At 37.5% G+C, this 130,292-nt stretch overlaps 2 protein-coding genes and 1 pseudogene across 2 annotated transcripts; 2 read left to right on the top strand and 1 right to left on the bottom strand.

Moving 5' to 3' along the window:
- The first annotated feature begins 15,119 nt into the window (after nucleotides 1-15,119).
- ASIC5 (acid sensing ion channel subunit family member 5) lies at nucleotides 15,120-48,215 on the top strand. Its single transcript, XM_038557614.1, has 10 exons — nucleotides 15,120-15,498; nucleotides 18,280-18,586; nucleotides 28,871-29,108; nucleotides 31,103-31,228; nucleotides 33,753-33,902; nucleotides 35,312-35,459; nucleotides 36,609-36,665; nucleotides 38,665-38,833; nucleotides 44,665-44,756; nucleotides 46,853-48,215. The coding sequence occupies exons 1-10, from the start codon at nucleotides 15,459-15,461 to the stop codon at nucleotides 47,041-47,043; spliced, it is 1,518 nt and encodes a 505-aa protein (XP_038413542.1). The 5' UTR covers nucleotides 15,120-15,458; the 3' UTR covers nucleotides 47,044-48,215.
- A 14,808-nt stretch (nucleotides 48,216-63,023) lies between these two features.
- Nucleotides 63,024-67,961, top strand: LOC100684745 (annotated as a pseudogene).
- Nucleotides 67,962-79,336: 11,375 nt separating this feature from the next.
- GUCY1B1 (guanylate cyclase 1 soluble subunit beta 1) lies at nucleotides 79,337-125,888 on the bottom strand. Its single transcript, NM_001018034.2, is given in 14 exon segments — nucleotides 79,337-79,684; nucleotides 80,881-81,007; nucleotides 81,366-81,520; nucleotides 82,070-82,210; nucleotides 83,227-83,464; nucleotides 85,302-85,499; nucleotides 88,836-88,969; nucleotides 89,889-90,005; nucleotides 91,497-91,727; nucleotides 95,146-95,343; nucleotides 107,426-107,544; nucleotides 109,022-109,122; nucleotides 125,414-125,487; nucleotides 125,865-125,888. Coding segments are annotated over 14 exon segments (1,860 nt in total). The 5' UTR covers nucleotides 125,868-125,888; the 3' UTR covers nucleotides 79,337-79,660.
- Between the last annotated feature and the right edge of the window lie 4,404 nt (nucleotides 125,889-130,292).

Here is a 130,292-nt window from a genome sequence, read left to right as displayed (position 1 = left end):
TAAACAGAGAATCCTTTGAAACCGTGTACCCAGATATAATTTTAAGTGTTGATTTAAATTACATTTATTATAAGGTTATTTAAATTTGTGTTAAAAGTATTCATTCTCTCAGAATATTGAGTATGATGACTATGCTATAGGCCATGTTCTAGGCCATAAGATCAAAATGATGAACAGGACAGAATATATTCATTCTTTCATGAAGCTGATGCTCTCAGTTAAGACTGAGAGGGAAATGGCAATAAAAACCAAGACAAGTTAAAGATAAGATAATGATTTTAGATCACAATAAAGATTATAAATAAAATAAAATGGTGTCATTAGACAAGGAATAATGGAGTGGGAAGGTTTGACTGATAAGGGAAGGCCCCTGTGAGAGGGTCAAATAGCTGGGTCCGAATGGCCAGACAGAGTTGGTCAGGCCCAGATCTAGGTGAACGTATATAATGCTTATATCTTCCATGGAATTTAAACTTCAAGCAAATTTGTAAAAACATACAAATACAACTATATATTCAATACATTCAAATTCACAAATCTAACTCAGTGTCCTGTTGAAACTGTGTGACAGGCCATTGTGTGACTGTTTACACTTGTTTTGATACAGGTCCTTCTGAGTTCTGCTTGCCTATGATGACAGGGACGTGTGATGCTTAATTCTGCCAACACTTTTGTCTATTCATACGATTGTGAAACATCTGTTCCAAAAGAACATGGTGATCATATCTGGGTTTTACTTAGTGTCAGATATAGAAAAGTCAGACACCTATTAAGCTCACCTGTGTTCGTATCTTGTTTCCTAGGACAGTTACAAATATTCTGGGTAGTGTGTGATGACTCGAATATAAACATAAATGCACAGCTCTTCTTTTTATAGGTGAAATAAAACCAGAGTTTTCCCCTGTCTGTGTAGAAAGCATCCTCCAGGCTGGAAGGGTAAAGACGGACTTCTCATCAGCCATGACCTGTTGCTCATGACCATTTTTGCCTTGAGCATGTGCAAGACTGTCAGCTAAAATTTTTAAAGCAAATAATGCAAAAATATTCTGTTTAATGGGAGTGAATAACTTATTTTCAATATATAAATCCTCAACCTTTTGATATGGTATTTTCAGAAGAATTTAATGGATAAAAAAATAGTGAAAATGTCATTTGTTGAAGTTTTCTTTTTAATTACCCATTCCACTTCAGATATTGGAAGTGAATTATGATGTGGATCTGTTTTAAAAAATAATTCTGATTAAATCAAAGCATGTCTCCAATAAAAACATATAAAAATAAATAAAAAATAATCAAAACATGTTCTTCCCTGCTCCCATCAAACAAATGAAAACAAAACCAGATCCATAAGACATATCTATTTAAATAGTCAATGAAATATTAGCTAACTCTAGCTGCCCACATATCATAGACCAACCCTATTTCTATCCCACATCTGACAGAAGCTAACTCCATTCCATTCCACTTTCTTCCCCAGGTGGCATAGAAGTTCTGCTGTGCCTTCCAGCTCAAACTACTTGGCTTGCATGCAGTCTTTAAGCTAAGCTGTCTATTTCTAACTGACTGTGAGAATGAAAGCCCAGAGAATTTCAAAATATTAACTAAATGCACAACTAGTTAAGGACAGAATTGAGGCAAAGTCATTTTCAAGCCTCTTGGCAGGATGCCTGGTTTGCTCAGTTAAGTGTAGGCCTTTGGCTCAGGTCATGGTCTCTCATGGTCCTGGGATCGAGCCCTCTGGCTGCTTGCTCAGCAAGAAGTCTGCTTCTCCTTCTTCCTCTGCCCCTCAGGTCATGTTCTCTCTCTCTCTCTCTCTCTCTCTCTCTCTCTCTCGTAAATAAATAAAATCTTTAAAATAAATAAATAAATACATAAATACATACCTCCAAGAACACAATGATCATTCTACTATATCACATTACTTCTCTAAAAGGATAAAAGGAGACTGCATTGATTAAACAAAATATATACAGGTAATTGGTAAAATAAAGTTATGTATTTGTTTATACCCCTCTTGTTCCAAAAGAAAAGAAAAACTTTAAGGCAATTGAGCATGGAAAGAAAAACCACAGCTAAAACTAGGCCAATAAACAGAATAAGTCAAAAGGAAAATGAAGGTAAGAAGATATGATTAAGCCAGAAATGAGATTATTATAATGCAAGCTATAAGAATCTAGACAGTTTTTAGAGATGAGCCAAAATTTGGCTGTAAGTTTTCTAGAAGCCAATACGAAGAAGGAAATAATATAGTTACTTGACTTACAGTCCTATTAAAATAAAGATAAATCAGTTATTCATGAAATCTACAAATGAGAAAAAGCGAAAATTATTTTCTTTTATTACTTAGGAGTTTACCTAGAATATGAATGAAGCTTTTGGATGGATGTCACTAGTCTCATTTGATAGATATTCCATTGAGGATTATGATGGGACTGAATGCCTAAGAAGGTTTATTCGTACCCTACAGGCTTAACTCATCACTTTGGTTGGAGGTGGTTTGGAACAGAACTTCTCTTACTGACTTCATAGGATTAATGGAAATAAAAGTTTCTGTCATCAAATGCTGGCTGTACATAAGTAGGCGTATGCCCTGCAAGTCTTCTTAAAACCTTTCAAATTGCCAAAGTGCATGGTAAATTACAAATTAAGGGATTCTGCTTTAAAAATTCACATAAGCTTATCGAAGACCTAATCTAATTCTATAGAATAAAATTTGGAAAATCTTATACTGAAAATCCTAAATATTTTGTACCTCTTATCAAAATCTTGACATCTCAACTGGTGAATTTACCTTGTGTAAATGTGGCAAAATAAATGAAATACCGTGAGAAGCACTGTGATTTTACAACAAGTGATTGGTGACTGGATGTGATAAGTTTTAACCAGGAGGCAGGAGTAAAAAGTGGAGTTGAAGTTTTCACTAGAGAAATAGGAGTCTCTCATATTAATAGGAGAGGAAAATTAAAATCATTGTGTGCAGTATCCTTTGCTGCAATATGTAATATACACAATTTTGTTAGATGTTTTCTTGGGGTGCAAAATAAAATGGATAATTTCCCAAGGCTTTCTTTAACTCTTGAAGATTTGATTGAAATCCTCCTTTATCATGTTTTCTCCTCATAGCACCATCTATCCATAGTAAAATTTAATTCCTATGATTTCTGAAAGTATATTATTTATAAAACTCTTCTGAAAAATGTTTGCTTTGTCTCTGAATCTAAAGAGCAGACTCTGTAGGGCACCTGGGTGGCTTAGTTGGTTGAAGTCTGACTGTGATCAGGTCATGATCTTGGGATCCTGGGATGGAGCCCTCCCTTAGGCTCTGAGCTCACCAAAGGGTCTGCTAGTCACTCTGCCTCTATCCTTCCCCTTGCTCATGTACTCTCTCTCTCTCTCTTTCTCTCTCTCTCTCTTTCAAGTAAATAAGTAAAATCTTTTTAAAAAAAAAGAAGAGCAGGCTTTGTATCTTCCAGAGAGCACAATAAATTTTCTTACTCATGGCAGTCACTATGAAGTTATGTGCATTTAATGCACATAATTTAATGATATTTGCATGACTGATTTGATTACATAGAAGGTTTTTTTAATAATACTCAAAGACAAATAATAGATTATAGACTGCAAATGACTTTGAGGACTGAAATAGGTATGATATTTTTCTATGTAAAAATTAGGAATATGCTTGTAATTATAATTATTGTCAATCTTTTAACCAAAAAATGTGTAAAAGTCATTCCTGACAATATGGGCTAATTCATAACAATAATTGCTAGTATGTGTAGAATTTAACACGTAGCAGACACGTTATCTCATTTAATTCTTGTGACAAATTTATGAGTTGCCACTATATTATTATACAGACGTAGAAAAGCTACCTTGTGGAATTTGAGTGACTTCTCATGGTTACTAATGTAGAGTCTGCATTCAAGTCTCAAGCATGGTTTCAAATACTGTCTCAGACCACTCAGGCTGCTGTAACAAAAATGTCATAAACTGGGTAGCTTATAAACAATAAACATTTACTTCTCGTAATCCTGGAGGCTAAGAATTCCAAGATCGTTGAACTGGTGGATTCAATGTCTGATAAGAGCCTTGCTTCCTCTTGGATCCTCACAGCGCAGAAAGGACCAGAGAGCATTGTTGGATCTCAGTAGAGGACTAACCCATTCCAGAGGCTCTGAGCTTTGGCCTAATCACTTCCTAAAGGTCCAAGTCCTAATATCAACACTTAGGGTGTTAGGATTTCAACACATGAATTTGGAAGAGAAATAATTGATTGCAGACACTATGTTCTTTCTAATCTGTTATGTTGCCTTCCAATAATAAAGTAACTTTGTCACTAAGTGAATTTGTTATCTTGATATTTGTCCAAACTAAGTTGACAAAGTATAACTAGGCTAATGAAGTATAATAATAGCAAATAGGAGAAGCACAAGATATAAGAGGAAGGAATTCCATAAAAACAAACAAAAATAATGGCAACTCTAGATTTTTTTTTAAAGATTTTATTTATTTATTCATGAGAGACAGAGAGAGAGAGGCAGAGACACAGGCAGAGGGAGAAGCAGGCTCCATGTAGGGACCCTGATGTTGGATTCGATCCCAGGTCTCCAGGATCATACCTGGACTGAAGGCAGCGCTAAACCGCTGAGCCACCCGGGCTGCCCTAGATTTTTTTTTTTTTTTTAAGTCTAATTATCATTCTAACTTGAAAGAACTGTGGTTTATTTTAAGCAAAAGATTTTGGTCATCTCAGGCAAGAAAAGGCTACAATAAAAGAGCCATGGGCTCTGAAAACTATAGCTGCTACCACCAATCAAGAGGCAGATGTTATTTTTTAAATATTTTATTAAAATTCAATTTACTAACATATAACACCCAGTACACATCCCATCAAGTGCCCTCCTTATTTTTTTACAAATATGTATTTATGTGTTTATGTATTTATTTGAGAGAGAGAAAGAGAGAGAGAGAGAGAGAAAGCACTAGGGGGTTGGGAGAGAATCATAAGCAGACTCCATGCTGAGTGTGGAGCTTGATGTGGGGTTCAATTTGGGGCTCTATCTCACGACCCCGACATCATGACCTGAGCTGAAACCAAGAGTCACACGCTTAACTGACTAAGCCACCCAGGCGTCCCTGGGGCAGATGTTATTTTACAGAAGAAAAAGAACCATTGCTCTCTGATTGATTTTTTTTTTTTTTGATGGGGGGAGGTATTTCATTGATTGTTAAATCCATTTCACACCTCAGTAGCAATTTCTCAGCAACTCTGTAAATACACTTAATGCCAATAGATTCCAGCTTTCTTTTAGACGCCTGCCTTGGTGCTTAGTCTGAGAAGCATGTTGTTAAGGTGAAGGTTGGTGTTTGCGTTGTATACAGTGAACACTTAGAATTGTCATAGTAAGGGAGGAAAAAGTTTTCCTTGACCCTCTTAGGGTCCCTGGTTGGGTCTGAAAATTAAACTGACCGGCAGACCAATGAGAGGAAAGTTTACAAATGTTATTGAATTTGTACATGGGAACGAGGGCATTCATAAGAGAATGAAGACCCAGACTGACCAAAGCAAGAGGGTTTTCATACCTTTTAAATAAATAGGTAAGTAAGTAAGTAAGTAAGTAAGTAAATAAATAAATACATAAATACATAAATAAATAAGTGAAGAATTGGCAAAACAAAGAGATTTAGACGAAAGGGTATGGTGAAGTAACTAGAAAAATAGTTTAACAATTTGTCTGCAGATTACCCGGGTTACTTCTCTGAGCTGGTAAGAGTGTATTTCCAGTAAAATGTGAAATTTTTTCTTGCCTTTAAGCAGAAAAGGGGGAGCCTTTTTTGCATTTACTGCTTCTTTATTGCCTTCAGCTTAAAATAACTTTTAAGTCAAAGAAGTATATTTTGGGATGATGTATTCTGGTTTCATTCACTAATGACTGCTTGATCACTTTGGTTGTTCTTTGTATTTTTATCTAACTGGCTATTTAACACACACACGTACACACACACACACACATACACACACACAATCTTACTTAGCAATTCTTTTGAAAACCCCTTTTTTTTCTGCAGGAGAAAGGGTATATCAAATATAAAGACCACAGGGGAAGAATAGCGTTTTTGAATATTTTATTCAAACAAAAACATACGTGTTGTAACAACATGCTAATACACAAATGCAACAAGTCAAAAATGAAAGTCACTGGAGCTCCACTTCCCAGAAATAACCAATCATCAACTTGAATCTTACCCTCCCTGAATTTTCCCCTGCCCAGAAAAACAATAGATTTAAAAAAATTTTTTTTTTACTTTTTTAAGATTTTCTTTAAATTTATTTGAACGAGAGAGAGTGAGTGAAAGAGAGAGCATGAATGGGGGAAGCAGCAGAGGGAGAGGGAGAAACAGACACCCTGTTGATCAGGGGGCCAGGACTTGGGGCTCAATCCCAGGGTTCTGGGATCATGACCTGAGCACATGCTTAACCAACTCAACTACTGAGGCACCAACAATTGACAATTTAATACTTATAATTTTAATTTATATCATTTTAGGCAAAGCTTTCTTTACTTCTGTTGAAAACTATATGTATGTCTATGAAAATGTCTATTGCACAATTCTTCAACCTCAGCCAAGACACATTCATATCCTAAGCAAACCAGTATTTCTTGCTTAACCAGTTATGTTCATCCTATTGAAGACACTGATTCTCAAAGAAGATCTCTTCAAGGATGGCTGCAGCCCTTGTACCATGAGAAGGGACAGAAATTCTACTCCCTTATTTTCAGATTGCTCTACTTTTTTCCCTAAAAATTCCATTCCTCCTCACTGTTGCTATTACCTGCTGCCTCTCACATCCTCCTCCTTGTTTTCTCACTGATTTTACCTACCTGCTTATTGTCTGTCATTCTCTTCAAAAGTTCTCCTTTGTTAGTTCTTAGAATTTTCAGTATAGGTATAGATGATCCTACCAACAGCCTGGCCATTTAGTTCACTGAACTTTCCTCCTCCCCTGAGGCTTCTGACCTCCAGGGTCTCTCAGCCAGTCACTCCTCACCGATCACCCAGACCCATACCACCAGTGCAGGAGCCATTAGCCACATGTGGCTACTAAACCTCTGAGATGTGGTTGGTCCAAACAGAGATGGAAAGTGTACATCAGATTCCAAAGACCCAGCACTGAAAGAAGAATGGAAAATGTTCCCCCTTATACCTAATTTGATTGCAAGTCAAAATAATACTTTATTTTGTTAAATAATATCTATTATTACAATTAATTTCACCTGTCTCCACCTTTTTTTTCCAGCCACAAGAAATGTTGTACTTGTCTGATACTAGTGCCACACTGCTGGACTCACTTTAAATCATAACCATGAACTTCAAGTGAACTCTTTATATTGCCATGCAGTTATATGATACAATCCCAGGCCATTCATTCTATTAATTTTCACACCTTCTCGTCTCCCCCCACTCCTTTATCTACTCTCAGCTGATGATCCTGATTTCATTTTCACTGAAACATTTGAAACAGTCCGAGGAATATTTCCATTTTCAATGTATTGTCACCTCCTAGCATCAACCCCAAATATCCTGTGCTCCAGCCCTTTACCATAAATGAACTATCATACAAAGCTCTCTACTTGTGTATGTATATCATAATCCACCCTGACATAAGAGCTTTGCTCCAACAATTATGCCCTCGTTCTCCCACATATTTGCACTTTCACTCTTAAGTGCATCGTATCTATAAGCACACAAGCATGCTATTATATTTGAAACTCATGAAAATTTTTTTTGACCACATTTTGGATGTCAGCACTATTTTATTTTTCCATTTAGTGGTAAAAGCCCTCAAGAGAGTTGTTTATATGCACTGTCTCAAACTTCTTGAATTCTCCTTTCGGCCACTGGAATACCCACCCGCCACTTCTCTAACACTGCCACAGTGCCTAGAGCAATGTCAAATTTCAGGCCTTATCTTGCTTGAACCATCAGCAGCATTTAACATTGTTGATTACTCTATCACCACCTATGATTCACCTTCTTCATTTGGAGAAAAGAATACCTCACTCTCTTGGTTTTTCTCCTGTCTCACTCTCACTGGTCATTCTACATGGTCTTCCTTTTTCCCATAGCTTTTAAGATTGGAGATCAGGGGTCAATTCTTAGTCATGCCCTCTTCTCTAGCTATACTCCCTGAGTTGGTGATTCACTCATTCTAATGGACTTAAATACAATCCATTTACCACCAATTCCCAACTGTCTGTCTCCAGCCTAGACCTCTTTTCTGAACTCCAGACTCATATCTCCAAAGCCTATTGAACATCTCTATTCCGATGGCTAATAGACATTGCAAACTCAACAGGTCTACAACTGACCTAATCTTTCCCATTCTATAAAATCAACTCTACTAAAAGTCTTCTTTATCTTATTTGATAGTAATTCCATTCTTCTGATTGCTCAGGTCAAAACTCCTGGAGTCATCCTTGACTTCTATCTCTTTCTCACAACCCCCATGTAATCCACAAGAAAATCCTTTCGGAAAAAAAAAAAAAAAAAAAAAAAGAAAAAGAAAAAAAGAAAAAAAAAAAGAAAGAAAGAAAAGAAAAAAAGAAAATCCTTTTGGCTCTACCTTTAAAAATGTAAGAATCCAACAGCCTCCTACAGCCTTCTCCAGTACCCCTTCACTTGCTCCACCCACTTACCACACACATGCTCTTCCCAATACCTCAAGCAAGAATACATGTAAATTGGATCATGTCATTCTTTAAACAAACTTGAAAAAAACTCTCCATTTTATTAAAATAAAAGACGAAACTCTCACTGGTTTATAAGCCCAGTATTATATGTCCTCCCATTACCCTTCTGACCTATCCTCTCTTTTTCTCACCACAGTCTACCTACTCTGGCTTATTTGCTCCTCCTCAAAAACTAGTAGCTTCCACCCAGGACCTTAACTTTAGCCCTGCAGAGTGCCTGGAATGTTCTCCTCTAGAGTAATTTCTTTATTGTTTTCAAGATTGTTCAAATTTGACCTTCCCAAGTATGTCCATACTGCCTACTCCGCTTATTACAATTGACACCATCTCCTCAAACTGAGAATTCTTGATCTCTCCTGCCATGTTTTATTTCTTTTCTTTTTTTTTTCCATAGCACATTTCATCTTCCACCTCATTAGGTAACTTACTTAGTGATTAGTGATTAGTTTTATTGTCATCTATTGTAAGATACACTAAGCACACAACTTATAACCTTCCTTTAGAATAGTCCTCCAAGGTATGGAAATAATGACAAATATTTTTGTTCTAAGTAGTTGGAAGGCAGAGACATTTCTCTCAAATGTTCTATTGCACAAAAAGATAAGGGATTAGAGTCAAGAAAACAGAAAAAAAAAAAAACTACATAAAATTGCAGCTAGAATGTTTGTATAATTGGACCCTGTCCAGGCTACCTTGACCCACAGGGTTATGTACTATACAGACACATAATTTTGCAACTTCCTGGCCCTACAAGTTAAGCATTAGTGGAGTCCTTCCCCCTCCATTGACCAATAACAGGAACATTTTCAATACTGTGCAGAAAACCACAAAGGTGTATAAACAGAGGCATGGCTGCAGTTGAGTGACAAACAGAAACCTCCCACAAACTGAGCCAATAGCAGACTATGGCAGAGAAATGGAATAAGAAACTCATTAGCAGATTCTCAAAAGCCTTTCATTTTCAGAGAGCTAAGCATACCAGTGAGGGAGGGGCTTTAAAAAAAAAAAAAGATTTTGTTTATTTATTTGACACAGAGAGAGCACAAGCAGGGGGTATGGTTGGCAGAGGGGGAGGGAGAAGTAGGCTCCTCTCTCCCCTCTGAGCAGAGAGCAGATGCTAGGCTCCATTCCAGATCCCTGGGATCACGACCTGAGCTGAAGTCAGATGCTTGACCGACTGAGCCACCCAGATACCCCTAGGGATGTACTTCTTAAATACATGAATAATTGGAATAGACCCATAGTACATTTGATATGTTTGTTAATGATGATGTCACAGATATGTAACATTTTCTTGTGTATACTACTCCTATATAAATTATAAAGCAGTTGTTTCCTATATTTAAAGATCTAGGGATGAACATTTCATTCAATCAGTACATGGAAACATAAGTCAGAAGAATTCCATTTGGATAACAAGTTTAACGTCTTATTAGACAAACTAAGGCAACAAGAAATAGAATAAAGAAATACACCGTATGCTCTTCACTGTTGTACTGATCCAAGAAATTTGGTTTCTAGTACCTTTACTAGGAAAGCATAAAATAAACATAACACAAGCAAATTGTTGACTTATTTAAAAGGAACAACCAGAAATTAGCATGTCTATATATTGTCTTAACCGCACTTTTCATAACCACCCAAATAATTGAGAGCCATGAATCCTAACCCTTCTTCTACAGCTAATTATTTTAGTGCTTTAAGTTGATTAATCTGAGTCTAAAGCATCACAAGTTTGTCTCTCAAACTGACCGTGTTTTTCTCCTAAAACATATTTGAGTTACTAGCTTTTAATAGAAAATGGGACAGCAGTAAGCCTACTAATTTTATTTTAGTTAGTCCTTCCAGAAAAGGTGCCAATTTAAAGAATCCCTTAGATGAATAACCATTGGACTACATTTTCATGTACAGAACAATGAAACAATCCATTGGCTAAAAAAAATAAGCAGGGAAATCAGAAAAGAATGCTCTTTTTTACAGAAGAATGCAAAAAAGCCCCACAGAAATAATGATAGGAAGAAAATATCATTATTTTGGAAACATCATAGCAATAATGAATTCAGACAAGATGTGTTGATTTATGCTGAAACTCATTGCATGAAATGCTGAAAAGGAGATATTTTAATCTCAAAGAATCACTCCTAGGATTACTTACTAATTACAAAAGGGAACAAGTACCTTTATAAGAACAAATCTGACGGCACCTTAGCCACGAGATCAAACATGCTGCCACCAATAATAGGAGAAACTGAGATCATGTACTTCTTGATGTGATGCTTTGTGAAGAACACACATCTTTCTGGTACTCCAGAGACCTTAAACATTTGACTTGAACTTGATCAGGAAGAAGAAACTATACAACCAAGAATTGAAAGGTATTATGCAAAACATCTGACATTGATTCTTCAAAAACATCAATGTAACAAGAAGACAAAAATAAATTGAAGGTTAGGAAACCATTCTGGATTAATGGTGTGACTAAATAGACAGGATAACGGAATGCAATCCATGATCCTTGACAAGATTCTGGATTGGGGAAATAAAACATTATAAATAAAGTGTTCTCTGTTTGGGGAAGAAGTTGGAGATTCTGAATGTGGAATATATAATGAATAATGGTGCTGTATTGGAGTAAAGCTTCCTGACTGAGATTTTTATATTATATTTCTTCAGGAGGATGTCCTATCTTTTTTTGTTTTTTTTTTTTAAGAGATAAGAGAATGGGGGAACCTGGGTGGCTCAGTCAGCTAAGCATCTGCCTTTGACTCCGGTCATGATCCCAGGGTCCTGGGATGGAGCCTCACAGAGGGCTCCTTGATCAGCGGGGAACCCGCCTCTCTCTCTCTTCCTCTGCCTGCAGCTCCCTCTACCTGTGTGTGCTCTCTCTCTCTTAAAAAAGAGAGAGAGAGAGAGAGAGAGAGAGAGAGAGAGAGAGATAAAAGGATGATACATTTAGAAGTGAAGATAAAGCAAATATGGGAAAATGTTTATAATTAGTGAGTTATAGTAAAAAATATTTAGATATTCATTGCACAATTCTTTTAACTTTAAGTCTGCACTTTAATTATTTTTTAAGATTATTTATTTATTTGAGAGAGAGAGCATGCACACACATGCAAGAGGCAGTAGGAGAGGGAGAGAGAATCCAAGCAGACTCCCTGCTCAGCACCAAGGCCAACATGAGGCCCACGTGGGGTTCCATCTGTCCACTCTAAGATCACAACCTGAGCTGACACTGAGAGTGGGACCCTTAACCGATGGAGACACCCACATCCCAGTCTGCACTTTTAAAAATGAAAGGTTGGAAAAAATTGCAATAATTTTCTTCTGTGTGTCATGAGGAAAGTACAAGGCTAGGAGAAACTTTATATTCATTCGCAAATATTTATTGACTGCCTCCTATCTGCCAGACATTCTTCCAGAGAATCAAACAGGCAAAGAGCCCTCCTTTTGCAGAATTTCTGTTCTCTAACCTCATGTCTGAGCTTCCTCCCCTGTTACATGGGTGAGGGTGGGAGATGGCAATGAAGTGAGACATGGTGATGTCCATCGTAAGGCCCCTTTCTACACTAACTGCTATCATTTTTGATGCATGAATTTATTTGTGTTGAGTAGATATGATAGAGTGGCTAAACACTTAGTGTTTTAGAAAAGATTATATTGTACTGAATACAAAAACACTAACCAACAAGGCTTACACACAGGGTATAACAGAAAATAGCAGTATCACTTCTGCTTTTGGTATTATTGCAAACCAAAGCAAGACATCATCAAAGTATTTATTGAAAACATGCTAAGTTTTGGGTTTGCTTTAGTTTCTCTTTCCAAAATTATTAAGAAAAAAAATATCTATTTCCAATAAAAGATAAAGTATTCTTTACCTTCTCTTCTTTTGCAGATCCTATAGTCTTTCAAATCTGTCTAAAAAGAACAAAAATGCTTCACTATTAATGGTTATGCATTGTCCCAAACATAGTGTAAAATACAGAGTTTTAATTCAAAGCTAAATTCAAAAGTCGTAGCCAAAGATGATCCTTTAAAATACCTTTAGAGGGCAGCCCGGGTGGCTTAGGGGTTTAGCACCACCTTTGGTCCAGGGCAGGATCCTGGAGACCTGGGATCGAGTCCCACGTCGGGCTCCCTGCATGGAGCCTTGCTTCTCCCTCTGCCTGTGTCTCTGCCTCTCTCTCTCTGTATCTCTAATAAATAAATAAAAATCTTAAAAAAACTATTTAAAAAAATAAAATAAAAGACCTTTAGATATGTGCCAGTTCAATAGGATCAACATTTTTATGAAAAACATAGGAGATTTAAAAAAATAGAATAAATAGGAAATACTTGAATAAGACACATTCATGTGGCATATTATTGGTACTAGGTCCTAATATACTTCTTTAGACACTGCATAAAATTCTTAATGTTATGTTCTGAATTCAAATTTGAGGTCAGATGAAAGGTTTTTTCCACCTCCTCTCCATTCTCTTTTATTTTACCTTTTGCATTTATTAGTAATGAGTGACTTTCTGCTGTTGACGCTACTTGTGCTATGACAATTCAGAACACTGTAGATCCTCACTGCATTTGGTTTGCCATGTGCTTACTCACCTTTGTATGTGTGCATGTAATGGGGTGTTGTTGGAAGGGATCAGGAAATCAGTCTTTTACCAAATGCACTTGTTATGCAAATCAACTGCAAGAAGCCCAGAAAGTAGGAGGAAAGAAAGTGGGAGTTTCTGTATTTTTAATGAGATCCCCCAGAGAGTTAAGAAAGTTCAGAAGAAATAGGAGATAATGGTGGAAAGGACAGTTGACTTTAATTTCAATCAAACAGGGAAGACAGGGCAAATGGGTGGGAGATTTTCTCATTGGACATTTCTCATGGAATTTAAGTCTACTAAAAGTTGTTAATAGAATGGAGGAGAGGGTGAAGTATTTGTAACCGAAAGAGAGGAGAAAAGAAAGCAGCCTTGAAAAGTTCATCTTAAAGCGGAAGAGAGGTGAGGATCAATGCACTGATGATGAGTGCAAGCAGGAGCAAATACTTTCATCATTTTTAAATGTCCCAGAAAAGACAGAGAAGTTTGAGCAAACACGAAATAAGAAAATGCTTTTCTTTTCTTTTTTGTTAAGTAAAAATAGGGAAGAAATTGAGAGATCTCCTTTCTTTCTGTTTCACTCTATTTTTCTTTCTCTCTGATGGATGAAGACGCTGTGGGGAAGTAACCCAAGGTATAGGCTCCAGAAAGAGGAAGTGAAGCAGAAGTGAAAACAAGAAGAAGAAGTAAATATGAAAACATGAATACACTTTAAGAAAATTGCTAGTTATTTCTGAGCCTTGGTTAAATCATGAAGAAAATAATATATAGCTTTAGAAGACTTTCTTTTGATCCCCCTCCCCCATCTCTGCCCAGAAACTCCTCTCCTTTCCCTCTTTATTACTCTTGCTCCACCTGGCCTGTTCTTTCTGGACTAGCTCCACTTCCCACCAGGCTGTTCCCAACTTGTGTCAGCTAATGACTGCCCTGAGAAGTTCAAACAGTGGATAACTGGTAATTAAGCCAACTTAGCATTCTAACCCATTACCTGGTTCATCCAAGGGTTCCCCAGCCTCTGTGGAAAAATGGTAGGATGAAGAAACAAGGAAGACAGGAAAGGGAAGAAAAGGTGAAGAGGTAAGTCAGCTGCCATTCCTCTCAAGAACCACTGAATTTAAAAATTCTCTGAGGTTCTAATGGAATCCCCAAAGACCCCTTTCATGGAGAAATCCATACATCATGAGATTGACCCTCTTCCTAATATCTTTCATTTGTTGAGAACATCATCCCATGACTTTCATTTTACATCACTTGAAATTTCTTAGTTTGCTTCCATATAACACTAGTCTTAACTTATAGTACTGAGTTTCCAAGGAAATATATGTAAAATGTATCTGACCATGTTAATGGTTAAAACACTATTATGGTAACTAAAAAGACTGGAAGTAGTGAGCCATGCAGTTCCTCAGTTGTGTCAAGAGGTGGTGCCATTTATACACAATTATGCATATTTCTCAGTTTATTATTTAATATAATAAATTCTAATAATTTCTCAAAAATGTTAATAAGAAGAAATAATTGACCTCTGTGCTTTATTAAATTTGTATGCTTCCCGCAATCATTACCTCTTGAGGAAGTTTTATGTTTTATGCTGTCATTTTCATTGATTACTATTTCTGTTTAAAACATCTTCACTTGTTATTAAGAAAGTAACTTCAACCGGGAGAAGACATCTTTATCCCCCAAAATTCAGTTCAACTGCATTTTGATTGAAAGCAGGATAAAGAGAGAGGTAGATAGAAGAGTGAAGGAGACTCTCTTCCAAGCGTATCACATGAGTGTCAACTAGGCTCCTCAGGGGTGATTCTAAAATCACAGATTTGTTGGGATTCTCTCTTTAATTCTGAGAAAACGATTTCCAAATTATATTTTTTCATTTCACTCTATGATGGCTTCTCCTCAGTCCGTAAATACCCATAGCTGTTTCTAGCAGCATTTTTGGTTTGCTGATCATGCTTTATGAGGCAAAACATAGCAACACAAACATTTAAATTACCCCCATGTTTTACGACCTCAACTGCTGTATTTTATATAAAGGCCACAAAATGAATATGGTTATCGATGAAAATCGGATATACCCCAAGGACTCTGCACGCTGAACTTGAGAATGGAGCAGACTGAGAAACCAAAAGCATCTGCTGAGAAAGGTGGGTAAGGAGTCAACTGCTCAGAGCAGTTTCTACGTTCATTCCCACAGGCTAGACATCAGCCAAAGGGAAGGGGGATTATGTTTTTCATTTGGGAAATCTGATTTCCGCTATTACTTGGATATGAGTAGCATAGTTTCTGTTACATAGGAAAGAAGTAATTTGTATGAGGGAGACCAATGAAAATTGTTTTAAAATATTTACTATATGCTAGAATCTATTTTTTGGTTTTATTTTGTTTCTTTTTGTTGTTGTTGTGGTTGTTTTTTGGGGTTATTTCGGTTTGGTTTGGTTTGGGTTTCTATTGATCATGTGCCTACAAGTTTTATTTTTAAAATACAGTAAAAAGTGTTTGATATTCCTCGAAATGCCTCTATGAGGATCAGTATTCAATACAAAGGCCACTTCCAAAAACTGTGTAGTGTTTACTTCGGTCAGGGAAGTAAGACATTTCCCTAGCTTTGCGGGCTCATGTGCCGTTTATTAAGTCAATTTTAACCTTCCTCATGGTAATATTTTACCTTGTTTCTTCACTGTTCGTGTACAATAATAAATTATTTACGAAACTCTTTTAAAACCTTAGCAAATGATTAAGAATATTCCAGTAACACCAAAGCAATTGTCAAGGAGTAGTATTAAACAAGCTGATTTTCAACAAATAAGCCTGAAACTTATTTTTCAAGGTAATACTTGCAAGCGGCAATACTTTTTGGTTTGCCAGTTACTGATTCCTAGATTACTCTTCCCCTTCTAACAGCATTGAGCCCTCTACTAGGAGGGGTGCCAATGCCCAGAAACAGAGTTGTCCCTCTGTAAGAGTCAATTCTTCGTGTTTGTAACTAATGGCTAAGTAATACACGAAAGAGTGTTGCTAAATTTATTTTGCTAGGAAATATTAATAACAATAAACTTTTCTTATATTTTTTTTTGCCCTGGGACTGTGCCAGTTACTTTACATAAACATTACCTAATTTTGTATAAAAACAACAGTATGTGGGACTATTGTAAAAGTTTTGTCTAAACTCAAGCTAATCAGATTAATACAAAATTTCCTGTTTAGTGGATAGTCTATAAAATAATCATAATATAATCTGTGCTTTGCAAATGAAATGGGGTATCTTAGAAAATGTTTTAATAGGTACCTTTTATATATCATAATGGAAGCTCAGCTAATTGGTTGGGACCTATGAAGTATTAAATCATGATTTAATGATAAGCCACACTTGAAACCTTTTAGAAATAAATTAATGCTGATCAGCTGACAGAAATAATACTTCTTGAATTGAAGTAAAAAATATAAAAGTCAATTTTTTAAATTATGAACATTTTTTTAAAGATTTTATTTATTTATTTATTTATTCATGAGAGACACAGAAAGAGAGAGAGAGAGAGAGAGGAGCAGGCTCCATGCAGGGAACCCAATGCGGGACTCGATCCTGGGACTCCAGGACCACACCCCGGGCGGAAGTCAGGCGCCAGACCCCTGAGCCACCCGGGGATCCCAATTCTGAGCATTTTGAGGCCATTAAGAACTAGTTTCTTAAATTAAAATTGTAGACAATGTTAAAAAATATTTTAACCATTTGCCCCGTCACTAGTAAATTAGCAGAATAACAAAAATAGCTAAGACAAATTGAGAACTTATTATGCTTCATATGACATGCCAAGCCATCCCAGGTATTATCTTATTTAAAACTCCCAACAAACTCTTGAGGCAAAAGACTGTTCTCCCACAGAGAAGAGGAACCAAGTATTAGAAAGATTGAGAAACTTGGCACAGTGTCTGAACAATAGCACAGGTTATAAGAGGCAAGACCTAGAATCAGGAGGCTGATATTTCCATTTCAAAGACTGTCTCATCCTCTGAGATGTTTGCAGCCTTCCTTCAGCAAAGAAACTCTCCATGTCTTCTACAGAAAGATAAAAATGAATTAAACCAACAGAAAATTTGGAATATGTTCTACACTGCCAGAAAAAAAAAATAGGGCCACCTTTTACCAGTCCTTATCAATCAATACAAATAAACAAGAGTTGAATGATCACTGGTAGTATTGAAAGAATTAATTCACTGTCTAAAGAGATTGACAATAGACTCCTCACCTGATGGTGCAACTTTAAATATTCCAGACTAGATTAACCAATTGAAGTAAAATAATTGTGTTTCAAAGCCAGCGAAACTCCAGAAGTTCAGTCCCACAATACATTACTGTAGGACTAAAATTAATTGAAGACAAGATTGCTTTTTAGCCCCACTTACGACCCTCAGAAGAATCAGCCTGATTTTGTTCATGACATCTAAGGGACTCTGTGATTCTTCAGTGAGAAATTTAATTAAATTAATTGATTAATTACTTAATTTTTAAGACTTTATTTGAGAAAGAGAGAGCACACGTGCGTGTGGATGAGGGAGGGCAGAGGGAGGGAGAGAATCAAACTCCCTGCTGAAGAGGAAGCCCCACCCAATCCCAAGACCCTGGGATCTTGACCTGAGCTGAAGGCAGACACTTAACCAACTAGCCACTCAGGTGCCCCAAGAAACTGTATTTCAAAAGTAAGAGCCATTTTTTTTTTGAAGATTATGAGTTGCAAGCCACCCATTCTATCAGACCCATGCCATCAACACTTCTACCTCTTGATTCCTAAAGAAATCATTTAACCAAGATGGATTTTGAATATCTATGTATTATGCATAAAAAGGATAACCTGCTTGAACTTCTTTGAGTTATATTTCTCACAGATGGCATTACTTTTGTTTGTTTAATTATTTTGTTAAAACTTAAGGACTCTTGGAAAAGATAAAGCTATGCCTTTTAAAGAAGCCGCTGCCATCTCCCACTGAACGGAAGAAGTTTGACCATGACTTTGCCATCTCTACTTCCTTTCATGGGGTCCACAATATTGTTCACAACCAGAGCAAAATTCGCAAGCTGATCTGGTCGGTGATAGTCTTGGGCTCAGTCTCACTCGTCGTATGGCAGATCTACAGTCGCTTGGTCAACTACTTCACATGGCCCACCACAACATCTATAGAGGTTCAGTACGTGGAAAAGATCGAGTTCCCAGCTGTGACATTTTGTAATTTAAACAGGTAAAAATTCCTGTTTCAGTAGTCATAAGTCTCTATAACTTTGCTAGCATGACTTTATATCACTGAGATAGTTTCACTCTATGATATTGAATGTATATGAAACCATAAAGTTCTTAAATTATACCTAAAATCCTAAATTTAGGAGGGCAAAGAAGCTTATTTGATTTCTTCTTTAATTTTCTTTCTTTCTTTTTTTTCTTTGTTTCTTTGTTTCTTTCTTTCTTTCTTTCTTTCTTTCTTTCTTTCTTTCTTTCTTTCCCCAATTGCTTACTAGACATCACACCAAATCCTGTGCTTCGGTAAATGTAAAGGTCCTGATCCTTGTGTTTAGAGTGTGTTAATTAGCAAAAATGAAAGAAACATAAGCAACCACAATGCAATATGTATGGCGCTTGTGCAGTACAATAAAGTATGCACACGGGATATGCTAGCACAGGGGGCAGGTGACAGTCTATATCTGGTGTCACAGGAGTCAGAGTATCAAGGATAACTAGGCAGTTTCCAGGTGGGAATGAGGAAGAATCTGAAGAGGGAACCACTGTGCAGAAGTAGTTTGGAGACAGGAAACGTTCTGATGTGTCCGTGATGAGACCTTTAATGTAACAGAGGCAGGCCAGCTTCATGGGTGTGTGACCTGTGCAGTCACAGAGGGCTCTGAGCTCAGAAGAGCCTCACCCTTGGTTTAATGCTCTGCTGTTTTTGAGTCTTTAACTACAAGTCCCTCCAGAAAACAGCAATTCAACAACTACCCCAAGTCCTGTAGGAGGGCAGCTATCCCCCACGAGGCCTTCCAGGGAAAACCCTGTATTTGCCCATTGATGAGCCTGAAAGATCACATATAGGATTTATCTGGGGGGTGGCAAGGCTGATTTCCTTAAGGTCTACCACTGATCCACTACTTGATCCTGGACAACTCGCTTAATCTTAGCTCAATTCTTACATGCATAAATTATAATGTATATATATAATATATATGTAATATATATATTAAAACATAGTTGCTGTTATGTTAGATGAGATAACATATACACCATTTTGTCTTGTTCCTGGGGTCTTCCTTGGATAGGTGTTCCATACATATTAGATATTATAGCATGTTTGTGTGACTGTTACATAAGTGTCTAGGTGTGTGTGTGTATCAAGGTCCCAAAAGTAAAAGCAAATCAACCCCACTCCCCAAAGATTTTCTATACTATTGCCCATGTTAAATGGCCTGCATTCTAATATAAGCAAAGGTTGGTTGAAGATATCTTATTAAAATAAAATGTATATACTATTTTGAAAATGGCAGTCTGAGGAACTTCACAGATCTCTTCAGAGAAAACAATCATAACTAGTAAAAAAGCAATCATTGAGGGTTAAAGCTTCAAAATATAAAGAACTCCTACACCTCAATAGCAGACAAGCAAACAAAAATAACTCAATTTAAAAATGTACTAAGGATTTGAAGAGACATGTCTTCAAAGAAGACATACAAATGGGCAACAGGTATATGAAAAACTGTCAAATGTCACTAAACATCAGAGAAATGCAAATGAACACCACAATTAGATATCACTTCACACCTGTCAGGATGGCTATTATTAAAAAAATTAAAAATAAATTAAAAGAGTAATAAGTAAATAATTTAAAACAACAACAAAGATAGCAAGTATTGGTGAGGATGTGAAGAAATTGGAATTTTCATACACTGTAGGTAGGAATGCTCAAGGGAACATGCATTATGGAAAACAGTGCAGGGGCTTCTCAAAAAATTAAAAATAGATTTACCATATAATCCAGCAATTTCACTTCTAAGTGTGTATCCAAAAGAATTTAAAACAAGATCTCAAAGAGATCATCATTGTACTGGGGAAAAACTCCGTATTTGCCCATGGATGAGCCTGAAAGATCGCATGTAGGATTTATCTGGGAGGTGGCGAGGGTGATTTCCTTAAGATCTACCACTGATCCACTACTTGATCATGGACAACCTCATTTAATCTTTAGCTTCAATTCTTGTATGTATAAATTATAATGTCATAATATTATAACATGGTTGCTGTTACGTTAGATGAAATAATATATACACCATTTTGTCTTGTTCCTGGGGTCAACAATTCTGTATTGTACACTTAGATTTGTTTGGAGAGTAGATCTCATGTTAAGTGTTCTTATCACATAAAATCAAATTTTTAAAAAACTGGTAGAAAAAAAGAGAAAATCATTGTATCTACTACCTAATACCTAAATATAATAAAACATACCTAAATACAGTTTTCTAAAGCAACCAATAAAATATCAGGAAATTGTCCTCAGAGAATATAGCAAATGAAGAAACACTAAAAAAAAAAAAAAAAAAAAAAAAAAAAAAAAAAATTCCACTAAATCCCAATAAGAACAGTGTAGAACTTGCTTCACAAACCACTTAGTTCTTCTCTCTTTCTGTCTTAGCATGATAGAAGCTACATTCTAGGTGGGTTTGACCAAAAAGAAGGGCTCTTTCTCCTCCCCCTTTCCAGTAAAGGGCTACATTATGCCCAGGAAATTCAGGCAGCCGACATTCCATCCAATTCAACCTCATAGTGCAAAGGCTAAATTCCAGACTAGAAGAGGTAAAAGATGGGTTCCCTTCCTCTATGTCACCTCCTCTTACAGGGTGGAAGCTCTACCCCAGGCATGGTGGGCTGTAATGCTTAATTACCTTCACCTCAACGTGGAGCTTCCACACTGAGAGAGAGGCATGGTCAGAAGACTAAAACCACTGTCCTGTCCAGAATGCTGCTGGTAAATATTTTGCCCAATGGGAGGGGCAGGCCATAAGAACAAAGAACTCTGACGTTCTCCCTAATGGAACTCTTCTTGTAACAGAGTGTGGTGAAATTCAACTTTTCTTTTAACAGAGTATATGGCTCAAGCCTAAGGACGCCCTCAAAACAGAATCGATTTTGGTGGTAAACGATTAAGTGGAGGTTAGCAGGTTCATGAGACCAACAAGCTAAATTGTAGGCCAGCTAGTTTTTCAGTAAGAATAAAAAACAAGAGGGGCACCTGGGTGGCTCAGTCAGTTAAGCATCTGACTCGGGTTGTGGCTCAGGTCATGACCTCAGGGTTGTGGGATAGAGCCCCATGTGGGAATCTGCTTGCCCTTATTCCTCTGCTCCTCCCTTTGCTCATGCTTTCTCTCACTCTCTCTCTCCATCTATCTCTAAAGTGAATAAATAGTCTTAAAAAAAAAAAAAAAAGAATGCAGAAAAGAGATATACAAGAAGAATTCTCCCAGGGTCAGAAGAACTCTCAAAGACTGGCCTCAAAATTTACTCCTTTAAAGGGGCATGAATTCAATTAAATTAAACTGTGGAGAAATCTATGCCTCACAGTATTATTAAAAACAATGGAGGGCAGCCTGGTGGCTCAGCGGTTTAGCGCCGCCTTCAGCCCGGGGCATGATCCTGGAGGCCCGGGATCGAGTCCCACGTCGGGCTCCCTGCATGGGGCCTGCTTCTCCCTCTGCCTGTCTCTGCCTGTCTCTGCCTGTGTCTCTCTCCCTGTGTCTCTCATGAATAAATAAATAAAATCTTTTAAAATAAATAAATAAAAACAATGGAGATTAAGATAAGGAAAAGACAAGCCACAAAATGAGAGAACTATTTGCAAAAGACATATCTGATAAAGGACAGTTAGCCAAACATAGCGAACTGTTAAAAATAAGAAAACAACTTGATTAAAAAATGAGTCCAAACATCAACAAACACCTCACCAAAAAGAAATGTACAGGTGGCAATGGGGCACATAAAAAGATGCTCCGCTCCATATTATATGTCATCAGAGAAATGTAAATTAATATAACAATGAGATACCACACCACACACGTATTACAATGGCCAAAATCTAAAACAGACCTCAAATCTTGGTGAGACTGTGGAGCTACAGGAACTCCCATTCATTGCTCTCATTATTGAATTTAAAACACAGTATGTTACTGGAGATAAAGAGGTCAGTTTATACTGATAAAAGGGGTGATCTATCAGGAAGATATGATTCAGCATATATAGTTGCATGCTTCAGTACCCTACTTTCGGTAATCAGTAGAACAACTGAGCAGAGGCTCAACAAGAAAACAGAAGCCTGAGCAGACTTGAACAGCCATATAAACCAGAAACTAGACCTAAAGACATCTGTAGACTATTCTATGCTGTAGCAGCAGAATCCATACTCTTCTCAAGTGCACATGAAACATTTTCTAGGCTAGGTCATATGTGAGGCCATAAAATAAGCTTCAATGAATTAAAAAGATTTGAAATCATTCAGAATATGTCCATCAACAATAGAATGAAATTAGAAATCATTAATAGAAAGAAATTCAGGATAGTCACAAATATATGGATATTAAACACCACACACCTAAATAGATAAGTCAAAGAAGAAATAAGATGATATTAGATAATACTCAGAGATAAATGAAAAATAAGGATACAACATAGAAAAACTCATGAGATTCTGGGGCTCCTGGATGGCTCAGTCAGTTGAGGATCTGACTCTTGATTTCAGCTCAGGTCATGATTCCAGGTCATGGGATGGAGCCCTATGTCAGACCCCAAGCTCAATATAGAGTCTACTTGTCCCTCTCCCTCTACTCCTCCCCCTGTTTGTGCTGTCTCTCTTTCTCTCTCCTCAAATAAATAAATAAAATCTTTTTTTTTTAATTTTTAGAAATTTTTTTATTTATTCATGATAGTCACACGGGGGGGCGGGGGGCAGAGACACAGGCAGAGGGAGAAGCAGGCCCCATGCACCGGGAGCCCGACGTGGGATTCGATCCCGGGTCTCCAGGATCGCCCCTGGGCCAAAGGCAGGCGCTAAACTGCTGCGCCACCCAGGGATCCCGAATAAATAAAATCTTAAAAAAAAAATTATGGGATGCTACTGAAACCACACTGCCAGAAAAATTTGAGAGCACCTAATTTAGAAATAAGGAAAAATCTTGGGAAGCCTGGGTGTCTCAGTGGTTGAGCGTCTGCCTTTGGCTCAGGGCATGATCCTGGATTTCTGGGATCAAGTTCCATGTTGGGCTCCCTGCATGGAGCCTGCTTCTCCCTCTGCCTGTGTCTCTGCCTCTCTCTGTGTCTGTCATGAATAACTTAATAAAATCTTAAACAAAGAGAAAGATCTCAGAGAAAATATTTAATACTCTGTGATTTAAGTATTTTCATAACTTTTAGTATAAAAATTTAATTCATTTTACGTAGCTCAAATTGCAAATCAATGATTTAGGCTCTTGTGTTAGATGGTGCTATCTCAAAAAACTGCTAGTGTATTCTAGTTCAGTTAGATACAGGAAATACCCAGACCAAAAACAAAATTCAATATTTTAGAAACTATAATTACTGAATAAGGAAATTCTTAATTGTAAGGGAATTATTCTTTTTTATGTGACAAAGAACTTAGGTGACATCTATACTGTAGAGGTTACAGAATTTTCATCTCCCAAAGTCTAATTTTATAGGTATATAATTTGAATCCCAGTACATGGGCATCTAACCCAATATAGTCCACCAGATTATTGGCAGGTCAGGAAAAAACTGAAGCTGTCTACTGTTTGGTTCTCAAAGCCACTGGTCTTCAAATGTTTTGGTTCTTGGGCCACATAATGGAAACTTGAAAAACTATTTTTCTTGCATATTTTAAATTGGTATCTAATTTTAAACCATAACTGTAAATAAGTTTATTTCTTATTTTAGGAGATTAAAAATGTAAATTTGGGGATCCCTGGGTGGCACAGCGGCTTAGCGCCTGCCTTTGGCCCAGGGCATGATCCTGGAGACCCGGGATCGAATCCCACGTTGGGCTCCCGGTGCATGGAGCCTGCTTCTCCCTCTGCCTGTGTCTCTGCCTCTCTCTCTCTCTCTCTCTGTGTGACTATCATAAATAAATTTAAAAAAAATTTAAAAAAATGTAAATTTTATGAGATAGAGTAGGAGAAGAATCATTGATGATAAGAAAACATATTTTAATTGATTCCATGAAGTTTTAAGAATTTTATTGCGTAAACCACATTGATATAAATCACATAAATAGTTATCTGTGGACTTTATTTTCCCAATAATCTAGAAGTCACACAGAATAACCTAGTTACATTTAAAATAACAAATCATACTGCTTTGTACTACTACAGCTTTTCTCAACTCACAAGATCCCAGCAAGGGCTCAAGCACCTTGTGTCTAACGCCAACCTTCACTTTAATCAGAAATATGTGCATGATAAAGCAAGACAAAATTTAAGGAGCCTTGATAAATTAATTCTTAGAGTCTTTTCTGAAGCAAGATACAATTTAATTGTGCGAATCGGTCTATCAGAAGCCCTGAGTTTGTCACACACCAGTATGCATTATATGCTATGATTTGTGATGGGTGACAGGCAAAAAGTCTTTCATAAATGAGAGAAGAACCATGGTGAATGCAGGCTGTTTTTAAACTTCAGGTGAAAGTTGAAGATCTGGAAATTTATTCCCTTAAAATTGACTGTTCATGAGTACCTTCAGGTCCATGCACATCGTTTGAAGACCAAGCTAAGCTAAACTCATCACCTCCAATTTACATGAGAGAAAATAAGGCTTACCATTGCAATTTTCCAGACCTCTGCAAAAGATGTCTGCTGTTGGATCCTACTGTCTGTAGTCTTGCTAAACTACCTTATCAGCAGGAATGGATACCTGCGGTCAAGAAATTTTGCCAAGGGATCTCAAATTATTAGAAAAGGTTTACTTTTAATCATGGGACTTATGCAGTATATATGACAGCCTAGAGTACATAATTTTTGTACCATTCCCCTCTTTTATACAAAAAAATATATTTTCAGTTACAATTATGAAATTAAATATATGGCAACAATAGCCTATTTGTATTTGTTCTAAAAATGTTTTTAATTAGGCAAATATAACACAAAAATGGGAGGGGGGAGCAATGCATTGATAATTTTTAACATTAATGTATTTTTGAAATAAAAAGAAAAGGTTTGTATTTTGCATCTGTTGCAGTTATGGATAATAATAGCATTGTAGCTTCCAGTTTTTCAGCCTTTTGCAAATTTGCCAATGGTTTCATCAAAATTAACCTTCTTAATATATTCATGTTCAATAGAGCTAGATTTGTAGATACAGTTTAATTCACAGTTGATTGAAAAATACTTATTAATTTTAGTTTTGAAAATTTCTTTCACACTAGGCAAAGATTATACAAAGAAGACAAACTCATCAGGATACACTTGGCAGAGATTTATAAAAATTACACTTCATGATAAATTCCAGGAATTGCAGTACTGCTTATGGTTTTGTTCCTGTGGGATCCATTCTAGAGACTTTCAGATGTTCCTGTGTCAAACATTCTCACTAAACTATCTTCATAAAATTAATCACAGATTTCCCTTATATTTGGTAAAAACTTCTGAAATTTGTTTCCTTCTACTAAATGCAGGAATAAAATAAATAAAAAATAAAAACAGAGATAATGACTGGATGTAGTGAATATGGATACTATTTGAGCAATTGTATTAGAATGAGTAACTCGAGTTCCGTTCCTTTATCATCACAGTAGTCACTGTGCTTTTTTGTTTATTCCAAATCTACTATTTAAATGCAAAAACAATATGAGGTAAGAGATTTTATTTTTTTGTTTTTTGTTTTTTAAGATCCCATTTATTTATTCATGAGAGACGCAGAGAGACAGAGAGAGAGGCACAGGGAGAAGCAGGCTCTCTTTAGGGAGTCTGATGCAGGACTTGATCCCGAAACCTTGGCATCACGCCCTGAGCCAAAGGCAGGTGCTTAACCCCTGAGCCAACCAGGCGTCCCAGTAAGGGATTTTAACTAAAAGATAAAATCATGACTCTTACACAAGTATAAAATGAACACCTGTCAAAGATTTTATTTTAGTAGAGAACTGTGAGATATTAAAATTGGCTCCCAGGAGAATCCAAACAGAAGATATTCTCACCTATTTTTCCTTCCCATAAAATGATCTGCAAAATATACATTTCTTGTTAATACATGGTAGACTTAAATCTGTCTTGGTGGGATTCAATGAGGGCCTGAGTCAGGCATCAACTTGGATGGACATCAGATGAAATGTGTGCATTTGGGTCACAAAACCTGGGGATGTGTAGTTAGAGGCATTAGTACATGCAAGGACAGATTCATTAACCAGCTATTATATTAACTTGTTTAAACAAATCAATGGATTTTTATTCCTGTTTTCTTTTGCCAGCCTCTTACCAGTGTATGTTAAATAAAAGAGCAAGGCAAACTCTAATTATGCAAGATTTCTGAAAGAATAGACTTGGGAAGATTTAGAAATTTGAATTAAAGTCAAAAATACACTCAGATCTAGACGCTTTGGTTTTATGATGAACAATATGTCTCACAATTTTTTTTTACTTCCTTTGTTCCAAATATTGTTAGACCTTATTCATTAAGTTTAGCTCATCTGCCTAACTCACCTTCATGGTCTCAACTATTATTATTATAATTAAAAAACCTTTTTTGAGAATATTTTAAAATGCCCTCCCTTTTACCCTTTTTAGCTATTGTATTTATACCTCTTACATGTGGGAGAATTCCTTCATTTCTTTCCATAGGCGCTTTTGAAAAGAATCCAGTGAACATTGAATCTCAGCCTGGGTAGAAACTTCAAAGTTGCAGGGCTTGGGAGCAGGTCCCTTGTATGTCATCATTCACAGAAACAGAGAGCTGAAGGAAGTTCAGTTAGGCCTAACACTGTGATCCTCCCCCAAATCACTTGCAGATGTGGACTGTTAACTCCCCAAATTTTGACCAAGAGAAGCAAGGTTGTTGGATATACTCCTGTTAGGTATAATACCACCATGGATTTCCTTTTCTCTAAGAAAAGGGAAGTCAAAGGAGGATATGTGTAGGATTCTAGAACCTTAAGGCATCTAGGTTCAAAGCTGGTTATGTAAGATATTGTATTAGGACCTGACCATGAAAACCTCTAAAAGAATGTATGATATTGGTTTGGGTTTGTTTTTTATTTTCCATGTAGGGCATTCTACCTTAACTGAGAAAGGGTTTAATGTGGCTTGTATGAGAAAGCAAAATTATATAAAAGATAATAGAAAGTGAAGAAAGTACTTACTGTAGTTAGGGCAAGTAGATTCCTTCTGCTTTAATTGCCAGGAAAATACTTTGATAATAAAAGAGGCATTAATTTCATGAATATTTACCTAACTCTCACTAAATTCCAAGAACTCTTCTAAATGTTTTAGGAAAAATAACTTAATCCACAAAATAACATTTTGAGGTAAGTTTTTTTTTTTTTTTTTTTTTTTTTTTTTTTTTTAACATACCATGATTTTACAAGGGAGGAAGCTGAGTCACAGTGAGATGAAATTAGCCAAGTCATACCATGAAATGCCCACAACAATCAGGGCTTGATCGGAGAAAAAGAAGCACTGTGAGTGACACAGAGAAAGGACTTTTTTATAAGGATTAAGCCCACTGCATGTAGGGGCTGGGTAAGCTGTCTTTCTGAGTCTCTTGCCTCTATTTCTGGTGCTGGGCTTGAAGTCAGCAAGATCAACAGTCAGAAAGGAACACTGATCTGAAGCAAAGGGAAGAAATACCAACTAGAAGGGTACGGCTCTCTTTTTCACTACCCCTGATCTCGGTGGTGCAGGCGTCTTGCAGGATGAGCTGGCACCTTCTCCAGGTTGCACTCCCATTTGACCCAGGATTTGAAGAAGCTGAAGGAGGCAGGAAGGAGGAGCTACAGTCCTGGCTGTTGGCCCATATCAACAAGTTGAGTCAGGAGATGTACCGCAAATGGGTATGAGGCCCAAGTTCCTACTCTACGATGAACTTGAGATTGTAACTAGATACATCCTATGGAGATGTTGGAAGATAGTTCTGACATAGTCATACGGGTGCAGGGCAAAGCCACAATGAAGAGCTGGGATTTGAACCCAGGAAATCTGGCCCCTGAGTCTCTATTCTTAGCAGCTTCACATTCCTACCTCTCTCTTCATGCGGGGTCTTCAAGATCCATTAGGATGCATCCAGATCAAGGTTTGGAAGTGTTCTAGATAAATGAAACTACATGCACAAATACAAAGCAAATGCAGGAAATGACAAAGACCTCTTAGGAATTCCATTTTGCTTGAACGTATTATGAACGAAGGAGAGCGTAGCAGATAAGCTGGAGAAGCTGATAGGATCGGGATATTTGGTGTCTGTCCTCTAGATAACAGAAATTTTTTGCTATTCTGAATATTGCCTTTATTTTTACTCATAGGTTCCGAACAGAGGCTGCAGCCAAATTTGGTGTTATTTTTTTCTTATGGAATATCGTGTACAAAGTCGTCCATCTTCAGGAAATCAGGTCCAATTACTCTGGCTTTAAAGATGCTACTGATTTTCTTGAAAGTCATCAAAACTTCAGCATTACAGAGTTTGTTAAAAAAAATGGTTTTTACCTCAACAATAGAACTCTGTTGGAATGTAACTTTTTTGGAAAGCCATGTGGTCCACAGGTAACACTTTGATGTTTCTGCAAAGATCATCAACATAAGAAACTACTGCAACTGTACTGTTTCATACTGAGATAAAGTTTACTTTCATAGGGAATCAATCTAAATTTACTCAAAGATTATATTTCATTAGCTCAGCCTTATGACATCAGGGGGCGTGGAATATACATGAGACATATTTCTTTTTCCAAGTGGTTGGATAAGAAAAAATAGAGAACAGAAATTTTGATTACCTTTACTTCAGGACAATCTCAAAAAAAAAAAAATTTAACCCAAGGGAATATTTTAATATTTCCCATTCTTTGATAACATATGCCAAGACAGCATTTTTATTATCATGAAGGAGCCAACATTCAAGGTTTGTTTTTCTTTTTGCTTGGAGGCAGTAGAAAATGAGCAGGTGCTGGCATTTGACTATGTAACTATATATATACACACACTTATATTTCCTTATATATATATTTACTTATATATATATTTACTTATATATATATTTACTTATATACTTATATATTTACTTATATATGTATTTTATTTTATTTATTTATAAATATATTATAAATATATTATAAACTATATATATTTCTCTAATCACTCATAACATCCTGTTTTTATACTTAGTGTAATTTACATTTAAGATAGTGTTGGGTATACCTGGAAACTATTAGCAAAGGGTATGTAGGCACTTCAACACCCTGTTTCTTGTATCAGCAATTCTGTAGCCCGTGTTGTTAGGTGATCCCAAGCAAACTTCACGAATTCATGATTCTGGGACACAATTCCTTATCCTTCTGGTAGCCTTCCTTAGTGCACAGAAAACAGAAAAAAAAAAATGCTTGACAGACCTCTGACAGAGATGAAGCCCTGTTCCAAACTCTTAACTTAGAGAAGTTCTTCTATGTTGCTTGTTATTTACCAACCAACATGTTTATTTTTTGTTTTTTTAAGATTTTATTTATTTATTCATGAAAGGCACAGAGAGACACAGGTAGAGGGAGGAGCAGACTCCCTGCGGGGAGCCTGAAGCCTGCTGTGGGACTCCATCCTGGAACTCCGGGCTCATGCCCTGAGCCAAAGGCAGAAGCTCAACCACTGAGCCCACCGAGGCGTCCCTCAACCAACTTGTCACCAAAAAATTTTGTATTAGACATGTATCAGACGGGAATTTTTCAGTTGCAAATTACAGAAACCCACCTCTGGAAGCTAAAGAGTAAAAAGAATGCATTAGTGTAATGAACAGAGAACTCTTGAGAGTAAGACTGGCTTCAGAAAAGCTTCAACCAAGGATCTTTGACAACCTCATTAACATTCTCTCTCTTGACTCACATTGATTTTTTCCTGTGTGAATTCTCCTCCCAGAGCCATGATGCCTGCTGACAACCCTCGCCTCTTATTATCATAGGTTAACACTCCAGTATCCTTTCAATAATCCCATGCAAAACTGATTAGGTTTACTTAAGACACATGTCAATTCCTAAACCAATCACTGAGGTGAGAGTGGGGTATTCAGATTGACCCAGTTTTTATCTTATGCTCACCTCTGTAGTATCCGCGTTTGGAGGAAAAAGATCACCAAAAAAGCAGAACAATGTGATTGGCTGTCCCAACATGGTGGGGGGGAGGGGGTAAACTCCTCAAGAGAGGATGTGAGAGCCTTCTCCATAGGTAAGAACACGTTTCCATGAATCCTTACTAAACATAAAACAAATAACTTTTTAAAACATTTTCATTTACATAAAAAAGTCTCCATTAGATAATCACAAATTAATTAACAAGTGCATATTACAAAAAAACTATTAATGAACACAATCCAGAATCACTGTTATCTATTCTTCTGATATTTCTGCATTCTCATTAGACAGATGTCTATTTAAAAAACAAAAAAAGAGCAATCTAAACTTCAAAAATGACCAAAATATCTAACTAATTGCATTTAGTTTGGTTCATTTTCTTTTCTTTTCTTTTTTTTTTTTTTTTGGTTCATTTTCATATTGGAGGACTTCGCACATGTATTCACTGAATATGGAAATTGTTTTACTTTTAATCATGGTGAAAATATTCAAGCAAAGGAAAAAGTGAGTGTCTCTGGAAGAGGCTTAAGCTTGCTCTTCAATGTCAATCAGGTACTGAATTTTCTTAAACCTAGTCAGGGGTCAAGACAAACAAGTATGTGCAGATGTTTCAAGAGATTTGACCAAAATATTTCGCCCTATCAAACTGTTCTCACAGTTGGTATTATTTCAGTTTTTGTTAATGTAGTCTGGAGCCCCATAGATGCAAACATTGACTTTACAGATTAAAAACATCAAAATTTAGAGGCATAACCTGGACGTTTTCAACTATACTATTAGCTGTCATTTTTGTGACTCCAGAAATGTTTATGCCACAAAATCATGAAACCAGAGGTTTCCAAATTCCAATGTATGTAGTTGATTTAAAATGACTTTATCTATTTTAAGAATATGTTAGAAAGATTTTTATGTAAAAAAGGCAATATGTTTTAGAGAAGAGTCATACATGCACACTTGACAAGCCATGGAATCTATAGTCTGAAGGATGATTTAAAAAATATTTGTTATATAAAGAATGTTGTATAAATTAATTTTGTTTAAGCCTAGCTTCTGCAAATTTGTACTTGGTCCAAGAAGTCTTAAGTATTAGGCCTGAGAGGCAGATGTCCAGACACCAGAGGAATACAGCAGTTGGCATCTTCAAGGGTACCTGGTATAGCACCCTACCAAGGTTATTTCTCATGTTCTATCTTATACAACTGTTTCTAGTATTATACATTTAGAGATATATGCTTCATTATTTTGGTTTTGTAAATGAAGATTCTGAAATGCTGACAAATTAAGCATCCAAAATCATACAATTAATGCACAGGGGAGAAATAAACCTAGTTACCCCAAATTCCATTGAACTATCCTACCTCCCAATCCAAGTGAATGGGGCTGTTGGCTACTTCCAAAGAATTTTTCTTTAAGGCATGTTTCATAATTTCCTCTTGTACCCCATTCATTACTTTTGCTCAAACACAGTACTGCACAGTGTAATGCATGTATATATATTTGATTTTATATATAAATATATATTTTTTTACTGGAACATATGTTTGATTAATATTTCCAGGTCATTTAAATATTAGTCTTATAGTCTGTTCAAATATTATATCATGAATTTTACAAACTGGAATTTCCCAAATATTTTTAGAATGTAATAAAAACCTGCAAATGCAAAATAATATTCCATAAGTAAATGGCTCTTAAATACTTGTCCAGACTAGCCGGTTGAGTGTTTCTTAAAGAGTCATAACAGACTCAGGAGAAATAGGTTCCTGAGTTACAAATGGAATATTAAGCATGTTTATTAAATGTAATTACATATGCAGTTGACCCATTTGAAGGAAAAATCATCATATTCCCAAGCCCGTTCTTTCCCCTTATTTTCTGAAATTACAACTATAGACAGTCCTCAACTTAACAATGTCTCCATTTACAATGTATCGACTTTACAATGATGTAAAACTGATCTGTATGCAGTCAAAGTCATACTTCAAGTTTTGAATTTGCATCTTTTCTTGGGCCAGTGATATGTGGTATCACACTCTTTCATGATGTTGGGCAGCAGGAGTTCCCAGCCAGCCAGGCAATCACCAGCGTAAATAACTGATACACTTACAATCATACTGCCCCCATACAGCCATTCTGGTTCTCACTTTCAGTTCCATTTTCAATAAATTACATGAGATATTCAACATTTTATTATAAAATATGCTTTGTGTTAGATGATTTTGCCCAAGTGTGTGCTAAAGTGAATGTTCTAAGCATGTTTAAGGTAGGTATCAGATGCATTTTTGATTTATGATATTTTCATCTTACAATGGGTTATCCAGATGCAACCTCCTTGTAATTCAAGGAATATATAACAAAGTTCAGTTTAATTTTTTTCAACTGGCATAGGATTTATAGAAGAGCACTGTTTTTTTTTTTTTTTTAATTTTTATTTATTTATGATAGGCACACAGTGAGAGAGAGAGAGGCAGAGACACAGGCAGAGGGAGAAGCAGGCTCCATGCACCGGGAGCCCGACGTGGGTTTCGATCCCGGGTCTCCAGGATCACGCCCTGGGCCAAAGGCAGGCGCCAAACCGCTGCGCCACCCAGGGATCCCCTAGAAGAGCACTGTTAAAGACATAGTGTAAGTCTTCATCTTAGGGGGAAATGAATTTCAATTTTAAATAAGGCCAGATTTTAATCGCAAGGAGAAGAAAGGAGCCAAATGATTTTCTAAAACAAATGAAGCAAAAAGAACAACCAAGAAAGAAGCAACTAAAAGGCAACAAGGTAAAGAGAGGGCTCCTAGGGAAACAGACCATTAATAGTTATGGCAAGTACTACAGTATTCATCCAAGGCGAAAATAATCTATGGAAACTTTTGACACCTTGAACATGTGATTCAACCATGAAAAGTATGTCTTAGCTGTTTAATTTTCAGTTTTTACATAAAAAGAAATTGAACCGTGATATGAAATATTTGATTTTAAGTCAGTTAAATGCCATCACAAGGTAATAAAACTAAATCTTAAATTTGTGTAGAATTGATATCAATTTGTATTTTGGGAAAATTTTTGTTTGTTTGTTTGTTTCAGGGGGAATTCACTGATGACCCAGCCCTTGGCTTTGTTGATGCTGGAATCATCTTTGTTATCCATTCACCAAAGAAGGTGCCACAGATTGATGGTTTAGGCTTGTCGTCACCTGTGGGAATGCACGCACGGGTAACAATCCGCCAAGTCAAGGTAAATAATATGTGCAAGGTGTAGTGTGAAGGAATCAGGTAGGTTAATAACTGTATATACACAAAAATAATATTTCCACTAGAAACCCCTTTCTGCCATGCCTTTAGAAGACCTATGGAAATTCTATAGTTAGTTGCATATCACATTCTTTCTCATTACTAGGAGGTCCATATGTAGTAAAATCAGTGAATTCACACGTACAATGTAAGTGAAAGCTGGGAAACCTGACAAATTCAAAGTAACTAAATTGCATTAGAAATGGAAAGGGTCAGTAAATACGAAGAGACCCCTAAGTTGTTGAGCCATGCATTTTCCCAATGAGATGTCCTGGGAAGAAGAAAAATAAGTGGGAAGAAGAGGAATCTTAGAATCAGGCATGTCTGGCAGATTTCCATTTGCCAGCCATTTGCCTGCAATCTCCTTAATTAACTTCCTGAAATTCCATCTCCTCCCTCTGATAAAGATAATATCTCTTTTTCCTAGTTATTGTAATAACTATGATGTTTAAGTGAAATAACATAAAGCACTTACCAGGGTGTCTAGATGGCTCAGTTGGTTAAACATCTAACTCTTGATATCAGCCCAAGTCATGATCTCAGGGTCCTGAGATCAAGCGCCATGTTGGGCTCTGCACTCAGCAAGGAGTTTGCTTGGGGTTCTCTCTCTCCCTCTCCCTCTGCCCCTTCCCCTGTGTGGTCTCTCTCAAATGGATAAATAAAATCTTTTTTTTTTAAAAAAAAGATTTTATTTATTTAATAGAGAAAGAGAGAGAAAGATAGCACAAGCAAGAGGAGTGGCAGTGGGAGAGGAAGAAGGAGATTCCCCACTGAGTAGGGAACCCAGTGCAGGGCTCAATTCCAGGACCTCAGGATCATGACCTGAGCCAATCATGCTTAACTGACGTACCCCCCAAGAGACCTCAAATGGATAAATAAAATCATTTTAAAATAAAATAAAAAAAAACACTTCATATTGTCTGGCACATAATAAGTGCTCAATAAAATATTTTTGGTGTTTAATTTTGGTTGCTGTTTTGTGAGTGGACTGATGAATATGTCAACATTATTTCCATAAATTATACTATTTTTTTCTTACATGAGTTAATTTTTAGAGCAGTCTGAATTTATTGATTCACTTTACGTACAGAACATTTAGGATATGTGTTAAAGGCACTGCTATATTTACCTTCAGGGATTTTCAGATTAATAGATTAAGTAACATGGGAAAATGTAGACAAAAAAAGAAAGAAAGAAAGAAAGAAAGAAAGAAAGAAAGAAAGAAAGAAAGAAAGAAAGAAAAAGAACTCTGAGAGAAAAGTAAAAAATGTATATTAGCTTCTCTTCTTGGGATGCAAAGGTGTGGATTGACTCAGATAAACCTCCTGAACTAGGTGTTTATTTTCTCTTAAGACAGTTCATCAAGAACACCCTTGGGGAGAATGCAACCCTAACATCAAGCTACAGAATTTTAGTACTTACAGCACTTCTGGTTGCTTGAAGGAATGCAAAGCTCAGCACATACAAGAACAATGTGGATGCATACCTTATCTGCTTCCTGGTAAATAAAGAATGACAAATTTCCTCTTATTTAATTATTTTTTTAATTAATTGGAATCATGGGAAATAACATCATGAAATTGTTTTCCATTCTTATGAAAGCTATGCCAGAAAGTCATCTACTTGACAAATACAACCTCAACAGACAGATATTAAATCATGGAGTCATAGGAGAGATTTCCGGAGAAGAAAATTGAGCCAGTCTCCAATTCTTATTTTCAGGCTGTAAAATTGGGTGCTTTTCAATATCTCAAACTAATCATCACAATTTTCTCAATTCAAAAGAAAAATTAGATTGTCTATATAAATCTTAGTCAACCCTGAATATTTCATTTTGGGAAATTCTTTTATCTGTGGTCAGAAAAACAACCCCAGGCTCCCTTTGCATACAATTTGAAACATTTCCAGGGCCATGGATATGGGAAGCAGGCACTGACCGAGGCGTGGAGCAGGATGGATAAGAAATAGACTCTGACTTAGGCTCCTCATCTCAACTACACAGTTTCTCCTCTCCATGACCTTAAACTAAACCTCTTTGTAGTTTCTGTATTTAAAATGGGGAGAAGGATCCCTGGGTGGCTCAGCACCTGCCTTTGGCCCAGGGCATGATCCTGGAGTCCTGGGATCGAGTCCCACGTCAGGCTCCCTGCATGGAGCCTGCTTCTCCCTCCTCCTGTGTCTCTGCCTCTCTCTCTCTCTCTCTCTCTCTCATAAATAAACAAATAAATAAATCTTTAAAAAATAAAAAAAACTAAATGGGGAGAATACTGACAGTGTCCTACCTTATAGGATTGTCATAAGGATGAAAGGAGTATGTAAGTGGTTTAAAACATACGTGATACAGAATACATTCTACATAAGCATCGATCATTTTTATTCAGACTTGCCTCATCCCTTTTCTCCAGTAAATTTATAAGGAAATGTAGAGTGCATTAAGGAGATACCAGTTTGGCTCTTTAAATTTTTCCTCCCCATGTATATTTTCTTTAGATATTAGCATGTTTTTATAGGTTTTGTTTTGTTTTGCGAAAGAGCGGATGGATGGATGGATGGATGGATGGATGGACGGATGGATGAAAGGTATTTTCGTCCTTACATCACTTATTTCATAAAATGTAAAGTCTCTATGTTTACACTTATTATTTTTAAGGAAACGGGATAGAGTGTGACCTACAAAAGTTTTACAACTGTGTTTCTCCTACACTTGGTAAGTGATTTAATGTAATTCTTTATTCTCAGAAGTTACATGGCAGTTACATGTTCAGAGTTATACAAGTCATTAAATCATACTATGGCTTAGTCCAGAAATGAAATAGAATAGAGACTGTAAAAGAGGGAGTTTTTTAGTGTTTTTAAAATTAAGAACAAAAAACAATTAAGAACAGTAGCTTTTAGAGACATAGACAGTAAAACAAAACAAAACCCTCTGATTTAAAGATACATCTGAATTAAAGATTTTCTGTGACAAAGTAACAGCAAGAGGGTTTTGATTTTTATTTCTATTTTATTGTGTTTTGAATTTTATATTTTGTATAATCAAAATAGCTTTTTTTTTCTTATTGTGTAAAGCATGCTTCTTGTGACTAGTTCAAACATTTCAGAACAGAGAAGAATCTTGTGGAAATCAGTAGAAGTTGCAACACTCTGAGAATTACTGTCATTATTTAGGTGACCATTCTTTTGTTTATTCATTTCATTATACATATATTATATATAAATGCATATATTAAAAATTATGCAAATGAGATCAAACCATACATGCCGTATTTACTGGGGACAACTTCTTCTTAAGCAACATCTTTTTTGCTTTCATATTGTTTATCTTAACACCCAACCAATGTTAACATAGCATATTTTACCTTTATTTTTTTCCACATATGTGTAGCTTCATATTTATAACACCAAATCATTGGGGTTTTTTTTATTAAAATAGAATAATATTATATACTCTTCTATAAAACTTGTGGAAATTATCTCCCATTGTGGAAATACCTCCAGGAAACCAGGAATAGAATTAAGTTTCTTTTCCATTGTTGTGAAGTATTTCATGGAACGGGTATGGGTAGAAAGGATCTTATATATTTTTTTTTTAGTAGCTTTCAAGCTGCATATGCAGAAGTCAGATTAGTGACCAGTGGGATTAGGAGTTACATTATCAAATTTCTTATCATTCACCTATCCCTGATGGGGGCTAGAGAGAAAGTTTGGAGATACAAATTGTGCATGCAGTTTCTTCAGGGAGTGTTGTAAGATAATGGAATACCCAGACAGGTGTGTGTTCGTGACAGTATGTGCTTGTGAGTGGATGTTTTTGTGTGAGTAGAGGGAAGGAGTGGTGCTTTTAACCAATAAATAAAGCACTAGAGGATGCATGCAAAAGTCATGCCCTGAAGGAGTATCAAATTTAGATTCTGGAAAATAAGCCCAAAGTTGATCATTAATCAGGAGTTCTTGGTGAACAAAGAGTTTCAATGGCAGAACCACAGGGAAATCAGGAACCTGAATATCCACCAAGTGTGAGGAGCAGTGAGATTGGGCACTGGGATGTGCTCCGAAGGAACCCTGGAGAAAGTATCACCTCCTGTTGGGGACTTTTCCAGTACACATTTGCATAGTATATACTTTTGCTGATTGCTCTGCCGAGATCAAGAGAAGACAGAGGACAGAGAACCCTGTGGCTGATTTAGAACTAGGTCCACAGATTCAAGAGAATCTCAACCCCCAGCCACATATCTCACACTGTTAGAATTTGAGATAAACCCAAGGATAAGTTTACTTTAAACCTGAGTCATTGGCTCTCGGGATTATGTTTGAAATTTCTCAAAGCAGCACAACATCACACAAACAACTTTCCATCTTTCTCCTGTCTGAATGAGTACTATTTTATGGAAATAAGTCCAGAGACTTTTTGGAAAGATTTCTGATTTCTAACAATGATCAGAATTCAGTGACTCAATGAATTTAAAAGGTAACAGCTCCTATGTTTCATATTGTCTTCTTTGCTACATTTATATTAAAATATAAATTAAAAAAATAAAATAAAATATAAATAAAATATAAACACCATTTGTTAAGAAAGTAATGATAGAACTCGTTAACCATTTTTTTAGCATTGAAAGTGAAATGATATAGTTTTTAAAAACTCTGTCCTCCTAGCTGTAAAGCAGTCCTCTTCTCTGAGTAGCCTGTCCTGTTTTTCATTTCAGATCTCATTGAATTGAAGGGATTATGTACAATGGGAACACATAATTCTAGCTGCCCTGTTTCTTGTGAAGAAACAGAATATCCTGCTACTATATCTTATTCTACTTTTCCAAGCCAAAATGCTTTGAAATATCTTTCGAAGAAGTTAAATCAAAGTCAGGAATATATCAGGTAATCTTTTCAGTCTTATAAATTATTTGCAATTAAAATGAATATTTTATATACTCAAAACTTTTAAAGGCCAAGAAAACAAAATCCTGATCAGTCCAAGGAGGCAATGGTTTATGCCACTAAATTTTTTTTTAAATTTTTATTTATTTATGATAGCCACACAGAGAGAGAGAGAGGCAGAGACATAGGCAGAGGGAGAAGCAGGCTCCATGCACTGGGAGCCCGATGTGGGATTCGATCCCAGGTCTCCAGGATCGCACCCTGGGCCAAAGGCAGGTGCCAAACTGCTGCGCCACCCAGGGATCCCTGCCACTAAATTAATAATGGAAATTTAGCATGTCTTTCAATCCTTCAATTCAATTGTGTGAAAGGTAAACTGAAGCCTGCTTGAGTAACTTGCTCAATTTGTTGACCAACTGGGGAAAAAGTTCTGGCTAATAGTAGTTGATGCTTTAAAATACAAAAACTACTGACTTGCATAGCAGATAGTTTGAATGTTTTAATAACTATAAGGTTGATGAAGCACAAATTATTATTATCACTTTATAGGCAAGGAAACTGTATCTCAAGTAACTGTCCTGCAAATGTAGTCAGTGGTGCAGAAAGAACTTACGTCCGAGACCAATGGCACTGGGTCCCACATATTTTTCCAGGAAGATATATATACTTCCAAGTTTGACTAACCGAGAATTGTATTAGGTCTCTTTCTGCTACACCATGCTGCCTCTTCAAAATTATGAGTCAAACTTCATAGAGAACTCTTTGTTTTAAACTAAGGGAGCAACCTTAGCACTTTTCTTTGTTTTTTGCTTATATTTTTAAGCTGAGCACCTGAAACAGCAACATCGTACACGGGTGTTTGTACTTTTATGTGATATAAATGAATATGTATTAACTACTTAAAAACTGATTTACTTTTGCACAGCCAGGTATCTAACTTTGAAAGCACATTTTGATTTCACTTTTAGCCTGGTATTCATTGTCATGAAATAAAGTAGTCTCCCCATGTAAATGCCCAGATAGTAAAGTGATCTTTAAAAGTCAGGAAGAAAAAGTACTTTCCTCAAGACAGGGTTGATAGGTATGATTTCAAACACTTAGCAGGTAAAAAGATGAAAGACAAGAACACTTGCAATTATTTCTTTGTTAACACTCTTTATCTGGTACAGATGTCTCTTTGTATTCCATTTTAATATGGGAAAGTGATTTACTCATGGTATTATTTCTGTTATACATAAATATGACTGAGAAGTACCGTTTGTGTGCATTTTGGCTGATAGAGATCTCCTGAATCTCATCATTACGTAATATGCAGAGAACGTAGGCATGATTTTGGAGACAGACTGGCGAATCAGAAAAGAACCCATGTATAAAGGAGATGATCTTAGAGAACATTGGTTTCTTTTCCTCCTAAAACTTAGATTATTATAAACGGCTCTCCCGTAGATCTTATCACATGATTGGCATGTGAGAACCTTACACAGTTGTGAATAGTAGAGGCTAACTATGAGGAATAAGGCAAGTAGCTGACCTGATGCAGCAGGATGCGGAGGTGTTCCAATCATAGATGGAACTGGTGGTTGGAAGTCACACATATAATTAAGAAACTGGTTTGGGCCCAGGTACCAGAAATCAAAGAGTAGTAAATCAAAAAAACAAACACAGTCTGTCATGAGAGCAGATGTGAAATCTTAGCAGCAGTAAGACTTGAGGCAAAGCAACCCCTAACTGAATCATGAAGAGTGTCGGTGTTTTTTCCAGGCACACAAACCAACCTCAGACCAATCCAGGTCAGTCTAGGGCCTCAGTTGCTGAACCATGTTACAAAGATGATAGCAAGCTTAGCTTGACTGAGGCAGGCAGTATGGAAGTGAATATAAGGATGAATTTTGGCTGAATCTTGGCCAATTTAATTTGTAAAACAAGTGAAATTTTTAAATTGTTCTGTTTTGACCTAATAATTTTGCAAGCAAAAATTGCATGAAATTGTTTTATCCCAAACTAATCCATTCCCCTTAATATAGCACTCATACTCAAGTAACTGGAAGTATTTATTGTTTTGTAAATGCAATAAACAATTTTTCCTTGATCTCCTTGGCATTTTAAAATCCAAATATTTTATAATTGTGCCTCTCCTGACACAAACAAATATTCTTGGGCTTAAATCCTAAACAATTTCACTACAACATGAGGCATAGATTCAGTGAAACCTAAATTACTAGGCAAGTCGCCTGCCTGAGAGAAGGTGATTGGAAGTGGTTATGAGGTTTGTGCTTGGGAAATTAAACACTATTATCAGGGTACATGCAGATTAGGAGCACGATGGAGGACAAAAAGATTGCGGTATTACTAAATTACTGGACTTCCAAGACAACTTTATTATTTCCTTCACTTTGGCAACTGTTTTATTATTTGTAAATATGACAGTACCCCCTAATTATCTACTTAAACATAGTACATTCTCCTGTTACCCTGGGTTAAGCCAATAGAGATTAAGTAAACATATTAATGATATATTCTGAATTAAGTGTATTTGGAAGTATTGATTTCTAAAACTGAACAATTAGGAGAGTGATTTACAGCCATGTTCCTAAGATATATTAGAGGACGCCATGTAGTTCTAGGAAACATTGCTAATAGGATTCATTCTGAATGACAACTATTGTTGCCATCTGAAAATCATCAGGTGGTTGGTTTCCACCTCAGTTTATACAGCAGATTACTGTTTAGCCCTTCATTCATTGCTTTCATCTTCAATTTGTTCCTGTATTTTTTTCATTTTACAAATATATAGTGGACACCTATTTTGTGTCAAGATTTGGGGTGTTGTAGGTGTTAAGGGTTCCTCAATGAGCAAAAGACAAAAACCCTGTCTTGTGGCACTTATTTCCATTGTGAAAATGAACAATAAATATGTATAGTCACGTCAGTGCTAAGCGCTGTGGATAGAAAGGAATTGAAAAAGGGGCTGAGGAAGCTAAAGTCAGGGAGGACTGTTCTCAGGGTTGAGGACTGCAATCAAGTCCTAGGAAGCTGATAATAGAAGTCCTGGGAAGTCGAAGACCTAAAGCAGTGGCTCTCAAATGTTTTGATCTCAAGGTCCCTTTGCATTCTTTAAAGTTACTGAAGAGTTTAATGAGTTTTTCTTTATGTGAGTTGTATCAATAGTTGTCACAATAGAAATTTAAACTATGAAAATGTTATATATTCATTTATTTAAAATGACAATAGTAAATGTACTATATGGCAATATAGATAAAAGCTTTTTACAAAGAGTATTTTCTGAAACAAAAAATAATTCAGGAAGAGGAGTGGTATTACTTTAGAATACTGTAAAATTTCTTCAGTTTCTGGCTTAACAAAAGACACCTGGATTCTCATTTTTGCATTTAATCTGTTGATTTATGTTATTGTGGTTAATGAATATAAAGAAAATCTTGGGTCAAACAGATATGTAGTTGGGAAAGAGATATATTTTAATAGCCTGTGTAGATATGTGACACTTTTCTTTGATAACACATCAAAACTCAGTAAGTGTAATTTCTTAAATGTTAATTGTAAATTGAATCTTGTGGTTGCCCCATGAGGAGTGGGACTAACTCTTGATTCAAAATTTGATTTGGATGTTGGGGCCTATGATGCCACAGATGCAGCAAGGGGGTATGAAAAAAATTCATTGGTCATGTAATGAGCCTCTGGGATCTCCCAAGCCAGTTCTCTCTTGACTTGGAAGGATAAGGAGAGGCAACTGGCTTTGCCTTTCATTGTGGTCATGGTGTAGGACTTGGATGAGAGGTCTCATCCCAGGGTTTGAGCTTACCCAGGTGCCAGTGGAGAAAGTACATGGACTTTCTTATCAGCTTATCTCTTATGGGTCAAGAAGAGGGAAGGGTGGCATTTGAAAGCTGCCATTTGAAAATAATGAAATGTCAAAACATATCAATGAAGTTTTCATACTTAAATATATTAAAATCTATTGATTTTGTACTTTCAATGGATCTTTCATTCATGAATGATTTTGAACATTTTTTGTGATCATTAGAAAAATTCTAAGTTGTGCAGATCTTCCAAATATTGATCCATTTTCTTATATAATATACATTTAGTTTTAATATCATTATTTATCAGAAGAGCCTTTAAAAGTTGGGAGTTATCAAGCTCATCATAGTAGACAGAAATTTTCCAAAATTATAACTGCAACATAAAAGCTAAGCTTGAAATTTATTATTAGCTACAAATCATATCAGTTATTTCTCTTGAAGCAACAAGTCATTTTCTTCATTTTTGTGACAATATTTGTCAAATATCATAGCCTAAACAACTATAGTTTTCCAGTCATCCTTTCAAGTAAAAATGATGTTCCATGTAAACATGGTTACGGTAACTTTATTTAAATAACAATGACAGTGAAAATGTCACATAATATGTTTGTATATTATGAAAATAATTTTTATTTTTGTGGACCCCCAATAAATATTGGTGCTCAATATTGAGCACCCTTAAGCATCTGTGACCACACTTTTAAAACTGCTGATGTAAAGGAGATATAAGAACTAGCCTCAGTAAATGGTGGGAGAACATCCCAGAAGGAGGGGAAATCAAATGTGGAGAGAGATCTTAAGCCAACAGCATGCTTCATGAATGGATAGAAAAGAATGGAGATTGGTGTGACAGGAAACACTGTAAGCAATGGCTAAAAGTGGTAGGGAATGAGTTCAAAGTGAAGTAGGTGGCAGAGGTAAGGTGATGGAGTTTTAGTTAGAGTATACTAGGACATATCTGGGGAGTTTTGAGCAAAAGAATGATACGATTTGCAAGTTGCAGAAGTATTATTTTAGTAATTGTGTGATGAAAAGAAGATATGTATATATTGCAGAGAAATACATTAAAATTGAAAGTGGAAAGATCAATCAGAAAACTATTGAAAAAATTGAGGTGAGGGATAAGAGTTTAGGCAAAGGTAATAGCAGTGAATAGGGTGAGAGGTGGTTGGATTTTGTATATATTTTTAAAAGAAAACTAATATTTATGCACGAACTTGGCTATATAGTGTTATTACATTATAAATAAAGAAATATCAAGAGCTTGGCTTGAATATGTTCAATTTGAAATACCTATTGAATATTCAAGTAAAAATACGACAAGACAATTGGATATATTATGGAAATTCAAAGTAAGGTCTAAGCTGGAGACAGAGAGTGAGAGGGTATCCAAGACTATCTGAAGAGTTATTTTAAAATAGCTTTTATTCACTCTAGTCTCATTTAAAAATTTCTAGAAAATATTAAGAAAGCAGAATCTCTGCTTAATATATTATTGATATAAAGTAAAAGACTACCATTTACTGAACATCTGGTATATACCAGATTCTGTGCCATTCTTTACACACATTATTTAATTTCTCCTCATACAACACTAAAATCCCCCCTTTAAAATCCCTACTACAGATGAGGAAACCAAGAGTCAGGAAGGCCATGCTGTTTCTCCAGGATCAAACCAGGACACAGATTTGAATTCAAATTAGACACTCATTTACTTACATAAATGTATGTAAATATTCCAATCTACTTAATAGATATTTACATTTAATGGCTTTTTCCAATTTTCTCAGGAATAGGGCATAGAAAAATGATTGGATCTTGGAAAAAATTCTTCTCTCTAAATACCAACATGACAAGTGTAACTTCCAAATGGAGCTTTGTGACCATAATGCTGTGTTTCATTCAACATTACATGACATTTGAATTAAAAATGAATATTACTTTAATCAAATAAGAATTAAAAGTAGTGCTGACAATCTTGAGCTAGATTAACTCTATTTTTATCCTCAGGGAGAATCTCGTGAACATTGAAATAAACTATAGTGACTTAAACTATAAGATAACTCAGCAGCAAAAAGCAGTGAGTGTGTCTGAGTTACTTGGTAAGTGTTCTTTAGTCATTTCTCAATTTTTAAGACATCTCCTATCAGGCTTTTTTGTCCTTTTGTACTTAAGCTTTTAGCTTATCAATGAAGAAGAAGAGATAGTAGTTACCTTTCTTTTTTATTATTTTTAAATTTTATTTAAATTCAATTACTTAACATATAATCTATTATTGGATTCAGAAGTAGAGGTCAGTGGTTCATCAGTCTCTTATAATATCCAGTGCTCCTTACATCACATGCTCTCCTTAATGTTCATCACCCAGTTACCCTGTTCCCCCAAACCCCTCCCCTCTAGCGACCCTCAGTTTGTTTCCTAAGATTAAAAGTTTCTTATGGCTTGACTCTCACTTTGATTTCTTCTTGTTTTATTTTTTCCTCTCTTCCCCTATGATCCTCTATTTTGTTTCCTGAATTCCACATATGAGTGAGATTATATGGTAATTTTCTTTCTCTGATTGACCTATTTCACTTAGCATAATATCCTCTAGTTTCTTCCACGTCTTGGCAAGATTTCTTTTTTTTTTTTTTCTGATGGCTGAATAGAATATGATATATATATATATATATATATATATATATCACATCTTTATCCATTCATCCGTCGATGGAAATCTGGACTCCTGTAGTTTGGCTACTGTGGACATTTGTGCTATAAATATTAGTGCTTGTCTTTCATCTGTCATTTAAATCTGACATTAAAAAAAAAGAAATCTGACACTTTCCCACTCCTCAGACACACCTCCAGTAAACCTCACACCCGTTTTCACAAAGAAGAGGCTGACATTCATATCCACACCCAGCATCTTACTTTCCCTTCAGACACCACCCCCTTCCCCAGCAAATGACTACTGTTGAGTGTTTCAACAATCCTACCTCTGAGTAGAGTATCAGGCTTCTCAGACCTCCACCCAGACTGGGTTGAAGAGACTGAGCAAGCAAAATTCAACCTTTAAGTTACAACAATTGTCCGCTCACATCCTTAACAAATTATTTGTTGATTTCCTAGATCTCATTTAAAATTTAGAGGAAGTTATATAGGAGACGATAGTCAGATACAGGCAAAATGACAGCAGTCACACACTGGCAGTTGAGCCCTGAATGAGGAGGAAATATATAAATTCTTCAAAGCTCTAGGGGCAATTGACACTTGATTACCATGCTTTACAAAAATAGCATGATCCTAAAATGGCCCAGGGAAATGAGAATAAGATTCATAATGTAATCTATTTAAGAAGTTAGTGCTCCAATAGTCAAATTCATAGAGACAAAGAGTTAGATGGTGGTTGCAAGGGGCTAGGGAGAGTGGGGGATTGGGGAGATTTTTTTAATGGGGTGTGGAGTTTCAGTTGGGAAAGATGAAGGAGTTCTGGAAATGGATGGTGGGGATGGTTGTTAAAGTGAAGTGTGAAGGTACTTAATACCACAGAACCATACACTTAAAATCTATTAAAATGGTAAATTTTATGTCACATTTTACAACAAAAAAAGCACAAAGAAAAAAGATAAATATAGGTTTTTAAAATTTCTTAAACATAAAAATTTTAATTCAATATGTGTTAATATGTTGTTGGATGAAATATTACAAATGCTTAAAAAGAAATAGTTTTCCAAATTGCTTGGAATTTGTTGCTGGAAAACATCATCACTCAAGAAAGCCATCTGAAGGTTACATTTCTGTTCTGCATTCAACACATGGAAATGGATTTATAATTGTCTAGGATGTTTTAATAATTTGCCTGGATTTCATGTCTTCCTAAATCTTTGAGTTATATTTTTGGAAAGGTTTTATAATTGCTTTCTCGTTCTCCCTCTCTCTCTCCCCTGTCTCTTATTTAAGGCACTGGTTGGTTAATTCTTTCTCTATAACTTTTTCCTTTTGGGGATGATTTATATAAATATTATTTTAAGATATTATTAGTTGCCCATTACTTTATTCATACCAAACTTTTAAAATAATACCATTAACTTATCTTATGTAATATCAGTTACAATTGACTTATTAGCTTCAAATAACTTAAATTCTAGTAATGTTTAATTTGCTTTTTATTACAAAAATGATTCATTCAATTTTTGAGTTTTTGATTTTATTGCAGCAGATGTTGGCGGCCAGCTGGGCCTATTTTGTGGGGCCAGTATGATTACAATTATAGAAATTATTGAATATATATTCACCAATTTCTACTGGATATGCATTTTGTTCTTGCTGAAGATACCCAAAATGACACAGGGGGCTCCTCCACCTGGGCATCATCTGGAGAAGAGAAATCACATAGAAGAATGCTAATGTTCATGAGGGACAAAAGCTTTTGGTCTTCTTTTCATAATACCTTCAGATTTATTCATGACTAATTCATTGTTATATAACTTTAGCATATATATATATGTATATATATATATTAGGTACTGTCATGCTTTTTCACTATTGAATTCCCAGCACCTGTAACAGTAGAGATTGTGTAGTAGGCATTTTATAATCTTTTTTTTAATGAATGAGTGTGTAATGCAAAAAAGACATGCTTTATGACTGGATATGCAAATTGGACCTGGTAAATGAACTCTATGAAGAGACAAGATAATTATTTATTGAGAAACGAATATATGTAATTTGTGCTTTCCAACATTTCAAATAATCTTTATTTTCACTAAAATTCAACATAATTTTATTTTGTCTGGAGACTTCTACTGTCTATATAACTTTTGGAGAGGCAGGGATCTCTATTTCCTACTCAGGTGAATACCTAAAATAAATCTACTTAAAAACAAAGTTAAATTTATGGTATACTGGGAGCACATAGTATTTTGTCATTTCCTCCAAGTATCTCCATCTACTTATTTAATCTAGAGAGAAAATTCAAGATTTGCAGTGTTCCCATCTCCCTTTTGGAAAATCAACCTGATTTAGCCTCTCAGAATATTCAGTTGATGCTGAATTATTCAAAGGTCATGTCAAATACATTTAAGAAATAATTATCGAGTCATAAAATTCTCCCCCAAATTCATTCTAGTATTACTGGATCTTCTTTCCTCTCTGGCCACATGATAATAATTTTTGAAAAATCTTAAGGTGTTGTTTTCAAGTTTAATTATAAGCAAGTGTGAATGCCCTGGAAATGAAGCGAGTGCAATCAGACAGGACTCAGGCAAATGAGAAATATGTATACCTCATGACTTGGAAATCCCAACCATGATAAATACTTCATAGAAATTCTCTCACAGACATGTGACAGACTAGTTTCCTCATCTACATAGCAGTCAGTGTCTCCCCACTGTCAGCTGTGTGAGGACATGCTATGGAAGATAAAGTAGCAGAGAGACACTATGGATTAAATGTGATCACTCTCAAATATTAGTACACTGATAAATCTTAAAAATTGTTAGGTAGAAAAAAGCTTAAAGGGCACCTGGGTGGCTCAGTAGTTAAGCGTCTGTCTTTAGCTCAAGTCATGATCTCAGGGTCCTGGGATCGAGCCCCCAGTTGGGCTCCCTGCTCAGGAAGGAGTCTACTCCTCACTCTCCCTCTGCCCCTCCCCTCAGCTCATGCTCTCTCACTGGCTCTCTCTGTGTCTTAAATGAATAAGTAAAAAAAAATTTTTTTAAAAGAATAAAGTTCCCTTTAAAAAAAAAGAAAAAAGCTTAAATGCGTAAAACACTCCCAAAGGCTATCATGCAATAGTTCGTGTAAATCAAATATACATGTATACAGAACATACATATGTCTTAAGAGAACATGTACTTAAAAAGTAAACAAAAATATAGCATTAAATATTTACATAAAAAACACATTAGAAAGATTGCCTGTAGTGGAAGAGGGAATGAGAGGTGGGGAAATAGAACAAAATGAAATAAACAAGGTAAATAAACAGAAAATATAAGACGGATGAGAGTGCAATGTGAAAATTCACCCATTTCTCTGTCCTGTGGACCAAAAAAAATTAGAATAAAATGTTTGGCTGCAAAGCCATGTGTTTTGTTTTGTTTTGATGTTTGTGAAAAATCATTTGTTGTGTTAATATTAGTATGACTGAATCTCAGGCTTAATACAAGGCAGCTTCTCACTTATAATTCTTCTCTGCTTCTCCAAATTTATTTAGCAAAACCTAGGAGATAGTATTCTTATTCTTTTTTCAACATGTTGAAAATATTATTTAAATAATTTGTATTGTGAGTGAGTCATGGAAGAAGGATTTCATAAGTATTGTTGCATGCCTAACATAAAATGAGAAGGTAGCAGAATATAATTGGGATGCCTCCTATTTTTTGGACTTGATGAATCCTGAATTATAAGAAATTCTAAGTATTTCACATGACTTTCACTAACTTATCTTCCTATGCTTTAAAAATCACAAGTATATATTGTTTAAAAGAAATTAAATAAGAATTGTTATAATGAAAAAGGTAATTGATTAAGAACAGAGATTCTTAGAATGTAAGCTCCACTTCTCTTAATTAATACCCAAAATCCAAGACTCTAGACCCGGGAACAATGCCAGTCAAGAGAATTGGGCAATGCAGAGCAATATAAGGAGTAGCTTTTGAATCCTTAATAGATCAGAATTACTTTGGGAAAACAATAAATATTATGGATCTCGTGAGATTTTGATGCCTAACAGTTGTCATCATGACCTTGGTTTAGAGTAGCAAAAGCTCTAAAATAGATTGCCAGAGACCAATCTTATTCATAGACTTTGCATGATACAGCTTTGGAAAGTTGGAAAAATTGATTGAAAGAAAGAAGTTGAATGAAAGGGGAAATGATGGAAAATAGGAGACTGCTGTTTCTGTTAATCACTTTTGTAAAAGTGAAATTACTGATGAGGAAAGGGAAAGAAAATGAAACACAAAACAAGGTAAAATCGAGACTGGTATACAAAACAAACAAACAAAATGGGCCTTATTTTTTGCCCAAAGTTCTAGTGGGAACTTGCGAAGATACAGTGCTCCCTCATGAGGCTACTTTATGACTATTACAAATTCACCATCTTCATACCATTCGGTAACAGATCAGAGGAGAGCTGGACCACTTGGCTGAAAAGTACCATCAATTCCATATGAATCTTTGCTATCTTCATTTTTTTGCTTAAATGATCAAGGGGAAAATAACTGAGTAGAAAACACAATGGAACGGAGGAGACTCTTTGGGATGAGCATTAATCTTTGGTTAGTTGCCATGGTCAGCATCTGAACAATTTCCTAGAATTTTAAATATACAAGTATTACTTCTTTGGGAATGGATGAAGGTGGGGATACAAAGAGTCCGTGCTTTGAAAGACAAAGTTACAGCTCTGTCACCTACAGAAAAAAAATGGAGTGATTCTGAAGCATTTGAAATATGGGTATGAGCAACCCTAGGCTTGTAACACAATAACCGATAATGAACCATCCTCCAGTGATACAACCCTGGGGTAAATAATAGTGGAAGTCAATAAAGGTTTGGGCCCCTTACATAGCCCTCCTGTTAAGAGGGGACAGGGTCATATGTTGAAGCTGTGAAGGTGAATACCCAAAAACCTGAAAGAACCACTCGGAGTGTGCATCGGAGCCGCAGGGGATGACATTAGTGCTAACAAGAAGCTGCAGATTGGAGAGCAAAAAAGAAAAAAAAAAAAAAAAAAAAAACATTTTGTGTGCCCTTACCTATACTTGAACCCATAAGGGAATGCACTTAATATATAAAATACACAGTTTTCCCATTACTGGCTTATAGCCTAAATAAGTCAGTTTCACCTTTTGCTCAATTTTAATTCATCATGCTAAATAAGAACTTTAGGATTACCCAATTTTTACCCACAGTTAATATTTTAATTTTAAATAAAGCACAGATGATTTTGGAAGTATTGTCAAATGGGTGTTTGAAGACTCATCTTCCTGACAGAGGTCTAGTATTGCACCTCAGCACAAAAGAGTAGAAATTTAGGCCTGCAAATCACTGACTGCAGCAACTACAGACCATCCTTAACATTGTCTGTTACCAGGCTTTGGTGGAGACAGATCCTGCCACTGAGACATCAAATAATTCTAAACCCTAGTACAGTTGCAATTCTGTCCAATGAAGACAGAACAACTCACTGATAAAATGGAAATGGTGCGCACAAAAGCACGTTTGATGGCAGCAATGAAGGAAGGGAAGCGTGGGAGTATGTTGCATCTAAGAATAGGTCGTAACTGTGCGTTTTAGGGCCAATGACAAAAATCCCCCAAATAGTGATCTCTTATTGCTGAATGTTTCAGATATCATTGTTTCCTCTCTGTTTTAGCAGCCTGATACACTGACGGAAAACTCTTTACTGATAGATATGAGTCAGTTTGGAAATCAACCCCATTCACCCTATGAACGGTGAATCTTTGGTTGAAGAAGGCAGGGTAAGTCCATAAAATGGACATAACAGGAGGCATTATAATTAGAAATACTGAAGCGTGAGGGGATTCCTGGGTGGCTCAGTGGTTTAGCACCTGCCTTTGGCCCAGGGTGTGATCCTGGAGACCCCGGATCCTGTGTCAGGCTCCCTGCATGGGACCTGCTTCTCCCTCTGCCTGTCTCTCTGCCTCTCTCTCTCTCTCTCTCTCTCTCTCTCCCTCTTTCATGAATATGTAAAATCTTTAAAAAAAAAAAAGAAATACTAAAGCTTGGGACTCTCATCCCCAGAATAATATTTAAATATTTATAAATTAATGGATTGGTTCATAGCCAAGCTGTATAGCCAATCAAATAGGCCCTCAATGAACCAATCCATTCTCAAGGACAAGAGCTGGTAGGTAGATTACCAGTAACCCCAGATAGAACCCTTACCAGTAATACCAGGCGACTTCAAATGGGTTCTGATCAGAACAGGCATGATTCCTACTTTGGGCTTTATTACCCTTGACTGAAGCCAATCCCCTCAAGGCTTTGAAACAACAGATTGTGTTCCTGTTTGATTCTACCAACTACATTTCATAGATCAAGGAGACACATCACTGCTATCAATATACCAAGATGAGGTGAGAAATTTAGTTAATCTCCTGCCACCCTCAAACTGGCATCAAAACAACTTACTAAAAATGAGGAGAGTGTGATAGCGGTGCAAAAGCCAATCTGACTTATGGGTAAATGCACACCTTATCAGAATGTGAGGGATAGTGGAGGAGGAACACCTCTGGAAAGGATTCTTTTGAAAGAATATGGGGATTAGAATGAATGTTGGAGGACGATGCAAGCATATCTATTTTCTTATCTCAAAAATAATTTCCTTATTTCACTGGATCTAGCTGTACCAGGTCGAGGATTGTACTTGTATGTGCTGGAAGAGGGAAGAGCCACTATGCAAACAATTGATACCATAATGCCAATTACTCTGAAAGTATGAATTTTCCTACAGGGACAAATGGACCCATTCCACATTATGCGGCTCACCTGGGACTACCTGGAAGTGCTGGCCCACTGCCTGTAGTAGCGATAATTCCATAATCTTTACATTCCTAATGGTACATTTTTCTTGGAAATGGACAAAAGGGAACACTATTGGAAGGCTATTTCTTCTACTCGCCTGTGAGGGGATATTATGGGGGAATCTGAAACTCTCACCTAGAGAGGCCAAGTCTGTGTTAAGACAGGTAAAAAAAAAAATGGATAGGTAGAAACCGTGCAAGATGGGAAAACAGCACATAAATGACAAGTAACATTGGGAAAGATTATCACCATTTTATTCCTGAGAGGCAGCTTCAAAACAAGGGTCCTATGCTCATTTGCTTTCCTCTGAGAGAGAAAAGTGGCCTGGTGCCAAACTATAAAGTTGACCCAATAATGCTATTTGAGGTACTTGAAGAGAAAGATATGAACTGGGGTCCCTTGGAGGCCTGCCTGTTTTTCGAGCAAGTTGGAATTATCCAAGTTTGGGTTTTGTGTTTTGAGTCATGTTTATCCTATTCATACTTTTGTATAGCCATAAATCAGTAATGATTCACCCAAAGAATCTTCAGGAAGGACTGAAACTGGAAGCAGAGTATTTTGAATTCCCATTCTCTAGGGGCACTATTCATGGAGGTGCATAAAATACAGCAGGTAGAAAGTAGCAACAGCACTTACGGAGTTTAGCCAGCGTTGTCTCACTCACCTGAGACTAGGTGCCTGAGAAACAGGATTTGGTGTGTGGAGCCAAGTGATTTAGGTGTTACCAGAGGCTGCCTGGCCTGGAGAGGTAATGTATAGAAACGAAAGACTACAGAGATTTCTAAACCGATGGAGCATAATACTGGCTAACCATTCTGAGAAAGGGCTTGTATCCTTAATCAGGAAGGATTTAGCTATAAGGAAACCTCGTGTATTAAAAGTTCAGTGGCATGAAAAGAAATGAGCTATCAAGCCATCAAAAGGCATGACGGAAACTCAAGTGCATATTGTTAAGTAAAAGGAGCCAGTCTGAAAAGACAACATACTGTGTGTGACTCCAACCATATGACCTTCTGGAAAAGGCAAAACCCTGAAAACAGTAAAAAGAAAAATCAGTGGTTGACAGGGGCTCCAGGAGAGAGAGAGGGAGAGAGAGAGAGAGAGAGAGAGAGAGAGAGAGAGAGAAGTAGGTGATGCCTGAGAGATTTTCAAGGCAATGGAACTATTTTGTGTGATACTGTGCTGATGGGCATATGTTATTAGACATTTGTCAAAATCCATAGCATGTGTCAAACAAAGAGTGAACCCCAAAGTAAACTCCAGACTTTAGTTAATAATAATACATTGGTATTGGGTCATCCATTGTAACAAATGTACCAGATTAACGCAAAGTATCAACAATAGGGGGAAGGGGAAGTGCTGGGAGGAGGTGTATAGGGGAATTTTGTACTTCCCACTCAATTTTTCTGGATACATAAAACAGCTAAGAATAAATAAATAAAGTGTATTATTTTTTTAAGGGGCCATGGCTAGGGGTGCCGGACTCAGGCTAGAGGAATGTATTTGTGGAAACACTATATATAGACTAAAATGAGATGTGTTTCTGGTAAGTAAGAATGCATGATATATCATTGCTACTTTCTGGCCTTAATGCCATGAATCAACCAAGAACTTTCCCTATGGTGCATCCAAATGCATCCAGATGTCAGGTTGGTCAGCAGGCAGAGGGTCAGCCCTTCAAAGTGTTACCTGGAATCCTGTGTTGTTGAAAAGTACTTCTTAAATTTTGCTCCCCTTATCCCAGATGGGGCCTGAAGTTTAGTGAGCAGTGGCCTCTGGTATCTGTGTTTGTAATAGGAAATGCATTTTTATACAGGAAATCTTTGGGGGAAGATTTGAAGAATAACATGGTAATCTTGAGGGAGATATGGTAAAGAAAGCCAATTTTTAATCTCTCACCACAGCTATATGCTATGATAAAAGATTTAGAGTTTTAATTATGGATTTAAAGGTACATGAAACTTGACAGGCAATGATCCCAGGATGAGGCTGTATTTTCAGAAGTTAACTGAAAACTCCCCAGTGATGTCATATTCATGGAAATTGAGTATTAAATGCCATTTAAATGTTTCATATGCTGACAAATCACAGTAAACCATTCAGTTCAATATGAATTCTGTTGGTGACCTGGATGTGTTGAATAAATTAGTACACTCTTCTAAGGCACTGACATAATTTCTCTCTCTATTAGAAGTAAATTAAAATCACCTTCAGATTATTTTCTTTATTCTCCTGAACCAAAAGGAGATTTCCTACAACAAAATGCACTAAATCGGGGTGCCTGAGTGGCTCAGGCTGTTAGGCATCTGCCTTTGGCTCAGATAATGGTCCCAGGAGTTTGGGATCAAGACCCACATTGGGCTCCCTGCTGGCAGCCTGCTTTTCCTTCTCTCCTTGCCACTCCCTCTACACGGTCTCTCTATGTGTGTCAAATAAATAAATAAAATCTTCAAAAAATGCACGAAATCATTTGTTTTGAAAGACAGAGAAAAAAGTACATGATGATATATGTACATATATATACATATATTCTAATACTATGATTATATGCATAAATATACTAATACGTGGTTAAGTTTCAGAATGCTTACTGAAAGAAAATAGTTCAGAGAAGGTGAGAAGAAATAACTTTGCATTGTTGGTGATATCAAAACAGAGCTGAATCCTGTGGATCAGATTGGTAGAACTTGGGTAACAGAGAGAAGGCAAGGCCTTCAGCATAGAGGCTTGGAACAAAAGCTTACAGCTGCAGATTTTTACAGTGTGTTTGCCAAATATCAAGATTAGTTTAGAGAGAGTGGAAGGCAAATCAAGTTCAACTGGAGATCGTTTTGAATAAAAAGAGTGGTTGGAGTGGTTAGATTATAGGGCTCCCTGAATTCTTATCTAAGGTCATTGATCTTCACCCTATAGAAATTGAGAAAGAGCCACTATTGTTTCTCAAATGGAATGGTTAGATTGTGGTTGGAGACAGAATGAGCAGAAAAGAATTGAAATCTCCATGCACTGCCAACAGTACTGTTAACAGATAAAATTCTGGAGATCAATATGCAAGTACTTAGGCAGATTAAATATACACATAATTATGACCCAACAATTTTACTCTTAGAGACATAAATATGTATTATATATAACAGTGGGAGTTGGGGATATTTTGGAAGTCCATTAGTAAAGAAATATTATTTTGTGGGCTCATATTCATGACCCCCAATAAACCATCCTTCAAAGTAGTCATACCCATGGGTAGTCTTCTCCCACACCGGGCTTACTATATGATTTGCTTTGACTGAGTCAAAGTGTAATATAAATAGAAGTCTTTTAAAACCTTGTATGTTGGGGCTTGTCCCTTTGGAACACTGAGAGTCCAGCTGCCATGTGTAGGACACACAGAGAGAAAAAAGTCATAGAGGAGGACCAAGATACCTAATAAATGAATAAACTCTTCTTAGATAGTGTCCAGCTAAGAGCCACATGGAGTAGGAGAAGCACAAAGATTAATATGTTGTTTTAAGCCCTAAAGTTTAAAAAAAGAGGATTAAATTTATGTAGATACGTGTGAATAATCAGAGAACAAGAGAGAAGAAAGAAAGTGAGAGAGACAAAGGAAGGGAAGAAGAAGGAAAGAAGGAAGTAAGGAAGGAGGAATGAAAGGGAGGAAGGAGGAAAACTAGATGGCTACCTCTACTACATGGGAACTGCATGATTGTTATCATTCAGGATTCTTTAAAAGCTGTCTACAGCACTCATTTTTTAAACATGATTTAGAGAAGGAAAGGACACGAAGTTGCATGCTGCACGGTGGGACACATGGTCTCATAAATATGATGCAGACAACTGTAGAAGAAATCCATCTCTGTGATCTGGGCATGCTGGAGACAAAGAACTGAATGTAAAATACTTCTACTACACAGAGTATGACTCTCCACAGGTCAGAGGTTGTCAGAAAATCTAAATGACAAGGAAGAAAAAATAATAATAAGAAAAAAATAAATAAGTAAAAGACAAGGAAGAGAAATCCAATTCAGGATACATACTAGTAGTAAATGCTCAACTGCAAATAAAAATTATGAAAGAAATAGAAATAAAAATTAGAGAAAAATGTCCATATTAACAGAGTACTCATATCTCTATTACATAGTATGTTCTAAAGAGTTTGTAAAAACAAACATTCCACTCATTGGGGCCTTGTCATACCCCCGAGAAGGAATAAGAATGATCTGGAAATACATGCAAATGTACTCAGCTTCACTAATCCTCACAGAGACACAGACAATTAATGAGGGCCTTAGAGATTTAATAAATATAAAAATACTAACAACACTACTTGAAGTTACCAACAGTACAGGAACACAGACCTATTTTTAAACTACTAATTCATCTCATTATGAAGGTAATTTGGAAACACATTAAGCATTGTCAAGAAATTTCTCTTCTTGAAATTTATTCTCTGAAACTAAGAAGAAATGGGCACCAAAATTTATGATTAAGGAGGCTTATGGTAGCATTATTTGTAATGGTTAAAAAAATGGAAGCAAATTTAATTTTAAAAAATTTGTTAAATTAAACTAATGATTATCCAGAGATATTTTGGAATGATATTGGAAAATTCTCACAGATTATAAATGGTATATATAATATTATTCAAATTTTATGGAAGACTATATAAAATTTGATTATATGTGAGGCTTAATTAGAAGACAAATTTCAATATTTGTTAAAACATATAAAATATGGAGAATAGAAAACAGGAACTGAATGGTAGTTTAGGCATACAAGCTAGAGAAGCCTCCAGAACAAATATACAGTATGCTATATATTGATTAAATATAAGAAAAATCATCAAAAAATTAATAAAATTAAAAGTATTATCACATTAATTACCTAATTAAAAGATTAATCAACTGTGGCCGATTAGATTTTTATCTTAAGAAGGCAAGAGTAGTTTAATATGTAGTAATTCATTGATACGGTATAAGATTTCAAAGCATATAAACAGCTTATTATCTTAATCAATGCTAAACAAGTTATTTGATAAATGTCAGCATCTTTGCCTGGATATACAAAGGGCTTAAAAAAACTAAGAAGGAAATTTTCATAACATTGTAGAAAAAAACAAACTTGAGCTGCTGGCCAGGGTTACACTTCTTGCTGAAAGTCCAGAAGCTTTGCCATTAAAATTGGGACATAACAGAGAAGCACATTAATGTTTCACCATGTGTGGGAAGTCCTGACTAATTCAGTGAGTCACTAAAAAGATAATTATTAGATATAGCGATTGAAAACAGGAAAAAAACAATATTATTTGTAAAGGTAATGATTACCTAGAAAAAAATAATCTAGTGCAAATTATGAAAACTAACATACAGAATGTACAGAAACTAACTTCAAAAATATTCAGGATTTTTATGATGAAAGTTATGAAAATATATTGAAAGATGTAAAATAAACTCATATTGAATGAGACAAAGGAATTGAAAAATGCGTTTTGCTAAATTATTAAATAGGTTTATTATTCTAATCAGTAGCCTATTGGGCTCATGGTTTTGTTTTGTTTTGTTTAGAAACTTAATAATACTAAGATTGATCTTTATTTAATAATATAAACATAGTTATATTTCAGAGGAAAAAAAAAGCAGTAAGTTTTGAGGTAAGGGATAGTGAATATTTCTTACCAGATGTTTAAAAGTATTTTAAGAATTTACATAGAGAGGGGGCACCTGGGTTGCTCAGTGGTTGAGCATCTGCCTTTGGCTCAGGTCATGATTCCAGGGTCCTGCAATCGAGTCCCACAACAGGCTCCTCCCTCTGTCTAAGTCTCTGCTTCTTTGTCTCTCTTGAATAAATAATAAGATAAAATATTTTTTTAAAAAGAATTTGTGGAAAGAACACCATAGTACTGTTGGAGAGATGACCAGCAGGTACATGGCACAGCTGGATAACCCTAAAACAAAACCCAGTAAAAGTTCAGTACCTAATAAATCAGCGTTACAACACATTAGGGGAAAGAAGCATATTTGAATTTGCAGCCAGCTAATTGGATTTTACAATTTCAATTCTTATTTCTTATATACCTTCATAAACTCAATATCAATCAAGATGAATACAAGAGGGAAAACCATAAAATGTAAAAGACTACAAGTATACACTCTTCAGATGGTTAAAAACTTCCTACATGTAGAGGCAAAGAAACATCATAGAGGTAAAAATGGTATATTTAACAACATAAAAATCCTGTATATGAGATATATGATGAAGTGTATTCAACAACAACCAAGCAACTGAGAAAAATATTTGCCACAACTATGACGAAGAAGCCAATGCTTTATAAGCAAGGACATCATTGTAGCATTATTCACAATAATGTAAAAGTTGGAATTCCAATACCCAGCAAGTGACGAACTATGAATAAATTATGGATCAGCTATATAATGAAAAAATAACTAGTCATTAAAAACCATGACCAGATATGCTATATGTTGGCAAATTGAACTCCAATAATAAACAAATAAATACATTAATTAATTAATTAAAAATAAAAACCATGACCAGGAGCTAGGGGACAGGTAGTTGCCAAAAGCATGCAGTTTCCATGCCGAGGGTAGCAGTGCATGCTGGGTATCTTAAAAATCTCTTACACTGGATCAAGGGATAATTATGAACTGTGTCAGACACCCTGGCATATACATTCTTTCTCATACTTAAGGAAACTAGAAAGACCTAGAAGGCCTGGTTGCTCCAGGTACACTATCCTTCTGATTTCTGGAATGCATGTCACTTGAACCTGCCATAGGTCAAGCACTGGGGTGTTCTTCCTTCAAAAATTTGCAATGATTACCTCATACCATTCAAGTATTTGCTCATGTGCCTCTCACTGAGGCCAATCTCAACTCCCATTTTCAAATTGCAAACAGCCCCAGCCCCTGTACTCCTGATCTCCTTTATTCTGTTATTTTTTTTTTTTTACCCATTAAACATATCACCTTCTATTCTTTAGTATACTTTTGTATTAGTAAATGCTCTACTTCTTGTCTGTCACCTTTTCCCAGAATGTAGTCTCCCAGGGTACAAGGAACGTTGCCCGTTTTCCATTGATCTATCCCTTCCTCTTAGACTATAGTCTGGCTTATTGTGGGAGCTCAGTTAACATGTGCTGAGTGAGGGAGCAGGTAGTGTAGTAGGGAAACCCACATACACCAGAAAAAATGGGCCGGATCTCACTACTCACTCTGTCTCCAGTGTCTTAGTGCTGAGGCCTGGCTCTGCTAATCCAGTTGAGAAAAATCATAGTCCATCCATTAGATGAAATTTTATGTAAACATTATATATCCACTTTATGAAAAATGTTAAAGACAAGGAAAAATGCTTGCATATTTTACATTGAGTAAAAAGGGTAGGTACAAAATTATGTAATTCTTTAAAAAAAAGATTTAATTTATTTATTCATGAGAGACAGAGAGAGAGACAGAGAGAGAGAGGCAGAGACACAGGCAGAGGGAGAAGCAGGCTCCATGCAGGGAGCCCGATGTGGGACTCGATCCCAGGACCCCAGGATCGGCCCTGGGCTGAAGGCAGCGCTAAACTACTGAGCCACCCTGTACAACGCTCCCCCTGTAATTCTTTTTTTTTTTTTTTATGATAGTCACACAGAGGGAGAGAGAGAGAGAGAGAGAGGCAGAGACACAGGCAGAGGGAGAAGCAGGCTCCATGCACCGGGAGCCCGACATGGGATTCGATCCCGGGTCTCCAGGATCGTGCCCTGGGCCAAAGGCAGGCGCTAAACCGCTGCGCCACCTAGGGATCCCCCCTGTAATTCTTAATACAAAAAATATAAACAGAAAAATACTACTAATATATATATATAGCGAGCGTATTTTCTGAGAAATAAATTTTTTTATTAAACTAAGTAGAGCATAACACAGTAAGCTGTTTTTAAGTATTTAAATTACTTTTTACAGTTAAAGGAATCTCCTAGCCAAAAATATGGAATAGTTTTGCTCCAGGTACCTGTTGGTTAATTTGATTTCATTTTAGATCTAGTACTTAGACTCTAGATTCTTCCTTTCTCTCCCTAAGTAGTTGATCCATTAATAATTATTTCTACTGACATTACTCTGGGAGGAAGAGCTGTCTCTTCTCCCTCATTTATTTGATTTTTTCAGTCATTTATTTATATGAATATGGATTCAGGAAGTTTGTTCTTATAGCCTTGGTTATAATCTAATATCATTATTTACTTTGCTGCTCAAGTCAGAGTCATAATATGAATCACTAAAGAAATCAGGTCCTTTCTTCACTTGGAACCTGCTCAACACCAGAAGAATGAGTAAGGATTTCATATTTCAGTGTCATAGAGATATTTGTTTTTAGTCAAGTTTGGCCACATAAATAACTTATGCCTGGGAAATGGTACTTTTTTGTTATGGAAATATATTACTCCATGTTAGTGATATTAAATTAATGTTGATACTTTTGTTTTTGTTGCTATTTAGCTTTATTCATTCTTTAATTTAATAAGGAGTAACGTTTCAAAAATGATTTTTAACAATTTGATGATTTTTGAATTATTAACATAATATAGTAGAAAACAATTGAAAAATCTACTTAAATTGTGTCATTAAAATGTGGATGAAGATATATAATCCCATGTAAACAATGTGTAATTCCTAAGTAAATTTCTGCATAAGAACCAGGAGGACAATATGCTTCATCTTCACACTTAAAGTAGTTGTTGTTTACGGCAAACACCTGAAAAAAATTGCCAGGGGAAAAAAGACAAGTGCATTGGCAAACCCAGTTCATCACATTTAAAAATTTTTGAGAAAAACCATGGGTGATTAAATTTCTGAGATAACCTAATAGATGTTTTAGTTCTAGAATGAAGGTCAGCATAATTTTGATTTTTTTTGACAAAGAAAATGTTGAATACAATAAAATATTTTAAGTATACAAAATATTAATTAAAGTGCTAATCCATTAGCAAATTGTCTGTTGGGAGCTCATATATTTAAAAGTTTTAGGAACTTGTTAAGACTTTGCCTTTTTGTCCTTTGCTCTCTATGTTAAATATAGATTTATGGGAGTGCCTGGTTGGCTCAGTCAGTTAAACAACTGCCTTTGGCTTGGGTCAAGATCTCAGGATCCTGGGATCAAGCCCCTCCTGGGGCTTCCTGCTGTGCAGGGAGTCTGCTTCTCCCTCTACCTCTCTTTCTGGCCCTTCTCCCCCACTCAGGTACACATGCACTCTCTCAAATAAATAAACAAAATCTTTTAAAAAATAAAATAAAATTCAAATCTTTGTGTCTGTGATTCAATTTCTTTAGTACATACAATTACAATTTTAAATCTAGCGGGAGGTGGGTGGAGGGATGGAGTAACTGGATGATGGGCATTAAGGAGGGCATGTGATATGATGAGCACTTATATGCAAGTGATGAATTATGGAAAACTATATCTATAACTAATAATGTATATATATTAGCTAATTGAATTTAAATGTAAAAAACAAAGCAAATAAAAATGTGATTAATAACATCTTATAAATTTTTTAAGATACATATATTCACATATGTACACACTTGCACTAGTGGGGAAAGTGGAAGGTATTTATAGGGAAATCTAGGTGAATTTAAATGAATAACAACAGATTGTAGAATCTGTATGTGGAGAAAAGGCTGTAATAAATAAATCCACAATCACTCAAAGAACAAAGTGCTAAGTGGAAAACACAGATGTTTTAGAAATTATGCAAATATCATACTTCCTTCCCAGTGGATTCTCCAGTATTTGGAAGAAGGACACACAACAATCCGGAACTCCTACTGTGCGGCAAAGCTCTCGCCTGGCTGTGGGGACTAGACTGGATACGCAGCCTTGGACCTGCATTCTCTCAGTCTATTTGACAAGAAAGCAAGTCAACAAAATTTTAGCAAATGGAAGAATGGCCATGGATTATGCCCAAGTACGATGGAAGCAAAGCCCTAAATTAGGGTATGGGAAATCAGGACAATTTCTTCTGTATTTCTGAGACACTTTGCTAGAGGACATAAGGAGGAAAATAAATATGAGTTATTTTTTTTTATAAATATGAGTTCTTTGGGTCAGCAACCCCTACAAATAAAACAAAAAATGCTCCTAGATGTAAGCAAGGTGCATGAGAGTGAGTTGGATGCGTTCACAGAGCATTCACTCAACATCCAAGGAGCCCGCACTCCTAGAAAGTGCCTTAATGGGGAATACAGTAAATGACTTTCTATCCCTACCTGTACGGCCCATCAGAGCGTAGTACTGGCATAAAACACTCCTACAACCTGAAAAGTCTTGGGCAAATCTGGTTTGCAGGCAAAACATAAGCCTATTGTCCTTAAATGGGCCATGGTGCTCTTCCAACCAATCTCCTGCTGCAAAGCAGATGATCCTCTTGGTCTATATGTGTGATCATTGTCTTGTGACCTACTCTGAGTTTCATCATGTGTCCCTTCTCTGGACCTGCTTTTGCCCTTTGCCAGTGTCCCCAGTGCCTCCAAATCCTGCCATTCAGTGTTAGTCTGAAGATTTGAGGCTAAAACCACCTGTCATATCTCCCTACACTCCATGCTCACTTGTCCAACGAGAACTCTATCACCTGACAGATAATAATCTAATGTTAAAACTCCCATCAGAAGCTGACCTCTCGCCAACTGCTCTGCTTCTCTATAATTTGGCAGTCACCAGAGCATGCTGGTTGGCAGCCTGGGTTCTGGCGTCTAGTTGCCATGTGTAATTATTTGCTCTTCCACTCACTTTGCTTGACTTCTGGCAAGTTATGCAAACTTGATGTGCTGCATTTCCTTTTAAGTAGAATGGAGGTACAGCAGTGTGAAGAGCAAGAGGCAAGAATGAGCCCAGGGCAGCCAAAATGCCATGTGCCACTGCCTCCCCATGTCCAGTGCCAAGGTTCTGCTGCCACTGTCACCAATCTCAGCCCGAAGGCTGAAGGGGATGCTAAAGGACATAAAGTCAGAGTGAAGGATGAGAGATCTGCAAGGTTGCCTTATCCTGCACCTCCAAAGCCCAAGCCCAAGCCTAAAAACCCCCTGCAAAGAAAGGAGAGAAGGTGCTCAAGGGGAAAAAAGGTGAAAGTTGATGCTGGCAAGAGGAAATAACCCTACAGAAAATGAGGGTGGCCAAACAGACCAGACACAGAAAGCTAAGCGCGCAGGCCGTGCCACGTAAAATGTATGCACTTTTGATAACGGTGTACCTCTGGTGACTGTATAGTTTGAAATACTGTTTTTTATCAAATTATATAAAAATGTGGGATTGTTTTAAGCTATGTGGGAATTTTTTTTTTTTTTTTTTTTTTTAGCACACAGAGCATTTCATTGCTGTTTTGGAGGAAAGGCATATGTCACTAATACCATATCCCCCAAGCTAGATTGATATGGGGGGAAACTCCTTTTCCCTTCTAGTTTTGAGAAACTTCCTTTGGGTTTCCAGGAGGAGGGATTCCTTAATATTGACACACATTAGCCACGTTGGCATAAACGTATTATAGTGTGAAAAACCAAAATTCATTATTTATGTTCTCTTCTTCTTCTCTGCCTTCACCACAGACTTGACTCCCTTAAACCCAGAGGCCTGATGGAACCTGACCCCCAGACATGGTTCCCAGTATGTCAGGCAATCTGGACTTTGCAGTGTCACCACAGAGATGTCATTCCCTCAAAGGATTTCCTTTTTTAGCTTGTGGATCTTCAAATTGATGATTCTGCTACTTTCATTTCCCCAAAGGCAGGGTTGTCTTGTGGAAAGTTGTTCAACAACATGCTAAATGTGAAACTGTGAACCCTCATTCTGATGTTCAAAGCATCCGATGAAGACTTCACTGGGCTTTCTAGTGGCTCACTGATTTCGGTAGCCCACTGAAGAAGGGAGTGCGAAAGTTGTTGTATACTGTTAAGGATTGTCTGCTCGTGTCCTGCCTGAAGTACCATGATTGTTTACAAGTATCTTTAATAAAGCTGGATACCATTTGAAAAAAATGAAATAAAATACACTGGAGGTGAGAATAACAGTATTGACCAATGGGTTACTGTAAGGATCAGCACATGTGTAATGTTCAAAATACTGTTGGGCTCATAAGGGAACCAGTGACAGGCATGGTAGGTGGTATTACCCCTCACTGTCATCAGTAGCATAGGTTTTTAAATTTTTTTTTATTTTTAGAGATTTTAATTAATTTATTTATTTATGAGAAACAGAGAGAGAGAGAGGCACAGACATAGGCAGAGGGAGAAGAAGGCTCCTCGTGGGGAGCCTGATGTGGGACTCGATCCCAGGACCCTAAGATCACAACCTGAGCCAAAGGGAGATGCTCAACCACAGAGCCCCCCAGGTGTCCCAAGGTTTGTATCTTTTATTCCAGTTTTAACACTATTTTTAAAAGAACTTTTAAAAGAGATTAACATTTTAACAGATGCAATGAGTTATCTATAAGAGCTGCGAATCTCTAAAAATTTATAAATCAGGAACAACTTTTTAGCATGAGAGAGAAGAGCATGTGGTCAGTATGATAGGCACATTTTATCCCACTAATGTCTGAAGAGCTCCTACATTTCAGGGATATTTTATTGAGCCCAAGTGAAGTAAAAATTGCTTCCACAAGTGTGCAAAATGGTTAGTAGTTATCTGTTGCATAATTCATTTTCAGTTAGTACTTTGGTAATATTCTTGTCAAGTGTAAAAATAGGCTCAGTCGACAGGGAAAGAGCAACTTTTAACAGGAATATAAATGAAAAGGGAAATGGAATGTGGGTGGTTACTCAATGAGAAACTAGGTCTTCATAGTCTTAGCTTTGTCAGAAGACAATAGGTGCTGCTTGGTGCTTTATAATTTCTTCTTGCAAACCTTGCAAGAGAATTGTCAAGTGAAAATGCAACATTCTTTATAATTTTTATAATATTAGAACATTAAGTTGCTTCTGTTAGCAACTTATGAAAAGGTCCAATTTCTCTTTCCTTAAATATTTTTCTAAGAATCTCTCAGCTAGAGCTCATTTTCCTTTATTACTCTTATCACCATTTATATTATGTTATAATACGTGGAGTGTTAAAGTTCAAAGGCTCTATTCAAAACTGAATATTATAAATTAAATTAAAAAACATAAGCATGTATATACTTTTTTTTCTTTATCCCATGACCCCTTTCGCTTTCAACAATTCAGCAATTTTTTTTGTTTTGTTTTCATAAATAACAAGGTATTATTCAATGTGCTGGCAAGGAAGAAACAAAACAACCAAATATTTCAGGTGAATATTCACTTTGTACAGAAGATCCATCAATATCCTGTGTAGTTAGACCTGAATTGTGCAATAATGGCCATCAGCTTCTAGTAACCACTGAGTGCTTGAAAAGTGGCTGGTGTTAAGTTAATTAAACGAGGAGGCCATAGACTGATGTGGCTAGAATGCCATAGAAGCTTGCATGAACGACCCAAAATTCTAATCCTTTAAATGCCTCTAGGTTATGAAATTGAAACCCAAAGACAACCAATCACAAACAGCTATGTAGGCTTTAAACTATACCCAATCAATAATTTCCTTACTTTGCCTCCACTGTCTCTCTAGAAAAGCCTCCTATCAGTGGAGAGCTCCTAACCACTCTCAGAATGGTGCTACCCATTTGGAATAGATTTTTGTTTAAATAAATTCTCAAAATATTTAATAAACCTTAGTTTACCTTTTAACACTAGTCTGAATTGAGATGTATTGCACATATAAAATACACACTGGATTTCAAAGTTTTAGGTTGAGATAAGGCATATCATATATGGATTACGTGTATAGATTGGGTTAAATAAAACATATTATTCAAATCACTTGCACCTGTTTCTTTCTACTTTTTAAAGTGTGGTCACCAGACATTTTCTTTCTTTTTTTTTTAATTTTTATTTATTTATGATAGTCACAGAGAGAGAGAGAGAGAGAGAGAGAGAGAGAGAGGCAGAGAAAGAAGCAGGCTCCATGCACCGGGAGCCCGACGTGGGATTCGATCCTGGGTCTCCGGGATCGCGCCCTGAGCCAAAGGCAGGCGCCAAACCGCTGCGCCACCCAGGGATCCCCACCAGACATTTTCTAATTTAAAATTTCACATATCTAATGCGACTCAAATTTACATCTGACCTTATATTTATTTTTGACTATGCTGATAGAGACCAACTCTTGCAATTTCTAAACAAACTTTAAAAATATGGTGCTTTGGATGCCTAGTTTTGGGACTTGAGGCTGAACTTTTGGTGCCTGTAGCAGGAGGAGCCTGAGAGGACAAAGCTAAGATTTCAGAGTGATTTTCATCTTGATTTACACATTTAAAAGTCTTCCCAATGCATCAAAATGGGCCTTCTGATTTTCTGTTAGACCCTGAGCTGTTCCTCCCAGCTAGGAGCTGCCCCAGCCATCCAGACCAAATCAAAGAACACCTTAGCCAAACCCAACATAAGGAATATAGTGGTGGATGGTGTTTGCATTCCATTTTTTGCAGTCATGCACATCATATATGGATCTGATGCCACCTAATTTGGCTAGAGTGGTACTTTTCAGTTTGTTGCGTTGGACCAATGTTCCAAAGGATGTTGCTGATTATAACATCTTTGGCACAGTTATACAAGAAGTGAAAACAAGCAATGTGGCTAGACAGGCTGCCTTTGGAGCTGGCTCCCCTGACAAGACTCCTGCTCTCTGCCAACCAAGCCCACATAGCTGTTGGCTTGATCATTTCTGGGCAGTGTGATGTGGTCATGGTAGGTGGTGTAGAGTTAATATGCGACATCCCTATTTATCATTCAAGGAAAATGGTACTTGAGTTCAGTAAGACCAAGACTTTGGGTCAGTGACTGTCTTTAATCTCGAAATTCAGACTGAATTTCCTGTCTATGGCTTGAGCTCCCCACAGTGGCTGAGTTTTCCACTAGTGAGACCCGGGGCCACTCTACAGACCAACTCGTGTTGCCTTGACTGTTTCTCGACTGGACCAGGATAAGTACATGCTCACGCAGGCTGGCCAAGAAGGCACAGGGTGAAGGATTCCTGTCTGGTATTGCACCCTTCAAAGTACCAGGAAAAGATACAGTTACCAAAGATAATGGTATTGGTCCTTCCTCCTGGGAACAGATGGTCAAACTAAAACCTGCATTCCTCAAGCCCTCTGGCACTGGGACAACTGCAAATTCTGCTTTCTTATCTGATGGTCCACCTGCAATGCTGATTGCGGCAGAGGAAAAAGCTCTGGCCATGGGTTGTAAGCTGAAGGTGTATCTGAGGGATTTTGTGTATGCGTCTCAGAATCGAAAAGATCAACTTTTACTTGGGCCAACATATGCTGCTCCAAAAGTTCTGGAAAGGGTAGGATTAAGGATGAATGATATTGATGCCTTTGAATTTCATGAAGCATTCTCAGGTCTGATTTTGGCTAATTTTAAAGCCATGGATTCTAACTGCTCTGCACAAAACTACATTGGTAGAAAAACCAAGGTTGGATCACCTCTTCTGGAAAAGTTTAACAACTGGAGTGGATCGCTGTCCCTGGGATACCCATCTGGAGTTACCGGCTGCCAGGTGGCCATGGCAGCTGCCAAAAGATTATAGAAGGAGGGGGGCCAGTATGGCTTGGCGGCTGCCTGTGTAGCTGGTGGGCAGGGCCACGGCAGGATTGTGAAAGCTTATCCAAAATAATAGATGAAGAGGTGACCAGGAGTTTCTGTGCAGCTCTCGCACTAGGCAATGCCATTCCGATGCATTACTAAATGACATTCATAGTTCCTTGTTCCTCTTAGGAAAACACGATTTGTGGCCTTCTGCTAAAATACTTCACAACGAAGCCTTGCTAGTGTTCTGAGGTTGCCGAATCACAGCTTACTGCTTGATAGTCAGGGATTTCTTAGTCACCGGAATCACACAGTGATAACGTTTAAGAAATTGTTTTTGGTCTCTATTTTCATTAAATAATAAGAGTGGTTGCAATTTGGGAAACCGGCCAGCTGAGGTTTGGAATCATCTTTGTACCACTTGCAAATTATCCTCTTTCCTGTTTGTGACCTGAGGATAAGTGTTTTCTATAAAACGCAAAGCACTGGGCCTAAAGAAACTTAATTATGGAAAGATAATTCAGAATTTAAATGTCACTGAAAACTTGTAAACATTTTGATATATAAGTACCCTGTTAACCTTAATAAAGTAAGGAAGTATCCAAAAAATGGTGCCTTGGTGGAAGAAATAGTTATACTAATGCATCAAGGAATTATGAACACCCTGTTATCTTACAGCCTGCTGTATGTTTAAAATTGAGGTTATAAAATCATTAAACATATATGTTTCAAAAATATCAATGCACGTACACACTGGCACAGTGCTTTTAAAAGGTTTTGATTCCAAACACACTTAACTCCCAAATCTTTCCTGTCTCAAACTCTCTAGGTTACTGGCTTCTATCTGTAAGACACTAGGCTTTCTTGTCAGATCCTAAATTTGATTTCTACATACTTCCCGACACTGATATTTTCTCCAGACCCTGTCTTCACCTGGTCCCAGATTCCAGGAAACAAACCCCTCATTCCTAGAGAAGCACCATAATCACTCCCATTCAGAATGCCAATTGCCCAAGAGCTGGCTCAGCCTTGCCTCTCACTGTAATGATTTTTCCACAAAAATAACCCAAATCCCTTTGGTTATGTTTGAACTACAATACCAGATTTTAGTGCTGTGGTTGCCCAGAACTTTATAATTGTATAGTATTCATGAGTGTATATAAATTATATTGAACCTTATTCATGTGACTCAGGAAACCACAATAGGGAAAGTATTTAAGAATTTTTTTAACTTATTTTTTTAAGTTGACAAAACTATATCTCCCCAGCTTTATTGAGATATAAATGATAAATTAAAATTGTACACATTTAAGGCATGCAACATGACTTTTTGATGTATGTATGCATAGATTATGAAATGATTACCACAATCAAGCTAATTAACATACCTATCACTTCTAATATTTACCTTGTGTGTGTGTGTGTGTGTGTGTGTGTGTGTAGCAACCCTTAAGATCTTGGCAAATTTCATGTATACAATACATCATTATTGTTATTATGCTGTGCCTTAGGTCTCTAGAATTTATTCATCTTACCTTTGTGGGTTTTTTTAGTTTTTATTTATTTTAGAGAGAGAGAGAGAGACAGAGAAAGAGAGTGAGCAGGGATGGGGGGTAGAGAGAGAGTGAGAATCTCAAGCAGACTCCCTCCTGAGCTCAGTTACCAACACTGAGCTTGATCCCTCCAGATCCAGAGACCATAACCTAAACCAAAAATCAAAAGTGAGATGCTTAACCAACTGAGCCACCCAGGTGTCCCAACTTTATATCTATAAACATCTCCCCATTTCCTCCAGTCCCTGTTCCCTGGTAACCAACCTTCTACTCCCTGTTTCTAGGAGTTCACCTTCCTTAGATTCTGTATGTAAGCTGAATAATGCATTATTTGCCTTTCTGTGTCTGGCTTATTTCACTTATCATAATGACCTTAATGCCTTCAAAGTCTATGCATGTTGTCACAAATGGTAGATTTCTCTTTTTTAAAGACTGATAATATTCCACTTTATATGCATGTATCGCATTTTATTTATCCATTCGTCCACTGAGGGTCACAGATTGTTTCCATGTTTCAGTTATAGAGTTCTCCTTTTTTTAGGGGAAGTGCTTCTTAAGACAAAATGAGCAATAAATTTCACTAGTAATAATTTAAAAAATCTTACATGTAAAACTGGTAGTTCCTGTCTTTAACTTTTAAGGGGTAATTTTCTATTCAAAGAATCACTGCTTGAAATAGAGGTACATTTACTCTCCTTATTTTTCAGAGAATCAAAAACACAACTCTTAATTTAAAAATGTAAACTTATGTAACATAATTAGGTAAATAACATGAGGCCAATTTTTAACAGATGCACATACGTTAATATTTTTATACACTGATCAGGATCTAGTCATTCTGATTTTAGCTTGCAGCCAAAAGTCCACACCAGGCTTATGCCTTGGATTTGTTTTAATTACCTTTAAAATCTCTCAGTGAGAGGCACCTGTGTACCTCAGTAGTTGAATATCTGCCTTTGGCTCAGGTCATGATCCCAGGGTCCTAGGATCGAGTCCGTATTGGGCTCCCTGCAGGGAGCCTACTTCTCCCTCTGCCTATGTCTCTGCCTCTCTCTGTGTGTCTCTCATGAATAAATAAAATCTTTAAAAAACAAAAAATAAAATCTCTCAGCTGGTTTACTCAATATTCCTTAACTATTAAAGTGAGTACAGTTAAGGACAGATTGTCTACGTATTTTCAAAAGGACCAGGCCAAAGTCACAGCATCACTGCACTGGAATTTTTACCAAAGAAATAGTGGAATTTTAGAGTAATAATTAACTTTAGATATCATCTTATCCAACTTCTTTTTTTGGAGATTAGGAAAATGATTCCTAAGAAGGTAAATGATTTTTCAAGACCACAGGCCTCACCTTGCAAGAACTAGACTCAAATTCTTAACTTTCTGTCCAGTATTTTTTGTTGTTGTTGTTTGTTTTAAATCTACCCTAGGCTATATCCTCTCTCCATTTGGTAGAGGTAGCAAGGAAGAATCACTTAAATATACCCTTAATTAATACAAAAGTAGTTTTCTAATTTTCTCCCTGTAAGTAAATAGCACTTTCTTATTTGTAGTTGTATTTAACATGAGACAAATACAGCTTAGTTTGTCTATAATAATTCTGTACAAAATTATAGCTTCTGTCATAATTGTCTGTTTTAATAAATTTGGACAGCTTCCTACAGAATTAGCAGGAAATACTTGGGTGAAATTTTAGAACAAGATATGTGTGAATAGGTTCCATGCTACTACACAAATGGTTATGATGAAATAGAAATAATTATTTTTATGACATTCTTTAAACCTGGGAGAGGACGGATGGGTGGAAGGGATGGATTCAAGGCTGTACACAGGAAGTGACAGTCAGGTGGGAGCCAAGGCAGTGGACTGCACTTTTGAGAGATACCCTGTGTCCCTCCCATTTTTCCAGACTTCTATTCTAAATAGCATTCTCTGCTGCCCTCTAGAGTTTCTAAGAGTCATTAGTGAGGACCCCAAAAAGAAACCTATTTAGGGGTAAGCAGATAAATGACTTTTCCCCTTTAAGAATTCTGCACTCATTCACAATCTGGGTTTTGTTTTTGTTTTTTCCCCCCATACCACCAAGTAATTCTCAGGGAATCAACTGAGTGTCTTACACAATTCAACTCAACTCTGACACTATCTACTCAGAGACAGCATCAGAATCCACAGGACAAGGGCTCAGTCCTACAAGACTGTCCCCAGAGAAATATTTCCTTACTAGATTATCAGTTTATTATAAAAGGAGATTAACTCAGGAACAGTCAAATGAAAGAGATGAATAGGGCAAGATGGTGGAGGGGGAAGGGCAGAGCTTCCATGCCCTCTCCCAGGGCACCACTAACCCTTTATCTTCACGCGTTCACCAACTCAGGAGCTCTCTGAACCCTGTCCTTTCGGGGTTTTATGGAGGCTTCATTACATAGGCATGATTGATTAAATCATTGGCCATTTGGCAATTCGATTCAACCTCCAGCCCTTCTGTCTTCCCTGGAGTTTGGAGCACAGGTGTGGTACTGAAAGTAGAACCCTTTAAGCAGTGGTTGGTTCCACTGGCAACTGGTCTTCATCTGTGGCTGTGATCTAAAAGTCACCTCATTAATGTAGAAAAGACACCTTCTTCAGTCTCATCACATAGGAAATTCAGAGATGAAATATATATTCTTATTATCGATTTCAATATCTCATACTTCAATGACAAAGAAAACATAACATGTCATTTGATGAATCATTTCATATATCTAAATGAAATAAAGAATTAGTTCTGAAAGATATTTGTGTGTGTATAAAAATTGGCACTCTACTGTGAAAGTTTTAAAACATGTATTTACATCTTCAATTCAAAGCATGTACTTCTATCTTCAATCAAGCATTCCGCTTTAATTTTTTTGAGGTGGTTTTCATTGGATTTGTTTCACTGAACTTTGATCGGTCCTCAATAAAACTTCGATCCTGCCACCACATTAAAGCAGACCCATACACTCCTGTATGAGAGCTTCCCTAGTTCCAATCCTGATTCTTCTCTATCTAAATCAGCCCCTAAACCAATGACATTATGGTACAAATATCATTTGGTACAATTCAAGTACAAATTGAATAATGGCATTTTTTGAAGTCTTTTTTGGCTTCCTTTTTTGTCCAGTCCTCATTTGTCATGCCCTTGTATTCTGGTTTTTGCCCCCACCACTCAAAGAGACTGCTCCCTCCCTTCCTTCACTCAACAAATACTGAATGCCCATTTTGTGGTGGGCTCAAACAATAAATCTAAGAAAGGAGGAACTATTTTAGCCTTCAAAAAACTTGAAGCCTAATATAGAAACAGACATATAAACAATGTGCTAACCATGGTAAGTACTGTGAAGTACTAAGCTAAGGAAGAACTAAATTTGTCTAGGAAATCTCCAATGGCAGAACTGAGTGCCAAGAAAATTAGGAATTTGCTGGAAGAGTATGGGTACAAGACATTCCAGAAAGAGCTAAGTAGAAAATTACAAAGGCAAAGACTAACAGATAAATCTGGTAACGGTGATAATTGTGTATGCTTTCCTAGGGTGTCTAGACAATGACTAACAAGTGATCTAGGCAAGAGAGTAATTTTGATTTGAGAAAGACTGCTCTGGCAGCCTCTGGGAGTGACGAATGGAGAGGGGAAAGACAGGAAGTAGAAAGACATATAGAGAAGATCTTGTATTTGTCCGGGTTAGAGATGATGAATGCCTGAAGTAGGATGGTGTAGGTAGAATAGATTTTTAAAATATTCAAGATCAAAAAAACTGGAATTTAAGTGTTTCAAACGCAGGGAAGATTGTTCACTGATGCATCCCCAATACCAAGAACAGCGCCTGTCACAAGTAGATGCTCTGAAAATGCATGTTGGGTTCTGGAAAGATGGCAGCTTGCTGTAGTTTTTGATTCTTCCTGAATGTCCCTTCAAAACAGGCATATCAATTAAAATTACAAAGTCAAAAACTCACAGATGCCTATACCAAAACACAAACACTTAATTGCAACCCAAATGTACCCCAAACCTACAGGTTGGGAACCAATGATAGCTAAAACCATCAGATGGTGTTATTATCTATGAGGCAAGAAATAGGAGGAAGGACCTGGTGCTCCAACTCAGAGAATCTGGATATCACAAATACATACTTATTGGAAAGCCCAGTTGACCCACCTGAGGCTATAGCAACCAAAACAGAACAGCAATCTACAGAAACCAATTACTGAGTTGAGTATAAGGAGACCAGGGGAAGGTCTGATGATGATGGGGTGGGACGGGAATCTATGAAACTAAAAATAACCTACAAATTCTCCTTCCCAGGACAAATACCAGTACAGAAAAGAAAGCACTAGAGACAGAATCCATATTGAGCAGGACAAAACAGTTGGGGCAAAGGAAAGAGAAGATACAGAAAACTTAAAACACATGATTAAACAAGTCCTGGAACAAAAGGAAAATACCAAGTAAAATTGGAGAATTAAAAAATAATAATAATGAAAAATATTAATAGCTAAAATATGATATATCAGAATACTTGGTCCAAATGTTTTTATCAGAGGATATTTTATAGCATTTGATTTTGAAGGCAAACATATAACTCAAAAAAGTGGTACCAAAAAAAAAAACCCTGAATTAAATAAAACAGAAGAAATTAGTGATTAAAAAAGAAATTTAAAAGTTGGAAAATAGTAAAACTCACCAATCCAAAAGCCAGTTGTATGAAACAGAAAAAAGTCACTAATTAACAGGCCTAAAGTGAAGAGAACAAACACTCTTCGAGGCAAAACAATCTTCAAAAGTGAGAAAAAACTTCAATATCATAAGTTTACTTTGTACGTCTATAAAATACTTTTAAAAATCTGAATGAAATGGATGGGTTTTTCTTTTATAAAAAAACTAATAGTAAGTCTAATAAGTTAAAAACTTAAAGAGATCAGTTCCCAGAAAAGCGACAGAGAGAATTGTGGAGTAGAGAGCTATTCCATAGGAAAAAAACAAACAAACAAACAAACAAAAAAAACCAAAGGCGCTAAATCTGAAGATATTCACAGGAAGTTGTTTCTCAGGTAATGAAAATGTTAGTTAAACTATTCCAGAAAAAATTAAGCAAACTTTCATATTTGTTATATGGGGAAATCTATGATCTGTTCTCCAAACCTGACCAAGACAACATCAAAACATACAAAACTACAGACTGTTCTTGCTTATAAAAACGACGTAACAATCAAAGTGAAATGTTAGCAAACTAAATACAGTGGCATAGTAAAAAATAAAACATACTTTTTTTAAACAACACTTTTATTTTTTAAAGATTTTGCTTATTTATTCATGAGAGACACGGGAGGAGAGAGAGAGAGAGAGGGGGGCAGAGACCCAAGCCGAGGGAGAAGCAGGCTCCATGCAGGGAGCCCGACGTGGGCCTCGATCCCGGGTCCCCAGGATCACACCCTGGGCTGAAGGCGGCGCTAAACCGCTGAGCCACTGGAACTGCCCAAACACACTTATTTAGGTTATTAGGATGTTGGTAAAATAAACCATATAAAGTGGCAAGAATAAAATCTCGCACAAAGTAAATGTGCAACCACTGTGAGTCATGACTCTTAGTAGTCACAGATTTGACAAGTGAGTTTATTAAAGAAGATGAGGAAGAATCAAGGAATATCAATGCTTAACCAGCCACTAGAGAACAAAGTTGGAAAATTCGTATTTCCCAACCTCAAAAGTCACTACAAAGCTACAGTAAACAGGTCTGTGTGGTACTGGCATAAGGATAGGCATAAATCGATGAGAAAGAATTGAGAGTCTGAAAATGAACCCTTACATTTATGGTCAATTTACTTTCAAGAGGGATACCAAGACAATCCAATGAGGAAAGAATGTTCTTCCTGACAAATGACGCTGGGAAAGGTGGACTTCCACAAGCAGAAGAAAGAAGTTGGTTCCCTAGGGCCACTATATACAAAAACCGACTCAGGATGTACCAAATACCTAAATGTAAGGAGCTAAAACTATAAAGCTTTTGGTAGAAAACACAGTTACAAATCTTCATGACCTTGAATCAGGCAATGGTTTCTTAAAGATATCCAAAGCATAAGCTACCAAAGAAAAACAGAGAAATTTAACTAGGTCAAAATTTAAAAATTTGAGCTTTGGGATACCGGGTGGTTCAGTGGTTGAGCATCTGCCTTCTGCTCGGGTCGTGATCCCGGGGTCCCAGGATCGAGTCCTGCACGCAGCTCCCTTCGAGGAGCCTGCTTCTCCCTCTGCCTATGTCTCTGCCTCTCTCTGTGTGTCTCTCATGAATAAATAAGTAAAATCTTAAAAAAATAATAATAAAAAATAAAATACAATCGAAATAAACAAACAAAACTTGAGCTTCAAAGTGCACTACCAAGAAAGTGAAAAAACCCACATCTTAGGTGAAAATATTTGCAAATCATGATCTGTTAGGTCTAGTGTACAGAATATAAAAACACCTTCAACTCTACAATTAAAAAAAATAACTCAATGTATAAAGGGGCAAATAATTTTTCCCCCAACTTCTCAATAGCCAAATATCTTTTATTGGTACTATTATCAAGCTTATAATTTGCAGAATAGACACAAGAATAGGAAAAATTCCACAAAATAGTGAGAGAAAACAATATGTCAGGACCCTCCCACCCATTCATTCCCTGTGAAAAAATCCACAGGGAGAAAATGATCCCTCCTGCACTACAGATGATGATGTCAAGGTCTCTCCAGGCCTTCTGATTTGGGCCCCTGCCAAGTTCCTCGCCCATGGGTGCCATCCATGCTTTCCTGCCTGACCGCAGTCATGATAAACTGTCACACCTCAACAAAGCCCAGCGCACTTCAGCTCCACTTTCCCCACCATCACCACCGCTCCTGCGCTCTGTGGGCCCCTCTTGCATCAGCCTCCTGTCCTGGGCACCCAGCAGCTGTGAAAGCTGTGGGAGGCCCACTACGGTGCCAGGGTCAGAGATGTGCCCAGCTGTGGTAGGAATGTGGGGATGGAGTGAGTTGGGAAGCACATCTGGGCATCCCAGCCAGCATCTGGGCACTCCCCCTCCAGCTCTGGATCAGCCCCTTGGCTCCACGCCTTCAGGGAAGAGGGTAGTGGGCAGGAGATCAACAGGGACCCCAGTGAGTGGTCTGGTGTCATCCCCCACTCACCCAAGGGGCAAATAACTTGAACAGGAGTTTCTCCAAATCAGGTCTACTGATTTGGTCTACTCCAAAATGACTACTGAGCACATGAAAAGACAGTCAACGTAATTAGTCATTAGGGATTCACCAACCCAAACCACGACGGATGGCACTTCTCGCCCACCAGAATGCCTTAGACCAAAAAGATGGGCAATAGCAAGTGCTGCGGAAGACGTAGAGAAATCTCAACCTTCATACACTGCTGGTGGGAAAGAAAGTTGGTGTAGGCATTTTGGAAAACATTTAGCAGTTCCTCACAGAGTTAAACCTAGAGTTCCATATGGCACAGAAATTAACTTTCTAGATATACACACAAGAGAACTGAAGACATATGTGCACAAAAGCCTGTACACATATGGTCACAACAGTATTATTCATATTAACCAAAGGTGGAAACAACTCAAGCGTCCATCAGCTTAGGAATGGATAAAGAAAATGTGGTCTAGCCAGACAACCGAATCTTATTCAACCATAATAAGTAAGGAAATACTGATCTGTTACAACATAGGCAAACCTCAAAAACATTACTCTAAGTGAAAGAAGCCAGACCCCAAAGGCCACCTATGGTAGGATTCGGCTTATATGAAACACCCAGAATGAGTCAATCCTTAGAAACAGAAAGTAGATCAGTGTTGCCGGGAGCTCGAGGAAGCGGTTAATTGGGATTGACTACTAATGGTTATGGGATGTCTTTGAGGGGTAATGAAAGTATTCTGAAATTAGATAGTTGTACAGCTTTGCGGATATACCAAAAACACTGAATTGTACATTTATAAAAATGGAATTTCATAGTATGTAGGTTATAGCTCAACAAAATAAATGAAATCCAGCAGACCACAAAAAGCTGGAAAAAGGATTAAAAGAGAATTGTCAAAAATTTAGTGAATTTTTAATAACTCTAGAATCCAGGTGGTAGGTGAATGGTTGTACCCTCTACAAGACCTTTCACCTTTTCTTTATGTTTTAAAATTCTTACCAGAAAATGTTTGTGAAGTAATTGAACAGAAATAATAATAATAATAATAATTAATAATAATAATAATAATAATATAGAATGAAAATAAACTTGAAGTTGTTCAACAGGGTCAGTGCCACAGAGAGACTTCAAGGAATTTAAAATTAGGAAGAGAACTTTTTGCAAAGCAGACTCAATGCACAGACTCCGTGCTATGCATGAGGATTAGACAGGGGAGAGGCTGGAGACCCTGAGCACAGGCTGCTGAACTTGGCCTGGAGCCTTGTTTCCATGGTATTAATTCATCTTCAAACGAGACCCCCATAAAACGGTCCCCGATCTGGCTGCTGACTCCTTATTCCCATCCTACCTTCATCCACTCCTTTCTCATTTTCTAAGTTATTCTTTCAGTATCTTAACGATGTTGTTTTTTAAAAGATTTTGTTTATTTATTCATGAGAGACACAGAGAGAGGCAGAGACATAGAGGGAGAAGCAAGGTCTTTACAGGGAGCCCCATGTGGGACTCGATCCTAGGACCCCGGGATCACGACCTGAGCCAAAAGCAGACGCTCAACCACTGAGCCACCAGGTGCCCCATTAGCTATGCTTTTTATCACTACAAATATCACGTATTTTAATGATTTGCTTATGTGTCTTTCACTCCTAAAAGACAGGTCCTCAAGGGCTGATGTCATTTCCTCTTGATCTGTGAATCTGTCCCTCCAGGTCTAGTCTTGCTTCTGCCACCTTGTTGGTACTAAAGAAAAACAGTGTTTGAGGATAAGCCTATCCAAGAGGAGCCAATCAACGGTATTAACAAGAGTGAATCAAAATTAATTTAAAGTGCAGAATCAAAAAAAATAATACTAAAGTGCAGAATCGGGGAGATTATGCAATGTGCTTCTAAAAATGACAGTAATAATATGGCCAATAATAACATTAATATTATTTTTGTTGAAATACAAACTGATGACAAGTGGAAAAAATAATTTATTGAAGACTCTCTTACACATGAACGTGGAACATTTATACATATACAGATGTGCTGATACGAAATGCTAAATTTAAAGACATTTTTACACAAAAGTAGTTGCACTATATTTTATAAAGGTAGGTATAAATAAATTATCAGATATATTTAAGAGCGATAGGCCAATTATTCCAATAGGAATGCAGTCTACATCAAAATTAAAGTAACTTTTCTGAACATGATGGCCTGGTTATAATCACATTCTTCCAAGCAAAGAAAAAGAAGCTCATTACTGGAAATAAAAAGCCAGAAATGGCTCTTTCAGGAGTATCCCAGCAGTGTCTTCAATTTTATTCTTGGATGTGGTCAGAGCGCCTAACATTTATCCCAAGCTAATGTAATAGCTCAGTGTGAAACAGTACAGCTTTTTATAACAGCTGCATGTGGTTAATAAGATTTAATACAAACAACAGAATTGTAGAGGATATTATAATGCCACATAATTTGAGTGAGCCACCAAAGATTTTAGTAACAGAAATATGCACCCTACATTTTTGAAGGAAAACTAGCACAATTCAAAATAGTCACTATTTTCTTAGTATGGTATATTCATTCTTATTTTGGGAATCTGAAAATAAATTGCATTTTTTCCTAAAACAGAATTCACTCCTGTAGAAAACGATTTCTATAATGAAGTACACCAACACGATATAAATTTTGTTATGTGTCATTATAGTCATTAAAATATACATGTACATATACATCGAACACTAAACAGACTTGGTAAGCCATGATATGATATATACACAGGACCAAATACTGTTCTGTGTCATTTAATTAAATTCAACAAATACTTATTGGGTGCCTACCACTTGCAGATTACCATGCTTGGCAACGCTTGTGGCAGATCTTAAGACGCATGAAGCTCACATCATTCACATCTAAAGCCAAATTTCAGGTAACATACGAAACCTTGAAAATAATCAGAAGAAGTGCTAAGGTTGAGTAATGAATCATGAAAGCTATACCTAGGAGAAAGGCTTGGGGTAACCGCGAAGGACAAAGCGAAATCTATCCACAGGGACTAATTGCTCCCAGGCTTGGTGTGTGACAGGGGACAACTGGAGCCCATTCTGCAGTCCTCTTCGTCCCACAGTCTAACATTCAATTATCATCCTGTGTTGTTTCCTTTGAAGAGTGGAATAAACAGGGATTCATTTTCAGGGGTAATAAAGTTTGTAATATCCCCCCAAATATTCTCTTTTTTTTTTCTTTTTACACAAAAATGTGATCGGCATTCATATCTGTTTTTCTGTCTTCCCACCATAATTCTGGGTGAAACAGGGCCACCCATCTAAAATGAGCAACACTTGAGGTAGAGTTTAACTTATTCAAAGAACATCTGTAAGCATGCCAACCCCACAAGTAAATTATTTAAAAAGAGCAGAAGGAAGATAAAGATAAATATTTTAAAACTTGGCATTCCATTCCTTTTAGGACTTATGCTGTACCGGCATTTTCAGGGCATGTATACATACGGAAAAAAGAAATATAATCAGTTAGTCTCACCCCTCTAAGGAACCAGCACATCAATAGGGGGACACAGTATCAAACTGGCTCCTGAAGCAGAGCACTGTGCTTGGGATCCCAGTGGGCATAACCTTGGTGTGGACAAGCCAGTGCGAGTGGGGATCCGATGCAGAGGACCAGTGTCTGAGGTCTACTCTAGCACATGCGTCCCAGCTGGAGCATGACCATGGCATTAGCACGAACCGGAAGCTCCCCTATGCAATCCTTTAGGTTCAGGAACATTCTAAGTCACTCCTTTCTAGGAAAAATGCACGAGGGACTAGGGCATCTAAAAATTGCCAAACATCCCACAGGGAGCTCGCGTGGCCCTTCGGAGGATCTGAAGCTCCATGATTAAGAAACTTCTCATAAATTGTGGTCCTGACTCTGCCCAGATGGTGATCTCGGAACAGCTTAAGGAGCTAAGGGAAGAGGCCACGGAGGCCCTCACAGCCCTCTCGCCTCAGCTGTGTTCAAGCCAGATCATGGAGGAAGAGCAAACAACAGGTCTTCTCCATCTGGTGCTTTTGGCTTTAATTTCATTAGAGGACAAAAGCTGGCAACCATAAAGTATCCCCTAAGAACTTTTTATTGTTCTAACTGGCTCATTAATGTTTCAGTATTTCCGCTGCTTTACTGGAGAGTTCATGTTTGTAAGCAAGAATTCTTTTCAAATGAAACATATTTTCAGCGATCATAATTTAGCTTTATTTATTTATTTATTTATTTATTTATTTATTTATTTATTTATCTTTAGCTCTCTCTATTCATATTCTGTCTTTAAAAAAGAGGAATTACATGCTGATTAGTCATACCTCTGTTCCCGTATTTTTTCTGGATAGAAACCAAACTTGCATCGGTTCTTTTTTGCCCTTCATGGACACGGGGCCTCTATGCTCCAAATGGAACTGCGGATCTGAATTTTCTGGTGTCATAAGACATCTGAAAAACAGGGGACAGAGAACAGGGAGAGACATATGGAATATGTCCATATGGAATATGGGCATATGGAATATGGACATATGGAGAAAGTGACATGAGCATGAAATTAGAGCTCAACACAATAATGATCGACCCACAGTAAAGTTGTATTTAAAGGTAATGCAAGGTTTTAGTAAGAACGGTCATACAGGGAATTCCTAAGGTGATCTGAAATCATTAAAAGTGGGAATAATGGTCCATTCTTCTCAAATAAGAAAGAAACAATCCTAAGAGCATAAGTGATGGCTGTTTAAAAACACTGAGAGTTAAACCACACGTAACGACACATTTTTCTTGCAAATCAGACATGTTTTCTTACCTGTATGTATATTCAGATACATTTATTTTTCCTTTTTCTCCAGTGGTTTCCGTTCTGCTTGTGAGGTTAACGGTATTTCCAAAAAGGCAATACCGAGGCATCCTCTGCCCTATGACACCAGTAACTACCTCTCCAGTGTGTATCCCTATTGTTATCTGCAGAAATCAAAACTTTGTTTCAGTAAGTTCGATCACCAAAATAATTATTTTTGATTACTTTATATTACAGAATGTAGAGTCACCATATAAAAATCATAAGGATTCGCTAAAAGAACTCCAAGTGTATTGCAGCATACTTATAAAATAGAACTCCAAGTATATTTGTGAAAATAAAAAAAAAAACCCTCACAAAATCTGTTTTCCAAGGAAACATTTTTCTCAGTCTGAAGATCTCAAAGATGTGGATCTGGCAACTTAAATGAGACACAGGGAACAGATTTTAAAAAATAAATCAGAAAGGACAGGAAGTTTTATCTCATCCTCATGACTTCAGTATATAGAACAGAGAGGTTAATTTCAAACAGGTGGACAGATTTCCCATTTCTATGAAAAAAAATGTAAAACAATGGGTTTGAAAAAGATTATTGTCTTTGCCCTCAAGGTGTCTTTCCTTATACATAATTAGTGATTGCTGGGTAGAAAATGTGAGTCAGTTGTCCACAGAGGTCTCCTACTACTATTATAATATCTGTTTTATTTACTAACCTGAACAGATTCGCCATCTACTTGAACCTGGCCAGCAATTTCCATCATGTCCAAGGCCAGGTGGCAAATGGATCGTGCATGGTGGATGCATGGCTCTGGTAAACCACTCACTGTCATGTACTTGTCACCAACTGTCTCCACCTAACACAGCACATACAATTTACGTGTTCATTGTTTAGAATAAACATTGCCATTTCATTTGCTACCCATATATATAAATAAAATATTCTTGCAAAGCTACAAGTAGCTTTCAACTTTCCTTCTCTGAATTCTTTTAAAATTCTAACACATTCAACTCCAACAAGGTGAAATCTTGTGATTATTTGAAATTTACACACATGGCACTTGAGGTCTTTGATTACAGGCAGGTACAGACACAGCATTATTTTCTCCCTAGTAACGCCTGGTTTCTCACCTCAGATACCCTTATCATTCAATAGAACAATTGATTATCAAAATCTCCCTAAAATAATGATGATTTACGGCACAAGAGCCACTGCCCAAAGTCCAGTGATTTGTCATGCTCATTAACCATTTATATTTTGATGTGCTCACAAAGCATTATATTGTATCTCAGAAGACCACTATAAATAGTCCTTGCGGCACGCCTGTTACTCCAGATGCCTGGAGATGGTGTAGTTAACATTCTTGCTTTTATGAAGCAAGAATGCTCTGACTCCATTTTTCCAATGTAATATTTGTTTTTTAATTGAAACAAAGAGCAGAAATGCCTTATAAATGTTTATCTTCAAGTCAGTGTTATCTAAAAGCAAATCTGAGTCCCCAGCACCCTTCTCATGCTCTCTGACTTTTTACTATGCAAAGCATTTATATATTTCGGTAAAACTGTCTCCTGCAGAGCACTAAAATGAATACTATGTTTATATTATGTGTGATAAACAACGGGTGCAAATTCATTAATGTAAGTGCAAATAACATTTGCTGAACATCTCATTTTAACTAGGGAATCATTGGTTCTCTTTCTTTTGGTTACAAGCAAGGGAAAGTTTTATAACAAGAGCTAATTACTTAAGCAAATGATAAACAGTGACTGCGTGGAGGCTGTAGGGCTACCATCAGAGAACGGACCCTCTGAGCCTAGGATCTCAAAATTCAGACTCTGAAGAGCACCGCCTTAGGGTATGACCTGGACTTGCCTTATAAACGAATGGATTTTTCCGAGAGTCGGTCAGTGTGTCAAATCTGGTGTAGAGGTCATTGAGGAGGTTTACAATCTTCATGGCCCCTTCTCCGGATGCATGCTTGCTGCAGAAAGCATTGAAGCCCACAATGCCACTGAAGAGGATGGTCACATTGTCGTATCTTTTGGCAGGCACGGGGCGTTTGTGTCTCAGCTCATTGGCAACAGATGGAGGGAGGACAGAATAAAGCAACCTATTCGGTGGGAAGGGGGAAAAGCCACAGTAAGAAATGCTGGGCATCGCCTCAGGGCTCCTACTGCCCTCTTCACAGAGCTTTGAAGTCATGCACACTTCAAAAACCTGGTTTTCGTGCAGGACACCCATTATTACCCATATGTGTGAGGCAGGTATCAAAAATACCATCATTTATTTGTTTTAATGACATACAACATCTCCAAATCCAAACCAAGCCAAACCAAATGGAAATAAGCCAAACAAACAAATAGGCATTGGGGGAAGCCTGGCAATTGGAAGTCAAAGTCTTTCATCTGTGGTCCTGATTCTGACCCACTATTATGGCCTCACAGTAGGAAAGCTGTCATCATTAGCACCTAAAACACTGTCTGCGTAGCCTAATATCAGGACCTTGTTTATCTCTTAGGAGTAAGAAGACTACCTGAATTTGTGTAAATTATATTAAAAGAAGTAGATTTTTCTCTAGTCTCATTCAACCTCATTCTTCCATGGAAGAAATTGATAAAACGGACGAAGACTGGGCTAGGCAAGGAAAGAGTGTATTTCTATAGACACTACAGAGATTACTCTGATGGCTTCAGGGATTACACTGAGGGGCAAGGGTGCTAAGGCACAACAGGAAGGGGATGATGGCCGAGGAACTGACAAGCGAGAAGCAGAAATGAGGCCGATCGATGTCTCTTGGGGTGAGGACCCAGGGGAACAAGTGATGCCTCTCTGCCTTTTTCTTCCCCACAGCCACGGTGTATACCCGCAAAGTTTAACCTTGCAGGCTTCATACAATGTGTTATTTTCAGGGATGAAGTTGTACCACCTACCAGTAAAACATAGCATTTGAATTGTTTTTCAAGCAGAGGGAGGAATTTGAGTTGGCTGCCCTCTACGCTTTCTGAAATCTGCAAAATGCCTGGATAGATTAAGGGGTCCATTTAGGGCCACAAGGAAAGGGATGAGAGCAGCTAAACATAGCTTTGAGCTTCTTTATACAAAAGTCAAGACAAGTGAATTAAGAAGCTATGGATAAAGATAGGCATTAAACGGCCTTTTCTATGTCATCCCCATTGTTAATAAATAGTTAACTGATGTGTTTTTTTAAAGGTTTATTTATATATTTGAGAGCGCGAGAGAGACCACACACCCTTCACATCTTCCCTTTCCATGAGGAAAACGTATAGGAAGAACTTCCTATGACTCAACCGAGTAAAAGGTGAGGGGCAGAAGGAGAAAGAGAGTCTTTGAAGCAGATTCCATGCTGAGCACAGAGCCTGATGCAGGGCTCCCTCTCATGAACCTGAGATCACAACCTCAGCCGAAACCATGAGTCCCAACACTTAACTGCCTGCACCAACCAGGTGTCTCAGATTTTGCTATTTTTGTTAACCTGGGTCATTATAGATGTAATTGTGATTACAGATGACATCAAAATTGTCCGGTTCATATCTGTCAAGCCCTAGAATAATAATAATCCAATTCCGAGATATCTTTTAAAAGGCAATGGCCAATGTAACCCTGAGAATCCAGCCAGCCCCAGCACACGGCCTTCATATGAAGGAGGGAAGGAATGGATTGTTCAACTTTAAAGACACTGATTTTCAGAGAGAGATATTTCAGCATCTGTTCATTCAACTTGGTTTGTAAAAACAGAAGACAGATTTCCACTATCATTAAGATGGATTTATTTCTGTACGCATGATTTCTTTTTAAGGGATGTAGATTTTATTGACTACTCCAGAGCTTCTACAGGCCCCGTGCCTTTTTAGTCTGCTTATCAGACTTAACTATAGTGGACACACACCACACGATGCCCTTCCTTCACCACAAGGTTACATTCTTACGTGTCTGTCTTTTTCTTTTCATCTTCCAAGGCTCTTAACGTGAGCTGCAGCCGGTCTGTGAGGATTTCCAGTTCTTGAGTCAGTTTGTATTCCTCTCTGAATTGCTCTCCCAAAAGAACGAGGTCACGCGTGGCATCGTGCAGGGGGATGTCGCTCAGATACAGACCTCTCCTTGTCAGATCATCCAGATTCATCACACTGTTACACAGGGAAGTGAGGCAAAAATCAGTGCCAGCTTGTCTACACGATAATCCCGAGCCCAGTAACTGTCAAGGAGTAGAAGCCTGTCATCTCCTACCATTCAGTTCCTACCATTCAATAGGTCAGGCTAAAGACAAGAAAATTTGGAGAGTCACATGAAAAATATTACTTTATTCTTTTATGTATTTAAAAATCTATCAAATAGCATTGAATTCGACATAGGTATTGCCTATGCCATCAAAAATCACACTTTTTGATGCCATCATCCTAAACTGAAAGATAAGATAGAAACCTGTCCTGTGCAACCTGGTCTGTAACACAAGGCTGTTATACACTGCTATCACATTTTCCCCTCATTATAAAGAGATGAAGAGCAAAAAAATTTTTTTTACCCTCTGTAACAGGGATAATAGTGCTTCTTTTGAGAAACCAGTTCATTTTTGCCTTGTGGATTCTTTGACTTTTGTAACTGGTTACTTTCCCCTTTTAGACTAAAAGTGTACAATCAGATTTATGACCTTTCTTTCACATGTATTTTATGTATTTATGACTTTTTTTAAGAATAAGATTTTATTTATTTGAAAGAGATCCTGAGAGGGCACAAGCAGGGGGAGGGGCAAAGGGAAAGGGAGAAGCAGGCTCCCCGCTGCAAGAAGCCCAAAGCAGGGCTCCATCCCAGGACCCAGGGATCATGACCTGAGCTGAAGGCAGACACTTAATCAACTGAGCCACCCAGGCGCCTTGTATTTTTGACTTTTTGATGTGTATTTTATTTGCTACTCTTCCTTCTGGTTCTAATTTCTTCTACTACTCTTGTTTTCATTAAAACTTTTCTCATTTTTCTTTTAAAGATTTTATTTATTTATTCATGAGAGACACAGAGAGAGAGGCAGAGACACAGGCAGAAGAAGAAGCAGGGAGCCCGATGTGGGACTTGATCCCGGGTCTCCAGGATCACACCCTGAGCCAAAGGCAGATGCTCAACCGCTGAGCCACCCAGGTGTTCCACTTTTCTCATTTTTGAAACATTATTTAAACTTGCTAGATTTTATGTGCCTCTATAACCTATTTTTTTTACCTAAATTATTTTTAGAATAGCACACTAATATTTATTGATTCAGCAATAATCTGGTAAGTGATTGCTTTTTAAGTTTACCTTTTGGTTAAAATGTCCTAAGGTTACGCTATTGGTTTGGATTCTTTAAATACAAGGTAATTACTTCTGGGCATGCACCATAAGAATTTCTCTAAAATGACATAATGAGTTGTGACTTCACAGAAGAGTTTTGGATTGATAAAATGTCTCCTTGTTATACGTTCTCAGGAGAAATGTCCACAAATCAGAGCAAAAATTAGCATATCAATACTGAAAAATAAAATAATCAAAGAGTTTACTAATGAACCACTATGGTCTCTTTAGATTTTGTTAAAATGCATATGTACGTTACAGCTCACTTTCAGAATAGACCCATTTGAAAAGAGGCCAAGTCCTCCGCCACATGGTACACAAGACCTGCCCTTGAGCAGAGAAAAAAAAGATTATGAGCCAAAAATGAAAGTGGCTAAAAATACTGACACTGAGTTAGGAAATAATCAAATTATGTCTCACTTTTTAAAAATGTTACTTATGATTTTAATGAACTATTAACATTTTTTTCTAAAGTTAACTACTCATTTTGAAATTATTTACATTACAGGTAAAACTGCTTTTAGGAGATGTCATTTTCATGTGAGTACAAATCTTTCTATGCACATGAACAGGTACCATAGGATAAACTGTGAGTGTGTTACTACGTGACCAATTTCCACATATGGCAATGAACAAAAAGACTCCAAATTTTCTGCTTCTGCTTCCAAAGAGACCTTATTTCTGTGAATAGAAGTTGTCACTACTGAAAAGCTGTCATTCCACTAAAGCTCAACTTGAAATGAGACAGAAGAAACAAACACTTATGACAGCACATGAAGATATAGTCAGATCAGTACAAGTGATGAATTAGAAAATATAGTTTGTTTATATTCTCTAATTTTGTCTCTTCTATTTTCATGATACATATTCTCAGAAAAAAAATGTCTTACAGTTTTTAATAGTGCATTAAAAGAAGTTGTTACAAGGTTATGTTTTTCAGAAATTTTAAGCCACTATCTTTATTTTTCTATTTTTTTTTTTAAGATTCTATTCATGAGGGACACACAGAGAGAGGCAGAGACACAGAGGGACAAGCAGGCTCCCTGCGGGGTCCTGAGGTGGGACTCGATCCCAGGGTCCTGGGATCACGCCCTGAGCTGAAGGCAGAGGCTCAACCATTGAGCCACCCAGGTGCTTCGAGGCATTATCTTTTTTTTTTTAATTTTTATTTATTTATGATAGTCACACAGAGAGAGAGAGAGGCAAAGACACAGGCAGAGGGAGAAGCAGGCTCCATGCACCGGGAGCCCGACGTGGGATTCGATCCCGGGTCTCCAGGATCGCGCCCTGGGCCAAAGGCAGGCACCAAATCGCTGAGCCACCCAGGGATCCCATCGAGGCATTATCTTTAAAGGAAAACTGATCATGGTTCATGGTGGACTTTAAATTTTTAGCCAAAAGCTCACCAAAACATGCTTTATGGAGTATGTTACTAAATAACATGCATGGCTTTCAGTTATACAAAGTTATAAATATACAAAATATCACCTAACAAGTTCCAGTTGTCTTTTTCTATATTTCTAAGTAAATTTAGATATAATTTTGTTATTCTGAGTTCCCCTGTACTGAGTTTTCCTTCAGTAAAGTGTTCTGTCAAATTAGAAAAAACAGCATCCTCCAGTTTTACTTCCCTCTGATGTTTATTATAAATAACATAATCTACATAAATTTCAATGTAATAATATGTATTGAACGGTGAATCCAGATTAAAATAGCTAAATATGTGCAATATAAAATAGTTCAAATCCACAAATAATTTTAAAAACTAATTTCTCGGTACCAAATATCCATGTATCCATGACATCATAGTAGATGCTCTACTGAATTGCTTTGCTATGTGACACCTCTTTGGAAGGTATCAAACTATAGAATTAGCTACCTGCAGATTAGATTTTTCCATGATTTAACGGTATAAACACTCGCAAACTGATTCAGACAGGACAAATCAAGCAGAATACCTGATTTCTTCTGAGCTTATTACAAATGCCAAATGAAATTATCCTTGTTATAGAGAAGTGTATAGACAAGGGCTGTAAAATCTAATTATGCTTAGAACATGTAGACATGATTAAATAGAATGTTATTGAATTTCTCTGTGAGCTGAGGGTACTTATAACCATTGTAATTAATCTAAAAATGATTACCTTGGTGAACACAGAAAAAGGATGCTATCTGCTTCAGGTAAGTAGATCATCTGACCCTTGAGACGTAAGCAGCTGATCTCAGTTCCAGTCAGCTCATCCTCACATTCTAATTTCTCTACGTCCAACAATCCTTCCTTGAAAAGGCAAGACATAACCGTTAACTAGTACCTTTCTCCCTACCTAGCAATTCAACAAAAAAACAAGGACACACGGGCTTCCTTTTCCACCAAACCGTAAGGGAGAATAAATGCAACAAGAAGATCAGGAAAAGCATTTCACCAAAATGCTAACGGGTCATAAGCAAAGTAGCTTCTGAACCCAGAAAGACGAGAGCCACACTACTGTTTGCGTATTGGTTTAAAGCCTCCAGGAATCTTATTTCTGATTTTCTAGTATGGCTGGAATATCTAATACTAATTTCTATGGAAAAATAAACCAAGCATCTCCATTCCCCACACCTGCATTCACAGAACAATGGGGAGTGGCTTCAAACACTAATGTATGTGTTGGTAAGACCTTTGCGAGGGCTGCAAGGACAACAGGTGTACTGTAGGACACTTCTGCTGTCTCAGTCAAAAGAACAGTAAGTCTGAGGTCTGGGGACCACCTAAGTAATCAACTAAATGAATATTTTATCACTTTTATTCTCCCACAAAAATGACATTCAGAACAACAGTTTAAGGAAGAATTAAATTAGGGATCTGGTTGAAGTTAAAAAAAAAATTCCTTATCTGTTCTGATTTCTAAAATAGCAGATGGTAGCTTTAGGGAGTAAAAGATGTTTGTTTTATTATGTGAAACTGAGCCGTCCCAGTAAGACAGTCTCAAAACTTATTTTTGTTAATTATGATCAGTTGCTAGGAGTTCCACCGCCCCTCAGGCAAATAAGAAACTACTAGCATTGCCTTTGAAATAGGGCTCCCTCTGAGGTTTCAGTTGGGATCTGTCTACACCTTCTCCATGTCATAGAATGGTGGACTAGCTAACTTTCCCACAGGGATGCTTCTAAGTAACCTTCCTTATTCACATTGAAAGGAATAATAGCTAGATTACCTTGCTTCTCAATACGAAAACCGTATTGATGTGTGAAAGGATCCCATGGAAACTAATGTCGATATGAGGACGGACGAGAGAGAAGACAGACAATAGGCTGCAGTTCCCAGGCTGGAGCTACAATGCCAATGAAAGGAGAGAACATGTGATTAGCCAAAATAATTCTTAGGATTTGAGATTAGATTCAGCCGACTCAAGAAGACTTAAAAATAGAAAAGTGTCATCATTTGGTAGGGCAATTGCCTCAACCATGGACTCCTACTTGACCCATGTCGCTCAGCGATGGAATGGGTGTCCCATGCTGCATGAACATAAAACCTAATATGGTCTCAGAGTATTCACACATTCAAGTATAAGCTAATGTAAGTAAGGGAAGCATTTTCAAAGAAGAAAGAATAGAAATTGATCCTTTTTTAAAAAGATTTATTTATTTATTCATGATAGAGAGAGAGAGAGAGAGGAGAGAGAGAGAGAGACAGAGAATGGCAGAGACACAGGCAGAGGGAGAAAGAGGCTCCATGCAGGGAGCCCGATGCAGGACTCGATCCCAGGACTCCAGGACCATGCCTGGGGCCAAAGGCAGGTGCCAAACCGCCAAGCCACCCAGGGATCCCCAGAAATTGATCTTTTAAAAATGTAGTATGAGGTATCTCAAATGCCTGTGGCTTAAAATGAGATTTAAATAGCAAAACCACCAGCAAACACTCATAGTTTGTTAAGAGACGACTAATAATAATAACAGGTAATAGTTAATAATTGCTTAGACACTGGACTGAATATTCTTTATGCACTCTGTATGCTCACACTGAAATACAGGGAAAATAGGCCAAGAAAGATGAAGTAATGTGCTCATGGTCATACAATGAGAGAGAGGCAGAGCCAGCAGAGGAGGCACGCTGTACCCTACCCTGCTTCTGGATGTAGAGGTTTACAACAGAGCCCATCCGGGCAAATGCTCAATGAATAAGTCTCTTTAACTACAAGTGGAAAGTATCTCAAAATGTGTTGAGTACTAGTTCAAAAGTTAGTAGGCAAGGGGAGAAGTAGAAAGGATTTTCCAAATGGGTTTGGATAATGCAAGTCAAATGTAGATTCTCATCATCAGCCCAAATGTTGTCCTTTGATGCTTTGTCTGCTCAACCCCCTGAGAATCTATCATTTACCTCTTTAGCGTTTGTAAAATTCCCTTCTTTTCCCTGAAAATGTCTATGGCTGACTTTGGAAGCTATTCCAATCAGCATATAATGAATGAATGAATGAATGAATGAATGAATAAGTGAAAGATGCTTATTACTAGAAAATCACCCATGTTTTCATTTAAAAAAAAACAAACAGCATTCCCACTTAGTTTTCCATCCTGTAAGTGACTAAAACAAACAAACAAACAAACAAACAAAAACAAATAAATAAATAGCCAGCCGTCCTAGGGAAAGTTGTAGTATGTTCAAATACATGTAACTCACTTTTGAAGAATTCATGTGATATATATGATGCACATTATCTAATACACAGTCAATGTGTTGAATGAATAAATGGCCATTTTTTTGGTAACAATATCCCCCCATGGCCTTTAGTTTCAGGCCTCAAGAAAGTGCGAGGTCATTTTACCTGGGGAAGCACTCTGTATATGGCGTTGCCACACTGAGTAACCACTAGGTCCCGGTCAAATATTATGTGAAAAGGAAAAGCTTTGCAGAAGGTATATGGGCTGATGCGTGATTCCTGGGTACCATTTTCTTCAAATCTATCAAGATCTTCATAAAAATCTTCTTCTTTTGACTCTTTTTCCTCAATTAGAAATTGAGTATGATCACATTCTTCATTTCTTTGCTGAATAACCTGGATTTCAAAAGGGGAGATGGTGTTGATTGTTTGCATTTCAGTTTGGTTAAGATATCTAAATACCTAAGAAACTGGGTATGAGAATTGCGTTTAGAGAGTTAATTTAAAAATAGGAATATATGCAAATACTATGCATGCCTTGGACATTGTCTTATGCAATTTGAAGACTGAATAATTATTTATAATAAAATTGCAAACCTAGTATCAGTCCCTTAGTAGCCCAGATGGCCTCTTGGGTAGAATTAGAAAAGTACCCTCTTGTCCGGGTAGGCTTAGCCTACTCAGCCAGGTACACTTGTGCAGTGAGTGACCTATAAAGCATACAAAGTGGCTTTATTTAATATGATAAAAAATGATATTCACAAACAGAGGGAAATGAAATAATAGAGACATATATTTTAAAATACATTCAATATCAGGCTGCCTAGATGGCTCAATTGGTTTAAGTGCCTGACTCCTGATTTAGGCTCAAGTAATCATCTCTGGGTCATGAAATCAAGCCTTATGTTGGGCTCCAAGCTCAGCGAGGAGTCTGCTTGAGAGGCTCTCTTCTTCGCCTTCTGCGTCCCCCCCTAAACAAACAAATAAATAAAATCTTAAAAAAAAATACATGCACTGTCATTTTTATCCATCAAATGGCAATTTTAAAAAATACCAAATTGGGTAAAACACAGAAAAAGAGTCATCTCAAATACCACTAGTGTGAGGGGATCTTGATTAAACTTGCTGATTGTTAGGTTATTAGATTGATAATATACAAGTAACCTTTAAAAAGTTATATATACTCTGGTTTAATTAAAAATCTAGGAACTCATCTAAGGAAGTTATCATAATACTGGGTAAAGCTCTATAATTTAAAGAAATAACTACATTTCTAAAATACTCTAAATAATATATATAATAAATATAGAATAATACAAATAAATATTTATTATATACATATAAGTAAAACATTTCTAAAATATTATTCATAGGCAAATACATTACTAAGATATAGAAAAGATGTTTTTTCTTTTGAGTTCAAGAAACTACAAGCAACACATCCTCTTAGAAAGGGAAGTACTATATCTCAACTGTGGCCAAATCCAAATGGAAGTAGTTGGGGCAATAGTTCCTCAGTTAAAGCTAAATGAAAGCAGAATATTGCTCTTTCTCACTTTTTTTGTTTGTTCAGGAGTTCACTGCAGCACACTTTGAGACTGCGGAACAAATCACAGTTAACACGGATGCTATTGTATATATTCTTTCAAAAACGGTTTCCTGATGGAATTAGGGTATTACTACCATCAGTGTCATACTAATCTACTACACTGGCTAAATAGTAGTATTCTTATTTATGATTTAAACATTGTGCCCCACTAAGGCTGATTTCTCTAAAGTTTCATCAACAAAATAAGGTCAACCTTAAAATTCAAGCCTAATTTTGATGTTCTGCTCTGATTTTAGCTATAGGAACTGAATTATATGCAACTTCAATTTACTATTTAATTCCTCAATTCTGCTCTTTTGCTTTGATTAAAATGTCAAAATGAACTGCTCTCTGATCATATTTTTAATCTCTTCTTGGTATATTACTTCTTTACATGGTATAATATTCCTTAAGTAGTTAAATCGTCTGGTAGCTCTGGACCTGTTAAACTTACAGATCCAACTTAAGAATACTTAAGGAAATTAAAACAGTATCTTTGACAAGAATTAAATATATAAAACATAACTAAAAATGAAAATATTTCAGAATTCGTAATGGAGTACTTGAATAAATAGAGACCACAAGGCAACTTAAATATTGTATAAAGTAAACCATGTAATTAAGCAAAAACTTGAATTTTATATAGAGTCTGCTAATGGCTGTCAACCTTCCATGACAAATACTTTAATAACCATAGCAACTGCAGTATCTAAGTATGCCCTAATTTGAGTTTGTTTCCTAAAGTGTCTATGTATTTGTCTCTTGCTCAACTTGCCTAAATAAAAAAATAAAACCAAGAGTAGATAGACACAGTGTGCAGATAGCCCCTCATAAAGGCTCACTTAGTATAGATGTAGTGTTAGTTTGGTGTCATGATCAAAGATCAGAAATGAAAGGCATAAAATAGTTTGACTATTAAATTCCAGTGAGATTCTTAATCATTGATACATTTTGATTCTTTACCGAAGGTTTTAATTTAACTTTAAAATGTCTCTGGATTTGATAATGTCAAGTTACATAGAATCCCACTTTGTAGTTGTGGAAAAACTAAGGTTGCACCTGGGAATCACCAACAAGTGCCACAGAAAGTATTGACATCAACTCCTGAAAAGAAAGAAAACCACAAAACCTAACATGACATTACTAGATCAAATATATGGGACGCTTTCCCAATATAATCAATTTAAATGTTACAATTTTTATTTGCCATAATGCTGTACTTAAAGTTTGGGCTTTCCTTTGTTTTTCTTAAGAGTTTATTTATTTATTCATGAGAGACACACAGAGAGAGGCAGAGACATAGGCAGAGGGAGAAGCAGGCTCCTTGTGGGGAACCCAATGCAGGACTCGATCCCAGGACCCCGGGATCATGACTTGAGCGAATACAGACGCTGAACCACTGAGCCACCCAGGTGCCCCAAAGTTTGGGCTTTCCATATGTGCTAGAACATAACTTTGATGCCTAAGAAATATGCACAAAGAAAAAAAGCTGAAATAAGATATCCCTCTCACTAATTTTCTCAGACTCAGGGCCGCTGAAAAATGGCTCTTGAGGCCGAACATGCTGAGCGCACAACAAACAGCTGAACAGGAGAGACTACGTGGGTTACAAAGAGTAAAACGATGGTTCTCTTTATTGCCTGGCTGTCGTAAGAGTACTCTGATATCACTCAGAGCTAAGAGCAAGTGTTATCAAGAGCAACACAACTTTTAAAGTATAAAACCTGGTTTCTTTCACCTAGTAATCTAATTAAAAAAAAAAAAAGCAAAACATTTAGGTCACAAAGTGAGAGATTCCAACTATATTTCGGGGACAGGCAAAAAAAAAAATCTACAAAGAAATAATGAACAGCAAAACAATATCTAAGTTTATATTATCTTAGAATCTGACTACCCACATAATGAGGTTTTTTGTATTCTGGAGGCTACAACCTAGCCAGTTACATATCCTTTTGCTCCCCAGTTCTTGTGTGCTCACAGGAGATGCAAACTAGATTTCATGTGACCTTATGGAAAGAGATTATCTGCTGTCACAAGGACAAAATATCCTGTATAATGACTTCCACGGTCAAATATAGAATATTGCTCGTGCAGCACTGTTTTGGTTCAAGTATACCTCTGATGAGGTCCACTAGGAGTGATAATTAAAGGTAAATTCACAGAGTATCATGTTTAATATTCTATATATCTGATGTGTTCAGAAGGGTCTCCATCACCAGCCATTACCTTCATGTCTATTTCGGTGCCATGTATTTGTTGAGCAACAGTTTTGATGATTCCGATGACAATATCCTGAAGTCCCTCTCTCTCGGAGTAGTAGTGCAGAATGAGTCCTTTGCCCTTTTCTGCATCCGTGCACCTAAACGAAGGAGCACGCATGCCTGGGTAGATGGTAGCAAGGTGATCATGTAGAGCATCAAGGTTCTGCAATAAAGGGGAGATGGGATGAATAAACGATGCTTCCACAATGGCAGCTAACATTGAGAAAACAAGGTAGGGAAGCAGGGCTCAAATCTGTGGTTAGTTGGCAGAATGACTGAGTGAGGACTCACATAGCACAATCTTCCCTTGTGCACCAAGACAACTGAAGGTAAGGACCATAGAGAACTTAAAGCTAAAGTAGTATAATTAAGAAAAAATATTTTAAAAATATAAAAAGAAAAAAGAGAGTGGGTGGTTGCGTTGACCGGGTGACGGGCACTGAGGGGGGCACTTGATGGGATGAGCTCTGGGTGTTATGATTTATGCTGGCAAATTGAACTCCAATAAAAAAATTTTAAAAAAGAAAAAAAGAAAAATAATCTGAGGCTATTAACAGTTAATATATTTTAAAGAAGGATAAATAAACAAGCGGGTTGTAAAAAGAATGACTGAAGCAAGAAAAACATAATTATGGGCTAAAGCAAAGATATGCATATTTATAGGAGTTTGGAGAAGGTATATATGCATGTTATGTTAGAAAAATATGAATGCCTAAAGTGATCACAATTTACCCTATATAAATTGTTAGGACTGTTACTGTTTACAGTCCTAACAATTATTAATTCAAAACATTGTATCAGTGATAAACATACGAAAACATAAGCATATTATTTTGTGAGGTAATGTTTTAGGACTGAAAACCTTTTTATAAATTAAAGTAGCAGGATTGTTTCATATTTATTAGTAGCCGCCAATCAAGATACAGCTTCACAGCTGACATGTGAAATAATTATCTTTTGGAACCAAATCTTGGAAAACTAATAAATTTACCAATAAATACTTTCTGTACTTGTAGTTTTGTCATTAACGTAGAACATACCAAACTTCCCAGCATCCTGCATTACTCACTAATACACAAAACTTATTTGTATAAAGATGACCAGGAGAAATGGTGCAAACGATGTGTTTCATTTGGTCCAACATGGTTTTTCAAATAATAGCTCATAATGTGTTAGCGGGTGTGTGTTACACATATGCGTAGGATACATACGGCATAGCACGGTATATGAATGAAGAGTGAAGTAGCTTTAGAATTAAGCCGACTTTGATTTAAAACATGACATTGTCCTGAGCCCTGTAACAGCATGGAACTGAGCTGTCAACACCTGAATGAGCATGGGAACAATTATCCCCTAGAGACTACATAAAGGAACGTAGTCTTGCTGGCACCTTCATCATAGTCTGGCAAGACCTTAATGGACTTTGATCTAAAAAAAAAAAAAAAAAAAAAAAAAAAGAGAGAGAGAGATAATAAACCTATGTTGTTCAAGGCACTTACATTTGTGGTAATTTGTTATGGTAGCAATAAAAGCTAATACGCCAAGCAAATAGTAATCTATCAAGAACTGGTGATTATCACTAAAAACAAGTGGATAAAATGGTTTTAGAATGCAATAGCATAAAAGAATGCATCAAAAAAAGAAGATGCTGGATATAGGCCAAAACTGAACTATGGCTCTGGTTCCAAATGTCTCAAAGAAGCCAATTTAGGGAAACGGAAGTATCCAGTAAGTTATTAGGAAGTGAGTACAAGGTGACTCCATGGGTGCCCAAATTCAAGAAATGGTCGACCAGGGCACCAATGGCACTGTGGTTTAGTTTTATGTCCCCTTCCATTCAATGATTCATTTATTCTATAGCTAAGTCACATGCAATACATATTATGAGCTGTCTGTGGTACAGGCCGGGGACAGGGTAGAGGATCCGACACAAATCTGCATGACATGGAACTTGACTTTAAATAGCTCATAGTTCATACCACAAACAAATGTGTAGAGTGACTTTTGATGAATAAATATGGGAGCCAATAACTCAGACTGAAAGAATAGGGTTCAAAGGCTTCAAAGTGAAAAGAAGCCCTGAAACTAGGTCATGAAAGGTTGACTTATGACTCAAATAAATGTTTCAACAGTCTTCTTAATTGGGTGAATCTGGTTTCTTTGTTAATTGCCTTCATGCCTAGTGATTTTTGTTTTCTTCCTGAAAATTACACCTGTTCTAATCCCATCAGGCCAGCTCTTAACAAAAATTTCAATTCATCCTAATTGCCTCTAGAGGTTGCTATTGCCACATAAAAGGAATCCAATATGGCAGACAGCCAATGAAATGAAGACCTAAAACTATTTTACTTGGTTCAGGGGTAGGAAGTTCTTCCTATAAGTTTTCCTCATGTAAATTCTTCCCTGGAAAGGGAAGACATGAAGACTGTTCCTTTATAACCCGTCCAGATCCCTTGTACAACTACTGGTGTTGGAAAAAAAAAAAAAAATGATAGAAAAATCTGGTGAGAAAAATCACGAAAAAAGTTTTAATACTTATTTCCATTTCTCACAAGTAAGAATTGAGCTTGTTGCAGCATTTAGGAAACGTCCTAATGTAGGTAGTCCCAGGTACTAGGCTGTGGCTGATTTCAAAGAAAAAAAGAAATTGAGTCTAACCATAACTTGAAATACGTATCTTAATTTCTTCCCACTTTTCCTCTACAAAATGTTCAAATATATCATAAATCAATATGCCAACATCACTTCCATTTCCACCTATTTTCATCTCGAATCATATTGTGCCATTAGCACATTTCTATATGTAGCTACACAGATGGCATGAGGCAGTAGTAACTGGTAACATTTACATTAGCAGCATCATTGATGCTAATGCAGGCCAGAGATTGGCCAGGATAGCCCAAGACCACTTTGCCATGAGTCACACAAAGGTAGACACGGTACCTTACATGGGGACCCATTTTAATTTAAATAAAAATAATGATATGAGGTATTACAATTGATAACAAAAATACTGCTTAAATTGATCACTGCAAAGCAAGTGGGATACCAAAACACACCAACTCAGAATGTTTGTCTTTTAAGTTTTTGTGGTAACCAACTCTCCAGGGGCTTACTGTTTTATTGAATTTGAATTAATTAAAAGGACAAGTAAAGTGCTTTCCTGGCATAAAAGATTTAACACCACTTAATGTAATATTGATTTTCTGTAGAGAGCATCTAACATACAAAATACTCTTGGGATTTCTTTAGTTACAGCTTTTCTTACTTGGTTTTATTCTCCTAAAATTAAAGTGATGTCCACAACTTATCTATTATTAGAAATAGACTTCATGATTAAAAATTAAGTTGATTTCATTTGAGCACATTTATATTGCTAAAAGTGTGCTTCTTCATTGTTAGACTGTGCTTGTTTGCAGCAACCTGGAAGACCATAAAAAAAGATTCTCAAAAAGCCAAGGGAAGAAAACTCGGTCCACCTTTTATAATATGATCGACATAAAGCTAATTATTCATCCACATGCGTGTGGCAATGTACCTGGAGAATAAGAATTTCATATTAAAACTGGTATTCTGTTTTATTTCTAAATATACCATGGGAATAGATATACAAAAAAAGACCCGAATGGCCAGTTTACAAAGAAGTATACATACATAAAAGAGACATAAAAAATGTAAACATATATATTTCAGCACAGTAGATTCCCAGCAAACAATAGAGCAAACCTTAAATATGCTTTGACTTCATTCTTCTTAGCTTTATAAAGTTAGAATACAAGAAAGGGATAGATAGCAGGTCCATTCATCTATTTTCTCTGAAGATGCCAAAAAGGGTAGTCAGGTTTTCATTTCACTTCTTATGTTCTGATATCATTTTACTGCTTTTTCTACAAGTGAAATGAATACACTTTTTCTACTCAGGAATCCTGCTATCCATAACTCCAATGCATCTTGTCACCTAGCATTTATTATTTGCAGAAGAAAAATTAGTGCTGGCATCCTGGGAAACTGTGCTGGAGTTCTGGATTTAGTACAATCCACAGATTCAGGAAACAAATGAGAATTTATTATTCCTTTGAGAAACTTTGAAGTTCCCTATTTTCAAGGATCTTGGAATGGTTCAAACTAAATGCAAGTTGTCTCTGTAATATGCACAGTAAAAATAAGTTCACACATAATTATAGAGGCAGAGTTTCCAGGAATTAACTACCTCATTCCCCTGCTTTCTCAGCATCTGATGAAAAAAATCTCTAAATGATGCACATGTTACATGGGTGGAGTCCTTGACTTGAAAGTTTTAAGAGAGATTTTTTGGTCTCCAAGGACCCTTATCTTACTGAATGGGGAGAAGGGAGTTGCCTGTGTTACTGGAGAACATTACTGAAGTTTAGACTGAGAAGAAATCTTAAAAAATTAGTCATTTCAGGGCACCTGGGTAACTAAGTGGCAAAGCATCTGCCCTTGGCTCAGGTTGTGATCCCAGGGTTCTGGGACCAAGTCCTGCATCGGGCGGGCTCCATGCCCTGTGGGGAGCCTACTTCTCCCTCTGTTTCTGCCTCTCTCTCTCTCTCTCTCTTTCTTCTCTCTCTCTCTCCATCTCTCATGAATAAATAAAATATTTTTAAAAAATCAGTCATTTCAAACCTCTCTTTTATTAGGAAGGAGGATGAGATAAAGCATTTCCTTTCCTTTTATTTCTTATACTTCTGAAAAATACGGCCAACAGCGGCATTTGTTTACAAGCAGCATGCAATCTGAAACATATTTTGTCAAGTTTTGTAAGAAGTAAGTCATTTTAGAATTTGAGGATAAAAACTTTTAAACAACTAGGATTAAATAAAGGTGGAAAACCCATATAACGGGAAGCACCAAGGTTGAGGTATGAATAGCATGAGATCAGAACAAGTAAGGTTAATGCTTTAATGATACTCCTGCCTCTTATTCTTGGAGCTACTTTGTAGGAAATAGCCTTTCAACTGAAAAGAGAATCTTTTTAGGAAGAAAAAATATAAATATCTTATTTCAAAAGAAATTGTATTGGTGTCACTAAAATTATTTCACTTAATATTGTTAAAACTACAATATAATTATCAACACCATCTTCTCAAGAAAAATATTTTAATTAAAGAAAAAAGAGGCAAAAAGTCATAGCATTACCTGAGTAAAATATTTTACCTACTATACTGCTTTTAAATGCATGTCTAAAAAATTTATATACTGCAACTGACAATATTTTGTAAAATTGTGAACATATATATCATTTACCCAAGCAGAAAACAATCTTACAATTCTAAAATACTCATCTTCCCTTATAAGTCTTTACTTGTCAATTTTAAAATTGCAGGTTATAGAAACTGGCATTTTGGTTTTTTTTTAAGATTTTATTTATTTATTCATGAGAGAGAGAGAGAGAGAGAGGCAGAGACACAGGCAGAGGGAGAAGCAGGAGCCATGCAGGGAGCCCGACATGGGACTCGATCCTAGGTCTCCAGGATCAGGCTCTGGGCTGAAGGCGGCGCTAAACCGCTGAGCCACCGGGGCTGCCCGAAACTGGCATTTTGGATGTTGAGAAAAAGTTTTCCTTTTGAAGTTCAAAAGTTAAAAATAAAATGAATGGTGCATTTTTGTCTAAGAAATATTATAAATAATTTAGAGAAGTATCAGAATTTCACAGCTGTTCAGGAAAATCTTCATATTTCCCAAAATAACACTTTGCACAAACATTTAAGAATTTTAGATCTGTCATCAATCCCAGAGTGCTCCTGGTGGGCTGGCCAAATCACTGCTGTGCTTTAAAGGCCAAAACCTCGGGTCAACCTGAATTTGAAGAAAATCCCACTGAGGTTTGCACAGAGGTGCTGGTAGAGGGACATTCATGTATGAGAACTGAATGAAGGAGTGAAATCACCACCATATCAAGGTTAGTGGAAGGAACCAGTGTTTCCAAGCAAAAGATAACAGAAAAAGAAAAAAGGAAAAAAGATAACAGAATATTTGCTTGATATCCAACTGAGATTCCTACGCATATTTAAGCAGGCTCATCACTTAAATTCTAACTAACCTCTAAGATTGTGCATTGCTCACTTAGTTGTCATTATTCAACCTGGTAGCTTCCCATGCTTATTTAATTTTCACTTTACCACTATAAATTATTGAGAGGTAGAGAATATACAATGTAAAGGAATATCACACCCCTGAGAATGAATTGGTAGCTCCACTGTAGATTGACTTGGGTTTCATTCCTCGAGGCTACATATCATTCTTATCAAACCTGATCTGCCCAAAGCTCCTGACTCATCCATAAATACGTATATAAGTGTACGTGGACACACTAACATAGACATAAAAAATGAAGAGGAAAACAATACAGAGTGCTGTCCCAATTATGTGTTACTGCATATCAAAGTGCCCCAGACTTATTGGCTTATAACAGTAAGATATTATTATCTTTTGTGATTCTGTGAATTTTCTGGACTCAGGAAATTCTTGGGTTGGAGTAGACGAAGCTGGGGACGGTGTCATCATAATGCTCTACCGGGCTGTTTTCCCAGGACAGGTCACCCAAAAGGCCGGTAGTAGTTGGCCCTTCAATGGGAGTTCAGCTAGCGCTGCTGTCTGAAAGCTTACACAGGACCTCTCCATGTGGCTTGGGCTTCTCACTTCATGATGCTGGGCTCCTGCAGGGAGCATCCCAAAGGCAACTATTCCAAGATACTCAGGTGGAGACTTGAAGACTTACTATGATCAAGCCAGGGAAGTATCAAAATGTTCCACCTGTTCTATTATGCAGATAATCACAAAAGCCAACGCAGATTCAAGAGAAGGCAATGTCACAATGCAGAGCAGCATAGGAGATACTAATGCAATGATTTTTGGAAGATAAAATCGGCAATAATGCAAACAGGACAATGGAAGTAAGATGATCATGGATTAAGGTGGAAGTACTGTCAAGTTGGCCATTCCTTACTAGCTAGGTTTTTTTCTTTTTTTCTAAATGAAGCTTTCAAATCCTATACGTTTTCTGCAGTGTTTTAATCTATACACTAGAAGCTTCAAATAGAAATTTACATAAAAAATAAAAAAATAAAAATAAAATAAAATAAAGAAATTTACTACAGTGACAGCATGAAACCCTACATTTTATTCCTAAATTTACAATTAAGAAAATGACAGAATAGAAGAAAAATTCTTGCTGAAACATGGTCTTATCTGTAAGATGATATATGCAAGTAAAATATACAAAATTCAAAACTAAAAATGTCCTGTTTTTTTCTTATCTCTTTTTGATAAATCATATTCCATTACAAACCTAACTAAAGGTTTAATTCCAAGGTTTAATATTATATATATATATACACACACATATATATATATATATTTTTTTTTTTTTTAAGAAAGCAAGAGTGGAGGAAGCTGGGAGGACCACAGGGAGAGGGAGAGGGAGAGAGAGAATCTGAAGCAGGCTCCATGCCCAGCACAGAGACCCACTCGGGGCTTGATGTCATGACTGTGAGATTGAGACCTGAGCTGAAATCAAGAGTTGGACGCTTAACTGACTGAGCCACCCAGGCACCCCAAGGTTTATCTACTTTCATCAGCAGTCTACAAATTGATGGTTTCACAGGAGATTTAAGAAAAACAATCCCAAACTATGTAATGTTTAGAAGCACAATGTTTCTAAGAAGTTTCCTCTAAAAATGTTTCCCATACTTTATTAATACTTAATCTATTTAGTATTTTTAGCTATTTTTTGTTAAAGTCTTGAGGTAGATTAAAAATAAGCATAATGTGAAACTTTTTAAATTGAATTTGGAAGTACAAGAGAGTTTGGATAAGCAGGGCCTTGAATTTAATATTAGTGGCAAAGCCTCTTAAAGGGGAATTGTCCATTATTTAAACTGTTCAAATTGTTAAATTTAGGTCATTAAATTGTTTACATTGACTGATCCAGGGAAATGAAAAACTTTACATGAGAAATATTTTTCTGAAACTAAACTACAGATAATTTCTATTCAGTGTGTCCTTGAATATTAGATTTCTAAAAATGGAACAGGAATATTATCTCAATAAAATCACGTGGGCCAAATTAAGTGTGTGTGTGTGTGTATATATATATATATATATATATATATATATAAAATAAAAATATTACTAAATCAATAAAATATCCTGGGCCAAAAATATAATATATACATATTATTATACTAGCCACATATATATACAACATATAATTCAGAATTAGTTAATTCTAACATTCAAAGATTCTCTATAGATTGTCTATTATAGGCTGTGCCTGGTATTCAGAACTTTTGGAAATTATTTCAAGAAAAGCAAAAATGTATGTTTAATAGAAAGCCATTCTTGTATGTATTTATTTATTTATTAATTCATTCATCATTCATTCATTCATTTGAGAAAGAGAAACAGAGCACAAGTATGCGAGGTGGAGGGCAGAAGGAGAGAGAGAGAGAATCCTAAGAGGGCTTCATGTCCCAAATGGAGCCCAACACAGGGCTCGATCTTATGACCTGAGCCAAAATCAAGAGTCGGATGCTTAACCAACTGAGCCACTGAGGCGCCCCCTGAGCCATTCTTAATGATGTATCCAACTGAGAGGCTGAAGAAAGACAACTTCCAAGGAATTTCTCCTTGGAAGCATGATAAGTGGTCAGAGCTGCCCAGCCTAAGGCATAATCAAATGATTTCCCATGTTATAATTCCAGTAGCTACTTTATTGTTGCCTGGAAATTCCAAATGGAGATATTAGAATGATCATTTTGAAAGTTTCTAGATACAAATAATGTAACTTGTATATTCATTAATAAATAGTAATTTGCCATGTCCACATTAGATGGAAATTTCTAGGTGGAAATTGCCTATTATTATACATTTCAAACTGTAATTCATCTCTAAATAAAGTTATATAGTTTCATCAAAAGAATAATAACATGAAAATAAAATAAGTGTTATCTTTAATAAAAGAATTAATCTTGAGCTGTTGGTGTATTTGCTTTTTACTTTTGTACAAACAACAAATCTTCATTCTTCAGTCCTCAAAAATGGTATTTATTCATTCCCATATATGTATCTGTGGAGATACCATCATTAAGAGATTACACATGGTCTCTGGTTCCATGAAGTTTACATTCCAGCCCATTAAACAGGAAATGATAGTACAGTGTGAGAAATATGAGGGCTGGGGAAATAGAGTGTACTGTGAAAAACTGAGAAATGCCAATTTCTCTGACTCAGAAAGGGCAGAGATTGGAGAGGGGAGTGATGTCCTCCTGGAAGGAGTAATTTGACCAACAGGATAAATAGGATTTATTTAGCTGGAAAGCAGCAGTAACAGTGTTCTAGATAAAGGGAAGAACAGGTGCAAAAGTTCAGAGGATAGAGAGAGCAGGATAATAAAGACTGTAAAAGAAGTTCTCTTTGGTCAGACTTTGGTAGAGGAAGAATAAGGATGGATAGGGGATGTAAGTAGTTTCACTAATTTTAATTACTTTCTACTTTTTCCAGTGAGGAATTGGGAATCATTAAAAGGGTTTAAGCAAGAAAATGTCTAATGAGATATATTTGAACTTTCAGAAAAAAAACAGTAGGGTTATAGAATGGAGAAAAGATTGGAAGAGTCTTGAAGGGAGGCTGGGAAACCATCCAATCTCTAGAGAATGATAGCTCCCACAAAAGTATAGAGAAAATAAAGAAAAGTGATAGAATTCTCAAAATTTAGGAAATAGACTCTAAGGATTGATGCTTGTTTGAAATCAGAATGAAAAAGAAAAGTTTTTAAATTCTCTTTAAAATAAGACCCAGCTTACCTTACTCCTTAATGAAGGATTAAAGTCTACGAAAAATAATGTTTTATTTATTTATATAATGAAAAATGTAAATTTTTATATGGGAATGAGGATCTTAAGACAATTTATGGGGTACTTGGGAGGCCCAGTGGTTGAGTGTCTATCTTGGTTCAGGGCGGGATCCCAGGGTCCTGGGATCGAGTCCTGTATTGGGTTCCCCACAGGGAGCCTGCTTCTCCCTCTGCCTATGTCTCTGCCTCTCTCTGTGTGTGTCTCTCATGAATAAATAAATAAAATCTTTGAAAAAAAAGACAGTTTATGAAAATCAGTCGCTTTATTTTATAATCACTTATACAGAAAAAAATATTCTTTTAATGTCTATGTAAATAGCCTAATCATAAGATAAATGCCTACGGTATTTTAATCCATTCAATTTGCTGGTAAGACATGCAATTTGAAAAACAGGACAAAAAGGAATTGGATAAAAAATAATAATATTGGTGAAAACTTCACAAAATTCTAACTTTCTAGTTTCTTCATTGTTCACACTGAAAGAAAAATAAAATCATATGTAATTTAAAGATATATTAACTAAAGTTGCGTATTGACTTTGAGGAAAAAGGACTTAGAGCTACTTAAAGTAATGCTGCCCAATGGAAACAAAAGGCAATAAAAGCCACTAGAGCAAGCCACAAACGCTAGCCACATAAGTAATGCTAAATTTTCTAGTAGTGATGGTTAAAACCGAAAAAAGGAAACAGGTGAAATTAATGTTCATGATACATTTTTATAGAACTCAATATATCAAAAATATTACCATCTCAACAAGTAATTAATATAAAATATCAGTTATTTGTATTCTTCTTGTACTGCTTTTGAAATCTGTTGTGTATTTTACCCATAGCACATCGAATTTCAAATACTTAGTAGCCAAGGGGGCTAGTGGCTATCCTATTGAGGATGGGGCTCAGGAACGTAGAGAAACACGGGGAGGCCGCTTGCTCTCTTCCTGTGCCATTACAAATTTAGCAAAGGGAAACAATGAGTAAAGATTGACAAAAATTTTTGTAAAAACATTTGGATGGTTGTTTTGTTATGTAGACGTGGCCATTGAGAATAAAAGTTAAAATTAATACAGAGGGACTTCAAATCGCAACTTTGCCCATAAAATAATGCAAGTTAATAAAAGTATTAAAAAATGGAGTATGTATTCAAAAATCCAAAATCCCAATAAACTTCAAATATCAAACTTTAATCCATTTAAAATAACTCATTTAAATACAGCCTGTTAAAGCTTAATTTAAAAATCGCCTGGCAGCTCCTTCATTGGGAATTGGCAGCTTTTTTTTTTTTTTTTTTTTTTGACACCAGTAGTTCTATAAACCCACGGCAGGGCATTGCAGACCAGTTTCCATCTTGATTTAATGCTGTTTTAAGTTTATAAGAAAAATGTCACTATGTAAACAACAGACATTTTGATTAAACACTATAGTTCTTATTTTGGCTGTTAAATCAATAATGCAGCTGGATTGAAAGTAGTTTACATTCCCTCAAAACTGGGCTTGGGTTCAGCTAGTATTGCGCTGACATCATTTACCAGCAAGATCTGGCCGCTTTAAGCAGCCAGTTTAGAAATGTCCTTTACAAACAGCCACATAATTTTTCAACCTTCACACATTTCAAGAAGAGGGTCTTACAAATGCCTGTGCTTAAAATAGGGCAGTCAATCCAAAAATAGTCTCTCATCGAATGTGTAATTTACTAGTAAAAAACTTTTAAGGTAATTTAGACAAGAATAGAAGACAAGGGTGTTTGGGGGCCTTATTTCTTTCACTTCACCTGAAAATATCTTTGGGAGGGCTCTCCGGTTTCCTTTTGTACAGCAGCTTAATTAATATGGAACTGGGAGTGATGCTTCTCGAATTTGTTTTGGTGGCAGAGCACCTGAAAGCCATGGTGCTTTCCCCCAACTTTGAGCCCAGTAGAATCTCAATACTGACATATCATTTAATTACACTATACAAACTAGGAATACCTTAAAAGAGAAAATAGGACCACCTTATATAGCTAAGACATAAACCCACCACTATTAGCACATATAAACCATTAAAAGGGGGGCAGTTAAACATCACAATAGGCCATGTTGAGATGTTCAGAGGATGTTAATTTCCAACTTGGATGTTCAAGGTGGGCAACCAAAAGTTAAGGGAAAAAAAAAAAGAAACAAAAAATGTTAAAATGTATTCGAGACCACCCTATAACCGTTATTTTATGTGAATTAGAAAAAGTCACTGTAAAAAAGAAAAAGAAAGTAAAAGTCACTGTGATTTCATTTCAGTAGCAAGACACTGTCATCTAGCTGGCTGTGCAAAAGTATTCTAGAGCCTCCGTTTAAGAATTACTAATTCAGAATTTTTAACTACAGAACTTCAAATTGCTTACCTGTAGAAATTCTCTGACATTAGATCCCAGGACACGCAAGATTGTATCATAACCAGACTCTTGGCAAAAGACAAAAAACATCTTCCCGAACATTTGGAGGATTTCCCCAGCATTGAGATCTATTTATAGATTTGAGAGAACAACAACAGAACATATTATAGCTAGAATATTGTTAATGGGAAGAATGAAAATAGGTGCATAATTTAAAAAATTAAAATATCCCCAACTTTTGTGCAAGTGGACATAGATCCACAAGAAAAATTCATAGGGAAATCTGTGAAGACAACACAGTGACATGTCAGCAGCATAGACTGGTACTTATATGCAAAACAATCAGTTTCTCAGCTTTCACAGCAAACTACTTAACTAATTTTGACACCTGTATTTAATGTACTAACTTACTTTTTCTGAAAAACACAGAAAAAATCATCAAGAATGCACATGACCATATTTTCATGAAAAATGGTTTTCTCCATGTAAATATGCATATTTAACAAGTTGGTTACATATAACGTGTACCCCAATATCATGCTTTTTACTTACTGTTCAATTATTAATATTTCCTAAAATCTTTACATGTTTTCTGTAATATCAATTTTAATAACCTCATTAACATAGGGACACAATAATTTATTTAACCAATCCACTCCTCTCAAAAATGTAGACTTTTCCAATTTTTGATAGTACAAGTAATCTTGAGATAAAAATATACATAAATCAAAAATATATATATTCAGAAATCTTAACCTAAGTAGATCTAATAATTCTTTTAAGAAAAATTCCTAAAGGTTTTGTACATTTTTTAAGAGACTTTGACTAATGAAGCAAAATTATTCTCTACAATGTTGTCTTTATTTAGCATCAGATTAACAATATCTGTGATTTCCTCTTTAACTCTACTTTTGACAACACTAGACATTTAGCTTTTAAAAATTCGTACATTTCTATGAAAAAAATTCATATTTGTTTCAGTTTTGATTACTAATGAGGCTAAATATTTTTATTATTAACAATTTACCATTCTTTCTTTGTGATCCTTGTATTCTATAATAGATATTTACTCATCTAATTATACTTGGCAAAGCTAAAAAGCTGCTTTCTGTTCTACCCAAACTGTAGCCTAGCTGCAAATTAAGCACATGAGATTAACTTTGAGAACAACTTTTTTTTCCATGAAGCTGGTTTTGAACCCTGCCTACTTTGCACGAGCTTTCCCTAATGTAGACCTCCATTTCTTGTTCCTTTCACCAATAGTTAACAGAATTCGTGATTGCAAGAGAGATTCAAAAACAATAGTTTCTGCACACTACACTTTCATAATTACCGTATTGGACATCACAACTGAAGTTATCATCACATTAAGTGTCAACAATTTTTTCCCACCCTGACACATGGTTTTCTGTGAAGGAATGCTGAGAGCCTCTCCACTCTCTAAAGAGCTTGTAAAGGAAAACTAGGCCTCAGGACAGCCTGAGCCTTCCCTCCACCATCGTGCAGCATGCACCCTGCATAACGATACAATGGGATCTTGGTTTATTATTCCTCTGGGCTTCTCTGTGTAACTTAGCCAAAGAAGGAAAGTCACATTCAACTTACTGAGGACTTTGCTTGCAGCAGCCACCAAATCATAAGTTTTGGAATCATCATATATTATTCTGACAAGAAATTGTCCTTCTTCATCTAACTGTGCCTCTTTTCTGGAAAACAAAAAAACAAGAAACAGGGGGAAAATGCTGAAATAAAAGAATAGCTAGTATGGTTAAAACTACTGTATAAACAATGGTTTTACACCTGAAATGGGATGTTTGTTTAAATCAATGCCATGTGCCTAAAAGTCTAATGATTAAGGAGATTTAAATCATTTCACTTTCCCCTCCTCAAGTTAAAATGATATGTTTAAGCATATTTTAGCAAGACTGCCATTTATAGAGTACTCTAATGCCCAATGCAATGCCTGATATTAAATATAATCAAGAAATAACTTTGGGTTTAACAAATAATCAGCAAACATTGGTTGAGTCCCTATACGTGCCAGTCATTGTTCCGAGCATTAGGGATGGAGCCTTTAGCAAGATAAACAAAAATACTTGACCTCTTCCAACATACACGTTCTAGGAGGGGAGATAGATCGGGAATAAAACTAATAAGTAACATATAATGGTAAGTAGTTTGAAGAAAAATAAAGACAGGTAGTGAGGTAGAGAGCTTGAGTACAAAAGCCAGGAAGCCTCCCTGAGATATGGGCATTGAATAGAATCTAAAGGAAGCTCTGGGAGTGAGCCATGAGCAGTGTGGGGAAGAGGGCTAGGCAGGAGAGGCCTGGGGCCCTGGGGGACCAGCAGAAGTCAGAGCGGAACAGAGAGGGGGCAGCGTAGCCGTAAAGGAATGGGTAAGAGTGGTAACAAGGGTCGGGTGGACTTTAGGATGACTGTGGCATTTACTTGAAAGAGATGGATAGCTTTGGCCTTTGTGATATGAGCAGCGAGAGAGGAACTGACTTGGGTTAAAGGAATCAATCCTGCTGTTGCATTAAGGCTGATCTCGGGCAGAGCAAAGAGACCAGTTAGGAGGCTACCATCAACTCTCAGGTGAGGAAGCCTGGTAACTTGATTCCGAGAGAGAACTGGTCCAAAAGGAATATATTCTGCAGGCAAATTCAACATGATTTGCTGATAGATTGAATACAGGATGTCAGAGAAGGAGAGGACACAGAGTTGGCACTGAGGTTTTGGCCTTAGAAACTGGAAGGATGTTGTCACCAATGGCTGAACTAGGAGAGGCTGTTGGAAGTGGACTGAAGCAGGGGGGTAGGGGTTGGGGGGTGGGTTAGATCAAGGGTTATGTTTTAGGAGCATCTGGGTGACTCAGTTAGGTAAGTGGCCAACTCTTGGGTTCAGCTCAGGTCTTGATCTCAGGGTCGTGAGTTCAGGCCCTGCATTGGGCTCCACACCCAGCATGGAGCCTACTTAAAAAAAATGGTTATGTTTTAAACATATTACGTTTGAGTTTCCAAGTGGACTGATTAAACCTCCTAATATATCATTAGCTTATTAAATACAGTAGGTCAAAATATTTACAGTATTCATAAAAGGAAATTATAGTTACCATTTTTAATAGTTGTCATGATCATATAAATATATTAATTTTGATAGGATTTGGATTATTTCTCTCAAACAAGTGTCCAAAGGAGAAATCTATTATTCAAAATATTGCCAGTTGTAGAAAAAAACTGACAAGTTTGCAGAGATCTTTTCCAATGTTAAATTCACAAAAATACATGGAGCTTAGAAATCAATCTGACTCAGTCCAATTCATCTAAATCCCCGTAGGGTGCTAGGAGAATGCAAGACAAACTAGCCACTGTCATCAGGTGAACTTGGAACACAGTAGCTGGAATAGCTACTTATGAAATGCTGCCAAGGCAGGTCATGATCCCTTTCTCTCTCTCTGAAGCTGTGTATCACAGCTGCTGTCCATGGCTGGAATACCAGTGTCTGCTCAAGGGAAAAACTCCAAATGGTGGTATGTAATAGGTCCAGGTGGGATGAGATATTCTTAAAAAAATATCCTGTGTTCTTAAGAACATACTTTGCCTGCAGTTATGCATAACAGTGCATTAAAAAAAAAAAAAAGCCTGATTATGGTAGGCACAGAGATCTGAATTTCAGAGCCCAGAATTTATCGGTTGAATGAACTTGGACAACTCATACAAAGCCCATGAGAATTAAAGCTCTACTTTTTAAAACCAAGAGCAATAATAAGAGATACAGTGTGCCATAGTATGTTCTAAGTTGTTGAGGAGTGTGTGTGTGTGTGTGTGTATATATATATATATATGAATTAATTACTAATGACTAATATATATGATTTAATTATATATATGAATTAATTACTAAGGGCCATAGTGCTTCCCATGTCTATATATTCAAAAAATTAAAGAGCTGTATATATACAGATGTGGAAGTCTCCCTTTTGGTGAACATACACAACTATTAAACACATGTTCCAGACCTCAAGTCTTTTTAATACAAGAGGTCAATGAAATATTCCCAAATTATGAAGAAATAATGTACAAACACTGACTTATCTCTTGATAAATGTTGTTATGTGTCTCACACATTCTAATTTCTAATTGTATAAAAATATAAAATATAGGAAGGGAAAACATTTAAAGAATCCTCCACTACCTTGATAACCACTGCTAATACTATAGTCAAGTATATTTAAGTAGTTCATGGTTAAATATACTCGTATGTATGACATACACCAGATTATATTGCCTTAAAAGCCTCCTTTTTTGACTTTAGCATTCGAGGGGGATCTCTTCATGTCAATAAATACATTTCTATACTTTGCATAAAATTGCACTGTTATAAACATATTGAAGGTTTAGTGGATATTTAGATTGCTTTTATTTTTTTCAAGTATAAACAGTGTTGTGATGAGTATCTTTGTAGGTAATAATTGTATTTCTATGTAAAAACAATAAATTCCTAGAAATGGGATTTCTGATTTGAAGGATACGGATAGCCTATTTTTTTTTTTTCTCATTTTGCCGCTAACATTTTCTTACAAAATAGCATTGGTCAACAATTAGAATTTTGAAGCTTCTAATTTAGGGCATTCTAATAAAATATAGATACATTTTAATTAAATATATAATAAAGTGTAAATTAACTTATGTTCTCACCATACCCTATCCTCTCTCTTCTAACTGGAAGAAATCAAGTGACATAAATTCTTAAAATAAACTCAGTTCCTCAGAAACACTCACCAAACCATAACAATAGTTAAACGAGTGAAGTAGAGAGTACTCAATCCCTGTGCATAAAATAGAAGAATGGCCATTTCCCTAGAAATCCCCTAACCATGAGTCAATGCATTCCTTCTTTCCTTTCTGCTTTAATAAAATAAGCTCCCTTATCGTTTAAGCTTTACTTCCTGAAATTATCAGCCCAACATGCTCCCTGGAGGGAGGCTGAAATATAAATTAAACAGTAGTACATGGAAGGAAATAATCATCTTCTTTGAAAAATGTCACATTAAATTCTAATGAATTATTTAAAATACTTAGGATTCCTTATTTACATTTATCTTAGAAATATTTCGGAATTTTGAGTGGCCCTTTAATTACTCCCCCCCCCCCCCACTCACCCTGGAAAGGTGGTAGTTTGCCATCAATATTTGCGTACCTTTTATGCCCCAGGCACTTTTCTAAGTACTTTTAATATATCAGTGAAGGAAATAAAGATCTCTGCCCTCAAAGAGCTTACATTTTAACTAGAAGAAACAATGAGCAATAAATATATAATCAGTTTTATAATCATTCATGAGGCGATGAACGCTACAGAACAAGGTAGATGAGGCTAAGGAATGAGATTAGGGATGTAGGCAGAAGGTGAAGGATGCAATCTTAAATATACGGATTATAGAGACTTCCTTGGAGAAGTTAATTAATTTCCCAGCGAGATTTTAAGGGATACAATTGATCTCCATGACCTAATCTTTCTGGACCCATTTTCCTTTCTTCTGTAAATCATTTGTCTTCTCTTTTCAAGGGAAAAGTGAATTGGAGAGATTACAGACACTTTAGTAGGAGATGGTTTAATACATTCAACTGAGCAGGGTATTTACAGTGCAAAAGGAATAGTATGCTAAAGAATTAATTTCATGAAATATGCTCAATGAAGCTACTAGAAGTGCTTTTTTTCATGTGTCTCAAATCTCAATACAACTCTTCTTATAACTTCTGGACAAATTTCTATTTGTTCAGACTTTATGCTGTCAAATAGTTTGGCCTCCAGGTGGTGCAGAGACATGATAATAATCTTTCAGATAGACCTTCAAGATATATCTGCCACTATTTTTTCGAGGGAAACTTCAGTGAGATCCCTTCTGACATTACATTCTTCTTTTTCTCCATTTGGAGATTTTTTTTTTCACTAGTTACTTAAAACCACAGAGGGTGATCAGCAAAGAAACGCTGGGAAGTAAGCTGATATTCAGATTAAATAAATGATTTATATAATTCAGACAATAGTAGCTTACTTCATAATTCTCCGTAAGCTTGTAGATTTTTCTTTTTTTTTGAGATTGTATTTATTCATTCATGAGAGACAGAGAGAGAGGCAGAGACATAGGCAGAGGGAGAAGCAGTTCCCTGCGGGGAGCCCGATGCGGGACTCGATCCCAGGACCCCGGGGTCACAACCTGAGCCAAAGGCAGACGCTTGACCACTGAGGCACCCTCATGTCCCTCTAGCTTTTTTCTCAAAAGCAAAAGTAAAGGATGCATCAAACGCATAGATATAACATTTCTAACAATATTTAAGGTTTATATTCTTGATAGAGTTTCTTTTGTGCTTAAATTATCGAATTCAGCCAAGTACACTAACCAAATTTTCCAGACTCACTCATCTTTCAGAATATATTTTCTAAGTATTAACTTTGTTTAAATTGTTGTACACACAAAGCAAGTATGTAATTCCCTATTATTAAAATCATATTCCCTATTATTTAAATCATATTTAGTTTACATGTAAAAAAAGCCACAGGTTCCTCTAGGAAACACTTTCAAATTTTCTCAAAAATGAAAGACTTTGGACATACTTTGTTTTCCAATAAATTTCAGATGACAGCAAATATCATATGACACCAGAGGTAAATTGGATTAAAATATATTCAATAGTGCTCAGTCTTCCATCCTTCCCAGATAGTACCCCTTTGCAGTAGTCTGTGTTATCTTTACATATACTCAAAAACTGTATTTTGGGTTAAGAATTACATTTTTCTACTTGGTGCATTACTCAATAAAAGAAGTCAGCAGACGGTGAGACATATTGAGAGATTTATTTTTAAAGTGGCTTAAATGACACTGGATGAAGTGGGAAAAGAAGGCACTTTCTTTGGTTAACAAGTAAACCTAGATAGAGAAAAACCCATCTGGTTTCATCTGTATCACAAGTCATAGTGTTTTCCCCCTCACTATGCCAAAGAAGCAGCTAGGCTACTTCCATATGGAGTCGCACTAAGCTTGGGCAAGTTCATCTCTAAGTGTTTCAGTTTCTTTATCTGTAAAATAGAGGAAGAGCAGTATTACCTGGAGCCATGTTGGTTGGCAGAGTGAGTCTACGTGAAGGGGTCAGAATAGTGTTCCCCACCCACTTACTGCTCAGTACATCCAAATGGCAATAGTCTACTTGTTGAAGAAGATGAAGGACCCCGATGTGGGACTTGACCCCAGGATCGGGCAAGAGGAGGGCAAGAGGAGGAAGACAAAATGGCAAGTGGAAGAAGAGAAGGAAAGAAATGGCAATCAAATATTGGGAATTTTTATTCAGCATCAGAAGAGTCAAACTAAAGATGCACTTAATTTGTTGATTAAATGGTAAGTGTTCTATATTCAAATAGCCAAAAACAAATAAAGCCTATCTCCCCTAAGGGCTTCAAGAATACAGACCAAGCTCTCACATTCCATGTATTTGGAGCCACAATAAGTGTTTAAAAATTAAGTAGGCATACGTGAAAAATTTTCCTAGTAGCAATTCCCTACTTACTTACTTTTAAAGACCTGGCTATTTGTTAGAATTTGAATTGATCATTTAATTACACCAATTGCTTTTCCCCAAAAGAGTAGCAGGTATTTATTTATATTGTGGTATTTTGTGGTTTTGGTTTTTGCCTTTTGCTTTTTCAATCACTGATGCCTAACCCAAGAGCTGGAACAGAACATGTGCTCGCTCAATCAATGTATCTATGTTTTTAAAAGAAGTGAATGTATTAATTAAACATATTTCCCTCATGTGTTTCTAAACTGCCTACTAAAAATCGAACAATCCAACATTGTTGTGAAAGTGAGCAGCTTGTTTTCAAACTATTTAATTTTTAAGGATTAGGTACATAATTTGTCACAAATATCCAGGCTACATTTCTCATAACTCCATACTTAAGGAGATATTTATTCCTTAACTGTGAAATGTGAATGTACTGGAATGCCTGGGTGGCTCAGTGGTTGAGCATCTGCCTTCGGCCCAGGTCATGATCCTGGATCCTGAAGATTGAGTCCCGCAGGGAGCCTGCTTCTCCCTCCGCCTGTGTCTCTACCTCTCTCTGTGTGTCTCGCATGAATAAAAAAATGAAATCTTAAAAAAAAAAAAAAGAAATGTGAATGCACAAAAACTGAATTCATATTCTGACACTGAATCCCTGTCATTATACAATTTTCAAAAGTTTAGTATACTAGAAGGACTTGGCTTTTAGGTAAAGAGGTTTCTTATCGAGGTATGAAAACAGGTGCTTTGTGATGCTAGATCCTGAATATAGGAATCTTAAAAATAAAGTCTCAAAACGGGGTCTGATCTCAGAAAGAAAAAGTCGGCACACGTCAAAAAATCAACCTGACCAATTATCTTTAAAAACCATGTTTAATTAAAAGACAGAATGGTCTATTTTAGTGTACTGTAGGGACATCATAAATGCTGAGTTGTGGGATCCCTGGGTGGCGCAGCGGTTTGGCGCCTGCCTTTGGCCCAGGGCGCGATCCTGGAGACCCGGGATCGAATCCCACATCGGGCTCCCGGCGCATGGAGCCTGCTTCTCCCTCTGCCTATGTCTCTGCCTCTCTGTCTTTCTCTCTCTGTGACTATCATAAATAAATAAAAATTAAAAAAAAAAAAAAAAAAAAAAATAAATGCTGAGTTGTGCCCAACCAGTACTAAAATTAAAGCCCCCACTTATAAACCACAGATAACTATATATAATATTAAAACGTTAAAAATTCCTATTTTTTTTCTGTGTGGTTGTGAAGTATTAATGACATCTCAATCGTCAGTAGTGGATTCCCACTAAAGTCTGAATCTGCAAAGGAGAAACTCTGCTTTGAGGCAGCTGCGGAGGGGAGAGAGGAGAGGAGACAGGCCTTTGAAATGCAGCGACAGCTTCCTGCTTGGAGTCTCCTTGGGTTCCTACAGTCCCTCCTTAAGTCAATGTGTTCACTCATCCAAGTACTGTAAACAGTAACAGTAAATGCTGTCAAGAGTGACACAGATTGAGGCAAAGTGACATCACTCTTGATTTATAATGATTTTTTTTCCCTTTGTACAGGTTGCCACAAGAGTCTCATCAGTAACTGCCCAAATTCTGAGGACACATCCATAAACATCTCACACGGACCATTTTCAGTAGCTTCATCAGACAAATGCACTCACTTAGACCTTTGTGGGTGCACTTCATCATGAACTCACCTTGTGAGTGTGCTGAGTCACAGCTCTTCTAAAAATAAATAGGTTGCTCAAAATTTCTGGGGCTCTGGTTTTCTTTAGTAGATGTCTTAGTTGGTGAATATAAAACTACCTCTAAAAATGTCATAGCCCAAATCACCTGTATCAGTGCTTGAAAAGTCCAGGAAAACAAAAACAAAAAATGAGTAGTAACAATGCACACCCACGTTGCCCCAGGTCCACGCTAACCTGGCCGCCTTCGGAAGGAAGGTCATAAGTCCTTCTCTTTGAGGAAAAGCACATAATATGATCATTCGAAATCCCCACTATTCAAATCCCTACTGTGATGATTAACAGCTGAGTGATTTGAGACAAGGTTTTAAAATCTTGAAGCCTCGGTTCCCTCACTTATAGAATGAGGACAATGAACAACCCTATTTTCAATGGTGGCTGTGAGGACTGGGGAGACAATGGGTACAGAGCACTTAGGACTGGGACTGAGCAACCTTAAGGTCAGCGTGCAGCAGAGATGAGCTGTAACATTCAAACTGAATGACATGATGAGCATTCTCATCTGGTTTTTACATTTAATTTCAATATTACAAACACTTATCCACAGTTTATAACACTGACTTTAAGCAGCACCATATCGACTCGACTTTTGGACACTTGCTAAGGGATTTGATCTTGTCCTGAATCCAATCCAGTAACTGGCTTTTGGTACATGCAATTGGTAATCCAACAGTAGGGTTTTTTAATCCTTTTATATATCCGTACACATACGGAGATGACATAAATGAACTGGGGCTCCTCTAAAAGGAGATGCTATAACACAGTGCTCTATCTTCTGCCTCTGGTGATTAAAAAAAAAAAAGAGAGAGAGAGAGAGAGAGGCCATCTCAACAGAGCTTATAATGTGTTATATAGTGGTCGTAAATGTCATCATTCTTTTACCTGGGATAGAAACTTTTTTAACCTCAATATCTTTTGACATAAAAAAAGGTGCTCCCTTCACTAGACACATGTCATGTCAAATGATGACGTTTTTTTTTCTGTCCTGGTTACAGAAAAAAAAAATCTGTGAATATGCATGTGTTCTACTCTCTGGAAATTAAAAATGTGAAGGATTTTACACACACACACACACACACACACGGGAAAAGAGAAGAAAAAGACAACAATCTAGCAGACCCTTTCCTAGGTAATTGTTACAAAGGCTAGAATCTACTAAGACAAAACACACATTAATCAATAGTAGAAAAACATAATTATAAACTCTGGTATGGACTTTGAAGAAAAATCAGTTTTGGAGGTTTTCTTCTCTGAAGAAGTCACATTTGTTTTGCCATCTCGAAGCTGAGACCCTGTTTCCATTTCTGGGTAAGGGATGGGGAGAATGGAGAGAAGGAGAATGCTAAGCACAGGTGTTATCCTGACACATAAAATTCGAAGCCTTCGGGGACTGAGCATGGCCCACGAGGCTGGAGTGCAAAGAGAAAGCAGCGCAGGTGGACTGAAAGGGTCCCAGGCTGTTTGAGTGAATCTGAAAACTGATCCCAAGGAATTTCAGTAAAGTAACAATTTAATATTTCATGATTCGACAATGAATGGCAAGTGGATCAGAGTATGAGATGGTGGGGCCTCTGGGTGGTTCAGTGGTTTTGAGTGTCTGCTTTTGGCTCAGGTCGTGATCCCGGGGTCCTGGGATCGAGTCCCATGTTGGGATCCCTGCATGGAGCCTGCTTCTCCCTCTGCCTGTGTCTCTGCCTCTCTCTCTCTCTGTGTCTCTCAGGAATAAAATCTTAAAAAAAAAAAAAAAAAGAATATGAATTGGATCCAAAGTCACGGTATCAAAGAGGTACAAAAAATACTACAGAATATTTGCCTTTTACCTGGGATAGAAACTTCTTTAACCTCAATATCTTTTGACATAAAAAAAAAAAAGGTGCTCCTTTTCACTAGACACAAAAACATCATTTTCCCACTGTTAATGAATGAAGAGGCAAAGAAACAGATGGAAAAGCTGCTAGTACTCATGTCTTCTAAGTTGTCACCTTCTGAACTGGGCCAGTTATACAGATTTCTCCAAGTGTGTTTTCCCGTTAATGTCTTCACACTATCGGCCCATAACTATTGCTTTCCAACACACTGAGGAGAAACATGTGCTCAAGCCCCTCATCCAGCAGAGAGGTGAGAGAGTCAGAAGGACATTTTTCCTTGTGAACAGTAGCAACGTCTAGTGAACATCTGCCACAGATATGTTGAGGAGGTCAAAGGGGAGAATACAGATTTTCGAATTTCTCCTCTGGCTCTGATTTTAATGTGCAAAGCTCCTTTGCTGAAATGGCTAATTAAATAATATGTTTCTATGATTTTTGCTTCATTCTCAAAAAATGCAGAAAGTATTTGCAAGTACAAAGACCTAGCTTAGTTTCAGGGGGATACTTCAAAACATCAAAGAAAAACCTTGAGGTAGAGCTGTGACCTGGTCTATCACCTACACATCATGCTGCTCACCAGACTTGGTTCCAGTTCCAGGACAGCCTATGTGAAGACCTCCCTGGGAGCCATGTGAAGGGGTTTGCATACAGACACCTACTTCCACCTGCAGGAATAATTTCAAATGCTGGTGAGCTTATCAGCTAACATGCTGTGCCTGCCTCTGTCAGGCTAACTGGCAGGTCTTTCTACAGGAAAAGGTCTCAATCCTAACAATTATCTAATTTACCTAATTTTTATCTTACATATTATTTTTTTTTATTTTTGCTGAAGAAGTTTCTGGGTATGACAATGAATACTGTTTCATTTTTTTCAAGATTTTATTTATTTATGAGAGACACAGAGAAAGCACATACACAAGTGATGATGGAGGGACAAAGGGAGCAGCAGACTCTCCACCAAGCAGGCAGCCCAAGGTGGGGCTCGATCCCAGGACCCTGGGATCATGACCTGAACGGAAGGCAGATGCTAAACCTACTGAGCCACCTAGGTGTCCAATACGGTTTCATTTTTATTTTTATTTTTTTCGGTTTCATTTTTGTATGTCTATTACATTAGCTCCTACTTCTATCTTAAGCATTTAACCTGGCACCAGAAGAGAAGGGTTGGAGTCCTGACCTTTCAGTTTCCTGGATATAATCCCCTAGGACAGTCATTTAATCTCTTGGAAACTCAGCTTTATCACTAAAAACAACAAACATTGTGTTCAGTTACGTGTGGAATCTACCAACGACAAGCTCAGAGAAATGAGTAGAGTGGTGGTACCAGGGGGTGGGGGTAGGAGGAAATGGGGAGCTGTTGTGCAAAGGGTAAGACAGCCAGTTAGAAGATTAACAAATTGAGTATAACTAATAACAATGTATCATATACTTGAACGATGCTAAGAGAGTAGATCTTAAATGTGCTTACCCCCCCCACACACACAAAAATGCTAACTATGTGTTAGAAGTGGTAGCCAATACTATGGTGGCAACTATTAGGACAGCTTAATAAATGCATCTGATCAACACACTGTACCCCTTAAACTTACACAATGCTATGTGCCTATTATATCTCAATAAAGAAGAAAAAAAAATTGAGCTGGAAGGGCCTTTTCAATTTCAAATGGGTATTGTTGCACTCAACTGAAATTGCACAGAGGAAAGGATTTTTAAAATTTTAAATAGTTTTTATAATATAGTGTACCAGTAACCTATAAAAATCTACTTGAACAAGTGTATGGAAAAGTATAGAAATTTAATTCTATAACCTCATGAATATGAAAATCTGATGAAAATATGGCCAACCATGGTGCATTACTTTGTTTTAATTTGTTCTGATAAAATGAATATGAGGAGCATATGCTACATTTTCAAATAATAAACAGGGATTAGGGGATGGGGGGGGGGGCTAGAAAAATGTAAGATTGATTCCAAAGCAGAACCAGCATCAGGAGAGTAACAATCTTCCCATAATCTGCAGAATGGAGAGGGAGGAACAAGTCAGACACAGAGAAGCCAGCCACAGTGCTGTCAGATTAGCACAAAGGAAAGTGCTAGGAGCCAGAACGGAAGAAGACGAGAATCTAAGGGGCACTTCAAATTCAAAGAACTGGTACTAGTTGCATAGAACGGACCAAAGAGAAAAAAAGGTGAAAATGAAAAGGAAGTTACTACTTATTGTAGAGTGATGGGAGGACATTTAGTCTATGTAGACTTGAATGAGCTACTGCTGCTTAAAGCAGAATTTCGTACCTCTTAGGTGAGCTGGGGAAGAGAAAAGTCAAAAAAAAAAAAATTGGGTTCTAGGGTAAAATTAAGAATAGCTACCATTTATTAAGAGTTTCTTTAAAAAACCTGTGTTAAGCATTTTCAGACATTTTCCAACATATTACGACAACTCTACACAATAGGTATTATTATTATGTATTCCTTACACAGGGAGGCTTAGAAAGCTTAGGCATCTTGGGGAAGTCACACAGCCAGCTTATAGCAAAGCATTCGCCTTTTTGAACCATTAATGAACGATTAATTTGTGACTAGCAAATTCAACTAGATGTATTTACTTCAAAACTGGATGATCAGCATATTTCTATGCTTGAGTTACAGGCAGAAATGTTTTCATGTATGAGCTACAGGGAGAAAAATCAAGGAACAATAGGACTAAAAAAAATCCTGATAACTCTGGTAAGAGTTAGTAGCATGATAAGATTTTATTTGGAGGCAAGGAGTATATATTACTTTTCTACCCTCCGATGCCTAAAGCACTACACTACGCTCATTAAAAATAAGCTTCTAGGGACATCTGGGTGGCTCAGTCCGTTAACTCTCTGCTCTGGCTTTTCCCTACTCCTGATGTTCCCCTGCTTGTGCTAGCACACTCTCTTTCCCTCTGTCAAACAAATAAATAAAATATAATAATAACAATAATAATCATAAGCTTAACCAGAGTATGAAAAAAGGACTAAATCAATGAGTGAAAAAATATGCTACCCTACTAAATAAATATGAATTCTTTATTCAAGGAAGACGATTGAATAACCTTCTAGAGGAATTTGCTCCAACATGTATCAACTAACAGTGGGATTATATCATTTTCAAATCACATACTAATATTTTGATCCAAGTATTTATCTCATACCTTTTAGTAAGACAGAGAAGGGCTAAGCCATGTACTGTATAGCACTAGGGAGTGTTAAATCTATTTTTAATCTATTCCTTGGCCTGTTCAACTCTAGGCAAAATAATTAGGTTTTAGAGAAATATTTTGTCTCTTTGTTTTTGATACAATTTTAACCATCTGAGGTTTTAGTTTTTTGAATCCATCTTTATGTTTTCGTGAAGTTAAACCAATCTAAAATTAAACCCATTAACTTGATGCAATGATTAGTTTCACCAAGGATGACAGAAGAATAATAGAAATGATTAAATAGCAGTTAGGTGCTTTTCTAATATGTAGATCCTGACTTCATGTTTTCTCTAAAATGATGATTGGTTTTGATCATCACCTTGGGACCATGGTGATGATCCCAAGAAAGGACTGTACTATCTGAAAATTGAAAAGAAGCCAACAAAACCAAGATTTAAAGTAGATTCAGAGGTCTCTTTTGCTTGTTCATATGTATTTATGGCCTAGATCAGAGGTTAGCAAACTACAGCCCATAGGTTAGATCCAGCCCACTGGCGGGATTGTTTGCTCTGAGAGCAAAGAATCATTTTCATTTTAGATAGTTACATTTTAAGTTATGAGTGACTCTCCACAATATCCTCAATATTGACTTTCAGCCTGCAACACCTGGATTATTTACTATCTAGCCCTTTAAGAGAATGTTTGCAGAGCCTCAGTCTAGACGATTTTTTTTTCTTAAAAAGGAATTTAAGGCTTGTGTGAAATGGTTATATGATTGGTAAGAGTGTAAGTGGATACAAAGTTTACAATGAAGCATTTTTGGCTCCTACCACTCAGAATTTTCTGTCTGGAATCTGTTACTTACGGTTTTATTTGTCATTAAATGTTTGGCATCCTTTCTCAGGAAGAATGGATGGCCATTTCCTACTAAACCGAAAAAAGCATTATATAAAGTTTTATAAACATCAATTTATATAGTTTCTCACAGACGTTTGATACTCACTAAAACTTCTGCACCCTTGCCCCTGCACCCCGCCCCCCAAATCACACATTTGTTTTTTCATAAAAAGTTAAAACAGAAAGTATACTGTATGTTGAACCATCGGTTGCAGTGACTTTCCCTGGAGCAGAGGATGAAGTCGAGAGGAGGTATCAGAATCTTCCAAGGAACATTTTAAAATGAAGCTCCTCCAAATTCTCCTCTCCTTCCCACAGCCAGTGAGAACTGCTTGGCTGTGCTAAGCAAATGATCCTCCAGGGAGTGCGAAGTAACCCCTCCAGGGTTCTGACTGGGTTTGGAAACTAATGAATTGCATTCATCCCTCTCAACACAGAAAACTGAACAATGACCTCTATTCCAGATACTAAGTGGTGCCCAAGACAATATGGGCTCCGCCAAAAAGGATGCTCAGACAAAAAAGGATCAAAGTTAACACCTGCATTACAACACTAGTTTAACTAATGGTATTCCTTCTGCAGGGCTACATAATTGTTTCAGGGGTACCTTTAAAATAGACCCATATGATTTGTTTCCTTTACCAGAAAAAACGATTTTGAATGATTTGAGCTATTAACACTTTAACAGATTAAGGACACTGTTCAGAAAAAAAAAAAAAAAAGAACACTGTTCAGAAATACTTAAAGATAAAATTAATGAGTTAAAAGATATGGGTGTTTAATTAAAAATTAATATATTGTTTTTAAAAATACAATGTAACAATATTCTTAGCTTACTTCAACAGAATTAAGTTCTCATACCACTGGAATTTGAATATTTTTAGATAGTCTGACCTTCTCTGGGGAAAATATGGCCAATACAAACAGATCACTTGACGATTTAATTTTTGAAGATTTCTGATACATTTCTCTGTAAAGTATAATTTTTCATCTTTCTATTTAACTGGTTTAAGATGGTAATGCGCAGGACATTCACTCTACATCTGGTCAAAACATGTATTTAGCCATCATAGGTATCTTTTGTTGTGCTCTCAAAATTTTAAACATATTGTCATAGCATATTCACCCAGAAATTTGAGGATTTCTACATTACGGATGAGAAAACATGTGGGGGGTATGCATGATGCTTTCATAAATTCTCAAAGTGGCTTAAGAATAATCCTATACTTAAAATACACTGTCTAAAATCATGCTTTTGATGCCCGCCTTCTCTGTAACTCTAACAAGCAAAATACAAATTATGAAGGTATTAATAGATTCAAGCCCTAAAGTAAGTTTTAGCGCCTCAACACTCATTTGATTCAATCCATAATTTCCAAATCCCTTCTTCTCTTTATAATATGTAGATATGCCCTGTGGGTAACATAAATCGCTCCTGGAACATGAAATCATGCTCAGCCATACCGACCCTAGGAAGGGAAAAGTCACATCCTAAGTGCTTAATATTTAACCCAGGCCATCTCCATGGAAACAGATGTTTAAAAGAAATCATTATCCTGGAACTGCAGAATAAGACCTGTTAGAATTGATTGCTAATAACTGCAATATATTTGGGGGGAAAAATAGCATGAAAACATCACCCACTTGTTACAACAAAATGGAATCGGTGAGGTCAGGAAATGAAAGTAAAAGATACCAATGTGCTCTCCTCTGCCCACCCAGGTCATCCCTCTAAGTCCCTCTACCCCCGTTTCAGTGTGACAGCTTGTTGTTCCAGCCTGAAAACCCATATATGTCGTTCTGGTGCAGCTAGCTGGTTGTGCTCACGTTAAATGCAAATTTCAGCATAGTAACAGGGAAGAAAAAGGGAATTTTGTTCCATCGAAATGTTCAACGCGCCGGCAGAGAGGACCCATCCATCACTGCAGCGGCCTTAAGGTCTCAAGTGACTGTGCTTATCTCCCCCTCCGTGCGAAGAGCGGGGCCCCAGCGCCGGGTTGGAGCTAGGACGCTCCCGGGCGAGGCAGCCTTCGCCCCAGGGGAAGCCAAAAAAAGGGGGGGAGGGGATAGGTTTTGAGAAAATGAAAGGAAAAAAAAGACAATAAACATTCCCATTTTACTATTTCAGATGAGTAAATGCACTTGATCCAGTTGCTCAAGAATTCCCCTCCCGAGCAGTGAGCCTGGGCACACGGACAGGCTCCGGGCTCCACTGTTTTCCGTGTCCCGAGGTGCGAGGTGACCGAGGAGCCGAGGCTTCCTGCCGCTCTCAGGCTCCGGCTCTTTGAACGTCGCGGAGGCCTCCGCGGTCCCCCGGGCCCCTCCGCGTGGGAGCCGCCGGGGCGGGCAGAGCGTTCCCACGCCCGGGCCGGGGCGCCAGGCCGCCGTGACCCCCGGGGATCCTGCCCCTGCCGTTCGCCCCGGCGGCCCCGCCCCGGCCCCCGCCCCCGCCCCCCGCCCCCCGGGCCCGCTCCGGAGCGTGGGAGCGCAGCTGGGGCGCGGCGGGGGGAGGCATCTCCGGGGATGCGCGCGCGGGCAGGGCGCCCCGGCAGGAAGCGGGGGAAGCGGCGCGGCGCGGGGGGCAGCGCCGGGGCCGCCCCGGGACCCCGCACCCCCGCGTGGACACACGCACACGTGCACACACGCGCACACGCGCACTCACATGCACACACGCGCTCACATGCACACAGGCGCGCACACACACGTATGCACACACAGGCGCGCACACACGCACATGCACACACACACGCGCGCGCGCGCACACTTACTTGATGTCTTCCCACACCTCGGGGCCGTAGTTGCGGATCACCAGCAGCTCCAGCGCGTGATTCACGAATCCGTACTGCAGGGACAGGGGACACCCGGGCGTCAGGGGCCGGCGGGCTGCAGCATCCCCGCCCCTGCCCCCTGGCTCCGCTCCGTCCAGAGGGGCCTCGGGGCGCCCCCCCGCACCCCGGTAAAGGACAGAGCCTCCCGGTCGCCGTCCGCCCCCTCGCCGGGCCGCCGCCTTCCCCTCCGCTCACCTGTCGCCGCGCCCGGGAAAGTGGGGCGCCCCCGCCCCCCGCCCCCCTCGCCTCCCACACCCCCGCGCGCCCCCGCCGCACGTCCCCTTCCCGAGCCCGGGCGCTCGCGGGTCGGTGCAGGGCGCGGCCCCCCCAGCCCGCCGGGACTCGGGCAGAACGGCTGGCGGCGCGGCCGGGGCCTCGGGCGGGGGCTCACCATGGTGCGTGCGCCCGAGCCGGGAGGCGGCCCCCACGCGAGCGCGGCCGAGGGACCGGGCGGCGGCTGCGGCGGCGACAGCGCCTGGGGCCCGGGGGCGGGGGCGGGGAGCGGCGCGGCGGCCCGGCCCCTGATTGCCACCTCGGCTCAGCCAATGAGGGCTCGCGCCGCCGGAGGCTGGTCGCGGCCTCGGGATTTTGAACCGGGGAGTTCGGGTGCTCGCGGCGCCGCGGCGCTCCGGGCCTCCCCGCCCCCGCCCCCGCCCCCGCCCCCGGGCCGGGCTTGCACCTGAGGCCAGTGCGGGGCCCACCCCGAGCGCGGTCCTAACCCTCCTGCGGGAGGGAGACCGCAGCTGTCGCGGCCCTAACCCAATGCACTGCGGCCGGGGCGCTGGCTGCAGGGGGAGCCGGAGCTGCGAGGAGTGTGCGCGCGTGTGTGCGCGTGTGTGCATGTGCGTGTGTGTGCATATGTGCGCGCGCGTGTTGCAACCGGACAAGTCCTAAAAAGGCGCACGCCCTCGTGGCCCGCATCCTCCTGCTCCTCCTCGTCGCCTTCCTCCGTGGCTTGACCCCTCAACAGCTCCGGGAACCTGCAAGCTTGACACTTAGGCCCCGCACTTCGGGACTGCGCGAGGGAGGCCCCTGAATCGGTGGCGACCGAGCCTCCTGCCCACCCCGACTGTCCCCGTCGCTGCACTTCCCTGCGAGGTCCACCTGGAGCCTGCTCGCCTGACCTCGCCCCATAGCCGCGAGCCGTGACTCCAGGGGGGCTTGCACCTGTCCAGAAGGGACGCGGGCCCCCCCTTCCCCGAGGTAACAGCCGAACTGGGAGGCAGCCAGCTCAAAATGAGCAACCTTTTAACTAACCTGCCTCCCAGCCTGCATCCTCCGGGCACTTCCGTTAGTGCTCTGAGCCCCACCACCTGGAGAAGGTGAGGGGAACTGGAACTTTCTGCGGATTAAAACTCTGCCCTGAGGGACATGATTGACGAAGGTTAGGTCAAAAGTGAGGAAGGAAAAGCAAGTATTGCTTCTAAGTCTCAAGTGGGCTGAGAAGCCCGGATTCTCTTCTATAATATGAATAGTTTACTGGGACAACAATTGGCAGAGAAAATGTCAAAGCCAGAAAACTGTACTGAGGTCTATGCTGAGGCCTAATTGTTAAAGAAATAATGGTCTAGAAAATAAAACAACATATAACTTCTAAAAACACTAATTCTGGCAATGACAAAATGATCGAATAAATTAGATCCGTACAAAGGAACGCTTTATACAATGTATGAAAGGCTAAACCATTACATAGTATTAACTATTAATTTTTAACCATTAAAATAGCCTGTTGCTCTATGCAGCTCTGTAAAGATAGATACATAACGGTACAGAAAAATTTGTTATTAAATAAGCAAATGGCACATGAATGTGATTATCCTTGATTTTTTAATGGTTTTTTTTTAATGGTTTTTAATGGTTTCATAGGATAAAATGCTATTTGGATGCTGACAAGACACACACACATTGCTGTAAGCATGACCTTTGGGGAGATGCACAGGAAGTCTCGATATGCCTATTGTCTCTAATTTGAACCGGTGGCTGGAGAGACCGAGACTTTTACATTTTGATTTATGACCTTCCATACCTTTCGATATTTTTCTATGAGGATGTGATAATTCTCTGACTTGTTAAAAAGAACGTTTATTATATCTCAACCTATCTTCTTTTGACCAGCAGTAGATACTTGCGGTGCCTCAGTCTAGGGTGCACTACCTTGGACTTTTCCTAGGAAAAGATAAGGAGAGGAAACAGCTCTCTGATGATGAAAAATGAGAAAAGTTTACCTGGAGAGAGATATGAGAGGAAGTGGAGGATGAGCGACCCTGTCAAATTCTGTTCTCTCTCTCTCTCCAAAATTCAAAATGCCCCCATCATTGCTCTTTCTGTCTGGTAACTTTGTGCACTGGTTCCCCTTCCGTCCAACACTTCTATTTGCAGTTGTAAGTATATTTTATTGTTCTGTTTTCTAATTGTCCCCTATTCACTCGGAGTCCAAAAGATGACCTCTTCACTCCATCTTTGCCAGCTTTTGTTTGGCCCAGAAGATGCTACTACAAAGGATACAGATGTTTAGGGAGACAGGGGGTGCCCGCCAGCCAGGGAGTATCCCAAAAGGGGGTCACTCTGTTTCTGCAACCCCCTACCCATTGTTGCTACTGCTGTTCCTTGACCAAGTCGCATAGGAATACAGTCACAAGGAGTCTATGCAGGATTCTTAGCAGCACTGTATTACCCTGGTAGCTACCAGGGGCAGGCCAGCTCCAGATGACCCCCCATTTTAAAGTGGTGTTCTTTTAAATTTTTATTTTATTCATTTTTTTCAGTAAACTCCACCCCCAACATGAGCTCAAACTCACAACCCTGAGATTAAGAGTCTCATGCTTTTGAAAAAATTAATTAAAAAAAAAAAGAGTCTCATGCTTTGCTGACTGAGCCAGCCCGGTGCCCCTGGTATGCAGGCTTTTTCGAGCCTAAGGCAGTTGAGACCCTACAAGCTCAAGAGAAATTTTCCCCTTCCCTTAACTACATAGAAGAATCTAAACTGAGAGTCTTTTTTTCAGAATAAGGGTCACCAACAGAGATAAATTGTATCTGAGTGACCCATCTGTATGGTAGGACAGACACATAGTTATGAAATATCTGCCCTTCTTCTTGTCCTGCGAATTGCATTTCTTCTGTTAAAAAACAAACTTAAACCAAGTAAATTCGAAGATCTAATTGACTTTATTAAATAATTCATGAATCAAGCAGCACCCAATCTAATAAGCAGAGAGGCTGTCCGAGAAATGTTCAAAATGGAAGGTTTTTATAGAAAAACGGTGGGGCGGGGGGGAGGGCAAGAAGGTTATCATTAGCGAAAGAACCAATTGTTCCAGGTGAGGGTGGTTTCTGGGGGTTTGGGGGGGAGGGAACCAAGATGTCTCGTGTCTATCACCTCATCTTTCTTTGGGAGAGAGAGAGGACCCAGGTGACATCTTCAGTGGTACAGATGGAAAAATTCTACATTTCTGGAATATACTATAGCTGCAATTACATTATGTTTTGAGCACCAGTTTGGGGACTCCAGGTAAGTAACACCATTTGGGGCCTGTGCCCATCTTTTAAGACTTTCCTCTGAAGTCTCAGACCCCTACGCCCTTCTCCTTGGCTCAGGATGCCACATGTACCTCATTTTGCCTGATAGTCTTCGTAATTTCTCTGTCGGTGTGGATTGCCTGTACATACACAATCGAATTGTATTATCTCCTGTTAATCTGTCAATCCAGGTAGAAGAACATTTGAAGGAGACAGGAATTCTTGCTCTGGGACAGGTGGCATGATGGGAAGGATACTTGGGCTCACCAGACACTGCTTGCCCTGGACCATAGGCTGCAGCTGAGAGGTCCTGGGAAATCTGACGGTCAGCTGGCAGAGAGTGAGATTTCTTACCAAGTCAGCCTCCCAGAATCCATCTGCAGAGTCCGGGGGAGCAAGAGTGGTGAGGATCCTTTTTGTCTCTTCCTACATTTAGATTAGCAGGAGGACATATGGGTGGAAGTCCCTCCCTGGGCTTAGCAACTCTTTGGTTACTGATCCCTTTCCGCCCAGAGATCATCTTTGTTTTCTTTTGTCTGAGTCTTTCATGTTGTTTGTCAAAAAGACTGGAATATGCATGTGAGGTTAAGGCTGTTGCCAATGGACACCATGGAAGCCAAGGCTGCAGAATCGGTGGGCAGGATCGAGCTGTTAGAGCAAGTGCCACTGAACTCAGAGATTCCCATGATAGGATATGTTGGTCACAGATGGGTTCCATGGACACTAGGCCATCTACCACCTTCAAGAAAACTTCCATGCCATCAGTTACGCTTTAAAACAGTCCCCAGCCCCATGGCACATCTCTTCTAGATATTAGTGTGGCTCCAAGAGACCCAGGTCTTAGATCAAGCTGTTAATGTGCATATTCCAGATATGAGTTTTTCTTTCATCCTGTTCTATGTCCTAAGAATTTGGTTTTTTGACCAGTGAGAATATTCTCTTTGGTCTCTACCATTCCAAGGGTGCCCTTACCAGGGTGCACTTTGATGGCCTGTTGAATGGATTGGGGTTTTGAGTCTCTTTCCTGCCTTGCCAGCTTTTCGGGAAGTTTTTCGTGAGAGATACAAACCCAAAGGAACCTTTGTCATCTCAACCTTCACTGTTTGTTTGTCCTGGAAAGTTTCACCTCAATAGCTCCAGCCTGATGTCACAGATTAATGGGCCTGTGACTGGAGACGTCTCATGTTTCCACCGGAGACCAGAGACACACACCAGCCTTACTACCTATGCAATGAAAGCCTTTGCTTTCTTGGACTAATTTCAAAAGTAAACTTTTGGATCGTGGGGGTTGCATCATGTAGGT

This window comes from Canis lupus, chromosome 15, assembly GCF_011100685.1.
Source record: "Canis lupus familiaris isolate Mischka breed German Shepherd chromosome 15, alternate assembly UU_Cfam_GSD_1.0, whole genome shotgun sequence".
Lineage (NCBI taxonomy): Eukaryota > Metazoa > Chordata > Mammalia > Carnivora > Canidae > Canis > Canis lupus.
The sequence above is the reverse complement of the archived record's forward strand: the minus strand, read 5'-3'. Positions and strand labels throughout refer to the sequence as shown.

Excerpts from the sequence above, each read along its gene's own strand:
- ASIC5 (XM_038557614.1), top strand. The coding sequence starts at position 15,459 with ATGGAGCAGACTGAGAAACCAAAAGCATCTGCTGAGAAAG. Across the intron at positions 35,460-36,608 it reads CATACCTTATCTGCTTCCTG|GAAACGGGATAGAGTGTGAC; the intron begins GTAAATAAAGAA and ends ATTATTTTTAAG. Across the intron at positions 36,666-38,664 it reads CTGTGTTTCTCCTACACTTG|ATCTCATTGAATTGAAGGGA; the intron begins GTAAGTGATTTA and ends TTTTCATTTCAG.